The sequence below is a fragment of the Erythranthe guttata genome, chromosome 13, assembly GCF_056151865.1.
Source record: "Erythranthe guttata isolate IM_541 chromosome 13, IM_541, whole genome shotgun sequence".
Classification (NCBI taxonomy): domain Eukaryota; kingdom Viridiplantae; phylum Streptophyta; class Magnoliopsida; order Lamiales; family Phrymaceae; genus Erythranthe; species Erythranthe guttata.
In genome coordinates, this window is record NC_142545.1 from 893,404 (window position 1) to 1,035,116 (window position 141,713).

Sequence of the window (141,713 nt, forward strand, 5' to 3'; positions counted from 1 at the left end):
GCCTATTGTTAATTAGTAAAATATGTATTTTATTTTTTTGATTTAATGTATTTTTTCTTCATTTTTGGTATTTTGGAAATTCAAAAGGTCTGGAAATATATATTTTTTTATTATGAAAATCGCTTCCGATTCAAATTGCTAAAAGGAGAAGTTAAAATAATTAAATGTATATATATATATATATATATATATATATATATATATATATATATATATATATATATATATATATATATATATATAAAATAAACTTTCTCTATATTTGAAAACCAAAAACCCTAATAATTGAATTGTTCTTATAATGGAATTATACATAACAATTTATTAGGTTTAATATTCAGACTTTAACATACTATATTGGGAATTTAACATATACTAGGTCTATATATATATATATATATATATATATATATATATATATATATATATATATATATATATATATATATATATATATATATATATATATATATATATATATATATATATACCCTAAAGTCAAATTAAATATCAGATAAAATTAATACCCATGAACAATGAAGGTACGTATAATATACATACATAAAGAAGAGATCTAAATTGCACACCCGCCTTCACATGGACCTAGTACTTAACATCATAAAAATTGTTTTTTTTTTTATATTAATTTTTAAAAAATATAATATATATATATATATATATATATATATATATATATATATATATATATATATATATATATATATTGTTCATGCAAAGCTAGGGTTGTGATCCTTCAGGTGCACTGCAAGATAAGGGACACGTCACTTTTGCAGTTTCATTACCATCTTGTATGAATATTAATATACTACTTTTTATTTATTTTTCAAATGATTTTGTAAAAGAATACATAGAATTTAATCATGAATAAAAAAAGAAAATTAAAGCTAATTAAGGAGAAGAAAAAATTACTTACAACCATTTTTTTCGTCTGTCGGAAGCCATTAATGGATACAAATGCTTGAGCATCACACCTCGCCGTTAATCAAATAGCTTAGATCTTTTAAAAAAAACGAGAGAGTCGATCGGATCGAAAATGTGGTAAAATCACCTAGAGGTGGCGGCGGGCTGGTGTTTTACGACTAATTACGATTAGTTTTTTGGTAATGGTGAAAGAAAAAAGAGACAAGAGTACGATGAGAGAAGGAAAGAAAGAGGCAAAGAAGAGTATTTATAATATTGGTATATATTGATAAATAATATTGGGTTGGCGGCGGAGAGTGATGTCATTTAGGGTTTTTTTTTTCTTAGCGGAGATGTAGTCTAGGGTTAGGTAAATAAATAAAGTTGTAAAATTGCTACCGAGAAAATAATGTATTTTGTAATAATAGGCTATTGGCGGCGGATCGGAGATGTCGTCTAGGTTAGCGCAAATAATGAAGTTGTAAAATATAATAATTCTACCCAAAGAATATATTTTGTAGTAATTTGCTATAATTGTTTACGGGTAATAGTTATTGCTGGCGGATCGGAGATGTCGTCTAGGGTTAGCTAATAGAGTTATAAAATACTAACAAAAAAATATATTTCGTTATGACAAATAGGCTATAAAATTAGGCTACAAAAGAAGCAAAGGGAGCAAATGTGGGTGAATTACAATTGTTTAAGGGAAATATATATATATATATATATATATATATATATATATATATATATATATATATATATATATATATATATATATATATCACGGCCGTTGGATCGAGAAGGATCAAACGATCCTTAAACACGCGATTTGAACTGACGTGTTCAACCATCTGACAGGTCAAAGCGCGTCGTTCAAAACGACGCGTTTTAAGGGCCGTCAGATTTTCTGATCAATCCCTAAACATCCGATTAAGAGGACAAAATCGGAGAGCTGGCCGTTGATAGCTCAATCCGACGGTCCTTAAAGAGCGTCATTGCAATTGACGCTTTATTACATTTAAAAAACACCCCAATTTTAAAAAAAAATAACCCGAAAAATTGTAAAAAAAAAAAAAACCCCATTATATAGGTGACTCGAAGTTTGGAAATCTCGAATTCTGCCGATTCCGAACCAAAAATTCCAGATTTTAGAACAAGTTTTTTCATTCCAATTTAAAAAATTTGATTTATACGATTTTTTTGGATACAAAATTGGATTTTTTTTTATTTTTTTTTCGAAAGTCCTATTTCTAATTCGATCAGCCCGTCCGGTTTACTCGATCCTCTAGTTCCATACTTCCATTGGTCCGTTTGTCTGGATGTCCATTTCGCAATTGCCCAACCCCGGACCCAAGCCCAATTGAAATTGGGCCATAAATTTTCCCCTAGCTAAAGAAATTGGGGAGCCCAAACGGGTTAAACATTGCTCACGAATTAAGCAATTACAACCGTCTATTATTGCTGAAAATATAGTTTGTGCGATCTAGATCTCTATCCACCCCTTTTTTTAGTGCCAACGAGATTTTCTAGCCGTCAGATTTCGCAAAGTGGGTGCACTCGCATGCACATGATCCGCGCCAAGAGATCGCCGTGGGCCGTAGGATTAGATACATCTCCAGCCACGTGCACCGTTGGATTCGACGGATTATGGCTTCTCTTGCTGATGGCTGATGTCAGCGTCCAACTCAGCGAGGACTGCATAAATCCAACTGCATTTATTATAGGACAAAATGGACTTCACTCCCTTAAATTTCCATTTTGCACTTTCCCCTCCAATAATTTAGAAAGGTAATAACTCCTCGAAATATTGTTTTGGTTGCACTTTGCCCCATAAGGTAATTTTCAGTGGGCATCGTGCAACAAAAATAACATTTTAAAGGGGCAATGTATAGAAAAATAATATTTTTAAGGGGGAACGTGCAAGAAAATTTATATTTCAAGGGGCAACATGCAAAAAGAAACCCTCAATTCCGGTTAATAATCCATCATTATTTTGCTATCAAATGTAATATTTCGAAGGAAGACATTCACTTTTTAAAATTTTGAGGGGGTAAAGTGTGTAAATTAAAAAAATATAGGGGTTGACATGAAATTTGCCATTTATTATATACTACCGTAAAGTGTAAACATAATATGCACAATAGACATAAATTTGATTCCATATTATGTTTTTTTTAACGAAAAAAACAATTAAAATGTTTTGACTCACGAAAATCAGCATCCTCAAAATTTTATTATGATACTAATAATGTATTGTACTAGATAAGAACCTTATTTATTATGTAACAATAATTTGAAATTAAATTGAAAGCACATAGATTTACTTGCCATCTTAAAAAGATACCAGTACAGATATGTTGTAAATTAATAATCTGACGTCATTAATTAAAAAATCTGCATTACTCTATACAAAAACTACATTATAAATAGATACATACTGTGTATAGAACATACAATTCAACAAATACATTTTCTTTTAGAGTAAACTGCAAAAACTACCCCTGTATAATCTTGAAATAGCAAAAACCCCCCTGTGATAAATAAACTAGCAAAAACCTCCCCTGTGAAATTATTTAAATAGCAAAAACCCCCCTATGGAACTATTTGAGGGTTGACTTGATATGAAAAGACCCAAATACCCCTGAAGTCTTGCAATTAATAAATTCTTATATTTTATAAATATTTTAATTATTTTATTTAAAAAATAATCAATTTAGTTGTTTACTATTTTTTTAATTTCTAAACAAATAAATTAAAAAGAATAAATATACATATAATATGTATATATATAAATACATTTTGAGGGACAATTTTGTCATTTCAAGTCTAAAAAATCAGCTAGGGGGGATTCTGCCTTTGACTAAATTTCACAGGGGGGTTTTTGCTAGTTTATTTATCACAGGGGGGTTTTTGCTATTTCGAGATAACACAGGGGTAGTATTTGCAGTTTACTCTTTTCTTTTATTCTCTGCAAATTTATTAATTTATACATTTATAAAAAATGGCAGCTCAACAAAGTCAGAATCTTGAAATGGTTCCGGTTTTTGGTGACGATCAAGAATTTGTCGTGAGCATCGATAAGAAGCACATTTTCAGTGCTTTGTATATGAAGAAAATCGACCAAGTGAGCGATATATTTATGAAATTGTTTTTATGAATGACGGAGTTAATTAGTTCAAATGTTTTTTTTTTGATAAAATTCATCAAAATGTATTATTTCATCGATCCATCAACAATTAATCTTTCTATATTATTTATTTATTTTCAAACTATACTTAATTATAATTCTTAACTTCGGGTTTGTTTAATTTCCAACAGGAATATGTAATGTTGCATAAATTCGTTCAACGACCCAGCCCGACACTCGAGTCATTCGGTACGATGGATCCCAACACGAAAGGGAAAATGCTTGTAAGTAATACATATTTCATTACAATTAAATAATTTACAAGTATTATATATATAGAGCATTATATTTGGAATATATTTACACAAAAAAATAATCTTAGCATATATATATATATATATATATATATATATATATATATATATATATATATATATATATATATATATATATATATATATATATATATATATATATATATATATATAATTTCTTTTCTTTTTGTCCTAGATTCCAAGAATGTCAGATAGTGTGAAACAAGACCAACAAGATGGTATAGAGGGAACACCCATACATGCAGTGCCCTTATCTTGGAATATCACACCCAATGAGGTAAAAAAAATTATTTGTTTATTTATTTATATATATATATATATATATATATATATATATATATATATATATATATATATATATGAAATATAACTGATATAATTCAAACTATTTATATGGGGCGATTAGGTTATATGGCAAGAAGTACCGGGATCGGATAGGGTAAGAAGAACCAAACTTCCTTATATTGACAGAAAGGAAAATTGGATTATTCGTCGCTTGCCTCGCTCGAAACCCAATCGATGGGATAAGGTAATAACAAATTTAATATTTTAATTAATTTGACTATATGATCACCGATTTAATTAGATCGAAAAAAATCGTGACTATTTTCTCATTCTCTTGATTTTTTCACAACCCCCCCACCCCCCCCCCCCCCCCCAATTTTTTTTTAAAATAGTTAATAGGGTTTTATGCTAATAAAAACCACATAGGAAATATTTTTAATATATATTTTTTTATGATTTTAGTATTACGTCCATCTGAAGACGGACATACAATTCCGATCCTTAATAGACGCACATATCTTCATTATTCATGCAATTTTACCCAGGGCCATAAAGCCAAAACAAAGGGAGACGACGAACGCAACAACACTACGGTAACTACTTAATTAATTAATTCACCTAAATCTTTTATAGTTTATGTACTTTGTGATAAATAATATTAATAACCTATATATATTATTATTACCGCAGACTACGACTTCTCCGTCTCGCAAAGTAAGAGGAGACAAATTGTTGAAGCGCGTACTAGTCGGTTACTACAATCTTAGTACATTCCAGATATTTTGAAACGAAATCTCTTGTGTGGAAGGTGATACTAGTACTCCGATTGGCAACGGTAAGAAAAAAATTTAAATTTTACATAATCATTTAATTTTTAATTCATTTATCTTATAAATGCTTTAAATACGATTCTTTTCGACTAATTTGGAAAAAAAAAATTGGGTTGTTTCATAGGGAATAGAAAGAGAGAGGAGGAAGCACCAAGTCAAGTCAACCAAGTCAACCATCTAGTTTATAGTCTTTATGATTTTGAGCCCATTGTTTAGGGTGTTTTTGTATCGTTTTTTATATAGTTTAGGAAAATATGTATTTTGATTTTCTATTGTTATTATAAACTCTGAAATGTGAGGGTGTTTTTGTACTTCTTTAATTCTATATATATTTTTTGAGCGAGGCAAACGACGAATTAACCAAATTTTTTTCTCTCAATATAAGAAAGTTGGGTTGTTCTTGCCTTCTCCGATTCCGGTGCTTCTTGCCATACAATAATCTAATCGCCCCATATAAAAAGTTTGAGTTATATCAATTATATTTCATATTTATAATATATAGATATATAAATAGATACAATGTCACTTGATATATATATATATATATATATATATATATATATATATATATATATATATATATATATATATATATAATTCAACAAATACCCTCTCTTTATTATCCTTCCATTTATAACTATGTAAACTTTCTTTCTTTTCTGCAAATTCATACACTTAAAAAAAATGGCACGTGAACAAAATCGAAATCTTGAATAGGTTCCTGTTTTTGCCGATGAGCAAGAACAATTAGAACGAGCATCGACACAAAACACATATTCAGTGCCGATGTTCGTTATGAGTTATTGCTCATCAACAAAAACATGAACTATTTAAAGATATTGATTTTGCTCAACTGCCGTTTCTTTTAAGTGTATGAAATCGCAGAAAAGAAAAACGGGATGTATGGTTGAAAATGAAAAGACGAAGAGAGGGTACTCGTTGAATTGTATGTTTTCTAAACTCTTGTATATATCAAGCGCCCATGTGCCGTTGTATCTATTTATAATTTATCATTTCTCATTATCGTATAATTTTTTTCACCTTAAAAAATAAAAACATAAATGAAATAAAATTCAAATATATTGTGCATATTATCTTAAGGTAAAATATTTTCGGAAATCTTAGTTACTAAATTTTGTAAAAAATAAATAAAAATGTAAATGAGATTATTATTTAGTGTTTTCAATAGAAGATGTAATCATGAATAAAAAAATTCAAAGCTAAGGAAAAGAAAATTCAATTACAATGCTTGCGTCCGTCAGAGGCCACCGTTGGATAGAAATTACACTGCTTGAGCGTCACACCTCGCCATTAATTGAATAGCATAGATCTTGAAAAATAACGAAAAAATTATGCACACAAACAAAATGAAAACTAATTAAACGATGCAAGCAAGTTGATCGGAAATGGGATTAACATTGGAAGATTTATGTTGTAAAATTACCTAGCGGTGGTAGCGGACTGGTTGTGTTGCGGTGAGTTTTACGACAAACAATAATTTTTTTGTTAATGTGAAAAAAAAAAAGACGAGAGTATGAAGAGAGGAGGAAAGAGTTTAATTCATTAAAAAATAATATGCCAAAGAAGAGTATTTATAACTATTATTGGTATAGTTAAATAATATTGGTTGGCGGCGGAGAGAGATATCGTCTAGGGTTAGCAAATACATTTATATACCGAGTACTACCAAAAAAATTATTTTCCAATGTAGTTGGCTATAATTTTTACAAAGAAATAACGATTGGCGGGCGATATGTTGTCTAGGAAATGTCGTCTAGGGTTAGCAAATACGCGTGAAGACCCGACAATTAATTACATTTCGTAATAATTGACTATGGTCGTTTACAAAGAAATAGTGATTGGCGGCGGATCGGAGGTGTACGTTGTCTAGGATTAACAAATAAAGTTATAAAGTGCTACCACATTTAAATGAATTGATTGGGATAATTACACTTTTGGTCTCTCATGTTTGGCTCGATTCCACTTTCGGTCCCCCTTGTTTCAAAGTCAACAAAGTTCACCTCCATGTTTCCATTTTATACATTTTTCGTCCACTCCGTCACAAGGGCGTTAGAAACTAAAAGAAAACACTATTTCAGGGGTAAAAGTGAAATTTAATATTGTTTTGGGGCTACAAAACAATTATAAATTTAAAGTACTATTTGTAATTATTTTTTTATAATATTAAGTTTTAAAAAAATTGAATAATATTTAATTTTCACAAACAGAATGCATTATATATATATATATATATATATATATATATATATATATATATATATATATATATATATATATATTAAAAAATAAAATTGAAAAGTATTTTAATTTTAACAAACAAATGCAAAAATGTATATATATTAGATATTAATACATTAGAAAATTTCAATTTGAACGAATAAAATGCAATTATAAAAAAAAATCAAATATTCTACAGTTGTTTCGATATCAATGCTGGAAGCCGACAACAAGAAGAACCCACAAACATCTACGCCGCCTCAGCCTACAGCTACCTCACCGGCCGCCCCAATTTCCTCTTCACCATCTGCGGTCCGAGCTGCGTTCAAGGCTTTGCCGGTCTTTCCAACTTCGCTGCCAAAACATCAACAAGTCAAAGGCTGAAAATTAATAACCTAAACCCCCAATTCTCCAGACAAAAACCCATCAAAACTCCAGCCTTCTTAATTGTAATTTATCGATGAATAAATTCTACAAAATCAACATTTTTTTAAAGGATTAATCTTACCCCAAACCCCCTACAAGAATAGACGGTGCGGGTGGGCATGTTGGAACAAATGTTGTCGTCGGCGGCGGCGACGGCTGGGCATGTCGGAGGAAGAAGATGGTTTGACGGGAAGAAAAAAACCCAATTTAATCAATTTTGTCCACAAAAATCCAATTTTGACCACAAAAATTCAATTTTGACCCAAAACTTTTTTCTTTTAAAAAAAAAAAATTCAAAAAAAAAAGATTTACCGCCGAATTTCGGCGTTGACTTTTCAACTATTTTTTTTTCTTTTTTCTTGTTCTTTCTTTCGGATTTTTTCGCCGGTTTCCGGCGTTGACTTTTTTTAGTGTTTTTGTAAGTTTTTTTTTTTTTACATCCGCCGCTAAACGTTGACCGTAATTGTGCTGTCACTGACAGTAAATTAAGGTAATTATACTGTCAATGACAGTTAATTACCGTAATTGTACTGCCGTTGACAATGCTTTTATATAATTGTTCTGCCGTTGACAGTACATTAACGTAATATTATTATTTTTTATTTTTTGTTTTTTTTCTATTTTGTTTTATTTCTGGACAAGTCAACGTAATTATATTACTGTCGTTGACAGTAAAATAACTGTAAACACAATAATATTACTGTCAACAACATCAATATTATTATTTTTTTGGGTTTTTTTGTTTTGTTTGAGTTGTTATTCATCGAGTAACGTAATAATATTACTGTCTATTGTAATATTACTGTAAACACAATAATATTACTGTGGTTGACGGTAATATTACTGTTGTTATAGTAATATTGTTGTCAACCACATCAATATTATTATTTTGTTTGGAATTTTTTGTTTGTTTGATATTCACGGAGTATATTACTGTCTATTATTGTAATATTACTGTGGTTGACGGTAATATTACTGTTGTTATAGCAATATTACTGTCACTCACAGTAATATTAATTCATTTGGCTTTTTATTATAATTACATTTGTTGAACGGTCAACATAGTAATATTACTTTATTACCCAATAATAATGAGTTTTGTTGTGTTAATATTACTCTGCTAGAGATTAATATAGCAATATTATTGTGTTAAACTATAGTTTATTTAATTTTACTGTGTTTAACAGTAATATAGTCAATATTACTGTCAATCACAACAATATTGATGTTTAAACGGAAAAAAAAAAGTTACAGAAAGAAAGAAAACAAAACAAAAAAAAATAAAAAAAATAAAGTCAACGCCGGAATCCGGCGAAAAAATTCGGAAGAAAAAAAACAAAAAAATTGAAAAGTCAACGCCGGAATTCGGCGGAAAAAAATAGTTTGAAAAAAATAATTTGAAAAAAAAAAAGTTTTGGGTCAAAATTGAATAATTTGAGAAATTTGGGGTCAAATTGAAGTTAAATTAAGTTTATTAATTTATACATTTATAAAAAATGGCAGCTCAACAAAGTCAGAATCTTGAAATGGTTCCGGTTTTCGGTGATGATCAAGAATTTGTCGTGAGCGTCGATAAGAAACACATTTTCAGTGCTTCGTATATGAAGAAAATCGATCAGGTGTATATTTATGAAATTGTTTTTATGAATCACGGAGTTAATTAGTTCAAATGTTTTTTTTTTTTTTTTGATAAAATTCATCAAAATGTATTATTTCATCGATCCACCAACAATTAATCTTTTCATATTATTTATTTATTTTGAAACTATACTCAGAGAATAAAAGAAAATGTATTTGTTGAATTGTATGTTCTATACACAATATGTATCTATTTATAATGTAGTTTTTGTATAGAGTAATGCAGATTTTTCAATTAATGATGTCAGATTATTAATTTACAACATATCTGTAATGATTTTTTTTAAAATGGTAAGTAAATCTATGTGCTTTCAATTTAATTTCAAATTATTGTTACATAATAAATAAGGTTCTTATCTAGTACATGCAATACATTATTAGTATCATAATAAAATTTTGAGGATGTTGATTTTCGTGAGTCAAAACATTTTAATTATTTTTTTCCTTAAAAAAAACATAATATGAAATCAAATTTATGTCTATTGTGCATATTATGTTTACGGTAATATATAATAAATGGCAAATTTCATGTCAACCCCTATATTTTTTCAATTTTCACACTTTACCCCCTCAAATTTTTTAAAAGCGAATGTCTTCCTTCGAAATGTTACATTTGATAGCAAAATAACGATGGATTATTAACCGGAATTGAGAGTTTCTTTTTGCATATTGCGCCTTGAAATATTATTTGTGTTGCACGTTTCCCCTTAAAAATATTATTTTTCTATACATTGCCCCTTTAAATATTATTTTTGTTGCACGATGCCCACTGAAAATTAGTTTATGGGGCAAAGTGCAACCAAAACAATATTTCGAGGAGTCATTACTTTTCTAAATTTTTTGAGGGGAAAGTGCAAAATGGAAATTTAAGGGAGTGAAGTCCATTTTGTCCTATAAGGGCATCTCCAATGGAGTAAGCAAATCGGGTCTCCAAATTAGAATTTGGAGACTCGTATGGAGACCCGGTGGAATTTTAGAGTCTTTAAAAAATAAAATCTCATAGTGGAGGGCTCTATAATTTTGAGTTCCTAAACAAAGTGCCATGTAATACACATGAGTCTCCAAACAAAGTCCTATACTTAGGAAAAAGCTTGGAGATTATGCAAAAATCTGAAAATTTAGAGCCTCACTAAATTTTTTATTGGTGTTGAATTTTCTTCCACAATTTCTATATTTTGAAGCCAAAGAGAGTTTGCTTACTCCATTGGAGATGCCCTAATAAATGTAGTTGGATTTATGCAGTCCTCGCTGAGTTGGACGCCGACATCAGCCATCAGCAAGAGAAGCCATAATCCGCCGAATCCAACGGTCCACGTGGCTGGAGATGTATCTAATCCTACGGCCCACGACGATCTCTTAGCGCGGATCATGTGCATGCGAGTGCACCCACTTTGCGAAATCTGACGGCTAGAAAATCTCGTTGGCACTAAAAAAAGGGGTGGATAGAGATCTTGATCGCACAACTACATTTTCAGCAATAATCAGGGCCGGCTCAAGGCCATATAGGGCCCTAGGCAAAAAAATAAATTTGGGGCCCTTTACATTATTTTTTTTAATATAAAATTAAATATTTTTGATATTTTTATTTTAATTTAAATACACGCATTAAGATTAGTAATTAGTATATTATATTTATACAAAATTCATATTATTTAAATAAGAAAATATAAATTTTATTTTGTATTTGAGGGCCCTAATTATAGTAAACATAATTTTTGGTGCCCCAATTATAATACATATAAGTTGGGGGCCCTAGGCAAAGGCCTAAGTTGCCTATTGCCTAGGGCCGGGCCTGACAATAATAGACGGCTGTAATTGCTTAATTCATGAGCAAAAGTTAATATTTTGTTTAAACTGTTTGGGCTCCCCAATTTCTTCAGCTAGAGGAAAATTTATGGCCCAATTTCAATTGGGCTTGGGTCCGGGTTTGGGCAATTGCGAAATGGACATCCTTACAAACGGACTAATGGAAGTATGGAACTAGAGGAGTAAACCGGACGGACTGATCGAATTAGAATGACAATTAGTCAAATTTTGTATCCAAAAAAATCGTATAAATCAAATTTTTGAAATTGGAATGACAAAACTTGTTCCAAAATCTGGAATTTTTGGTTCGGAATCGGCAGAATTCGAGATTTCCAAACATCGAGTCACTATAATGAGGCTTTTTTTTTTAACAATTTTTGAGGTTTTTTTTTTTTTTGAAAATTGGGGTGTTTTACGGGTGGATTTCATAAATGCAATAAAGCGTCAATTGCAATGACGCTCTTTAAGGACCGTCGGATTGAGCTACGATCAACGACCAACTCTCCAATTTTGTCCTCTTAATCGGACGTTCAGGGATTGATCAGAAGATCTGACGGCCCTTAAAACGTGTCGTTTTTAACGACGCGCTTTGACCTGTCAGATGGTTCAACGCGTTAGTTCAAATCGCGCGTTTAAGGACCGTCTGATCCTTCTCGATCCAACGGCCATGATTTCGGCCGAATATATATATATATATATATATATATATATATATATATATATATATATATATATATATATATATATCCCTTAAACAATTGTAATTCACCCACATTTGCTCCCTTTGTAGCCTAATTCTATAGCCTATTTGTCATAACAAAATATATTTTTTCGTTAGTATTTTATAACTCTATATCCCTATATTTTTTTGTTAGCCTATTTTATAACCCTAGACGACATCTCCGATCCGCCAGCAATAACTATTTCCCGTAAACAATTATAGCAAATTACTACAAAATATATTCTTTTTGGATAGTATTATTATATTTTTCAACTTTACTATTTGCGCTAACCCTAGACGACATCTCCGATCCGCCGCCAATAGGCTATTATTACAAAATACATTATTTTCTCGGTAGCAATTTTATAACTTTATTTATTTACCAAACCCTAGACCACATCTCCGCGAAGAAAAAAAAAACCCTAGACGACATCACTCTCCGCCGCCAACCCAATATTATTTATCAATATATACCAATTTTATAAATACTCTTCTTTGCCTATTTCTTTCCTTCTCTCATCGTACTCTTGTCTCTTTTTTCTTTCACCATTACCAAAAAACTAATCGTAATTAGTCGTAAAAATCACCGCAAAACACCAGCCCGCCGCCACCTCTAGGTGAGTTTTCCACATTTCCGATCCGATCGACTCTCTCGTTTTGTTAAAAGATCTAAGCTATCTGATTAATGGCGAGGTGTGATGCTCAAGCATTTGTATCCATTAATGGCTTCCGACTGACCGCAAAACATAGCTGTAAGTAATTGTTTCTTCTCCTAATTAGCTTTAATTTCGTTTTTATTCATGATTACATTCTAGGTATTCTTAAAATCAATTGAAAAAAAATAAAAATAAAATAGTAAATTAATATTCATTTTCCTACAAATAATGTGTCTCTGGATTAGGCAATTGATATATATATATATATATATATATATATATATATATATATATATATATATATATATATATAAATGCAAGACCTAATTATTAGACTTAATTATATTTAAGTTTTCGAGAGTAATTTCCTAAATTGTTATGTATAATTCAATTATACGAACAATTCAGCTATATTAGGGTTTCTGGTTTTCATATATAGAGAAGGTTAATTACATGTGCGTGTGTGTGTGTATATATATATATATATATATATTTAATTATTTAAACTTCTCTTTTTAGCAATTTGAGTCGGACAAAAGAACGTTTTTCACAATTAAAAAAAATATAATTCCAAAGTTTTTGAATTTCCAAAATACCGAAAATGAAGAAAAATACATTAAATCAAAAAATAAAATACATATTTTACTAATCAACAATAGGCTCAAAATCGTAGAGAGTATAAAGAAGATCTTGTTGGTTGACTTGACTTGATGCTTCGTCTTCTCTCTTTCTCTTATTGCCTATAAAAATAAATAGGTCGAAATAAGAATTTATGTATTTACCTAAAAGAATCGAAGAATTAAATATATTTTAGTTTTTTTTCTTAATTACCAATATTGCTATGAGATATTTCATTACGAAAAATCTCGTGTCTCGTCAAATTGAAGTACCCGACTGGTACTCGATTCAGTAATTTGTCTCCTCGGACTTTATGAGGTTGAGGATTTTTAACCTGTGGTGAATATAACAATAAGAAGTAATTAATTAATAATGATAAAAAAAATATTTAATTCTTCGATTAATTACCATATCGTTGTTATCCGCATCGTCTTCCTTTATTAATTTGTCTTTTCGACGTTCAGGCATAATCCCATGAATTATGAAGGTATGTGCATCTATTAGAGATCGAAATTGTACGTCCGTCTTCAGATGGACGTAATACTGAAATCATAAAATTTGAACATTAATTAATTATATAATTATAAAAAAAATCATATGTTATTTTTATTAGCATAAACTCTTTTAACTATCAAAAAAATTGGGGGATGGTGTTAAAAAATTCAAGAAAATAGAGTTATGTAATCTAATAAATTGATATAATAGTCAAAATTAATAAAATTATAAATTTGTTACCTTATCCCATCGATTGGGTTTTGAGCGTGGCAAACAACGAATAATCCAATTTTCTTTTCTTTCGATATAAGAAAGTTGGGATGTTATTCTCGCCTTCTCGGCTTCCACCCCTCCTTGCCGTACCACAATCTGAACCCACAATAAAAAGTTATATATATATATATATATATATATATATATATATATATATATATATATATATATATATATATATATATATATATATATATATATATATCATTTACCTCTTTGTTCATAGGTTGTGATTGTTGAGGTGGGCTCCAAGATAAAGGGACTACTGGTATAGGTGTTCCCTTATTACCATCTTGTTGATCCGAGATTCTCGGAATCTAGGAAAGAAAAAAAAATCTTATTAGTATATATTTTTCTAAGATTTTTTTCTGCGTATATATATTCTTAATGTTACATTTAATTACTTATACATTATTTAATTTTGATGTACTAGTCATGCATACTAATTCTCATATTTTTTTAATTTCCTACTAATTACTTACAAGCATTTTTGTTGAATCTACTGTATCGAAAAACCTGAGCATTGGAGTAGGTTGTTGAATGAATTTATGCAATGGTGTATATCCCTGTTGAAAATTGAAAAAGACAAACCCGCGAAGTTAAGAATAATAATCAAGTAATTTATATTAAAGAATAGGATATCATTTAAAATAATAATAATAAATGTATTAATTGTTAATGGATTGATCTCTTGACAAGCTAAAAGCTTTAACATTTTTGACGAATTAAACAAAAATGACTTGTATTGTTTTTTAAATATAATCTCACCTGATCGATTTTCTTTAGAAGCGAAGCACTGAGAATTTGTTTTGTGTCGATTTTTATTATGTGTTCTTGCTCGTCGGCAAAAACATGAACCAATTCAAGATTCGCCATTTCTTTTTTGAATTTGAAGAAAATAAAATTAAGGGATATATAAGTGAAAATAAAAGGATAAAGAGAGGGTATATATTTGTTGAATTGTATGTTTATAACTCTTGTGTATATCAAGTGCCAACGTTTGTATCTATTTATAGTTAATTTTTTGTTAATTATGAAAAGAAAATTAATATTGTACCGAGTATGTAGATTTTTTAATTAATGGCATCGGATTATCTCTTTATAATATGTATGTAATGGTATTTTTTGAAGATGGTAAGTAAATCTATGTGTTTTCAATATATTTGAATTCAAAATGTTGTAATTATTACACAATAAATACGGATCCTATCTAATACAGTTCACTCAGTCAACTCGACAGCTTTACGGCCCTACAAGGGATGAAATAGCGGTTGTAGTAAGTGAGTTCGTGTTAATTGACCCAAAGTTCAATTTTTTTCGCCAACGGTTACAAAGTCGAGCTTGTCACACATGGTTAGCCTATTGTGGTTTGCAAGTTATTTTACGAAAGTGCACCTATATGGTTGACTCCGGGTTCCTTCATTACCAAAAAAAAAGAAGACAGCTTGACATATTTAATATAGAACTAAATTTGATTTTCCTGAATTCAAAATATTGTAAATATTTTTTTCCTCAAAAGAAAAACATAATATGGAATGAAATTTAGAATTATTGTGCATATTATGCTTACGGTAATATATAATAAACGGAGTTGGATTTTGTAGTATTGCAATTTATATAATTCAAATACTACAAAATCCAACTCCATTTATTATATATTACCGTAAGCATAATATGCACAATAATTTTAAATTTCATTCCATATTATGTTTTTCTTTTGAGGAAAAATTTACAATATCTTGAATTCAGGAAAATCAAATTTAATTCTATATTAAATCCGTGAGCTGTTTTTTTTTTAGTAACAATGGAACTAGTAGTCAACCGTATAAGTGCACTCTTGTAAAATAACTTGCAAACCTCACTGTGTTAATCATGTGTTACAAGCTCGACTTAGCAACCGTTGGCGAGAAAATTTGAACTTTGGGTCAATAAACGTAAACTCACTTGCTACAACTGCTATTTCATCTCTCGTGGGACCGTAAAGTTGTCGAGTTGACTGAGTGAACTAGATTAGATAGGATCCTTTATTGTGTAATAATTACAATATTTTGAATTCACATATATAGAAAATACATAGATTTACTTACCACCTTCAAAAAATACCATTACAGATATATTATAAAGAGATAATCCGATGCCATTAATTAAAAAATCTACATACTCGGTACAGTTTTAATTTTTTTTTCATAATTAACAAAAAAATTAACTATAAATAGATACAAAGGTTGGCACTTGATATACACAAGAATTGTAAACATACAATTCAACAAATATATACCCTCTCTTTATCCTTTCATTTTCACTTATATATCCCTTGAATTTTATTTTCTTCGAATTCAAAAAAGAAATGGCAAATCTTGAATTGGTTCCTTCTTTGGCCAACGAGCAAGAACACGTTATAAAAATCGACACAAAACAAATTCTCAGTGCTTCGCTTCTAAAGCAAATCGATCAGGTGAGATATATATTTGCAAAAAAAATACAAGTCATTTTTTTTAATTTGTCGAAAATGTTAATCTTTTAGCTTGTCAAGAGATCGATCCATTAACAATCAATCTGTTTATTATTATTATTTTAAATGATATCCTATTCTTTAATATAAACTACTTGATTATTATTCTTAACTTCACGGTTTTTTTTTTTTTTTCAACAGGGATATACACCTTTGCGTAAATTCATTCAACAACCTACTCCAACGCTCGAGTCTTTCGATACCGTGGATTCAACAAAAATGCTTGTAAGTAATTAGTAATAAAATAAAATAAAATTGTGAGAATTAGTATGCATGACTAGTACATCAAAATTAAATAATTTATAAGTAATTATATGTAACATTAAGAATATAAATACACACAGAAAATAATCTTAGAAAAATATATACTATTAAGATTCTTTTTTTTTCTTTCCTAGATTCCGAGAATCTCGGATCAACAAGACGGTAATAAGGGAACACCTATACCAGCAGTCCCTTTATCTTGGTGCCCACCTCAACAATCACAACCTATGAACAAGGAGGTATACCGTATGTGTAATATATATATATATATATATATATATATATATATATATATATATATATTAAAATAATTCATAACAACTGAAAATTGAAATATAATTCATATAATTACAACTTTTTATTGTGGGTTCAGATTGTGGTACGGCAAGGAGGGGTGGAAGCCGAGAAGGCGAGAATAACATCCCAACTTTCTTATATCGAAAGAAAAGAAAATTGGATTATTCGCCGTTTGCCACGCTCAAAACCCAATCGATGAGATAAGGTAACAAATCTATAATTTCATTAATTTTGACTATGATTATCGATTTATTAGATTACATACCTCCATTTTCTTGATTTTTTTAACACCGTACCACCCCCCCCCCCCCCCCCCCCCCCTCTTTTTTTATAGTTAAAAGAGGTTTATGCTAATAAAATAACATATGATTTTTTTATATAATTATATAATTAATTAATTAATGTTCATTTCAGTATTACGTCCATCTAAAGACGGACGTACAATTCCGATCTCTAATAGATGTACATATCTTCATAACGCATGGGATTTTGCCTGAACGTCGAAAAGGCAAATTAATAAAGGAAGACGATGCGGATAACAACGACATGGTAATTAATCGAAGAATTCAATATATTTCTTAAATATATTTTTTTTATCGTTATTAATTAATTACATCTTATTGTTATTATCACCACAGGTTAAAAATCCTCAACCTCGTAAAGTCAGAGGAGACAAGTTACTGAATCGAGCACCAGTCGGATACTTCAATTTGACGAGACACGAGATTTTTCGTAATGAAATATCTCATAGCAATATTGGTAATTAAGAATAAAAACTGAAATATATTTAATTCTTCGATTCTCTTAGGTAATTACGTAAATGCTTATTTCGACTTACTTATTTTTATAGGCAATAAGAGAAAGAGAGACGACGAAACATCAAGTCAAGTCAACCAACAAGATCTTCTTTATAATCTCTACGATTTTGAGCCTATTGTTAATTAGTAAAATATGTATTTTGTTTTTTTAATTTAATGTATCTTTTCTTCATTTTTGGTATTTTGGAAATTCAAAAGGTCTGGAAATATATATTTTTTTATTATGAAAATCGCGCTTTTGTCCCATTCAAATTGCTAAATGGAGAAGTTAAAATAATTATATATATATATATATATATATATATATATATATATATATATATATATATATATATATATATATATATATATATATATATATATATATATATATATATATATATATTAACTTTCTCTATATATGAAAACCAAAAACCCTAATAATTGAATTGTTCGTATAATGGAATTATACATAACAATTTAGGAAATTACCCTCGAAAACTTAAATATAGTTTGGTTTAATATTCAGACTTTAACTTACTATATTGGGAATTTAACATATACTAGGTCTAATATATATATATATATATATATATATATATATATATATATATATATATATATATATATATATATATATATATATATATATATATATATATTGTTCATGCAAAGCTAGCGTTGTGATTAGGGGTGAAAGTCGGATGGATCGGATCGGAATTAGCCTTTTCGGAAAATTTTCAAAAAGTTTCGGAAGTACAAAATCAATTCCAATTCCAATTCCAAAATTTTCGGAATCTAAAAATTCATTCCAATTCCAAAAAGCCCGGAAATTTCGGAATTTCGGAAAAAATCGGAAATCACATAAGGTTAAAAATTTCAAAACTTAGCGAAAATTTTCTAAAATATTCATAATTTTCCAAAAATAAGAACATCCACGTCGATAAAAGTAAAACTAATAACTACTAAATTTCAGTTCAAAAAATAAATAAAAATAAGCACAACATAATATCTAATAAAACTTCTAACAACAATTCATTATGTCAAAATCCTAAAAAAACAATTATAGGTATATTTTTCGGAAAAATAAATATTATATAATATTTATTATTTATAGGTGTATATTTAGAAAAAAAATCGGAAATTTTCGGAATTAATTTCGGAAATCAAATCGAATCGGAAATCGGAAATTCCAAATTTATTTTATATAATTCCAATTCCAATCCAAAAAAATCGGAAAAATTCGGAAATCGGAATTTCGGAAGTCGGAATGAAAAAAGTTGTTCCAAAATCGGAACTTTTCGGATCGGAACCGGCGGAAATTGGAATTTCCGTTCCAACTTGCACCCCTAGTTGTGATCCTTCAGGTGCACTATTGCAGTTTCATTGCCATCTTATATGCCTAATCCAAACACATTATTTGTAGGAAAGATGAATATTAATATACTATTTTTTATTTATTTTTCAAATGATTATGTAAAAGAATACATAGAATTTAATCATGAATAAAAAAAAGAAATTAAAGCTAAGGAGAAGAAAAAATTACTTACAACCATTTTTTTCAGTCTGTCGAAAGTCATTAATGGATACAAATGCTTGAGCATCACACCTCGCCGTTAATCAGATAGCTTAGATCTTTAAAAAAACGAGAGAGTCGATTGGATCGAAAATGTGGTAAAATCACCTAGAGGTGGCGGCGGGCTGGTGTTTTACGACTAATTACGATTAGTTTTTTGGTAATGGTGAAAGAAAAAAGAGACAAGAGTACGATGAGAGAAGGAAAGAATGAGGCAAAGAAGAGTATTTATAATATTGGTATATATTGATAAATAATATTGGGTTGGCGGCGGAGAGTGATGTCGTCTAGGCTTTTTTTTTCTCAGCGGAGATATGGTCTAGGGTTAGGTAAATAAATAAAGTTGTAAAATTGCTACCGAGAAAATAATGTATTTTGTAATAATAGGCTATTGGCGGCGGATCGGAGATGTCGTCTAGGGTTAGCGCAAATAATAAAGTTGTAAAATATAATAATACTACCCAAAAAATATATATTTTGTAGTAATTTGCTATAATTGTTTACGGGAAATAGTTATTGTTGGCGGATCGGAGATGTCGTCTAGGGTTAGCTAGTAGAGTTATAAAATACTAACAAAAAAATATATTTTGTTATGACAAAATAGGCTATAAAATTAGGAGCCGGAAAATTGGAGATAAAATTATTTTTTAAAATTACAAAAATGTCATTAGAATTTCTAAGATTGTCCCAATGTTTATTATTTTTAGGGTAAATTATAATCACCCGCGAGGTATGGTCTTTATGAAAAAAACCTCTTGTTTGGATAATTACATCTACCCCTCAACTATGATTTTTTCTTACACCTCCACCCTTATGGTGTCAAACTCAACATAATCAACTATATTTCGTTAAATGTGCTCTAGTTTGTACTCGTTTTGTGTAAAAATACAGTTCTAATGCACCGCAATCTGATATTAACAAACTTAAAAACACATATTATGATCATCTTGCTTCAAAATGTGGAGTTCGAATAGGATAGAACGGATACAAAAGTGATAATAATCCATATAATCTTGAAAATTCCACTAAATTTGAAACTGCAAGGGTGGACATGTCAAAATATTTATACTTGAGGGGATGGTTGTAAATATCCAAACAAGAGGTGTTTTTTTGTAATTTGACCATACCTCAGGGGTGATTTGTAATTTACCCTTATTTTTATACATAATAAGATAAGATATTAAAGTGCATACGTGGCGGGCAGCTCTAGTGTATATGTTGGTTAGGATAATCCCAAAATTTGAACCAGCATATTCCTTTGGAATGTACTTTTATGCTCTTTCCTATTTTATTTTAAATTATTGGTAGGGTTTTTTTTCATCTTTAATATGTTGAATTATTGGTCTATTTTTCTCTTATTTTTGACTTTTCAAAATTATGGCACTCTCGTTATTTATGAATACGTAAATCAAGAAGAAAAATTGTTTGTCCAAAACACGAATCGTAACTCGTAATGAATCGTTGATTACAAAATATTTTGAAAATTAATAAACTAAATAATATATTGATATTTAAAGAAATTACAAATATTTCTAAACAAAAAAAAAAAACAATAAGTATACCATAGTCTCTATTGAACATCTGAAATTCTATGTCCAAAAGTTTTTCTTTATCATTGTTATTAATAAAGAAAACAAAATTGGAGTTGAAAATGATGGACCAAGAAAGAAAAATATTTATTTATTTATTAGCTTTAGATATAAAAATTAAAAGGATAAATAACACTTAACCCCCTGTAGTTTGAGTTTTGTACACATGACCCCGTATACTTTCAATATAGCATATAACCCCCTTGTATTTTAATATAAGCAAATAACACCCTTGTACTTTCAAATATTTCTTCTTACTAATGAGCATAATTATTTACCAAGTGGAATATTGTAGGGGGGCTATGTGCTTATATTAAAAGTACAAGAGGACTATGTACACGAAGTTCAAACTACAGGGGTTCAGTTGCACAAAGCTCAAACCACAGGGAGCTAAGTGTTATTTCCCCAAATAAAAATGTTAGATTATAATTGTTTAAGAGCCTAAAATAAAAACAATATATAACAAAAACTAAATTCATAACATGATCATTAAAATAAAATAATAAATAACTTTTTTTTTTGTCTTTTGAGCAGCAATAATAAAAATAAATAAATAATTAATAATAAAATAATAATTAAAAAAGAAAGTGTGTCCGAATAAACCAATCAGCAAACGCATATACCATTTCTTGCAGGGTTCAATTTCCATGGCCGGGAGGGATCATCGTCTACAAATAGTCAAATATACTATTATAGATTCAGCCCCCTTTTTCAAAATAAATTCCTTCGACTTTTATTTTAATTTAATTAATTAATTTAATTAATTTGGAAATGATGATGATGCAGCAAGAAGAAAACGGCGGCGGCAGAAATGGTGGGCTGTGCAGAACTTCGGAGGCGGCGGCGCCGCCGCGGCAGCTGAAGCTTTCCTTTCGGGCCGAGAGCTGCACGGAGGCAGCAGTCGGCGGCGGCGGCGACCTCTTCACTCCGCCGCTCAACTTTTCAATGGTGGACAGCGGTATTTTCAGGTCGGGGTTTCCCGATTCCGACAACTTCTCCTTCCTCGAAACCCTCCATCTCCGCTCCGTCATGTAAGTCATATATATATATATATATATATATATATATATATATATATATATATATATATATATATATATATACTCTGTTTCACTGTGTGTGTGTGTGTGTGTGAGAGAGAGAGAGAGAGAGAGAGAGAGATTAGTATAGTGTGTGAGAAAAACAGAGCTGTATATATAAAAAAGACTGGATTTTTATGATTTTCTTGGGACTAATTGAAATCTTTACACACAGTGCACGTTCTACTGTGTGTATAATAATTTTCATTTATCAAGATTTATATACATATACATATACATATACATATAATTAATAATTATATATAAATGCAGATATTTGTGCCCGGAGCCATATCCAGAAACCAACGTTGAGTTTCTCAGATCAAATGGGATTCAGTTATTTCAGTTTGGAATTGAGGGACACAAAGTAAGATGTTTTTATTACCATTTTTTTTTTATTATATTTATTATTTTCTTTAATTGTTTAAAAATATACATTGTATTGAAATATAGATTTCTAGAAGCTTCTTTGTGTGTCGAATATCGTAGTATACTCTGCTTAATATTTTACCTTCATGACCTTTTATTGCTCGTCTTATGAACGAATAAGAAAAGTTATTACACAGATGTTCGTTTAGTAGCTGAAATCGAATAGAGCTTTAATTTCAATGGAAATAATACGAATTAAACGATTGTATTGACATAAAATTTTGATATGTACAGGAACCCTTTGTGAATATACCCGAGGATAAAATCCGCGAAGCCCTACGAGTAGCTACCGGTATGCTCGTCTTTAACCCGGCCTCGTATTTCACGTGAAATTATAACATTCTTGAATTTTAATTCGATTTTTTTTGAATTTTCTTTAGATGTCAAGAATCATCCTCTTCTGATTCATTGCAAACGAGGAAAGGTACATATACAAGTTGTAAAATTTTATTTCAAATCAATATCGTAACTTATAAATGTTTTTTAATTTTTATTTTTATTTTCAGCACCGAACGGGTTGCCTAGTGGGGTGCTTGAGAAAAACGCAGAGGTGGTGCCTCACCTCTGTATTCGACGAGTATCAGCGTTTTGCAGCAGCCAAAGCAAGAGTTTCCGATCAGAGGTTTATGGAGTTGTTCGACGTTTCTTCCCTCAAGAATTTGCCCATGTCTTTTTCGATTTCGAAGAGGTATAAACAGTAAAAACCACATATATATATATATATATATATATATATATATATATATATATATATATATATATATATATATAATATATATTAAAAATTCCCAATATTCAATGAAAATAAGTGTGCCTCATCTGCAGGCCTGAGATTCTTAGATTGTAATCTGTTTAGCAATTTAATAAACAATAAATATATTTTATATGGATTTTCTCCTTCAATAAATCAAGAAAATAAATTACAAACAATCACTCGATCCATTCGATTTAGCACAACCTTGTACCCGCTTTTAAGTTCATATAATTGCGTTACTTGTCGTTCCCGTAATGAAATATTTTCCCGTTTCTTGCCGATCAAGTAACCAAATATTACATAGTTTTCTCTAAATTACCTTTGCATGGATGTGACTTAATCTTCATGATCTTTATCTGTTGATGGAACTCTTTCCAAACTCTTGCCTGAGAAATTGCAATAAATATAATATAAAAAAAAAATTATATGAAGAAATGTAAGTGAATATTTTGATATTTTCACTTACAATTATTATTGTCTCCATTATGACTAATTTCTCTACGCCGCCGCGCATTCTTGGTAGCTTGTAATGATCTTCGTGTGAACTCCTCCGCATGATTATAGATACTAAATTTCCACACGCAATAAGATAAAGTTAGGCACGATAAAATTTCCCGCTTACATTTATTTGTAATTTACTCTTGCTAATATATGTGCATATATAAAACAGAAGAAAACTCGAAGAAATAAAAGACTCGAAACCGTACCTAAGACGGTGTCTATTGCAGGCAATGAAAAATGCCACAAAACCATTAAGAATACTTCGAAGGGCTCGAAAAACCTGATAATTTTTTTTTTAAATTAATAAATAATTTGTAAAATGAATGATGAAACCATATATGAAAAATCGGTCTTGGCAGGTATTTTAGAAAGGGATAAAAAAAAAACCCACGTGAGAGAAAAGATCATCCCAAAGAGAACGCCACATCGAAACCTCGTACGTGCTAACTGCCACTGTTGAGTCGACACTTTTTGCCAACTGAAAGATGCTTTTTGCCGATACCCATACATCTCCGCCAAGATCGTATATAAATGCACACAAGAAAGATGTAATGCTACAAAATCCATGGAGCAGCCGAAACGGAGTGTAAAGAACAACCCACAGTACAGGGTATACGAAAGATGTCGCTGCATCAAATACAATCACCAAATACAAAGTTCAGATGTCAGAAAATCGTAAAAACATTACTGCACAAGATCATAGCCATTTATTTCCATAATTGCGGTCCGACACCAAAAAGTTATTGGATTAAGCATAAAGGGGTTTATACTAATAAGAATAGCATATGGCTTTTTTTTTTTTTTTAAAGAACTTTGAAAAAACACGAGGGAGAGTCTCAAATGTGAACTCACCAACATTCCAAGCTACGACCACAACATACCAAACCGGGAGAATTAAAATCTCCAAAATGTCCCCAATCGCCGAAAACGAACTCTCCGCTATTCGCAGAAACGCGCTCCAAGCCGGAAAAAAGCAATCCAAGAACTCACTCAAAGGCCTCAAAATGGGCCCCACTGAAAACGAAACGATCGAGACAACCGTTCTTGTCACGCTAAGGAACCACCTCACCGCCTTCTGACAGTTGTGAAGAAACAACATCGTACCCAAATACTTGATCCTCGAAATCATTTCCCAAGCTTCGATCCATTCGAATAGAGGCCCAAATAGATTCGACAGTGTCACCTTAAGAAGAGGTACGTTTTTGTACAAGTCGTAGAATCCGATTAAGACAGTTATAACTGAAATTAGGACATACGAAGCTCTTGCAAGAGGGCACATCCATGGTTTATAAAGACGGGAAAATCCAGGGTAAGACTGTAGGAAAATAACCCAAGATGGTAAGCCAGCTTCGAGTAGAGTGAGTAGCCATAATTTGGACATGATTATTTCCTTTAATTTAAAGGGGAGATCGTGGTCGTTGAATCGGAATAAAATGAGTACGTCTCTGTAGAGAGTGGCTTCGAGCGTTTCTTCAGAGTTGCTCGCGTTGGAAGTCAGCAGAAATTGTTCAACGGCTTCGTTATTACATATGTTTTCTTCGGTGATTATGTCATCGGTGATGATGTCAGCCTCGTGAAGATTTTCTTGAGCGTCGTGGTAAATCTCCCCTGAAACAACCTTAAACTCAGCAATAACCTATAAAAGATTTTTGAAAAAAAATTCAAACAGGAATTAAGACAAGGGTCTTGCATTTTTCATGACAGAACAATTGCATTAAAATACGCCTTCTGTAAATAATCGAAAGTAGCTCTAATATTATTTTTTTTTAAATAATTTGCAACGGGTCGACTGGCTCCTTTGCCTTGAATTATCAACAAGTATATTTAGAGGCTATAAATTTTTCACGGTTCATGTTTTATTTTATACTAGTGATTATTAGCAAGAAAGTGCCCTAAATGGATGCTAGAGTTCGATAAATTAGACGCAATGTAACTCAATGTACACTTTAATCGTACAAAAGAAAATGAATATAGCGTATTCTATTTTATTTTATTTTAAATTAAATGTGATGAAATACCTAATGAGGTGTCCAAATGTTCTTTCAAGAGAATCTGTTCGTTGAATGTCCCTGGATACCACGAAGAGATGCTCCTGGCAGCTTGTGATATACAGTCAAATTCCCACCTTCGCATTATTTTCGCCTCGATAGCAAGTGATGTATCAGTCTAAAAAAATTAAATATAAATAAATAAAAAATCGAGACTTAGCATGTCATGTAATAGATTTCAATGTATGGGCAGTGATCACCTGCAGCTCGTTGAAATAGCTGATACCCCGTACATCACTCCATGCAACCTCAAACACGATAAAACCGTACAAAGTTCTGTGCAATTTGCTGTTTGCAATCAAAGAATTCCTAAGCCTTTTTACGGGCAGCAAAGCCCTGTTTCTTGACAGCATCACAGCGTCGATAAAGTAGAATAGCTTTCTGAACGTGCTCGATTTTCTTGCATCGGTTGAGCACGAAGCCTGTAAATCCGATAGTTCTTCCATTGTTGTTTTCTCCTTTCTGCCTCTAGTGTTTGCAAATGGGGACAACCTGGACTGCACAATTACGACAAAAAGTGTTATTAAAACATCGTTTCTTACGAAGCTTAAATTCGGACAACGATGATAATTGCAGTGCAACAGAAACCTTAGTGACCATCAACTGCCACCAATGCGTAGATCTTGATACGAGATCTTTTAACCATGGTCTGTTGTCGACTAATATGTAGAACTTCCCACTTTCCGATGCTAGAAATAGGCTAAGATGTGAAAGGTACGACTGCAAATCCCTATTAGCAAACAAAAAAAAGAGGAAATTACGCTCAGCACCATGTTCAGATAAACACGGAATATAAACAATTAATACAAACATCAACTTTTCAGTTTCCATCCTCTGTTGCCAAGAATCAGAAAACTCAATCTAAACCTATACTAAAGTTCGACTGATAAATGAATTTCAAAGCAATTGAGCGTCATCAGCCGTAACTTTTTTCGCCTATGTAGAAACTGGTGGATGTTATGCAGTCTTCACTAACAATTTAATTCAATCAATCAATTGAATCGGCTAGTTAATTTAAAGGGTAAATCACGGCCACCCCCCTAAGGTAAGGTTAAATTACAAAAAAAAAAAAAAAAACCCTTATGTTTGGGTAATTACAACCACCACCCTCAACTATGAATCTTCTTACATGTCCACCTTGATGGTGTCAAATTCAACATAATCTTCCAGATTCCGTGGAATGTTCTTTAGTTTGGGCTCGTTTTCTGCAAAAATGCAATTTCTGATGCACCACATTATGATATTTACAGGCCAAGAGAAACATTTTATGATCATCTTGTTTCAAAATGTGGAGCTCGAATGGGGTAAAACGGGTACAAATTGAAGAATATCCACATAATCTAAAAGATTCCACTAAATTTAACACCGCTAGGATGAACGTGTAAGAAGATTCATAGTTGAGGAGTGGTTGTAATTACTCAAACATGAGGGATTTTTTCGTAATTCAACATTACCTCAGAGGTGGCAGTAATTTACCCTAATTTAAATTGTAACTTTGCTAAAGTTAATAAAATATGCATATGAACAATTACAAAAAAAAAATGCAAATGGCAAAACTTGAATTTACCCAATCTGCAAACTTGTCAAAGGAAACACGCAGCGTCCACCGCCTTCGTCCTTCGCCATCACAGGCGAAAAGACCCTTTTGTCCTCGCTCCTCTCTCAAATTTTCAGCAACCACCACTGCTCCACAAAATTCAGAGAAAAAAGGGGAAAATATCAATAAAAATTGGGGGGAAAGTTTCAATCGTCGCAAAATCAGAAAAAAACAATACCTAGAAAAACGAACGGTGATGGAAATCGATCAAATAAATTCCATTGTTGCTCCTGAGACGAACAATCAGAAGATGAACATTCCGCACCGACGAACTTCATTGAGAAAAATTGGGGGTTCGGCACGTGTATGTATTCAGGGGAATTCTTTTTTTTAATGGAGAATGTTGAATCAGAGGACTCGGAATCGCAGATTCTTTTATGTCAGCAGAGATAATGAAGCTCCGCCATTGATGTGAATAGACAAAGAAAATATAGGGAGATAGATATAGGTAGTTCTTAAATTAGAGTTTATTGTAGAAAGTGTCCTGTATTATATTAAATTGCTAAGAAGTCCCCAAATTATGTATGTTTTCAATAAACATCCTCTTAAATACTTTGTGGAAAAATTACAGTTTTCATCCCTGAATTTTGCACTGATTTCACATTTTGTCCCCATGTTCCCAAAAAACACATTTGGTTCCCCATATTTCAATAATTTAACATTTTTTGTCATTTCCGTCAATCTACCATTAGTTCGTCAGTTAGGGCAGTGATGACCACATGTATCATTGCGTTAATACTAACGGAAAATTGACGGAAATTATTAAAAATGTTGAAATTGTGAAACATGAGGGACTAAATGTGTTTTTTTGTGAACACGGGGAACCGAATGTGAATTCGGTACAAGCTTCAGGGATGAAAATTGTATTTTTTTTTTCCAATACTTTGCTAATAATATTGCATTTGTTAGCTTGAGTTTGGCAGTATTTGTACACATGGGGGAGACTGGGGTATGAGCGGTTCATAATTGAATGTCATGGGCGCTTGTGTGTGCTGAATGCATTACAAAGTTAGGGTTTGTGCTTTTTCTAACATCAATTGATTTTAGGACAACTGGTAGTGTATAAAGTTCTACAAGTAGTATTAGAGCCAAGGTTACGGGTTTGATTGTTGATGTAGAGATTGTTAATCTGTGTTTGACAGCAATTGTCAGCATGAGAGAAATCCAAGTATGAACGGCCCATACTTGAATGTCGTAGGCGCTTGTGTGTTGAATGCACTGATTCGAATCCCGTGTATCTAACAATTTTATGAAAGTACAAATGTATGAATTTTGTTAATAGAAATTGTATTTATTACCAAGGACAAAAATCGAATCAAGCTACACTATAATCAAATTCAAATGTTAAAAAAACTCATTAAAGTTCGGTTTTCTAATATAACAAATTAATTTTAAACACATATTTTCATAATGCCATTAGAATTATCAAACTAATTTATAACTTCAAACATAATTTAGTGCCTTGTCCAAACATAATTTATTGTAATAAGAACAATTTTAGATTTTTAATTCCTAATAATCTTAATATTCGAGTTATATTTATAATTTTATCCAAGTCAAACATTAAGGAGGTTTGTGTAATTATTTAAATTTTATGGGGTCTATTTTGGATGGATTGCAGCTGTGTAAGGACTAAGGAGCAAATATTAACTTCACTAATATTTAAACAGATCATTTAATAAAAAAAAAAAAAAAAAAAAATGTTTCAAATAGAGCCTGATCAGAAATCGATTAGCCGGCGTTCACAAGAGCAGTTGCAGTTCACTAAACCAAGAATTCGAACCAGTAATCATCGAAATTTTACAGATGTTTAGCTATAATCTTGTTTTGATTTTGCAGCCACAACTGCTGTTGTTGCAGCAAATTCTGCTGATCCGCCGGAGTACTGAGCGTCTGGTCGCCGGAAAATTCAGCAAAGGGGTCGTTCTCGTTAGGGTTCTGCGCAGAAAACGTGGGAGTGGCTTGGAATGTGGGCACCGTTGATATAGGAGATTGCTGATTTGTTGGTACATGTAATTCGGTGAGGTCCTGTAGGAACGGGTTGTAGTGATTGTCCGGCGGCGGCATTTGTATGTCCGGCGGCGGAATTTGCTGCGGCTGCGCGGCCTCCAATAACACGAGCTCCCAGCCATTCGTCGACGTATCCTTGGCAGCGGAAGGGTTATCAGCTGCAGGTGGTGTCTGCTGCACGGCGAATGCATCGAAGGTGTTTGCGTTATTGTCTGAGAGAGTTTGTGATAAAGCTGATGGCGAAGACGACGACGATATGGTTTCCGCCAGCACAACCTCCCAATTCTTGGAAGACGATGCATCCAAAAACCCCGTCCGCTTCACTTCTTGTTGTTGATCTTGTTGTTGATCTTGTGTTTGATTTTCGACTTCTTTCTCATCTTCTTGCTCAACCCAATCATCCAACGACATGAGGTCAGCAATCGAACACGAAACGGGCAACGATCGGCTCGAACCGGTATCACTCATCATGAAAGCATCGTCCCTTTGAGAAGCCGAATAAGCCTCGAGATCGATCGAGATCGCGGGCCCCGTCCAAGATTCCGTTGCACTTATAAGCTCCTCCAACGAAGTGCACTGTGATCCGTACTCGGACATACTCCTATCCGAAAATCCATCACTTGTGGCAGAAAAATCCGATTGCCCACCTAAGCTCTCGTGTCGCTCGGACCTCTGCCGGACAATAGAGGGCGGCGGTGGCGGCACCGCCCCCGCCGCCATCACGGCCCGATTCGCCGGCTTAACATTCGAAGGAAACGAAGATTGATCCTTCAAAAACTCCTGCAAAGTTTCGATCAACTCCTCGGAAATCGCCTGCACACTCGGATACTCCGAGCTTCTCCCAACACCCATACCCTTGCACAACGTGTAGAAAGCACTCAACTCCTCGAACTGCTTCACCGCCTTCACACACGTCTGAAAAGCGGTCACACAATTCTGATACTGCAAATGGAAGAAACTATCAAGAACAAGTGCAAGCCCGTCGGATATATCTTTGTAAAGATCGAAACTTTCTTGCACTATCGCGTATAGCGATATCAACACAAGACGATTCCCCTTCGCCGCACCAGTCGGCCTCGTCGCAATGGCCCGATCGAGCAATCTTTGCCAGCACGACATTTTATCGAGCAGCATCGCGGGTTTCATATCTCTAACGGGGTCGTTGGATCTCAACAAAGCCCCTCTACTCTTGCTCCGTTGGTAATTCGAATTCGAACTAGAATTCGAATTCAAAGGAGAACCCTCGTGCGTGTACCTCCGTTGTAGCTTCCCCGTTAAAAAGCACTCCAATCTCTCGTCTAGATACAAAGCAAACGTTCGAACGAATGATGTAAAGTCCCATGGGCTCGAATTCGAATCGTCGCGAAAGCTTGATAAATTGAGAATCTTGGCCCCACGTTTCATTGCATGGAGGACTTCGCGTGGGAAATAAGGGTCACCGTCTTGGAAGATTCGGAGGACTAGCATTAGTGATTTTAGGGCGACTACCCAATTGCGGGTCCGCCCGATTCGTTTGCCGATTGCGCGGGCGCACGAGGCGGCGTGTAATTTGTTGGAGGAGACAAGATGGAGGATTTCGGTGACGTACTTGTCTTCGATGGGGACCGCTTCATGTGACGTGGCTTTTAGGACGGCGACTTCGAGGGTTGATGAGGTGGCGTTGGACGAGACCTTGGCGAGGCTGATGCTCGTTTGGTCTTTCACTGCCCCTATGGCTTTCTTGAGCTTGCTTGTCATTGTGTTGTTGTGTATATATATATATGTATATATGTGTGTGTGTGTGTGTATGTGTGTGGATGGAGAAGGAAGCTCAAGAAATCCTCACCTGCAGAAAGCTCAAAAATCCCATTACAGATTTTTGATTTGATTTGATTTCTTGAGCTTGCTTTGTCATTGTTATATATGTATATATGTATATATGTATATATGTATATATGTATATATATATATATGTATATGAAGCTCAAGAAATCCTCACCTGCAGAAAGGTCATTTTTTTATGAGTGCCTAAATGAATGTCATCCCATTACAGATTCTTGATTTGATTTGATTTGGAATTTTTGATTTTTTTTTTTTTTTTTTTTTTGGTTCTTGCAATGGGTGGGGTAGGGGAGGAGAGAGAAAGAGGGTAGAGAGAGAGAGAGAGAGAGAGAGAGAGAGATGAAGAAAGGTTGTTATTTGTTTGGAGTTGACAAACCATTAATGTTTGGCTTTGATCTCTCTCAGCCTCAAACAAGTACGAGGAATTTGGCTCTTTACACATCTGTGTTTATTTGTAGTCCTTTACACGATCTGATTGGTGGATATGGACCCCCCCCCCCCCCCCACCCCTCCCCCCCAACCTGAAGGGCCCCACCCCACTCCCTAGTGAAATGTAAATATATTTGCAATGGAAGTGTTGTATTTTCAAAGAAATTGAATATAATTAAAATATTTCAATCTTAATTCTTTTATCATGATTGTGTTATAAATGAGTAGTGGTCGTCATTTTACTCGACCCATACCCTAAAAAATATACCGGATCATGAGTATGTTTTTCATATAATATTCTAAGTTTCCATTTATTCAGTAATGTTCCGCTACCATCAGCTGAAAAGTATACAGTTAAACCTCTACAAATTAATACAATCGAAATTAGGGAAATTCTATGAATTTAGCGAGTTATTAAATTATCGAAATAATTTAATACGTTTTCACCAAATCGGGACCAAGAGAAACTATTATTTAATCGAGGTTATTAATTTATCGAGTATTAATTTATGGAGGTTCTACTGTATTTGTACTTTCCACATTAATATTTCTTGCAGTTACACACTTCGTCCCAAAGAGATCACATATTTTATTCTTAGGACTATTTTTCTTCATCAACTTTACACCAAGACTCTTGGCGGTTACCCTTGCCGAGTCTATCAACTAATCTCACGAGTTAAATATGTCGGTTATTACAAAATATTCACTATGATCAACTTCAAATGTAGACGAATTTTGTTGGTCTTCCTGAAAATATAATGAAACAACACAAAATTGAGATTTTATTAAACAAATAAAAATAAATAAAATAAAAATGACATGTCGGCGCCCGATTTGGGCATCCACAAGCAGTATCCACGCCCTTATGGGCATGTAACCGCGCGCCAATTTTAGTTGTGAGCCATCTTTTCAAAATTTATCAAACGAAAAGGAATATTTTTTACCTCATCGTGATGTGTATTCTGATCATCATTCGACGCACTCGTTTTTCGTTTGTACATCGCTTCAACTACACGGGTTTTGGAACGAATTAAAATATAATAGTTTGAGAAATGTTTCTTAATAAAAATGAAAGGAGAGTAGAGAGTAAACGGTATTTGTAAATTTCGAACCTGGAAAAAATCAAATTAGTTTGGGCCTTGACTTAGTTGAAAAAATATGATAGATCTTTTCACTCATATATTTTGAATTCGGTTTATTATAATTTTATTAGGACACTAATAATTAATTTTACCATATTAGATAATAATTATGAAAATATTCAAAAATAAATAAATAAATAAATACTAGTAGTTATGGTAGAAACTAGAAAGTCTTGAAGGAGATGAAAAGACTATTACTAGTTCAACACATTTGTGTTTCTTAATAGGGATTAAAATTAATATTCTTTAAAAGAAAATCATTAAATTTATTCTTAATCAGGATAAGCTATGACTGGACGTACTGTAATATAATATTCTTTGCAATAATTTAATTACTATTTTTGAAAAATAAAAATAAATATAAACAGTTGTCACCAGAATTTATTTCACCAAATTACCATTTAAAATAGTTTTCTTTCACTAAAGAAATGGCATAAATTCTCATATTTGATTTTTTTTTAATTATTTTAAACTTTTGGTATCTGCTGAGTTGTTTTATTTGAATAATCTAGTACCTAGTAAGCTAGCAAATTCACAGGAAATAAATATACATACATGTAATAAATGCAAAGCAAAGAAAAAAAAAAGCAAATAAAAATTTGAATTAAAGGTAATTGATTTTCTCAAATTAGAAATTGGATTACAATATTTTTTCACGAAAGGGTAAAATAGGAAGTTCATGTATTACACTATATTAATGCTAAATAATATAAAATCAATTTTTTTTATGACCTTGATAATTGTTTGCAATTATATAATTCCAGTGACATACTTTCACAAAATTTATTGAACATGTTAAATCAGTGGCGGAGCTAAAACTTTTATTTTAGTGAAGGCGATAGTACTAAATTCTTTTTTTTTTGAGACCGCGATAGTACTAAATTCAAAAGATAATAAATCTATATATTGTAAAGCTTTTCGCGAAATGATTTGTTTCGAGTACGTCGATATTGAATATCATTATTTTTTGGTTTATTATCTTCCATATATTTATTAAAAATCATTTTATTATATTAGAATCAAAGTTACTCCACGTATTATTTTGCGTGAAAATAGAAATAACGAATGTGTTTCTATTCGTTATTTAGTTTCTTTAATGGCACGATCGATGATTAATATTACACGCCAATAAAAACATTTTATTTACGTACATCAAAGTACGGTTAACTAATATGTCAATCAATCGATCAAAAAAAACTCGGGGTTTTTTAATCGTCGATATAGTGAAATAGCTTTGCATTAAACACAGATACGCATTGATGTGTGTGAGTATGTGCAGATTAACGGCTAAAAATCACCCGATTACATTTAAAAAGAAAAAAGGCAAAGTGGTATGAAAATTCAAATAAATTGATGAGGGTAAATGCATTAATGGATATATGCCTGTGCCAGATTTGATTTTTCTTTTCTTGTAAGAAAAATAAATTTAATTCCATCCCACAAATGGCATTTGATTTTGACACGAGATTACGAGTTCCCTCAATTCTCAAAGTATTACAAAATTCAAAATAAATAAAATTCAAATAAATAAATTAATTAATTAATTAAAATTAACAAATGTTCGCTACATACGAGGAACCTTAATAAAAGTGGGGTTTAGTGTGTGCTGTACGTGTTTATTATTTTTCCCCATTACAAAAAAAAAAAAACATTTATTCCTTAATTCACACACACACACACACACACACACATATATATAATTATATATATATTTTGCTTTTATATATTCTTGGAGTTGGACTTTTTTTTTTATGTGCTATTTGCTTGTTTGCTGCTTTACTTTGTGCCTTACCTCCTCTCTCTTTCTCCCTCTCTTCACTCACTCTCTCTCTCTACAATCTGTTCTCTTCTTCTCTTTCTCTCTCACGCACAAAACACACAGTAAAATGGGTGACATAACGCACCCTCCCATGGAACAGCTGCAAGACCTTGAGTACTGCATTGATTCTAACCCTCCATGGCGTATGTCTTCACCACCTTTTTTTTCCTTTCTCTCTCACACACTTCTCACACACTAACTTTACACACACTGACAAAATCTACACTCATGGGCATGGTTTTTGTGTCTATTATGTGTTTCTTCTTTGAGGGTTTTGCCTCTATTTTCTTTTTTATTTTATTTTATTTTATAATATCTTTTTATATATGTTTTTTAGTGTGTGTGTGTGTGTGTGTGTGTGAAATTCAAGAAATGGTGTGTGTGTGTGTGTGTGTGTGTGTGTACGGACAGGGGGTTGAGGGCATTGGTTCATTTACAGGTCTGGTAAAAGATGCTGTCTGTACTCATGGTTGATTCGTGCTTTATGGGTGTGTGTTGTGTGTGTTTCTTGAGATTGTGGCTTAATTTTTTATTTTATTTTTAATTTTTAATTTTATTTTTTGGCTGATTAAAATATTAGATTTAATTTTTGAAAAATTCTTATGCTGTCTAGTTCTGTAAATTCTTGAACTTGGGATGATTTAGATATCTGTCTGTTGAGTGCATTAATGTTCGACTTCTCGAACAAAAGAGAGAAGAAGAAATCGGGGTCTCGAATTCTCAACTAAGTTAATTCGACTAACTCCGTTTCCAAATTGTTGTAAATCTAACGAACCCTCGATAATTCTTGATCTTATAGTCCCACTGATATCTTTCCCTTTTCGTTTCTGCAGCCGAAATAATCGTTTTAGCATTTCAGAATTACATAGTCGTGCTTGGAACAAGTGTAATGATTCCAACAATGCTCGTTCCAGTTATGGGTGGATCCGACGTAAGTCGATTTCTCAAACCGTTTTTAACCTCAAAACTCGCGTCTTAAAGTTTGGTATTCGGCTATTCGCTGCACGTAAACCAAGAAAATGCATGTTATATATTCGTACATCGGTTCTTGTACTTTTTTTTACAAGTTTTTACTTACATTAATTTAGTTTCCTAATCTTATTTTTTCTGTTGATCGAAAAGGAGGACAAAGCACGTGTTGTCCAAACTCTGCTTTTCGTAGCTGGATTCAACACACTTCTTCAGTCTTTATTCGGAACAAGGTTACCTACCGTTGTCGGTGGGTCCCTCACTTACGTTATTCCCATTGCATATATAATTAACGACTCGTCGTTACAACGGATCGAGGATCCTCATTCGGTAAGTATACTTAACTGTCCTTTATGTGCAGTATTATTATTAACTAAATCGAATAAAGATAATATCTTTGTTAGTGTAATGAAGCATTGGTAAATAGTGTTCGATTTTTCGACCGTTTTTGCAGAGATTTATACATACGATGAGAGCTATACAAGGAGCTCTAATCGTTGCATCGAGCATACAAATAATTATAGGCTACAGCCAAGTATGGGGTCTCTTTTCACGGTACGGTTTTCGTAACCATTTATCCCCAAGTCTTTAAAAAAGAAATTAAAAATCGACATGCCTAGGTATTTAAAAATTTAATCTTTTCAGGTTTTTTAGTCCTCTTGGAATGGCACCGGTCGTTGGCTTGGTCGGTTTGGGTTTATTCCAACAAGGCTTTCCTGCAGTAAGTTTATTTTTGTTATTTTCGTTTTTTTTTTCGTTCCATATTTATATATTTCCGTAGGGTTCTTAGTTTTCTATGTTGATTATGCGATTCAGCTCGAAAGGGAAATATTTACGTACGTAAATATTGCATGCACTTGTATTAGGTAAAGATAATGTCGAAAACTAGGCAGCATCGAATGCGAGGAATCTAATTTCGACGAAATTAAAATAACCACGTGTCGTGTCTTCACCACGTCGATAAGTAGACACGTAAATATTGCATGTCACATATTTATATTTTTTTTGCAGCTGGGGAATTGTGTAGAGATTGGGTTGCCGATGCTTTTCTTAGTCATTGCATTGTCTCAGGTTAGTTTCTCTCTCTCGTTTTTTTCGAAAAAAGAAATTCAATTATTTTTTAAAAGAAAATTCACGCAAGTGTGTTTTTACTATTGCAGTATATGAAGCATGTGAAAATAGTGAGGGAATTCCCGATTTTCGAACGATTTTCCGTATTGGTTTGTGTGATTATAATTTGGATATACTCCCTCATACTAACGGCTAGTGGAGCTTACCGTGGAAAACCGATTACTACTCAGCTGAGCTGTCGTACAGACAAATCCAATCTTGTATCGTCTGCCCCATGGTTTGTGTCCGATTTTCAGTTTTTCTTTTTTCCTTTTTCGCCCCTACTTTTCGCCTCATCTCATAATTATCTAACTTTTTTTTTTGTTGTAATTTTTAAGGTTTATGTTCCCGTATCCTCTGCAGTGGGGCCCGCCTACCTTTACCGCAGGTCATTGCTTCGCCATGATGTCTGCTGTTTTCGTGTCAATGGTTGAGGCAAGTTTTCGATTTTTCATAATATGCTAGAAATTGACTTTTTTTTTTTTCGGTTTCGATGCTTAAATATAATTTTCTTTGGTGTGTATAATTTCCGTTGGTCCGACAATAATAGATTCCTAAATAATTATACGGGTTAATTAACCACATTTCATTTGAATATTAATATAAGATAAAATTTGAATTAATTGGATTTGCAGTCGACCGGAGCATACAAGGCGGCAGCTCGTCTGGCAATAGCAACTCCGCCTCCCGCCTATGTACTCAGCCGCGGCATTGGTTGGCAGGTGTGTGCATCACTTTTTAGAAATGCATTTATAAATTAATTATGTAATTAAATAATTTTGTGTCTCTCTCTCTCTCTCTCTCTCTCTCTCTCTCTCTCTATATATATATATATATATATATAATAGTTCTTTTTCGTTATATTTTATTTATTTTTTATTTTTTATTTTTTGCAGGGAATAGGCGTTTTGATCGATGGTCTTTTCGGAACATGCTCTGGTTCTACTGTGTCTGTGTAAGTAATTAAGGATGTAATAACTTTAAATAATTAATTCTCAAATTATACTCTTTCGATAAAATTAAGGTTCACAAACGAGCTTTTTTTTCGGTTTTTTCGGTTTTTTTTCAGGGAAAATGTCGGGCTTCTTGGACTAACTCGAGTTGGAAGTCGTAGAGTTGTTCAAATCTCAGCTGCTTTCATGATATTCTTTTCCATATTCGGTTAGTACCATTATTTCTAAATATGTATATTATTTCGATAAATTAATATTGCTAATTTATACGTATTTTTTTCTCTCTCTGCATGCAGGGAAATTTGGGGCTGTTTTTGCGTCAATACCTTTTCCGATTTTTGCTGGATTATACTGTGTGCTATTCGGCCTCGTTGGTACCGTTTTATCTTCGATAAGTTTTTTTACTTTCGATATATATATTTTTATTTATTTCAATTTCCTAAATTATCAATTGTTTTCTATTTTAGGTTCCGTGGGGTTATCGTTTCTTCAATTTACGAATATGAATTCTATGAGGAACCTATTCATAACTGGTATTTCGCTTTTCCTCGGAATTTCGATCCCTCAGTTTTTCAGTGAATATTGGAACGGTCGTCGTGGATTAGTGCACACTCATGCTGGATGGGTGAGTTCGTAAATTCACTACCCTATATTTCCAAACCGAATTTATTGCTCGATTTTTCTTCATTGCTTTATGAATTTGATACCTGCCTATTTCAATCCGAAATTTTCAACTTTTGAATAACCTCTTTATCTCGACATTTATGGATCGGAATTGAAATTATACATGTAAAATTCCGATTTATGATCGATCCGAGTTTAATATATTCCGATTCCCGATGTTTGTTTTTTGCAGTTCAACGCGTTCTTGAACACAATATTCATGTCACCTCCGACAATTGCATTGATCGTCGCTGTATTTCTCGACAACACGCTAGATGTGGAGAAGTCGAAGAAAGACCGCGGAATGCCTTGGTGGGTGAAATTTAGAACATTCAAAGGCGATAATCGGAACGAAGAATTCTATACGTTGCCGTTCAATCTCAATCGATTCTTTCCACCTACATAAATAGTGTTGTGATTTCTCTCTCTCAATGAAGCCTAGGTTCCTTTTTTTTTTCAATTGAACTAATTTTGGTTTTTAGATTATTGAATTCCATGGGGGGCTTAAAATCTCTCCATTGTGAATTAAAAGAAGCTTTTGATTTAATTATTTTTTAGGGCCTAGTATTAGTATTGTTGTAACTAGGCCCTCCAAGGAACCTAGAGCTTCTCTCTAATGGAATGTCTTGTTTTATAGGCTTTTGCAATTTTAATCATATATAAGGTGGTGTTTGCAAAAACTTTTAGAAATAGATTCTCAGCTTTTTTTGGCTTATAATTTATTTTTATGTTCGTAAAATTAACTTCTGCTCTTAAAGATATATTTGAGAAGCTCGGACCTGCTTTTTCTGTTTAAGTTGACTTTTCATCATATTTGCGAATGCCTCAAACTTTTAGACATAAGTACTTAATATCAACTTCATTTGTAGTCACTAGCTTTTACTTTTGAATAAGCTTTTGCAAACACCATGTAAGACATCACGAAGAATCACATGTTTTGGGGTTGAAGTCGGAACATAATTTTTTTATTTGCGATTCTAAATCCACCAATTTCAATCCGATTTTTTTCAATTTTGATCACTATATCCTTTTTAATTACAACCAACCACATCAACTATGAATTTTCTTACACGTCCAGTCAAAATTCGACATAATTTTCTAAAGTTTCGTTACATTTTCTCTAGTTTGTACCTGTTGTGTGCAAAAATACAGCTTATGATGCACCACAATCTGATATTTACAAGCCAATAGACACATTTTATGATCATCTTGTTTCAAAATGTGGAGCTCGAATGGGTTAAAAACGAGTACAAACTATTGAATATTCCATATAATCTATAAAATTCCACTAAATTTGATACAACAAGAAATGGCGTGTAAGAAGATTTATAATCGCGGGTTGATTGTAATTACCCAAATTTGAGGGTTTTTTCGTAATTTAACCTATACATTTTTCTATTAATTAAAATTTTAGTTGGTCTTGGGATGACCGTCGAAGTCAAGTCTACGCGTGAAAAGGGCTTTAGATTAAAAGATGTGGGCCAAAGGCCCAAAGTCGTATAGTTTTATTTCCCTTTTCTTATTATTTATTTTTTCTTTTCCAATTGAAGGCATTTTGCATTAAAGTCCCTAAACATTTGACTAATTGATTGTGACCACTTCATAAGGTCTAACACTTTCTTTTTTGTTATTTTTTTAAATCAATTTTAATGAAAATAAAAATAATGCAAAAATGCTTATTACTTTCTTTATAATTCGCTAAATTACCAACTTTTATTAAGATAATTGGTAATAAGCCTTGCAAACTTTTGATGGTTCACGGTATTAGAGTCGGACCAAATGCATCGTCATCACCAACAGCCCGTAACTTGCCCGTAATTATTAATATTTTAAATTATATCGTAACAGAAATAGTTGTTTAAGTTTGAAATTACCTTATGATGCGGGATCACCTGAAATGAGTAGTTCAAAGGTCGAAATCGGAGATTTGTTTAAGAATACAGGTCACGAATGCCACAAACATCATATGCAATGCTTGTTCGTCTTTCCTGTAAAACTACTTAACACACTATGTGACACGCCAGAAAGTTTTCCAGCAACAAATACACTCCAACGTTAAGTCAGATGATATCGCATGTTGATAATTAACTCATTACTTGAAAGCAATTAAAGTCAATAAAAAATCTTATACCTTAAAATGTTGATTATACTAAAAATTAAATAGATGAAAGCTCACGGAAACTTTTTTCCTATATAACCATAATGGTAATTCCTTTTACTTAAATTAAGGAATAAGTCACATCACCACCCTTAGTAGAAGTCATTTCCCATGTTTTAGTTTTGACTTTTGATTAACAAAATGGTCATAATATATATACATATATATAGTTCTGTGTATGGATCGGTTTTAACTATTTACTAATCTATTTTCGACCCATAATTTGTGATGGATAATCAACTATCAACCGATTCATTTATCTTGGGTCGATAATGTTAACCAACCCATGTATAGTTGGGTTGATAATGGTTTCTAATATGATAAAAAGTTGGTTGGTTGGGTAATATCGGCCAACCAACTTTATTTATTAATTTTAATTAAAATGTTTAATATTTTTAATTTTAAATTTCTATTTTATATCACATTTATTAAACTATCTAATATTGACCAAAATCTTAAAAACAATACATCTAACTTAATTATCTAATTTGAAATATTTTAATTTTAAGACATATAATCTAAATATTCGGACAATTATTATTTGTTGAACTATTTATGTTTAATTGCAACATATATGCCTGTAATGTTTTGAATCTTTTATTTGAATATTGTTGAACTAGTCACATTTAATTTAAATTATAAAAGATATAACGTTGTAACAACGAAAAAAATATTAAAAAAAATTAAAAAAAAAATATTTAGATGGATGACCCATCAACCCAAACCACCGCCCAACCCATGTAAATTGGGTCGATAACAGTTTTCAATATTTTTTTTTTTTTTTTTTTTTTTTTTTTTGAGTAAATTCAAGTCCATTACAAGGGGAAATAGGGGTGGGGGGGACTCGAACCCTAGACCGTTACCCTATTGGTAAAGGCTAGGTACCAACTCTCCTAATGAGGGTTGGTTAGTTTACTAGAGTTGATTGGATGTGTCGAGTTGGTTTCATGGCTGGTTTTCATGACCCTATAAACACATTTTCAGGGACAATTTCGTCATTTAACGTTTGAAATAAAAACCCCGTGTTCTTCTTTGACCACTCCCACCACCAATTTTCTCTTTTTTCACACACTACACACACGGACCTTTGCCAGTTGCCACACCCCACCCCCCCGCCCCCCACCCCCAGCCCCCCACCCCCCACCCCCACCCCCACCCCCACCCCTGTATGTATTATTTCTTTTCCACATGCAAATTCTGACTCCTGAACAATAATACTACACACACACACACTCGTAAACATCACAAAAGCAAAAAAGAAAAAAAAAAAGATATAAAATGCATCCCGCCACCGTCCCGCCACCGCAACCGCCGTCTACGCCGGAAACTCTCGAAATCATAACGCATCTCCTCAGCGACCTTCTCCCATCCACCCTCTCCATCACCTGCTTCGCCGCCAGGTGGCAAGTCCTCCGCTCAAAGCTTGCTTCCCTCAAATCCACCATCTCCGAAATCTCCGACTCCCCTCACTGGTCGGAGAATCCACTCCTCCCGCCGCTCCTCCACGCCCTTCTCTCAACCCTCCGCCGCACCGAAACCCTCCGCCGCCACTGCTCCGACGCTTCCCTCAGCCGCGGCAAGCTCCTGATGCAGTCCGACCTCGATATGGCCGCCGGCTGGCTCTCGAAACAGAGCAACGACCTCGAGCTCCTCCTCCGCTCCGGCGTCCTCCACCAGTCCACCGCCATTGTCCTCTCCCGCCCCAATCCGACCTCCTCGAAAGAGGAATTGGCCTTCTTCGTCAAAGACCTCTTCACCAGACTCCAGATCGGCGGCCTCGAGTTCAAGCGGAAGGCCCTGGATTCGCTAATCCACCTTCTGTCGACCGACGACAAGTCCGCCGCCGTCGTCGCCAGAGAAGGCAACGTCGGCTTCCTAATCTCCCTCCTCGATCTGAACGCCCACGACTCCGTCCGTGAACCGGCGGTTCACGCCGTCTCGCTCCTCGTCTCCGCCGGCGATTCGCCGCGAAAATCCGTCTTCGAGGAAGGCGCCCTAGGCCCCTTGCTGAGGATGATCGAGTCCAGCTCGGCGCCGGTGAAGGAAAAGGCCGCCATGGCCGTCGAATTCATCACCGCCGATCCCGACAACGCCTGGGCAATTTCAGCCTACGGCGGCGTCCCGATTCTGATCGAATTGTGCAAATCCGGCTCCCTCGCAGCCCAATCGCACGCAGTTGGGGCAATTAGGAATATTTCAACAGTCGAAGATATTCGAGTGGCGTTATCCGAAGAAGGCGCGATCCCTGTTCTAATGGAGCTGCTCGTCTCTGGAAACGCAGTAGCTCAAGGAAAAGCAGCCAATTGCATATCGATTCTCGCCTCGAACGGTGAGCATTTTCGTAATTTGTTGTTGCAAGAGAAGGGGTTGCAGAAATTATTAAATTTATTTCACGATTGCCCCAATTCCGACACATTAGAACACGTATTGCGTGCGATTTATTCATTGTCCGCCTCGAATAGCAGCTACCGTGTTTTAAGTGGATCGACGATGTTTATAGTACAATTATCGGACCTTTTAAAGCACGGGAATATAAGATTACAGCATCTTTCCGCTTCTCTGCTTGCTAAATTATCGATTAGTGACAGCACGAAGAATGTTCTTGCGAGTTGTATGGGTTCTTTGGTGAAATTAATGGAATCTGTTAAGCCCGACGGAATTCAAGAAGTTGGGGCGAAGGCGTTGGTCTCGTTGCTATCGGTGAAATCGAATAGGAAAGAGTTTGTGAAGGATGAGAAGAGTTTGATTAGGTTGGTGCAGATGTTGGACCCGAAAAACGAGGTGGTTTCGAAGAAGTTTCCGGTGGCAGTGGTGGCGGCTATAATGGCCGGAGGAAGCCAGGGCTGCCGGAAGAAGCTCATCGGAGCTGGGGTTTACGGGCATTTGCAGAGGTTGGCGGAGATGGATGTCGCCGGAGCTAAGAAGGCGGTGCAGCGAATCTCCGGGAATAGGCTGACTAGTATATTCTCGAGGACGTGGAGGGAATAATCGGAGTTGTTAATCACCTCCCAGCCAACAAAAAAAGGTAATATTTCTTACCATCGATTTTTACCGATGATTACAATTTAGGAATTGTATATTAGTTGCCCGAGTGGAGAAACTGTTTTATTAGGTGGATTGAGGAACTGGTTCGTAAAATACGAATTTTGGTTAAAAAAGATTCTTTAAATTAATCGTTTCGGAAATATCTCGCAACAATTGATCATGTAGAAAGAATCCAATAAAGATCAGAATATATTATGCTGTCATAACATTTTTTTAATGTGAGCTAAGCACATTTTTTTATGTTAGCTTCATCATCCAATTTTACGAGACTTGGTCGTTTTTCAGAATCGATTTTTTTCTTTTTAATTTTTTTCCTTCATCTTTGCTCACATCCCATTTCCACGGGGGCTCAAAATTCGCATGTCGAAGAATTAAAAAAATCGGGTGTGGTGCCTAGAAAGTCATCGTGTGGACCATAATAGTCGACGTATAGTTAGTATCAAAATGCAAATATTATTTCATTATTACTATAAAAGCAAGTAGTTGGCCTTAATTAACTTTAAAGATATCGTCGAGAAGTTCTTTTATTTATTTATTTGTATGGTGGATTCGATTTTTCGGTTGTATATGTATAGTATAATGTATATATGCCATGTGAAGAGGTTTTGATAAGAGTCCAAATTCCAACTGTTTGGATTGATTTTTGTTTTTATTGATGGATAATGATAATTATGGAGATGTTGTTTTGGTAGGTAACATGTGTTTTTATTTTGCCAGACAACAATGGACCTAAGTTATTTATATATCACATTTTTCGTATCTTCTTGTAATAGCGCGTTAATAGTGAGTTAATAGCGAGTTATGTTGGTTAGAACAATCTTGACGGTGTGGTTTTATTTTCGACTTTTTTTCTTTTCGTGCAGGAGAGAGTAAACGAGCTTTCTGCACAGTGAAAGAAAATACACACCGAACAGTTTGGTATACCTCGAACCTTAACTCATGGTAGTATACTCTATACTGTATTATATCGAAACGAAATACAAAAAAAAAAAAAACGAGGTTGTTTCTAATTTATTCGGCGAAGGCATGGATGCGTTTTGTAGAGAGTATCCTTGTTTTCGGGTTTTTTTTATTTTTTTTATTTTTAAATATGTAACAATTTATTTGATGTGTATTGAGTGAAACATATTGTGTGTTTATCCAATTGTTTTGTGTTTCTTCTTGTGTCTTTTTCATTATGAATTCTTCTGGAACTGGAGTGAAAACTTTTATGATTTTGATTATAGTAAATTACAGCCGCCCTCTGAGGAAATATTAAATTATGAAAAAACCCCTTTTGTTTGAGTAATTACAAGTTACAACCACCCTCATCAACTATGAATCTTTTTACGCGTTCATCCTTATGGTGTCAAATTCAACGTAATGTTCTAGATTGTGAGGAATGTTCTCTAGTGTGTACTCATTTTGTGCAAAAAAAATAGTTTATGATGTACGACAATCTGATATTTACAAGCCAATCAATACATTTTATGATCATCTTATTCAAAAATGTGGAGCACAAATGTGATAAAACGGGTACAAATTGGATAATATTTCACTAAATTTGACACAGTAAGAGTGGAGGTGTAAACAAAATTCATAGTTATTAAATACTCAGAATTACTTTGAATAAACAAATTACCATAACAAACTCAAACTTAAAATCCTTTTAATCTCTCTCTCTCTCTCTCTCTCTCTCTCTCTCTCTCTCTCTATATATATATATATATATATATATATATATATATATATATATATGTTCCTTTTTTTTTTTTTTTTTCTTGGTATCTACATTTTATCTAAAGTCATTAATTTAAAACAATAATAATGTAAAGTCTTTTTGTTTGTTACTTGCAAAGAATAAGAAATGAGATAAAAAGTAGATGCACTAAGGAGAGGAGGAATCACCGGCTTAGAAACAGGGGAGATAAAGTGGGTTTAAAGGAAGTGTTTGGGGGGCTACAACTTTTGTGTACTTTTTATCATATAGAAATTCCAAGCCTAAGTCAAGTGTGTAAAGGTGACTTAGTTGATGAAATCCGAGAATGTGGTGTCTAATGACCTGAGTTCGATATCTGTCGCACGCAAATCTGAATGAAGTCTAATCACTAGCGAGTGATTAAAATAATTCAAATTTTATCAAACATATGTGATTTGATGTAGTCTAGATGTAGTGCGCTTAGCACTCCGACGATCAATTTAGTTGAAGCAACAGAAGTAAGGAAATATGGAAATAAAGTGTATAGACAATACGTAAATAGTTATATGAAAAATCTTGACCTTCTTTTGCATCCCAAAGCTCTATTTATACGTAGCCTAGGGGTGCGATCATCGTGGGATCCACAACTCACCATCACGGGGAAGCGCATGGAGGTGATGTGGCCTTAAATGTTTGGGGTCGTTCCCTCTAGGCAAGCTACCTTGTTGATCTGCACCTGAATGGTCTAACCAATGCTTACGCGAGCCTAGGTCATCGCTTTTGCTCGCATATAAGTGGCCCTTTCAATCTCAATCGCGGTATAGACTTTTTGCGTACATTTCTGACTTTGGGCCAAAGGAATCACTTCCACCATCTATCCTTGCCCATTTAGGGATGACGATCATTTCGATTGCAGTTGGAGTGATCACCCACTTGGGGCAGTGAAGTACACTTAAACCTCTATAAATTAATACAGTTGGAACTAGAAAAATTCTATTAATTTAGTGAAATATTAAATTATCGAGTAAATAATTTAGCACGTTCTCACTAAGTTGGGACCGGAATGGTTTATTATTTTAGCTTTAGCGAGGTTATTAGTTTATAGAATATTAATTTATCGAGGTTCTGTTGTAAATAGCTTAGGCCATTTCGAATGCTTTGAGAGTCTAATTCAGTTGACCGGGCAAATGAGCCAATGTGATGAATGAAGTTTAAACACTAATAACTTATTAAAATAACTCAAAATTACAAAATCTATCAAAAAACAAATATAGTGAACATATGTGATCTAAAAACTCCATTGATAGATTACTGAAGCTGTGTTTAGGAATTAGGGTTCACTTTTTTCAATTGAGAATATGACTTTATTACTCTTTACATCTTTTTACATGAAATAAAACACAAAAATAATGCATTGACAAAAGAAAAAGGGGTGAAAATAAAATAAATAAAAAGCAACCTTTAAATCATAAAGAGAAACTAACTCTCAAGTCTCAACTGCCCTAAAGAATATTGTCAATTTATAAATCCTTTTTTCGTGGAATATTGCAAAATTTTCTTTGTACAACTTTTGGTGTGAATAGTTAAATAAAATAGGATAAATTACAAATACCCCCTTGAGGTATGGTTAAATTACAAAAATACCCCTCTTGTTTGGATAATTACAACGACCCCCTCAACTCCTCAAACTTAGTGGAATCTTCGAGATTATATGGAATATTATCACTTTTGTACCCGTTTTATCTCATTCGAACCCTACATTATGAAACAAGATGATCATAATATGTGTTTTTTAGCTTGTATATATCAGTTTGCGGTGCATCGAAAACTGTATTTTTACACAAAACGAGTACAAACTAGAGCACATTCCACGGAATCTAGATTATTATGTTGAATTTGGCACCATAAGGGTGGAGGTGTAAGAAAAAATCATAGTTGATGGGGGTAGATGTAATTATCCAAACAAGAGGGATTTTTTCGTAAATTGACCATATTTCAGGGGTGGTTGTAATTTACCCATAAAATATTTCACCACAATCACATTATAATAATTTTTTTTTTTAAGTCCGGAGGAGCAATTCTGTACAGATGGGCGCACGGAAGCAGCCGGATCGTGAGGCCAACAACGTTGCTGACTTGGTCAAACGCAGTTGGACGGCTGTGATCATGGATTGGTCAATAAGTTTGACCGACCAAGCTTCTGTTGTTAATGGGCCAACAAAGAAAAAAGAAAGTCAGGTGGGCTGAATTTAAATGCCAAGCTGGTTTATTTAAAAAGGCCGTGTTGGAAATTTTAACTCTAGCCGAAAATACCCTTCAGCCTTCAAAAGACGATTTTATCCTTGAGGAGATATTTTTTGTTTGAAAATACCCCTGAAGTCGCTCGAAGAATAAACGAATTTATCCGTGGCGAATTTAGAATTTTAGTTAAAGTGTTTGGAGTTTCACGTGTACCCCTTTTATATACAAAATATTAAATTGAGAAAATTCTTCTTGGATGAAATCTCATTTTTCGAAAACTAATTTTCATTTCATCCATATAAATATTGTATAATCTATCTATTTTGTATCGTACAACATCTAAAATGCATCATTTAATATAAGAATACCGATGAATCAATCGATCCTAGCATATAAATTAATTTTCAAATTAATTTTCAATCATATTTTTTTTATTTATGAGAATCAACTATCGATAGCGAACTAACACTATCGACTTTCGATACTTATATTTTCCCAATTTTTTTAGAATTAATAAATCATTGAAATTACTAGATTGTGGTGGATGGTAGTAATGAGGTGTTGTACAACAATGCATAAGAGATTTTTTTTTTTGTGAGGATTATTAGCACGAGGTCCCTCAAAAATATTTGGTATCACATAAAGGACATACAACATTTCTCATTTTCCTATAAGTCCTCTAATTGGACATACAACTTAGAAAAACTTTTTTGTAGATCTGAGTTACGTTATGAAGCAAGAGCTCAAATTGAGCGTCATCACTACATGAATAGATGCATACCATAGAACACAAAGAGTTTAGAATAACAATAAAAAGAGAGCTTAATTAAAATAAATTAACGAAAAAAACTTAAATCTCTGATGTCTACATCCCACTAACATAACCAAACACACCACAATCACCACCGTTACTATACAATACGTATGCGCATTTGCATGTGTGGTAGAAAATCGGCGATGGGAGTAGCGGGGAGCGAGGTCGTACATATCCGAACCTTTTTGCAACAGAAATAGATGAGCTGAAAGAGAAGAAGGTGTAATTAATTTTATCCGTAAAAAAAAAAAAGAGACTTTTAGAAAATTAATAAAATTGACTGTCCTGATTTAAAAGGATAATATTGTCTATGGTATTTAACAAATTGTCCCATTTTGGGACACATATAAATAGTAATTACAAATTCAAAATTCAATTAATATATAAATAGAAATTTTATGACAATTGCAATAATTCTGATAATACCTTATTTGTAATTTGTTGTCAAAAAAAAAAAAAAAAAAAGAAAAAAAGAAAAAAAAGATGTCGGAAAAGACAAACTGAAATACAGACAGTGTTTACTCACTCCCCCACCGAATTCTTCCATCCTCATTTCTGTCTCCCTTCTCCACCCCCAAAACCCCCCTATCTAGGGTTTCTGCTTCTCTCTCTCTCTCTCTAAAAATTCGGATACAACAGGAGTGAGATTCAGCTTCTAATTCACAGACAGCTAAGCTACCTGATCATCTTCTCTGCTCATTTTTTTTCCAATTTTAATTTCCCAGAACAAAAAAAAAAAGAAATTAAATTAAAAAAAAGGCATCTTTTTTGGGTGCTGCTGAGCTGACAAGCAGAAAATAGAAGAAGCGATGGCGAAGACGAAGCCTGGAAAAAAGGACCTCGATTCCTACACTATCAAGGGCACCAACAAAATTGTCAGACGTACGTCTATCTATCTATCTATATATATATATATATATATATATATATATATATATATATATATATATATATATATATATATATATATATATATATATATATATATATATATATATATATATATATATTCATCTTACTATATTTGCTGCTTCTAATTTCCTATGTTTTTGTTTTTGCTACTATGAATCGTCAAATTTGGATTCTGGGTTTTGATTCTTGCGATTGGTTTGTTGCGATAACTTTGGAATTTCAGAATGTGGGAGTAGGAATTGGGTTTTGGAGTGAGATTTAAAGTCGATTTTGCTCGTTTTCTTTCGAGCTGTTAATTGTTATGTGCTTTAAAAAGATGGTGCATTTGTGCTCTCTAGCTTCTTATTTTTGCTTATTTATGCAATTTGAGTCGATACCCACTCGGAGTTGAACGGGTGGATAGTTACATGTTGTGGTAGAAGTTTTTGGTAGCCTGGTTCATTCAGTTCTAACCATGGTTAATCACTGTGTACTATAGGCCATTAGGAAACAAGAAGCCATGGTTAACCGTTTCCACTCGAATTATCACTATTCTCTGCAAATTGATGGTTTTTTTTTTTTTTTTTTTTCTTGTGGGTAAATTACGGCCACACCCGATGTAAGGTCAAATTATGAAAACCCCACTCATGTTTGGGTTGTTACAATCATCCCTCAACTATGAATCTTCTTACACGTCCACCTTTATGGTGTCAAATTCAATAGAATCTTTTAGATTTCGTGGAATGTTCTGTAGTTTGTACTCGTTTTGTGCAAAAATGCAGTTTCGGATGCATCACAATATTATATTTACAAGCCTTGAGACACATTTTATGATTATTTTGTTTCAAGATGTGGAGCTCGAATGGGGTAAAACGGGATACAAACTGGAGAATATTCCACATAATTTAGAAGATTCTAGTAAATTTGACACCGCAAAGGTGGACGTGTAAGAAGAAACATAGTTGAGGAAAACATTCGTACTCATAACTCAAGTTGGATAACTCTGAAATAGTTTAAAGGAAAAATCTTTAGTCTATTTCATTTATTGATGATTCGTCTTTACCCCCATTTGTTTGTCTCGTTATAATTCTATTTGGATTCTTTAGTGTGATGCAGGTATCGATACTATATGAGACAATTCAAATGGTGTTTCCTTGTTCTTAGATCCTTTATGCTTATTTCAAATCACTAGATTTAGACATTACTTCGGTACCCAAACATGAGGGGTTTTTTCGTAATTTGATCTTCAATTACCTCAGGAGTCACCGCAATTTACCTCTTTCTTTTTTTTGGGTAATAATGTGTATTTCCACACCACAAATATGCATATTTATCTATAGGTGCCACATGCCGACTAGCGTATATACAGTTAATAATCTGAATTATTGTGCATTTGGATGAGAGGATTTGAGAGAGGGATTTCAAATCCATAATAACATTTGAATTGAGTCGTTCGACAAGAAAGTTCAAATCCATAGCTCTTATTTTCGATTGTATTTTTAAGCAATTGTGGTGAATTTTAAAATCCCTTAACATTTAAATTCTTCAAATCCTTCAGTCCAAACGCAACCTTAACTTTTGTGAATTCTATAAGCTCTACATGCACTTGCGCACGTCAATTCAGGCTGGCCTAAACCTCACAATACGTACATGTCACATAGTTTTAATCAAGATTGAATTTTTTTTTCCGAGCATCTTGGACTAATATATATAACATACGGGGTGCTGCTTTATGTAGCGGGTGATTGTGTTTTGATGAGACCATCCGACACAGACAAAGCTCCGTACGTAGCTAAAGTGGAGAAAATCGACGCCAACCACCGGAACAACGTGAAGGTGCAGGTGAGGTGGTACTACCGCCCGGAGGAATCCATCGGAGGGCGGCGGCAGTTTCACGGTGCTAAGGAGCTTTTCTTGTCGGACCACTACGACATGCAGAGTGCACACACCATTGAAGGCAAGTGCACCGTGCACTCCTTCAAGAACTACACTAAGCTCGAGAATGTCGGTGCGGAGGATTATTTTTGCAGGTTCGAGTACAAGGCTGCTACCGGAGGTTTCACCCCTGACCGTGTTGCTGTGTGAGTATCCCTTTTACGGGTTTTTTTTATTATATATATATATATATATATATATATATATATATATATATATATATATATATATATATATATATATATATATATATCTAATGTGGGTCGTTAATTTTGGTGTGGTTTTGAAGGTATTGCAAGTGTGAGATGCCGTATAACCCCGACGATCTCATGGTGCAGTGTGAAGGATGTAAGGACTGGTATGATACTTACGATTCTATATAAAAAAGTGATTTTTTTTTACTAAATATTTGCCGTACAATCGGGATGTGAAACACGTGTATCTATTTATTTTCTGTCGATTAGGATTAAGATGCTGTATTGGAAAATCTTCTACGAATATGTGATTCTTTATCTTGCTTAGGTTGCTGGTGTTTTTCTTACATGTTATTGCTGGTAGCTGGCATGCTAAGGCCTTGTTTGGTTGGAAAAATTACGTCTTTATCTTATCTTGGGAACCAAACGAGGCCTAACACCACCCCTCTTACTCATTTTCGTATTTGTAATCATCTGCACGATTCAGTGGTGTTGTGTAAATTGTCATGTTTCTTCCGACTTTATTGAATCATGGTTTGCATCGATATCTATTACCCTTTTTGATAATTTAGTTCCGATCTTGCAAGATAATTGGAATGTTTGGTTACATTTTAAGGGTGCTAGACTGCTAGTTTAAGTCAATCTCAAAAGAGAATCAATTTATTGTTGGGTAAATTATGAAACTCCCCCTGAACTTGGGTTAAATTACAAAAAAACCCCACCTATCCGTAATTACCAGAATCCCCCCGACGTTCGTTTCCATCTTACAACAACCCCTTACGGTGTGATTTTTCATGGAACCTTTTTTATTCCAAGTAATATTTCCCAGAAAATGCTGATTCTACCCCTACAGATGCAGCATTTCTTGATGCTACTTTTTAAAGGCAAAAATTACCCTCAGAGGGGCTTTACATGAAATCTTTACTTACCTTCACAACTTTTTAGTACACCATTACCTATTTGATGGTAATTTTTGTCTTTAAAAAGTAGCATAAAGAAATGTCACGTTTGCAAGGGTAGAATTAATATTTTTCGGAAATATTTACTTGAATAAAAAAGATTCTGCGAAAAATTACACCGTAAGAGGGTTGGTGTAAGACAAAAACAAACGTCGGGGGTATTTTGGTAATTAATGATAGGTTGGGTGTTTTTCATAATTTAGCCTAAGTTTAGGGGGGTTTCGTGATTTACCCTTTATTGTTTACATTCTTATATTATTACCGACTAAAGACTAAGTTACAATTTCACACAATTGTAGAAATAATGGTCATTAGCTATATTTTAAGCTTTGTTTTATAAGGTCTATTTTTTGGTAGCTTATTTAACGCATCTCTCGTTTTTAAGGTTTCATCCTAATTGTATGGGCATGACTATCGAAGAAGCAAAAAAATTGGATCTTTTTATGTGTTCCGATTGTTCGTCCGATGATGATACTAGAAGGTCATTGAACTCACTTCCCGCTTCACCTACCGCTGATGGAAAGGTAATGGATATTTATCCATTTCGATTATTTAATATTTTTAAGTAAAATATTTTTGAAGTAGAATAATCTCGAGTGTGCATTTAAAAAAAAATGAAACAAAGATAGTTACTTTATCAGACATTTAAAAAAAATAAGCACAGGTAAATGGCTGATTTAAATCTCGAATTTGGTAACTATTTGTAGGATGTCGGTCTTACAAACTGATGAAGTTTATTTTGCATGGAAGAATTGAAGTTGATGGCAAGTGAAAAGCTATTGCAAAACGAAAAAAGTCGGCCAGTTGGCATGTTCCTTAAATTCAAGAATCGAGAGCAATTTTCTTTTACATATATATGTTTGCAATTGTAATCGATTTCTTAAATAATATTGTTCATCCGTAACCAATTATTTAACCTTCATAACTTTTGCACTATGTTTTACTTTCATTTGGCGGCCGCAACTTTTCCGACAAACTTAATTTTTCTCGTGCGTAGTGTAGCATCGAGAGTTTCCCCTTTTTGCCCTCGTTATTAGGGGGTGATGATTTTTCGCTGCAAAAGAGGATTGTTTTCCGTAAAATCAAGACGGTCATTAATGATATTTCTTACGAGAAAACGAGGGGCAATTATGACATTTTTTATGGTGACCTTTTAGTGAATTGTTTTCCTTTTTCAAGTTTATTTTTTCCATATTAAAGATTTAGGTCGATCACAATCAAACCTATTTTTGTAATTTAATTTATTTGAAGGATTTCGATTCTAATTTCTTTTCGGAATGGTATATATATTTACGTATTTGATAGTGGTTTGTGTTTGATTTCATCGGCAGGTGGAAACGAAGCGGAGAAAGAGATGACAGATCAGCAATCTTGATGCGGCATCATAAGGTTGTCGTACCCCGTTTTTTTCCCATGCATATTAGCTCCGATATAATATTACTATTGTTGTATTTTTCAAAATTGTACAATGCAGAGAGAGACAATGAGACGGGAGGCGTTTTGTCTGAATTTACGCAGCGTCGTTTATCTACTAATCCCTTGTCTGGATTCGTCAAGACAAACAAGGGAGTCGTGTTAATTCGAACATAATTAACTGTGAGATTAATTTTCTTGTGTTGTTTGCATTTTCGATCCCGTTTTTTTCCCACGCGACGGCATTATTGCTTGTTATGTTGACAGAGTTGTGTAACCTTGTAATAGAAAATTCAGATTTTGTGTAATGAAAAGATAGATTAGATTAGATTAGCTGGCTGGCTGTCTCTCCAACTTAATTGGCTTAGATTTATTTCCATTGTTTTTGCCTTTGAATGCCATATTTGGTTCCATCATTTGTATTAAGAAAAGGTCTTTGGCTAAACTTATAAGCTATCAAAAGAGCTTATAAGTTCTTATAATCTCTTTCAAAATATTTGGTAATTTTCTAAAAGAAATCTTATAAACAAGCAAATAAGATTTTCTATAAAAGGTACCCTATCAAATCTTTTTATTCAAGATTCTATAATGAGTAAAAATAGGTTATAAATTTATCATCCAAACATTTAAAAAATAAACATTTTAAAAACTATTTTTAAAAGTAAGTTGTAACAACTTATCAACACTTGAAACAATTTATCACTTGTTAAAATAAGCTTATCCAAATTATATATACTAATCAATTAACATCTCTACAACTTTTTAATCATTTTTCACGACATCAAGTAATTACCATAATGCCACTACGTGTGATTTCACCTATCGGCTGTTTAAAAGAAGCTTAGCCACCCCAACGATATATACTTTTGATGAATCATGGATTAACTTTTGGAATCTTCATATTTTCTAGATTAACATTTTTTTTTCAAAAAAAAGAAACTAATGTGTATACACACACACACACACACACATATTTTATATGTATATGTATATATACATATATATAAAATAGGAACAAAATTTGAGGTAAACAAAAAAATAATATTATAATATAAATTGTTTTTTAAATCCAGAGCTTTTCATGCCATTAGGTCTCCTTTACACCCCCTTCGAGTTTCGCTCTCTGTTCCCTTCTTCCCAAAATTAGGGTTTTCAATTTCATGTGTTGAAAACCCAAAAAAATTTCCTCACTCCTCTCTCCAATTTAGGGTTTTCCATGCATTCCTCTCTCTGAATCTCGCGCTTCGAGGCATCTTTCGATAAAGCGATCGAACAGTAATTCCGCGGCTACATTCTTATATATCTCAGTTGCTCCGGCTCATTTTTTTTTTCCGATTTGGTGCGAAGCTGTTTGGCTAAATTACTGCTATCAATGCGGAGGTAATCAGCTTTATCTGATTTTGATCCATCGTTTTTTGTTCCATGTAATTACGTTTTGCGCACGCTTATCATGGCCTCAATGCTTGTAGAAATGCGGTAAAGCTTTTGATTCTGTGTTCGTGTCGAAATCGAAATATTTGTTCAGTGTAGTTTCGGGCCTTTGGGCTCTGATTTTGTGTTGAAATGATTAAGCAAATATTCGGAAAGATTCCGCGAAAGCAATCTTCGAAGTTATCCCAGTACGATTCGAACAACAATGGCGTCTCGTCTTTCCCCCCTGGCAATTCAAATTCATCTTTGGGCAATTTGGGTCCGTCTCGGCCCACTAGCAACGGGACGTACTCTTCGACGATATCGGGAACTCAAGCGGGGCCCACAATGGCAAATTATGTGGCTGTTTGCGAGGCTTTGCCGAGTTTGAGGGATGTTCCGAGCTCAGAAAGGCAGAATCTTTTTATCAAAAAGCTGACCATGTGTACTGTAGTGTTTGATTTCACCGACCCGGCAACGAATTTGAATGAAAAGGATGTCAAGAGAAAGATCCTGCTTGAGTTGGTCGACTATTTATCTTCGGTGAATTCGAAGTTCAGCGAGGTTGCCATGCAGGAAATGACGAAAATGGTCTCGGCTAATCTTTTTAGAGCGCTGCCTTCGTCTAATAAGCTCTCGGGTGATGTGTACGACCCCGAAGAAGATGAGCCGACTGTGGAACCTTCTTGGCCACATATTCAGATCGCGTACGAGTTCTTATTGAGATTTGTGTCTTCGTCAGAGACAGATGCTAAGCTTGCTAAAAGATACATCGACCACTCGTTCGTGCTGAGATTGCTGGATCTTTTTGATTCGGAGGATCACAGAGAGAGGGAGTACTTGAAGATGATTCTACATCGCGTGTATGGAAAATTTATGGTGCACAGGCCGTTTATTAGGAAAGCGATCAACAATATCTTCCATAATTTCATTTTCGAGACGGAGAAGCACAACGGGATTGCGGAATTGCTGGAGATTTTGGGAAGTATAATTAATGGGTTCGCTTTGCCTTTAAAAGAAGAGCATAAACTCTTTCTTGTCCACGCTCTGATTCCCCTTCACAAACCAAAGTGCGTGTCTGCATATCATCAGCAGTTATCTTATTGTATAACTCAGTTTGTGGAGAAAGATTTTAAGCTGGCTGACACTGTTATCCGTGGTCTTTTGAAGTACTGGCCTTTAACTAATAGTTCGAAGGAGGTTATGTTTATCAGTGAAATGGAGGAAGTCCTCGAAGCGACACAGGCTGCTGAATTTCAACGCTGCATGGTTCCTTTGTTCCGTCAAATTGGTCGCTGTATTAATAGCTCGCATTTTCAGGTATGGTATTCAAACTTCAATTTCATCGCCTTTATGGATTCGATATATTTTTACCAAATTGAAGGCATAACACGTGGCGGTTGGCGTTCCAATTGCTTCTGTTCTATTTGAATTTTTTTTTTCAATCTTCCATTTTCATCTTATTTCGGTTTATATTTGTTTCATGATTTGACTGCTTGTTGGTTGCATAAGATTTGTTTGTTTATATGAACGAGGGAGGAAGAAATTAAAGGAAAATATGAACGGTGAACCCCTTTTTAGAATTATCTTGCAAAGATGTAGATTCCACTATGTAACTAAGCAGGAAGCTTTGATGTATAACTTACTCACCAAATACTTATTCGGAATAAGAAAAACCATACACGCAAGTTATCGATATTTTTGCAGAAACACATAAAGCTTCCTCTTTAAAGCCTCCTTGCTGTGGATGAATATCGTCTCCTCTCTTATGTTTGATGCTCGTTTTAACGACGAATGGGAAATAAATATGAAAACCTTTACGTGGAACACTTTGGTTGGTTATGCTTGATGTGGTTGACTTTTAAGTAAATGTCTTATTTTGTGGTTTCTTCGATTTTTAATTTCATGAATTGGATTAGGCACTATATTTCTGCAGATGCAGCATCTATTGGTTTATTTTTTTAGATAGAATTGTTGTCGTCCACTTCATAAGTTTATGCCCTTCCATTGGGTATTTTTATAAATCTAGTGGAATAAAATGATTCCAAAGTAAAGTTTGGATTTACTTATCTTTGAAATTTTTGTTCGATTGGGAGCTTTGTCTTGCTGAAATTTTTGTTCGGTTGGATTATAATTTGGAATCTGAGAAGCTATGCACCTTGGCTTGGGAGTTTGTGTTGAAATCTAGTAACTTGAGCTATCTTGATTGATTCGACTCGCCAGTTTACATCTTTCCGGTATTCACCCTACTTTACGTGTCACATGAACAATTTGACATGTGGACAAATATGCAAGCATACGTGTTTTTCTATCAAAGTTTTTTTTAGGATTGAAATTGAAGGGTTTTTGTAGATTGTTGAGGAAAGGATCATACCTTTTGAATTAGTAATTAAGTATTCTTTTGTCCAAAAAAAAAGATTCCTTGTTTTGAGTATATTCAAAGAGACAACTCAATGAAAAAACCAAAAATTTTAATACTGATTTCGATCGTGTATATTTTCGTTTTCCGTAAGGATACGAAACAAAACAACTCCTTTTGCCCGTCTGGCATGGGTGAAATTTGTTCTTGAAACTAATTCTATCCAATCTTATGTATGCAATACTTTCCTCTTTCATTTGTCCTAAAACTAATTGGTGTTACGAAACGTGCATACCACTTTATAGTGCATTCAATACTTTAAAACGCCGACAAGAACACTTCTTGCAATTCCCTTTTGTACTTATCGTAAACATTAGAATCATATAAAACATGTTTTTTTTGCTCTCCATACATAATTAGTAAATGATCCATTAAGTGCTTCATGAAATAATGATTAATTTTTTTGTTTTTATCTTTCGTCGTATTTCCTTTTGACAGGTGGCTGAACGTGCACTCTTCCTGTGGAACAACGACCACATACGGAATCTAATTACTCAGAACCAAAAAGTGATACTCCCTATAATACTACCTTCTTTGGAGAAGAATGCACGTAATCACTGGAACCAGGCCGTTCAGAGTTTAACATTAAATGTGCGCAAGATATTCTCCGATGCTGACCAATCGCTTTTCGACGAGTGCTTAGCGAAATTTCAAGAAAACGAGATCAAGGAAAAGGAAATGATGGAAAGACGGGAATTCATCTGGAAGCGTCTAGAAGATTGCGCTGCTAATGCTGCTGCTTCTAATTCCTTGAGAAACGAGGCGTTGCTTGTATCTATATTTCCTTCGTCCGTTGCTATAGCTACCAGCACTAATTCAAGGGCCATTCAGTAAAATGCCAAAACTAATCCCATCATTATTATCTGATTGGATTACTCTGCATTTTGCTGCAGAAAAAAAAAAAAGAAAACTGAAGGGTTGAAAGTTCTGTGGATATGTTGATTTATTTCCTTTTTCTTTTCTTTTTTTCTTTAATTTTTTTTTTTAATTTTAATTTTTTTTTTGTTGTGTTTATTTTGTACAAGGGGGTTGGTTGAAGGTCTTGTCTTATGTTAATTTTTACATGATGTTTATGTTTACTTGGGACAAGTTTGATGCAAAAAATTGATTTTCTTTTGTAATCCAAAAATGTATTATCAGATTCTGCAATGTATGCTTTCATATGTAATATTCTCTTGGTAGGTGTCGCAGGGGTTTCTTTACTCAAGAATTTTTCGTCCGTGCGGCCTGATTTTCCCACCAAATCAGTCACCTTCCTCTCGATTCTATTCACGCACAAACACAAGTCTTTGAAGCCAATGTAAACGAGAATAGGAGTATGCAGCGGAAAACAACACACAAGCACGTTTACGGGCAATGCCCAACCTTTATATTAATTTCCCACAAAGAATACAAAGGAGACTAAGGTGCACACACAAAATCCTCACTCATAATGCCCACAATTGCAATATGAACTCTATAATGCTAGATGGCTCGGATTTGTGCACTCATAGCCAAATAAATAATTTCCCACAAAGAATACAAAGGAGACTAAGGTGCACACACAAAATCCTCACTCAGAATGCCCACAATTGCAATCTCAACTCTCTAATGCTAGATGGCTCGGATTTGTGCACTCATAGCCAAATAAATACAAGGAAGAAGGTAGTTTTCACATAAAACTACCTAAGGACACATGGCAGCACTAATACTTGACACTTGGCTAACTATTACAAGTAATAAGGGGCAGTTTTTCGTGCTTTCCATGCCTCAACCGCTCCGCAACTTCCCTCAAAATCGCCCACAAGGCTGGTTTTCGAGGCCCATCTTGATCGGGCGCGCGCGCGCGCCAAACGGCCCAAAACAGCCCGGCCGGTTGCTAGGCAGCCCATCTGCCTTGCCTTTTCCGCACGTTATGCTTGCCTTGCCCATCACTTGCTAGTTCTTTGCCCACACGGTCTTTAGCACGCCCGCACATCGGGCTGCCTTCCTTGACTTACCAATCGGTCGTGCCAACTTGTCCATACTTGTCAAGTCGTGGTCGATTTCCTTCGAACGTTCGTTTGCCCAAGTTATCGGCCACATGCCGATTACTGCCCACGCTTGTCCGCATTTGCTGCCGAGCAACACCCGTGCCAGCCATAAGTACTTTCGATCACCGTTCCCACTTGAATCAAGCCGATCCTTGCTTTCTCGGACAAACACCCCGAATGCTTGCCCAACACTCGACCACTCATGAGTGGCTGTCTTGTGCCAACTCTTGCTTGGCACCATTTCTCGGCCATGACTCGACCACACTCGAGTCATTACCGATCTCACCGACTAAGGGGGTAACAGTAGGGATGGTAATCGAGTCAAACTAACTCATAAGCTTGATGAGTTGGCTCGAAAAAAGCTCGAACTCGAACTCGAATTTTTCGAGCTTGAGTATTTTCTTAATTGTTTATTTTATTTTTCAATTTTTATATGATAGTTTTTATTTAAATAATATATAATTTACTATAATAATAGTATGAAAAGAACATGTATAAATACAAATATATAATTACAGTTCATTCACACCCCTACCTTTTGGAAATCTGAAATTACAATATAACCCCTCTTGTTACTGAAATTACATTAGTCTCCCTCAAATAAATTAACATGCCTAGTAAAATATCTTAATTGCCCTCGAGTAAAAAGAAAAGAGAAAAAAATAGAATTTTTTTTTTCAAATAACCCTCTAAAGCATGTCTAACTTATATAAACCCTGAAAGCATTCGAAACGGCCTAAGCTATTTACTTCACTTCCCCAAGTGAGTGCCTTCGACTGCAATCCGAGTTGTCGTCATCCCTAAACGAGCAAGGATAGATGGTAGAAGTGATTCCTTTGCCCCAAATTCATAAATGTTGAGCAAGAGAATGTGATTTTATTCACGCACGTTCGAATTTCGCAAACGATTACAAAATATTGTTTTTTGGTAGTATTTTATAACTTTATTTGCTAACCCTAGACGACATCTCCGCCGCAAATCACTACTTTGTAAATAATAATAGCATATTATTACAAAATATATTTTTATAGTAGTATTTTATAACTACATTTGCTAAACCTAGAGGACATCTCCCATCCGCCACCAATCACTATTTCTCGTAAACAATTATAGCAAATTACTACAAATTATATTCTTTTTGGATAGTATAATTTTTTATAACTTTATTTGCACCAACCCTAGACGATATCTCTGATCGGCCGCCAATATCCTATTATTACAAAATATATTATTTTCTCGGTAGTATTTAAAAAAAAAACTATTTAATTACCTAACCCTAGACAACATCTCCATTCAGAGAAAAAACCCTAGACGACATCTCTCTCCGCCGCCAACCCAATATTATTTATCAATATATACCAATTTTATAAATACTCTTCTTTGGCATACTATTTTTCAATGAATTAAGCTCTTTCCTCCTCTCTTCATACTCTTGTCTCTCTTTTTTTTTTCACATTTCCAAAAAACTAATTGTAACTAATTAGTCGTAAAACTCACCGGAAAAACATCAGTCTGCCGCCTCCTCCAGGTGATTTTACCGCATTTCCGATCCGATCAACTCTCTCGTTTCGTTTATTTTTTTGTTTTAAAAGATCTAAGCTATCTAATTAATGGAGAGGTGTGATGCGTAAGCATTTGTATCCATTAATGGCTTCTGACAGACCAAAAAATATAGATGTAAGTAATTTTTCTTCTGCTGAGCTTTAATTTCTTTTTTATTCATGATTAAATCCTCATTTTAAAAACACCAAATAATAAGTTCGTTCAAATTATTATGTTTTTTTTTACAATGTTTATTATACGGAAGAATTCCAAAATAAATAAATATATTTAATATTTTGCTTTTCTCTTAGGCAATTATTACATAAATTCTTCTTTCGACTTATTTAGATTTTTCTTTTCCTTCTGATTCCTGGAAACGAAGCATCGATGAAATCAATTCAACCACGAGGACTTATTTATACTCTTTATGATTTGAGCCCATAGTTTATCATCGAAATACATATTTTCATAAACTATTGGCTCAAAATCATAGAGAGTATAAATAAGATCTTCGCGGTTGACTTGATTTCATCGATGATTCATCCTCTTCGCTCTTATGAACACGATGAAATTAAATGAAAATTTAAGTAAGTCGAAGAATTAGTATATATATATATAAAGCATCTATATGCATATTGTTAAAGAGAATTGAAAAATTAAATGATCCCTATATACTACATATATATTGTTATTACTTATTACCACAAACAATATTTCCGAATCCAGCATTAGTCGTTTACTACAATCTTCACGACACAAGAGATTTTTCGCAATGAAATAGCAACATATATATATATATATATATATATATATATATATATATATATATATATATATATATATATATATATATATATATATATATATATATATATATATATATATATATATATATATATATATATATATATATATTTCATTTCGAAATATCTGTTGTGTCGTGAGATTGTAGTAACCGACTAATACTCGATTCAATAATTTGTCTCCTTTGACACTGCGAGTATGAGGAGTATTAATATGTGGTAATAATAATATATGTAATTAATTATCACAAATATATATATATATATATATATATATATATATATATATATATATATATATATATATATATATATATATATATATATATATATATATATATATATATATATATAAAAGAAATGTTTAATTAAAAAAAATGTTTTTTTATTAAAATGCTAAGGTTTTCTCTTTTTACTATAATCATTGTTATAAAGCATACCTATATAATTGGATGTAATATCTTAAATGATGTATAACAAGGAAAATATGCATTACTTACAAGATCAATTGTTCATGTCGTGTTAGAATCCAGGTATCGAAAGACCCGAGTGTCGGAGTCGGTTGCTGAACAAATTTGTGCAACGTTACATATTCATGTTACGTTGTAAATTAAACGACAAACGTGGGATTTCAAACAGGAATATGTACCGTTTCGTATATTTGTTCGACAACCAACTCTTACACTCAGCTCTTCCGATATTTTGGAGTCTAACACAGGAGGAAAAATGCTTGAATTAAATCATTAATACATATTTTTCTTTCTTGTGCATCATTTAAGATTAGTACATCCAATTAAATAATTCCTATTTATTTTCACCTAAATATCATGCATAGTCTTTCAAATATATTGGTGTATTTTTTTGGGAAATAAATAGGAATTTTTGGAATTAATTTCAAAAATTAATTTGGTTCGGAAATAAAAAAATTCCGAATATCTTTTATATAACTTCAATTACAATCCTAAACAAAATTCCGAAATATCGAAAAATCGTCATTTCAGAATGAAAAAAATTGTTCCAAAATCGGAGTCTAACCCAACAGGAAAAATGCTTGAAGTAATACATATTTTTCTTTGTTTGCATCATTTAAGATAGTACATCCAATTAAATAATGTACAAGTATTATTTATAAGAATGATGAATTGTAACAAGAGAAAATCTTAGCATTTTAATTAATTAATTCACCTAAATATCATCCATAGTCTTAAAATATATATATATATATATATTTGGAAACTAATTCCGAATTTTTGGAATTAATTTCGCACACTAATTTGGATCAGAAATCGAAATTGCTAAATAATTTTTTTATATAACTTCTATTCCAATCCAAAAAAAAGAGAAATCGAAAATACCAAAATGAAAATTCGTTCCAAAATCGGAACGTTTCAGATCAACACAGACATATATTAGAAAATTAACCAAACTAATTAAAAATCAATAACATTAAGATACTGTTCCATCTTGGACACGTGTCCGGATCTTGACTCGGTCAACGCCAGAATCTTCTTCTCCAAGAGTTGAATCAACTGAGGCAACACAGAGCATATAATAATATTCTGATCTTCAATATTATTAACATTATTAATATCCACGTGTATCTCTCCGCACAGTTTTCTAACGTCGATCAAAGAAACCCCATCGCCGAACCGCCGCGCATCCGCCGCCGTCAAGCTGCCGCCGCCGTCGCAGAGGCGGCGCCGGAGTTCCAAAGCCCGATTGAGCGTCCGCGTCAGCTTCCCGATCTGAGCGTCGACGTGGGTCAGTTCGTCCTCCACTTTGAAATACTCCCACCTCGTGATCTTCCGACAAGACTCCGGCAAGAAAGACATGAACTCCGCCGCCAGAGATGGGTGGCCGTTCCTCTCGAATATTCCGACAGCCTTGTCGCGGACATCGGGAACGGAGATCTCTCCCTTGGAGTAAGCGTCCATTAAACGCAGGAACTTTATGTACCCGTCGCGGTTCTTGTCTAACTCGAACCGGGCCTCGACCCGGTTCATGAAATCGACGGAATCGGCCTCGTCGGCGGCGGCGGGCAAGAAAGCTTGGAAGTCGAGAAGGAGGTCTGGGTGGTGGGTTCGGAAGAGGTTGTTGACGGTTTCGACGACGGCGGAAGAAGGGATGTTTCTCCGGGAGAATTGTGTTAGGGTTTGAATGAATTTTCTGTAGGTATCGGGATCTTGATCGATGAGTTTCGCCTTCACTTTACGAATGTATTCGATACTCAGAGCTTCTGCGTTTGGGAAAGGATCCATGGTTAGAGAGAGAGATTGTGCAGAAGCGGAGTCTAATTGAATTTATTATTTGATTTGTTTATATAAGAGAGAGAAAGTAGAGAGAGAAAGTATATAGAGAGAGAGAGAGGGGGGAGGAGACGAGGAGTTGCCCTAGGACTAGGAAAGGTAAATTACAAAAACCCCCTGATGTATGGTCAATTTATAAACAAACCCCTCTTGTTTGAATAATTACATCTACCCTCCTCAACTGTGATTTTTTCTTACACCTCCACCCTTATGGTGTCAAATTCAACATAATCATCTAGATTTCGTGGAATGTGCTCTAGTTTGTACTCGTTTTGTGTAAAAATACAGTTTCTGATGCACCACAATCTGATATATCCAAGCCAAAAAATACATATTATGATCATCTTTTTTCAAAATGTAGAGTTCGAATAGGATAAAACGGGTACAAAAGTGATAATATTTCATATAATCTCGAAGATTCCACTAAATTTGAGGAGTTGATGGGGTGGTTGTAATTATCCAAACAAAAGGGGGATTTTGGTAATTTGACCATACCTCAGGGGTTGGTTGTAATTTACCTTTTTAAATTGGAAATTGACCTCTACTAATAAAGAACTATTTTCAATTTTCTAAAAATACAAATAAATATATAAATAAAAACTATTTTTGATTATATCAATGACTCAATTCGGGTAGTGTGATTATAAATTTTAATTAAAAAATAAATTAAAATTGAGTTCTTTAATTGAAGTGGTTAACGTACGGCTGCATGCACGTACAAGATGCATGCAGGGTTGTTGTTTATTAAGTTTCCTTTTTTATTTTATTAATTATCTGAAAAAATATATTCAAAGATATCATGTAATTATGATATTTAATGGTACTATTAGACAACTTAATAATATACATAATAATATTAAGGGGCTCTCTGAGGAAACCCCCTCATTATTTTTTTTAATGGATATAGGTCAAAAATATTTCAGTCCATTTGAGAAAAGCACACACCCATTTTGAGTCATTGTGTTTTCCAGCTTTGCCCCCGACCGCCACATCAGCACTGGGTGCGTCAGCGGATTTTTTTTTTTTCTATTTTTTTTTTCTGTATCAGTTTCCTTAATCGACTATGAAGCATAGTCGATTAGCCTTAATCGACTATGCTTCATAGTCGATTAAGGAAAATCTTTAATTTTTTAATTTGTTTTTTTTTTGTTTTTTAATTTTTTTTCTATATCAAGTATATTAATTGACTATGATGAAACATAGTCAATTAATAATCTGCTACTAAACATAACAAATAACAATTGCGAAAAAATGCAAAATCAATTATATTACAAAAAAATAAAAAAATACAAACATTATAATTGATTTATACAATTGTCAACAAACAAAAAATCATAAAAAAATCAAAAAATCAACCATAATCGATTATCAGAGCATAGTCAATTAGCTTAATCCACTATTGAACATGTAGTCGATTAAGGTTCCAGCCTTCGCGAATTCTCTACCCGCACCGTCATCTGCCCGATCCACCAAAAAAACGTAGATCTGCCTCCCCATCGTCACCACACCACCGTCACACCATACCATCTACGCTTAACCAGTGTCGGCAGCGCCCTATGTAATCGCCTATCTCCGCCGGCAATACGAAATATTCCAAGCAAAGGCAGAAACAAACAAGTTTCTTACAAAAAGAAAGCAGTTCATTGAATCAATATTAATCCGACCGACGACAACATTTTGCTGTGTACGCAAAAGCGGCGGCCAAGAACCAAAATCCGATGATTTGCCGCCTGCTGATGCAAACCCGACCCTCCGCCACCGCCATTGCCACCGCCACCGCCACCGTATACACCAATAATATTCTTGTGAACATACGAACACACACACCTGTTAGTGTGTGGTAGTTGAAGCCTCTTATCCAACCTCTTCTTGGCTTCTCTACCTGCACTAAGCCTGCTCTCGTCATATACAACCTCTGTTGCCTTATTAATGGACTTCTCTGTTCATTTTCCCAATTCCATAAGAAAAACAGAAAAAAAAAACAAAACACACACACACACACACACACACACACACACACACATATATATATATATATATATATATATATATATATATATATATATATATATACACACACGCTATGTATTGTATAATTAATATACCGTGAAAGAATTAGAATGAAAGTACGTCAGGTTGAATATATGGAAGATAGGTCAGAGCCGCCGCCATAGCTGATATTATTGTTGTGAAATTTTCTTCTTTTTGCACATTCAACTCTAAGGATAGTTTGTGAATTATTTAAATAGCATTTGGGTAGGATATTAGTTAAGGGGTTTTGTCTAATTATTTTTGGGAGGGGGTGTTTCCTTAACACATTTTTCTAGATGAGGGGGTTATTGCTAATTTTTCCTAATATTAAAGGAAAAAAAAAAAACAATCTTTACATATAAAAGAAAAAGAAAATCACTGAAATTGTCAGGACAACCTAAAAAATTAGTATATTTGTAATATTTTTTAACTTATATATGACTTTTATGTTTTTATCTCCTATTTTGCAGCCGTTTTTTTTTTAATTACTTATACTTGTAAATAAATAATATTTGTACATGCCTACTAAATATTTTCTAACTAATTTTGTTTATTAAGTATTTCTAGTACTAAATCTTTATTGTTTGAAGTTTGAACAAAAGCAAAATTATTTAATTTATGTTTTATAATTATTTATATTTATTTGATCTTATTTCAAAGGGCAAATTACGGCCACTTCTTAGGTATGGCCAAATTACGAAAAAACCCTCTTGTTTGGGTAATTACAGTCAACTCCCTCCTTTTAAATATTTTACATAAAATTTATGTAATTCGGTTATTTACCAAAGCAAATCGTATATTCAGTTCGATAAACGGTATGAAATGTTGGAGTACCGAAATTTCGGTTCGGTTTTACCGACGTAACAACGCTAAATTTACTACTAAAGGGATTTTTTCGTAAGATAATACATAGTTGAGAGGGTAGCTGAAATTACTCAAACAAGAGGAGGTTTTCGTAATTTTATCGTAGCTTACGGGGTTGGCTGTAATTTGTCCTATTTGAGCTAGCTAGCTCAAATAAGATAAAATTTTATCTTATTAATACATAAAATAAAACGCATTTTGAATCGTAGTTACATTATTTGATTATTTTCAAGCAATGCAGACACTTATACTACCTAGTTAGTTTAACCAAATACATTATTTGATTTTTTTATATCAATATTTGTAAGTTAGTTGAACAACTTCTCATTAAAACATTCGGTACCTCAGCGGCTCAGCCCACCAAAGTCCAGAGCAACTTCAATGCTAAACATAAAAATTAAATTATCAAATATCCATTTGATATTTGAAATAATATTTTAATACTATACTATATTTTTTATAACTCAATTTCATACAAATATATTAACATTCGGTATCTTATTTAATAACTCCATTGAAGATAAAAATTTATATTTTATAGTGTGCAAATAGTGGTTAAATGTTTGAATACTTGATATCAAATTTGAATTTTATATCTCTATTTATTTTTATTTTAATAACATGATTTAAATTTGAATGATTAAATAATGCACATTTATTATATTTTATTATTTTAAAATCATATTTTTGAATTAGTCGCGAATATTTATGATAAAATATTAATTTATTTTCCTAAAAATACGTAGAGAGTAAAACCAAACAATACACGTGTATAACGGGGTTTTGTTAGTACGGCCAATTATACACATTTTCCACTGTTTGCGGAAAGATCGCGTTGACCACATCAATGTCGGCGCCTATTCAGAAACGAAATTGACGTCTGGCTATGGCGGAAGAGCTCAAGAAATTTGATTGATTGGCCACTGGAAAAAGAAAGTAGTCAAACATCTAAGCAGCGGCGAATTTGCAGCGTAGCCGGTGAGTGGCGGCGGCGGCGGAGAATCTGTACGAAATTGCTTGGTGGGTTTTTTCTCTGCTTCGTCTCCTCCAAGATTCAAAGAGAACTGAGTTTTGTTCGATTGATTTCGAAGGGTTGTTTTTTATCGGCGTGAGTTTGCCAATCGGAGTTCTAGGTATGGATATTATTTTTGAACACTGGTGAATGCCTGGAAGTTGTTTGATGAAATGCTTGACTGATGTAATTTGGGTTGCGAAACGAATATACTTAAAATTTGGCGTTTTTTTATTTTTATAATTATTATCTGGTAACAACATTGATCGGCTTTTGTTCGATTTGCGAAGTGAAGGATGATGTTTTCTCTTAAGGGTTGTAAGAATATGTATTTGTTTGTTGGGCAAAATTTCTTATTCTTGTTTTATTTCGCTTTCAGAATTAATTGGTCTAGATGAAGAATTCCGGAAACACACGGGCACAAGAAAGCGTGATTGCGAAACTAATGGGTTTTGATGAGGTTTTGCTCCCTCCTCAACAGCCTGTCCGTGAAAAACACAGATTGTTGTCTGAAAATTATATCCGAAAGGCTGCTTCCATAGGCTTACCACCTAGGAGTTTGCATGGAGCAAATGATGTATATCGAGTACGGATATCTAAGAGCAAGAAAGATAACGTTGTTGACAAAGTCAAGAAGGTTAAAAGAAGCCCAAAATCATTATCGAGAGGTATTGATGAAGAAAGAAGATCGTGTGGCAAAAAAAGGGAGGATTATGTTCGAAGAAATGTCTTGAGATATCTGCAAAAACTTGAGCATTATAGGCCTGAAGGGGACTTTGGTGAGCTTCGTATTGATTACATGATCGATAAGCCTTGCATTTTCTCGACTAGCGTGAGTATATCCAAACAAAATTTGATGAAAGTATTAGATAAACCGGAAGATTTGAAGTTGGATCGGCATTCCGCATATAAGCAACTAGTGAACAATGGTATTGTATCTACCAGACATAGTTGTATTGCCTGCACACGAACTATGAACAGAATCTGTCGAGAAGAACAGGGTAGAAGCAAATTTTGGGAGGTGTCGTCGAAACCAGGAAACGTTAATGAATCTGAAAAGCAAAGTTCTGATTTGTTGACCAAAAAGTCTAAAAAAGTTGGCGTTTGTCGAAGGCACCAAACTATTGATGAGATGCTTATTTTGGATGATGAGAAATCGAGTGAAGGAGATAGCAAGTTGACCGAGCCAACAGTTTTATATGCTGAATGTGTAGGTGATGCTGCATATGCTAGTGCCGAATCATTTAACAAAGGTGTTTCTTCTAGAATCATTGGCGGCCCCCACTCGAAATCAGATCATGTTCAAGAAGTTCTCAGCGAAGAGGTCTCTCTCTCACTCTCTTCCGAAAGCATTAATTTTGTTCTAATGGTTGCATTATTTAATTCTGTTCTATTTTTCATCTTTTTTTTACAACATCATATTCTTCTTTGTGTTGCAGGCATCGCTAGATGAATTCTCCGATGAAAACTCGGTTTATTCAAACCTGAAGAAAACCAGTCAGCATAGTCCGGACTCTGTTCTTGAGTCATGCGATGCACAAAATTCCTCGAATTTTGAATACTTCGACCGCATAGGTATTTGTTTCGTTAAAATTACGATCGTAATGAACTTTTATACACTTCTACCATTGTTATGCAACTTTATTCTTGCAATTGTTAAACTATATAGGGCTGCAAATGCAACTTCAAGCTTTAAACATAGAGTCCGAAGAAACTTACTCCGAAGGATCGATTATGGCTGTATCAGATGAAGACGATTTTTTCGATGAATTTCGCGATCTCTCTCACGATGGCAGAAAGATTAAAAGGTGGCTCGGAGATGATCATCAAAGTCGGAATTATTCTTACATGATTGATGTGTTAGACGAGTCCGGATTTTACGGTACGAAGTTATTAACGGATGTGAAATACCCGATATGCCCCTCGGTGTTCGATGCGTTAGAGAAAACATATGGCAAACAGACATCTTGGCAAAAGTGCGAAAGACAGCTGCTATTCGACCGTATAAACTCAGCCTTGAATTTTCGTCTCTCTGCAAGAAGACGATTTTGTCCCTGTTTGAAACGTGGTGAGGTTGAAGACGAGATATGGGGGGTGCTGACTAGGCAGGAAAAAGAAACGGGGAAAGATTTTTGCGATAAGGATTTAGAGAAATGGTTGGGGTTCGAAGAAGGTGTTGATATTGTCTGTACAGAGATGGAGAATTCTTTATTCGAGGATTTGGTGATGGAGTTGGTTAGTTCGTCGGATTGATGAAACGAGTTTTTTTTTTTTTTTTTTTCATTTTTTATAAATTCCAGTCTCGTTTCCTTTCTACACCTAGTGGTGGGATGTATGTAATGTTTGTTGTCTAAGGATCAGGGGAATGAATTAGCCTATACGTGTGTATATCAGTATATGTACGATTTTTGGTGTTCTGCGAGAATGAAAAAGAATACGAAGATGAGTGAGAGTCGGTTTTTTGTATGATGAGTCGTGAATTCATGTTTTGTTCGTCATCTTAAAATTGATATGCCTAATTGGGCCAACCCAATGGGCCTACAATTTCTTTACCTACTGGGCTACGAGCCCAATATCAAAGACTAATATCACCGAGGCCCAAACACCTTCAAGTAAGGCTTGGGCCCAACAAAGCAAACCCAACCCAATAAACGACATATAAATAGAGGTTTTACTCATTTTATTAAGGTATGTCCTATTAACTGAGCAATACTACAATACGTATTCTCTGGACTATTTCTATGATCAGCACGTCTGACTTGAGCGTCGGAGGGGTTTCCGCCGGATCAACCCCCGGCGTAGTTCACGTGTGTTCATTTTGCAGGTACCTCAGGATCATCAAGTTGTCAAACTATTGATCTGCTTTGCTCTCCCAGCTCATTTTCTACACCACACTAGGTGAGCTACATATTAGCATCATCATTTTGGCGCCGTCTGTGGGAACGATGCAAACTAGATCACGTAGCCAACAAGATCCTCCTGAGACGTCTGCTCGGAGAGAAAATGACACAGCTAACAACCTCCCACCTCGTGGAGGCTCTGGCTTGCCACCTCCTCCACGTCCCATGGATCCGCCTCGCGAGGTTCAGGTGATCCCCCTCGGGACCCACCACTCGCCGATCCATCACTCCCTGCTCCTCGAATGGTTCAAATAACCGAGGATGCGCTTAAACGCATGATAGCAGAAGCTTCAACTCGCGCTGCCACAGAGGCCGTGATCTAATATATCGCCACGATGGGAGCAAATGCTCCCAACGCGATACCAGCACCTGCTCCACATGTGGAGCCACCTATGGCACCACCGCCATCGACTCCCTGGGGGTTTACATCGCCCCCAAAATATTTTGCTCGCCAAGGGTTATCGACTCCCTCGGGGTTTACATCGCCCCCAAAATATTTCGTTCGCCAAGGGTTATCGACTCCCTGGGGGCCTACAACTGCCCCCAAAATATTTCGTTCGCCAAGGGTTATCGACTCCCTGGGGGTTCACAATGCCCCCAAAACATTTCATTCGCCATGGGTCATTGACTCTCTGGGGGTCTACTTCCGCCCCTCGAACGGTTTAGATAACCGAAGAGGACCTTCAGCATAGGATCGCCGAACCTTCAACAAGATCAACTTCTACTAGCTCCTTTAACGGTTCAGATAACCGATAAGGACCTTTAGCGTATAATCGCGGAAGCTTCAACTTTTGCTACCACTGAAGTAGTGGCACCATACATCGTCATAGCAGGAGCCAACGTTCCTCCTCGTGAGGCCCCACTGGGTCCTCAACATGATCAATTTCTATTTACTTCTCGAACGGTTCAGATAACCGAAGAAGACCTTCAGCGTATGATCACGGAAGATTCAACTCGTGCTGCCACTGAATCAGTGGCACCATAAATCGCCAAGGTTGGGCATCTCACCCCAGTGGTTCGTGATCGCCTCATCCTAAATGGGGGGCCATCCCATCCTAAAGTTGGGCATCTCATCTCAAGGGTGGTACATCCACTTACCTTTCAACCCCAAGGGGTCTCACATCCCATCAAATGTTTCACGTCCCTACTTCAAAAACAGAAAAAAGGGTCTGATGCGCACGCGCGAACCAATGGCACAACCGTGCGCATCCACCTCAGACCATAGGTCTCGAATGCCTCATCCTACAGTGGGAAATTATCCCCATCCTAAGGTTGGGCATGACCCTTACCTCTCAACCCTAAGTGGGTTCACATCACATCTCAAGAGACGAGTAGAATCTCCCTACTCAAAAAATAAAACATCCCCAAGGGGGTGCACATCTCATCTCAAGGAACGAGGATAATCTCCCTACTCAAAAAATAAAACATCCCCAAGGGGGTGCACATCTCATCTCAAGGAACGAGGATAATCTCCCTACTCAAAAAATAGAACATCCCCAAGGGGGTGCACATCCCATCTCAAGGAACAAGGATAATCTCCCTACTCAAAAAGTAGAACATCCCCAAGGGGGTGAATATCAACCAAAAAAAAAAAAAAAGGGGGGGTATCGCGTACGCGAGACCCCAGAAGAAGATGAAAAAACAGAAGAAAAAAGAAAAAGAAAAAAGAAGAAGATGAAAAAATAGAAGAAAAAAGAAGAAGATGAAAAAAGAGAAGAAGAAAGAAGAAGAAAAAAATACAAGAACAAGAAGAAGAAGAAGAAAAAAGAGAGTAAAAGAAGAAGAATTAGAAGAAGAAAGAAAGAAGAAAGAAGAAGAAGAAGAAAAAAGAGAATAAAAAATACAATTGGAGAAAGCAGCCGAGCCGCGCGCGCGAGCCGAGCCAAGCCGCGCGCGCGCGGCTCCATCACCAAAAAAAAAAAAAAAAAAAAAAAAAAAAAAAAAAAAAAGAGGAGGAGGCGCTCGTGCACCGCACGCGCGCTTGGCCCACACGCGCGGACGCGCGCGGGCGTCAGCAGGAGAGGAAAAAAAAAAAAAAAAAAAAAGAGGAGGAAGCGCGCGTGCACAGCACGCGCGCGCGCGTCAGCTGACAGAAAAAAAAAAAAAAAATATATATATATATATATATATATATATATATATATATATATATATATATATATATATATATATATATATATATATATATATATATATATATATTAATGGGGGTGCGCGCAAGCACGCGCGCGCTTTCCAAGGCGCCCTTGGACTGCGCGCTCCCATTAAATCGCACGGAACTTTCATCGCCCTCCACCAAATTGCGCGTAGATTTTGACTCGCTTCACCAAATCGCACGAGAATTTCAACGCGCTCCACCAAATTGCGCGAGCTCTTTAACGCACCTACCAAATTGCGTTCGCTATCTAATGGAAAATAAAAATAAAAAAATTTATTTCTCCACGCCATGCCAACGATTAACGCAAGACTACAGCACCGATCTACTCTCAATACGATCCGGTAGCCCTTTCGAGTTTGCTCCCACATCGTCTCGAGAGTGGGGGGCTTGCGAGACAACTCCCACGAGGAGCCAACTCCCTCGGTTCTACGAAACCATAGCGAGATAACTCCCACGAGGAGATCACTCGCTCCGTCCTATAACCCGTTGCGAGGTAACTCCCACGAGGAGCCAACTCCCTCGGGTCTCATAACCACAGCGAGATAACTCCCACGAGGAGACCACTCGCTCCGTCCCGCAAATTGCAGCGAGACAACTCCCACGAGGAGCAAACTCGCCCTGTCCTACAACCCGCAGCGAGACAACTCCCATGAGGAGCCAACTCGCTCGGTACTATAACCCGTTGAGAGGCAACTCCCACGAGGAGCCAACTCCCTCGGATCTACGAAACCACAACGAGATAACTCCCACGAGGAGCAAACTCGCTCTGTCCCACATCCCGCAACGAGACAACTCCCACAAGGAGCCAACTCGCTCGGTACTACGAACCCGCAGCGAGACAATTCCCACGAGGAGCCAACTCGCTCGGTATTACGAACCCTCAGCGAAATAACTCCCACGAGGAGCCAACTCGCTCGACACTACAAATCCGTTGCAAGGCAACTCCCACGTGCAACCACCTCACTCGATAATAAGACTCGATGCGAGACAACTCCCACGAGGAGAGAAATCGCTCAGAGCGACATCAATCCGCACACTCGTCAGTCGTGCGTCATCCAATGATTCTACAACTTCGCTGCTAGACAACTCCCATGAGGAGACAACTCGCCCGAAACTCACTATGTAATCGCAAGCTCAAGTTAGCACGATTACAACCCTAGAAACACTTAGAAATATTATGAGAATCTATATAGCCTGGCCAGCTTGATTACTCAAATTTATCTACTTGTTTTCGACGGGTCCCTCATTAAAACGTGGCCACGGTCCAAACATACTTAAGACCCACGAGGTCTAACAAGGGGCACGACCCCCATAAAAAAATCTTGAGAGTCTGATCCCCTCCTCAAGTACATCACGCACAAGGCTATATGTAAACACATATAAGCAACGCGTCAAAACATCGACAATGTCGAAAAATAACAACTCCCACGTGGAGAATACTAGCTCCGTGCTACTACATTATCGTGAGACAACTTCCACGAGGACATAACTCGATCAACTCTATTACCCCATAGACAACTCCCACGAGGAGATTACTTGATCCGTGCTACTACATTATCGCGAGACAACTCCCACGAGGAGATAACTCGATCAACACTATTACCCCGCGACGAGACAACTCCCACGAGGAGATAATTCGCTACTACATCGTCGCGGGACAAAACCGACGACTCAATTAACTTACATCGCGACGACCTTGTCGCGCTATGCGCCAACGCGCATTCACGCCCCTCCGACACACGCTCCAACGCGTTTTCGCATACCATTAGGCCATACGCCAACGATCGACTTCTACAATTTTTACTCTCGACACGATTTGAGACCCATTACAACATGGCCCCCACATCGACTCGAGAGTGGGGGGCTTAATGATATGCCTAATTGGGCCAACCCAATGGGCCTACAATTTCTTTACCTACTGGGCTACGAGCCCAATATCGAAGACTAATATCACCGAGGCCCAAACACCTTCAAGTAAGGCTTGGGCCCAACAAAGCAAACCCAACCCAATAAACGACATATAAATAGAGGTTTTACTCATTTTATTAAGGTATGTCCTATTAACTGAGCAATACTACAATACGTATTCTCTGGACTATTTCTATGATCAGCACGTCTGACTTGAGCGTCGGAGGGGTTTCCGCCGGATCAACCCCCGGCGTAGTTCACGTGTGTTCATTTCGCAGGTACCTCAGGATCATCAAGTTGTCAAACTATTGATCTGCTTTGCTCTCCCAGCTCATTTTCTACACCACCCTAGGTGAGCTACATATTAGCATCATCAGTACTCCATGAAGTACATCGGGTAATATATGACCTCACACTTGAATGCGTGTTTTTTTACACATTCACGTGTGTGTGATTATGTGTAAATCTATGAACGAGATGTTACTCAACGTATTTCACACCAGTGCATGCATCGCCTACTAGAGCCACTTAAAAGAGTGTAAATTCAACAAAAAAATTAAATATCAACTCAATAATATAAAAATATTAAAAAAAAAAAAGCCTCATCAAATAGTATTTATTGAACCAAAATTATAAAAGATTATATATTAAAAAAAAAAAAAGGTGGTGTCTACACTTTTGCAAATTAAAGGCAAATAATGGTGGAATTCATCATTATTTTATTATTATTTATTTATTTCATTTTCTTCCTTGTGAGAAGTGGCTACCGTATATTCATTCTCTTTTTATTGAGTTGATAGAATTACAAGATGGATTAATTCAACTATGCAATAATTTGGTATCCAACAATGCAATATTTAGTTGCCCACAAATTAAAGGCAAAGTGCAGTGGAGACAATAAGTCTATGCACTTAAAACACTATTTCATGTATCTCTCTCTTCTTTATCCTCTTCATAAAAGTATTGATTCAAAAAAAACTTATCTTTTAATAAAAATTAATATTAATTTTTTTTTTCTTTTAATAAAATAAGTCAAAATGTCGAATCTATAGTACTCCAATTTATACCCGTTTTGATTCCCCACAGCTTCGTGCAGTCGTGCTCGTGGGGTTAATATTACATAAATATGATTTATCAACTTGTGCCTCGTTTGGTTGTCATTTGTAAGTCATGTTGACTAAATAATAGGAGTTAGTAGCATGTTATGTTAACATTACTCTATCACGCAATAAAAATTGAAGTCCAACCGTCCCTAAAATACTAGAAATTGCGAAAATCACATTTAATATCGGATTTTAAATGTTTTAATACTAGATCTAATACAAGAAATCGAGCATCTTACTAATTGACTATAATTAATTAGTCAATCAAGGATTATTTCAATCCAATATAATCCAAATTAATACGATTCATGTAACAAGAACGAGACTTCAAAAACTATTGTTGAATTTCGTATGGTTGGTTGTAGGTTTTGTAGATGCTATACACGGTGAAATACATCAGGATACCGTGCATCATTAATTAATGATGCAAAATCAACCGATAATTTTTACTAGGTGTAACATCTCATGAACCGATGCTTATATTAGCAATTTACTTAATGACATTATCACGTGTGAAATTTTAGTGTGTGCACAATATATAAAAGGTTTATTAAATATTAATTATATTGTGAAATGCAATATTCCAAAGAACAATCATCAATTATGGAAGTGCTGGTGGTTGTATGAAATTATGCCTATTTAATTGATCGTCCACATTTCAAAAATTTGGGCCCCTTTGTAGAGTGACTCAAGTTCTGTCAATTACTACATTTAACACTTTGTCTCGAAATAAAATTGATTTCAAGACAATGATTATAATTAAGTAAAACCCATTAAATTAATTACTTAATTAATTAAATAGTTAAAAGAAAATTATGAACTCACTAGAGAAACAAAATCATAAATCACTATGATTATCCTAATAATTAGATAATTAATTAATTATTATACTATTATTACAAGTATATTAATGCATAGCTAAGAAACACTATCCTAATAATTAGATGAGACTAAGATATATATATATATATATATATATATATATATATATATATATATATATATATATATATATATATATATATAAGTACTCACTAGTGTAGATATATACCTTAGTCGTCGTCGGAAAAAAAAAAGGTTGTAATAACACCGTTTTCGAATAATTAATAACTCTATCGTCTGTTGTGAAGAGGGTTGGATCCCGTTGGAACTCTTCGTTTCTCCGAGTCGAAATCTTTATCCGTCGTTTGAGCATGATTTCTACCTCTGTCGGGGTGGAAAACATGCTCGTTGTGGTGGTGGTGGTGGTGGTTTTTGGTGGAGTGGCGGTGGCCGGAAAATAGGGCGATGGAGAGGGTTTTTGGGGTGGTTGAGAGGAGGAGGGTGGTGGTGAAGATGATGAAAACTAGGTGTAAGCGAGTTGATGACATGATTATGAAATATATTTTCTTTTGAGAGTTTTTGATGAGAGAGAATTTATAGAGAGAGAGAGAGAGAGGGAGAGAGAGAGAGAGAGAGAGAGAGAGAGAGAGAGAGAGAGAGAGAGAGAGAGAGAGAGAGAGAGAGGTTCAATGTGGTAGCATTGTTATATAGTGTACATAATAATGACTATTATGTATTTGGCTCTTGGTTTTTTTGGTGATGATGAAACTTTAATTTTCATCTGAAAAAGTTTTGTGTGTGACTTTAATTTGTCAATAAAATCTCATCATGTAGAATGAAATCAAGACCATTATATTTGCGCGCTCTCTCTCTCTCTCTCTCTCTCTCTCTCTCTCTCTCTATATATATATATATATATATATATATATATATATATATATATATATATATTACATAAAAAAGTCGAAATGTAGTTGACTCTTGAGTCGAGAAATGTGATGCGGACGCAATACGATATACGATAGATATACAAAATACAAGGGGTGACCTAGTTTGTGAAGTGAGACAGTGCAGTGTTAGTTGATACGAATTTGAACCGCTTTGCACGTATTTAATTTCTAGGTCGAGTCGTCACACATAGTTAGCCTATTATACTTTTTGTATATTTTATTTTTCTCTTCGTACGATTTGCGAGCTATTGCACGATGATAAAATTTACTCAATGCAATTCGAGAAAAAAGGTAACATGGAATTAGGAGTTGACTTTGTTAATGCTGTTATTAAAGTCAAACAGCAACGTTTCAAGAGCTGTGGTTGATACAAACATTAAACCTTGGAGTGGCGTCTAATCAAATAGTCAATATTTGGTATAATGGGATGAGCATTATTTTATAATAGGGACTATTAGCCATAACCCCCTCTAGTGTTTTTTTAATAAGGGGGGATCCAGCCATATTTTCAATATTAGTGGAAAACCCACTATTTTAATGATTCCCGAAAATAGCCTTCTGGAAGACACACACAAAATTCAAAAATTTGATATCCCTACAATCGCAAACTCTAATATTTTTAATATATAATTTAAATAAATTTAAATTTTCGGTTTTTTTTATTATTTTAATAAAAAATTAATAATAATAGCTTTAAAAAATATTTTTCTTTTAATTTTTTAATTAATTTTTTTTTTAATTTTCGTTTGTTTGTTCGGAATCAACTATAAAGATTCTGAAACCGACTATAATATTTCTGAAATCGACTATAATTTCAATTTTTTTATTTTATTTTTCTTAATTTTAATTTTCAGTTATTTTTGGCATTTTTTCAAGAAAAACAACTATTTTTTGCCATTTTTTAATAAAAAAAACAACTATAAATTGTAAAACAACTATTACAAAACAACTATTTTTTTGCCATTTTTTAATAAAAAACAACTATAAATTGTAAAACAACTATAAATTGTAAAACAACTATTACAAAATAACTATTTTTTCAACTGTTCGTTTTTTTCGCCATAATCAACTATTAGAAAACTATAAAACAACTATATAAAACACGGTGATTTACAAATAACAAATTTACAGAAAATAAAAACAACTACAAATGAACGAAATCAGCTATAAAAGAAATGGTAAACAAATATAAATTGTGTAAATCAACACAAAAAATCGAAAACAACTATAAATTGTGTAAAGCTACTGTACATTTCTCGACAATAATTACAAAAAACTAAAAATAGCAGAACACGAAATCAACTATAAAGTAACGGAAACAAGTATAAACAAAATTGAAAAACATCATAGCAAAATTGATATAAAGAAAATCACAATAAACAAAAATAAAATATAAACTTTTTCCTTGATTTAAACGGCACCAGATCTGAACTTGGTCGAGAAGCGTTTTGCATCGTTGGGTTTGTCGGAATTAAACGACACCAGATCTGCAAGCGTTTTGCATCGTCGGGTTTAAATGGCACCAGATCTGAACTTGGCCGGAGATTTGAGAACAACGGTTGCAGGGTCTTTCCTCGTCATTGTCGAGATGTGTCGTGGCCTTCGTCGCCGCCTTCATCGTCGCCTCCATCGCCATGAATTTCCAGTCCCAGAAAGAAGAGAAAGAATATGAAAGATTAAAAGAACCGCCGTTGAATATAAATTTTGAGGCTAGGGTTTGTGATTATATCATCTGACAATTACGGGGTAATATAGGTATAACATTTGATAATTATATTAATATTAATTTAAATAAATCATAAGGGGGGTTTCACTAATATTGAAAAAGGGTGTAGATCCATCCTAATATATCCTAATGTTGTGGGGGGTTCTCACTAATTATCCCTTTATAATAAATTACATCAACACACAAACTAATTATGTTATTTTGGTTCAAACACTTACTAATATGATTTTAAGAGTGGAATCTGATCAATCTAGAAGTTATGCACTCGAGTGTAGAGGATTAAAGTTTCCCGTAACTGACGCCCGATGCTGAGGTGGAGCATGATGAATGGAGCAAGTGGAATCTTGCACGTGTGAGTCACAGTTTTGCCAGCAACTGTGGACACATACCCCCAACGGGAGTATATTTAACGGAACAAAGTTTCGTCTCTTGAGAAGAATTCGGTTAGATGACGAGATGCACACTAGAAGAGAGAGTTTAACATTTAGAACTTGATTCTCTCCCCATGGTTCTAAATGTTTTTTTTAGGCCAGGTTCTTCTTGCGGAGTCGGTGGACTTGGGTTTGATTGAAAGAGATAATGAGTTGTAATTGAAAAAATAAAAATAAATAAATAAACACCATATTTTCCATGTAATAAAAAATAAATAAATAAATTAGAAAAAAAAATATTTTTTTCGATATATCACTCGACGTTTGACCCGATATATCGGTTTGACCCGCCATAGACCGCCTCGGACCGCCTCACCGTCAAAAAACCGATTTTCAAAATCGCCACAAAAATATCGTAAAGGTTTATCGGCCGCCACAACCGATATTTAGAACATTGGTAAAAATACAGTTTATGATGCACCACAATCTGATATATGCATGCCAAAAACACATATTATGATCATCTTGCATCAAAATGTGGAGTTCGAATGAGATAAAACATGTACAAAAGTGATAATATTCCATATAATATCGAAGATTCCACTAAATTTGAAACTGGATTTATAGTTGAGGCGATGTTTGTAATTACTTAAACATGAGGGGAGTTTTCATAATTCAACCATACCTCAGCGATGGTTGTAATTTACCCTAAGAATAATAATTGAATTAGAGACGTACTAATAAGTAATAACTCGGGTAAGTATGGGCGGCAGCATGCATGACAACCACACAACCAAAAACGTACACACATATTAATAAAAGTCGCGTTTTCTTCACCGGCCTTACTTTGAAAAGTATTACTCCTATGATTAATTATTCTCCTTATTTAGGCAACGAAATGGTGTCATCAAACAACTTTTTCAACCCATCCTACTTCTACATTTTGTACTTCCATGCAGTAGCTGAGTCAGAATTTTAACTTTCGGGCCGAATGAAGTAAAAAAAATTATGCGGGGAGAGACCGTCAATGTTATTATATATGATTTTTTTTTATATTTTTATATAAAATAAAAGGGATTTGAAAATATTGGTGGGGGCATGGCCCCCAGCCTTATGATCGCTCCGCCAGTGCTTCCAATCCTATTAATTCCAATATTTTTAAACTCTTTGATTATAAAAAGAAAGGAAAATGCACAAGATCATATATCTTTATTTTTCTAAAAGAAACCAGCAGATCACACGAAAGATGAACTGCACTAGGTGAAATCTAATGTGACGAGTTCGACCCAGAAATTAAAATTGGCAAGAAAAATCGAATTTGGTGGCCATCTTAAAAAAAATTGAAAATGCACAAGATTTTGTATCTTTATTTTTTAAAAGGAACTAGTAAATGAAAAGAAAGATGTAAACTGCACTAGACAAAATTTCAAAATCCAGTTTGACCTTGAAAATTGGCAAAAAAATCGAATTTGGTATACCACACGAAAAATGCAAACTCCACTAGGCAAAGTCTAGTGTGACGAGTTCGACCTAGAAAATTGGCATGAAAAATCGAATTTTGTGGCCATCTTATAAAAAAAAAAAGTTGGATTAAGAATTGTTGTGACATGATATATAAGGTTGAATGTAGAGATAAGGACCACGTGACTGAATTGTCATTTTTTAACTTAGTTGTGTGCATCACCACCACATAAGAATAGATCCAAATTGTACCATGAACATAACACAGTTTCCTTGCTTTCTTATAACTTGTGGAGAGAAATAATTTATCAAGACATCCCACATTTTCTTATTTATTACTTCTCTCAGCTGTTTTTCTGCTCAAGAAACCATCTCTCTCTCTCTCTCTCTCTCTCTCTCTCTCTCTCTCTCTCCCTCTCTCTCTCTGGAAATGGTAATACTTCACTTACTTGAAGCTAATTTGTACATGCTTTGCTGATTTTGTATACACAAGTGTTCATTAATTATTGTCCAAACTGATCACAGGTCTTAGTTGATAACAACGGTGAAAAAGATGACGGCGCTATGGTCGATTTTCACGGAAATCCGGTCGACAAATCAAGAACCGGCGGATGGCTAGCAGCAGGGCTTATCTTAGGTAATTAACTAATCATATAATATATATACCATGCAACATATTAATTAGGCTTTGAATTTAATTTTACTACATAGTATATATATAAATATTAATATATGTTTCGAGTAGTATAGGAACCGAACTTTCGGAGCGGATATGCGTGATGGGAATATCGATGAATATGGTGACGTATTTGGTGGGAGAGTTGCATCTCTCTTCTGCTGAATCTGCAACCATTGTCACTAATTTCATGGGAACCCTCAATCTTTTAGGCCTCCTCGGTGGTTTCGTCGCCGATGCTAAACTCGGCCGTTATTCGACCGTCGCTATTTCCGCATCTATTACAGCTTTGGTAATTATTACTAAATTTGTATATATATGATCAAATAAACTCATATTAGTTGTGTGATTAACTAGTAGTTGATCTTTGTTAATTAGCTAGAAAACTACTTTACGTACTATTCAATTGTCGTCGTCGTTGATTGATCGATTTTTAGGAGTCGTTTATATTCAAATCGATTAATGAAGTCGATATGCAAATTAACAGAAAAATTGAACCACTCTGCCTAATTTCAAAGAGTCATAATAGTGTATCTACCATCTATCATCACACAAAAAACGCACACATCCATATGGGTGTGTGTGAATATAACGTAATGGTAAATCTTTAATTGTCTACAATGGTGGAGCCGGGATTTTGCTATAGCGGGGCCCACAATACTCAATAGTCGAAAAATGACACATTTCTATATTATTAATATTGTTGTTGAGAATCGATGGGGGCCATGGCCCCTTATGGTTCTAATGCTGACTCTGCCACTGACTGGTCCACAGTTGATATATTTTGACATGTGATAAATGTGGATATATCAAAATCAGGGAGTAACATTATTGACAATAGCCACCACAATCCCAAGCATGAGGCCACCAACATGCAACTCAAGAGTAGGATCACCGCCGCAAGACTGCATCGCCGCCACCGGCCGCCAGCTAGCCCTACTATACGCCGCACTCTACACCATCGCCCTCGGCGGCGGCGGCATCAAATCCAATGTCTCCGGCTTCGGCTCCGATCAATTCGACACGTCGGATCCGAAAGAGGAGAAGGCCATGGTGTACTTCTTCAATAGATTCTACTTCTGCATAAGCCTCGGCTCGCTTTTCGCGGTTACGGTTTTGGTGTACATACAAGATAACGTGGGGAGAGGGTGGGGCTACGGAATATCGGCCGGCACTATGGTTTTTGCCGTTGGGGTTTTGATATTCGGGAGGGCGTTTTATCGGTTTCGAATTCCTAAGGGAAGCCCGTTGACCGTGATTTGGAGAGTGTTGTATTTGGCTTGGAAGAAGAGGAGGGTTGACTATCCTTCACAAGTCAATATGTTGAATGAGTACTACAATGCAAAGATTCCTCATACTGAGAAAGTTAGGTAATGGTTATAAAATGCTCTGTCTCTATGAAAGTTTGCTCTGAATCTTACTTAGCCATTGCTGGCTTTTATGTAGGTGTCTAGACAAAGCAGCAATCTCGGACGACACCGAAACAACAACAAACGACGAAAAGGTCAACTCCTCCCGGTCAGTCTCGACAGTCACCCAAGTCGAAGAAGTGAAAATGGTACTAATGCTCCTTCCGATATGGTCGACCTCAATCCTCTTCTGGACGGTCTACTCCCAAATGAACACCTTCACAATCGAACAAGCCACATTCATGGATCGAAACCTCGGCAGTTTCGAAATACCGGCCGGTTCTTTCTCGTTCTTCCTCTTCATCACAATCCTCCTCTTCACTTCCCTCAATGAACGCCTCTTCGTCCCGATCGCCCGTAAAATCACGCGGACCCCACACGGAATCACGTGCCTCCAGCGCGTCGGAACGGGGCTCGTTTTCTCCGTAATCGGAATGGCCGCATCCGCTCTAGTCGAGAAAAAACGGAGGAATGATTTCGTTCAAGACGGCAAAAATGTTAGGATAACGGCGTTTTGGCTCGTGCCGCAGTTTTTTATTGTGGGGGCCGGTGAGGCGTTTGCGTACGTGGGCCAGCTCGAGTTTTTCATTAGGGAGGCGCCGGAGAGGATGAAGTCGATGAGTACCGGGTTGTTTTTGAGTACGCTTTCGATGGGGTTCTTCGTTAGTAGCTTGCTTGTTTCTTTGGTTGATAGGGTGACGAATGGGGAGTGGTTGAGGAGTGATTTGAATATGGGGAAATTGGACTTGTTTTATTGGTTGTTGGCTGTCCTTGGTGTGGTTAATTTCTTGTTTTTCGTCGTCTTTGCCATGAGGCATCAGTATAAGGTGCAAAATTACGGCGGCGGTGGCGGTGATGGTGGTGTTGGTGGTGGTGAGGAAGAGATGAAGAAGCATAATGAGGAGATTGTGAGGATTGATGAAGATATGAAGGTTGTTGCTATTGCAACAGAGGAGCCTTGAGGTTTATTGGGGAGATATGTTATATTCTTTTCTCTTACAAGTTTGTGTAGTACTTGTTGAAATTGTTTGTCCAAATTGGAGTTCAAGTTGGTGCAATCTGTGCTTGCATAAGATAAAGTGATTGTTTCTAAATAGTAAATGTTCTTTTTTTTTTAAGATTAATTGATTAATGGTGTTGATTTAAACCAGAAATCATGACATCTGTAAACAAATCTAGTCATAAAGAACTCTCCTCTAACCGTTAGCAAATTGCTTCTCTTAATCACAAGCAAAAGCAATTAAAAAGAAAACCAACATTTTTATTTCAAATCTCCAGCAAACTCTACTTCGTGGTCCGCAGAAGGGGTAGATCTCTCGGACGAAAGATTAAGAGTAATGGGCTTGATGTTCATAATCATCCTCTTCTTCGGATTTTTCTTCACTTCAATTCGAAGTACTAGCCAAAGTGTCACCCACCAGATCCATCCAGCCTATTCTTCATAAATATTTCCAAGTTTTGTCCAGCTCGTCCTTTTCCCCAAAGGAAATTTCTCAATTGTTAATAAAAATAAATAGATTTTAAATTTTTTATTTAGGGTCTTAAATAATTTTGATATTAAAAATAAATCATAATTTTTAAATTTTAATTACATATGGTTTTGATGCGTTCCATAAGACCTAAACTCCTCATTTCGCTTGGCAATTCATAAAGCATAACCATTATTATTAATTCTATGTTCTTACAAATTTGTTTGTCTGAAATCCTATTATTATATACCACTCCACATCATTAATGGATGTGGCGATTGATTTAGTCATATGGTAGTTAGTAGCTCTCTAGAGCATTTCGTTAAATTCTAATTACATTCTACATGTTAACTAGAATGGAGCATCTCTTGCCCGAATATCGTAAAAGTTGGTAACAACTTCCTAGGAGTCTCTACAACTTTGTCACAACTTCCGAAAATTTATATCCACAAGTGGTCTACTCGGGTTACTTGAATCATACCGTTGCAAATCACACGATAAATGTAATCCAAAATGGCAATATAATTCGAATTCGGGTCACTTGAATCATACCGTTGTATTTCAATCATGTAGCATGCACATGACTATTAATTCTTAAATATGAGAATTTTTCTCCAGAATTCATATTTTTGTAATTGTTTATTTGAGTGTAATATCTTAGACGAATATGGTGTTGTAGGACCTACACCTGGTGAAATACACAATGTGGTTTTACACAATTGATCTACACATAATAACACACACAGTCATGTGCATGTGTACTTATTAGATAGTTATTTATTTAAATTTAAGTTTTATAATCACATTGTGTATTACACCAGGTGTAGGATCTCATAAACCGACAAATATATAGGTAAAAGTAAAATTATTAAAAAAAAATCTTTAAATGTGGAGACATGTAATTAAAATCTCATTATAACAAAACATAAAAGGGTAAACTATAACCACCTCCGTGTACTAAAGTGTAGTTACGAAAAAATCTCTTCATTTTGATAAATTACGTACAACCCCTTGCGGTTTGTAAATTTCTTACATCCACGGTCCACCCTCCTACAAAAGGGTGTTTATGTAAGAAATCTACAAACCGTTAGGGAGTGGATGTAATTATGAAAAACGGAGGGGTTTATTGCAAATAAGCTTTCCCTCAGGGGGTGATTGTAATTTTCCCAACATAAATTTGAGGAGAATGGTCCTGTAATTGAGAGTGAGCAAAACTTTATGGTGCAAAAAATAAATTAAAATAGTTTCCTAACCCCAAGATTCAAATTTTGGAGGAGGGAAACACCATAATTTCAAAATCCCACTCCACTCCGAATCTTTCTCTCTCCTCTCTCTCTCTCTCTCTCTCTAAACTGTATATCCCCAAACTTCAATAACGATAGAAATGGCTGAAACCCTAAGCCCAAACCCGAAACAGAGGGCTCCATTCTCACCGACGAAGAGCCCATTCTTCATCGGCTCCAATGACGACAAACTCGAACGCGCTCAGGCACGCGCGGCACGCGCCGCCGCCATCCGACGCAAGCCCGCTTTCGCGACCACCTCCGTCTCCTCTGCACCCGACCCATGCCTCGGAAAGGATCAGATTCTCGAGTTATTTCAAAACTGCATCAAACTCGCCAGCGAAAATGTCCGATTTCGATTCTCACTCTGTGTACTTCTAATTGTTCCTTATTTACTTTTTTTTGGATATAATTTTTTAATTTGTATGTTTTGGTATTTCAGAAAATTACTCAGAAAAATACGTGGGAGCTGAATTTGATAGATCATCTCTGCGAGATTATCAAGGTCGAAGAAGAAAATGATGCAGAGACCAATTTTCAAAAGGTAAATGATTACCAGAAGATACGTTCTCCGTTTGCTTCTTAATTTCATTACCGTATTATTGCTACTGATCTATAAGCATTATTAGACGCCGGATTTTGTATAACCAGAAGCGCGTGAATGAATTTATAATTTAAGGTTCTGAATTTTGGAAATTAGAATTAATGAATTAAAAAATATCGTAAATCTAGATGGTTGCATAAATTTATTCTGGATTTCTGATTTAGCTTGGATTGTACTTCTATTTACAAATCTTATTGGCTGTGAGAAGATTCTGTGTATCTAATTTGAAAACGAGGATAAGCTTACGAATCATGATAGTAGGGTTAGGGATGGAGAAATGTTATCTGGTTGTTCGTAATGAGAAACATATACTATTAGAGTCTCTTCGATTTGTAATGAACATACGACTAACCACAAAGAACAAACTTATCTATGAATTATAATTATCTTATTGTAGGCGAGTTGTACTCTGGAAGCTGGGGTTAAGATTTATTCTATGAGAGTGGATTCTGTACATTCAGAGGCATATAAAGTCCTTGGAGGAATTAATCGGGTTGGGCAAGAAGATGAACAAGGTTAGTTTCAACTGCTTCATTTCTGTTTTTGTCGTTGTTTTGCTAGTTCCTTCTTATATGTACAATTTTTTTTTTTAAATGTAATTATTAAGAACTTGGTATGAGGAAAATTTTGGGCTGGTGACTATAGTTATGAATGATTGGAGTAAACTTAACTGGAAGTTAGTATTATGCTCGTTTAAATTAAGATGTTACTACTTTATTCATTTTCTCCATTGTCGTGTCAACAATGCTTGCTTTAGCTTCTTTGTTTCTCAAGTCAATTATGTTGGTTAAAATGTGATGTTTGATATTTGGCATGACATTTTATTTTGTCATGCTTGGGACTTTTTCTAAACTGTATTTGTACCAGATAATGGCGTTGAGGGTGCCAATGTCGGTAACGAACAAGGTGAAAACAATGGGAAGAAGGAGCAAGGGAGAAAGGTTACTACTCTCTTTCCTACACCTTAGTTAAGTACTCGATACAAAAATGTTGCAAATTGAATTATATTTGGATTTTGAAAGAGTGGTGGTGTACATGTGCAGTTATCACCTTTGTCGACACTAGAGTCATCTTTTGCTGCTATAAATGTAAAGAAGTTCGATGGTAAGTTGCCCCTTTCTGTAAGCGTATGCGTATCTCCCGCTTAATTTTTTTGTTCAGTTGACTTTTAGTGTTGACTTTTGTTTTTTCCTTCAGTTGCCTTCGTGGTGGATCCTCTCTACCACCAGACATCTGCACAGTTCGATGAAGGTGGAGCGAAGGGTCTTTTGTTGAACAATCTTGGTGTTTATGGTAATTGTCGGGTCCTTTTTGACTCTTTGGAAGTACCTGGAAAGTGCCTTTCTCCGGCTTCTAAATGTGATAGTGTAGAGACGATTGACTTGTCTTTTGCTAGTGGTATGTATCTCTACAGTCTGACAGATTTTCCTTTGAGTTTTTCTTTTTTTTTTTTGTTTTTGCTTAAGAAAAAATCGTTTGTTTGGATGTAATGCTTAATTATTATTATTTTTTTTTTTTGCTCAGAGTGCATTGAACAGATGGTGACGAACATGCTTAACAAGTCTGAAATATCTCCCAGCCTTAGTGATATAGTGAATCAATTTGATAACGATGACCAAAGACCGTCTGAGTCATATTCATCCGATCAAAGTTACTCCGGACAAGTAAACGAGAGTACCAACATGAATGTTGACTTAGATGGTGATTCATTTGGCAATACTGGAACTTGGGACTTTGACAATGATGATCAATCAAGTGTTGTAGATGACGGCACATATGATCAAGATACAAGTTTCGCAAATCAAGAAGTTTCTGATTCGGTAAATTTTTCACTGCTTAAATTTTCTAAAGAACTCCTAAACGTTTTCGGGGTACTCTACAATTTTTTGTCAATTTTGCAGGCTGATAAAGAATTAAACGGTCATGAACCTGACGAGGATGGTAGATTTGAGGAAGTTGATAGCTATCTATTCTTAAGTTTAGGATTTTCAACGAAGCAAAATGCGTGGGCGGGTCCCAATCATTGGAAATACCGAAAAGTCAAAGGTAATCTCGAACCAAAGCTTTGACGTATTATGCATCTCCACTCATTTTCTCTTTTCTATTTTTTTTAATTGGAACTGAAAGCGGGCTTTTTGTAGATACTGAGGTTCCGGCTGAAGAAACAGGATCACCAAAGGCCAAGAAAACGAGAAACAAGAAAGCAGATACGGATATTGAATTTTCAAATGCAATGGACACCGATCTTTCACAAATCTTTGCTCCTCCGAAGAATCCCAAATCCCTATTACTGCCAGCAAATAGAGCACCTTGCAACACAAAGCTTCCAGAAGATTGTCATTACCAACCGGAGGATCTTGTGAAACTTTTTTTGTTACCTCATGTTTTGGTAAACCCGAATAACTAAACCCCTTCTCCCACACCCTGTTATACATTGTTATGTATTACTATCTACTTGGCTCCATAAAATTGACCGTGTCTTATTCATTATTGTTTTTTTTCTTATTATTATAGTGCCTTGGAAAGAGTGGAAAGAAGAGAACTGGTAAGGCATACTTTAATGCTTCGTATCAATGACATCGTATACTGTCTGAATGTTGTATATACATTCTCGTACAATTTCAGCTCCACGCGGAATGTATATTAAGAAGAGTTTCTGATTGAGATATATCATGCATGAAAAACTATATATAGTAATACATCAATTTGTGTTATGAGATTGTGTAGGTTCCTGCTATTCGCCCTATGTAGTATACGTGTGTATCTCAACATGATTTATTGTGAAAAGTTAGTTTTTTGCCACTTTCTGATTACATGTAGAGGTAATAAGATACTAAAATGCTGTGTCTAGATGAAGAAAGTCAACAAAGAGATGGATTTGGAGCTACAGCATCTTGGGATGATGAAGATGGTTTTGATGGTGGTTTTAATGACGAACATGCTTACAGTGATAACGAGGAGCCAAGTGCACTTGTTTCTCAACCTCGACAGGTTGGTTGGTTTATACGCTTCTTACTAATCTCATTTTTCAAAGTCTATTATAACTCTTTAAATGAACCAATTTCTTTTCGATTTTTAAAGAATAAACTATCTTTATTCAGTTACGAAACACCCGAATTGGAATTTATTGTACTTCTAATCTGGTCTCTTGGTACATGTATTTCTGTACGCAGGTAAATAAAATCGAGGTCAAGTACGATAAGACATCCAAACAAGTCGATGTGCAAGCACTAAAAGAAACGCTGTGGGACCATATACAACAATTGAATCAAGACTCGGTTGAGGTGAAGCTTGTCCTCGCACTTACGATTTCTACCATACTTCTTGTAATATGAACTTCAAATGCAATGACAAAAATACCCTTTTCAGGTTGAGGCACCAGAAGAAGAAGAAACGGTATCTTTCAAGCAAGCCTTGTCCAGTTTCCCAGATGACTGTAGAGCAGCAGCATCTCTTAACGAGATATCGCCTCATTTGTGCTTCATATGCCTTTTGCATCTAGCTAATGAGCATGGATTGCGAATTCTCGGCAGCCCTAATTTGGATGATCTTAAAATACAGATTAAACATCAGAACGACGCGGTTTAAGGTGACTCACGATCGAAGCTCCACTTACCTAACGCTGTTTTTTTATTGCTTATATGTGCATCCTGTGTAGATTACATCTTAGGATTTTTTTTCCTTTTTTTTGTATTATCTCTAAACGAAATAGAGTCTTACGTGTTGTAGTAAACTTCTATTCGAAATTGTAAAGACAAAAAGAAACGACGATCTGAATTGAGTGATCGGGTTGCCTTTGATGTTGATTTGTTTGAGATGCTGTTGTATTATCTTTTGGTGGCACATTGTAATTGGTAAAAGTTAACAATTTGAGTATTATTGGTGCTTCTTTTGTGCTAGGAAGCAAAGTTGGATGCCAATAATTTATGAACGAGCAAATTACAGCCAACCCTACGAAATTCCCCTCATGTTTGGGTAATTACTGCCACCCCCATCAACTATGTATTATATATTTATCTTACGGAAAAAGGCCCCTTCAGAGGTAAATTTAGAGATGTTAATTCGGTAAAACATAACCGAAATTTCGGTACGCCAATAATTCATACTGTTTACCGATCTAAATATACGATTTGGTGCGGTAAATAACCGAATTACATAAATTTTATGTAAAAATATTTAAAAAGAGGGATGGCTATAATTACCCAAACAAGAGGGATTTTTTCGTAATTTGCCCTTTATTAAAAGACTATTTGAATTATATGTGCAATTACATTTATTGTTCTTTAGATTTACACGGTACGCAACTAGATTTGTCAAGAAGAAATCCATGTGCCAACCTGCACGTTTTATTAGAATTTTTTGGCCTAATTAACTTCTCATTTGAGTCTACCGCATTTAATGTAGGTTAAATAAATCTCAGCTCGCCTAAAACCCCCACCTAAGGTCATACACCATAGCGCCTTATGACCTTTTCTCGTATGAACGAGGCTCTGATAGTCCCGCCAATAACCGCAACTATTGTAGACGCTTCACGGGCTCCATTTGTATTTTAGCTTCACCCAATCAGAATTCAAGATAAACCATTAGAAAGATTGTACGTTATACTTTTCTTTAAACGAGGTCTTTTTTTTCGAATCGAGTTCTTAGTACTCAAAGAGGTTTAAGTAACGATTGTTTGGTACTAGAAGTTCTCAAAGGGTAGTATTGTAAATGCTCAAAAGAAATGGGTTTTTTTTTCTTTATATCATAAATTGCACGTTGAGTTATGTATGTATTTCAGAAAGAAAAAAAATCTTGTTTGGACCATCCATCCACATTCTTAAAAAAATGGACCAACAACTTTTAAATATGTCGACTTCAGTACTTAAATTTAACGTAAACACTTTTGTCTAGAAACTCTATATTTATGTTTTCAATTTCGAGCCTTCATATAATACACGTGTATGAGTGTGACAACTCCATATGTTGATCTTACGTTTCTCCCAATATATGTATAGAAATTTTGCAAAGAATTTAAAGAAAAATCGGGGAAATTAGACGTTGCACCTGATTATTTATACACGGTGAATTTAAACTCGTAGATTTGATTAAATAGCCAGTTATAGCATCTAATTCCCCTAACAAGTCTACTCAACTAATTTTCTAAACAATTTAATCATGTCAAATACAACATTTAAAGTTTACAAAAATAAAATCAAACAAACTTTTACATTCTGTACGCAGGCTCGACTCGATTCGTTTACACTGTTTCGTGTTCGTATATTATTTTATAAAGGTCAGACTTTTTATTTTATTTTATTTTATAAATCATGAATTTGTCTCTTCTAACAATGTATGGCCATAATATGTTGCAAAAACAAAGAGATAAATGTAATATTATTTAAATTCCTTTCACATTATTATCATGAAAAATAATAAATAAATAAAAAAAAAAAAATATTCCTATTTCAGGAGTAGACCACTTATAAAAGAGGTGCATACAATACAACACTGAACTCCATATAAACTCTACCAAAAAAAATTTGATTCCGCCGATTAGATATGATGATGAAATCACTGGCTTCGGTGGCGCCGCTAACACCACCGCCACCGCCGTCTCAGGCGGCGGCGGCGGCGTCCCGGAGGGTGGAAATTCCGGGGAGCTACGGGTGGCCGGTGATCGGGCCGTTGTCCGACAGGCTGGATTATTTCTGGTTCGAGGGGCCGAATAGATTCTTCGAGAAGAGAATAGAGAAGTACAAGAGTACGGTGTTCCGTACGAACGTGCCGCCGGCGTTCCCGTTCTTCACCGGAGTTAACCCGAACGTGGTGGCGGTGCTGGACGTGGAATCGTTCTCCCACCTATTTGATATGGAGATCGTCGAGAAGGCGAATGTGTTGGTCGGAGATTTCATGCCGGATGTCAGCTTCACCGGCGGTTTGAGGGTTTGCGCTTATCTTGATACCTCCGAGCCTAAACATGCTCAGGTACGTGTATATATATCTATATATATTAATATTTCTTTTCCTCTATTTTTTTTATTCTTAATTAAACATTTTTTTTATTTTATTTTGGTGAGTATAACCAGTTTTTAATATATAAATATTTCTTTTCCTCTATTTTTTTATTCTTAATTAAACATTTTTTTATTTATTTTGGTGAGTATAACCAGTTTTTAAAGATCAATATATATAACAATAATGTCAGAACCGAACCGGCTATGGAACCGAACGACTATTTGTGTCATGGTCTTATAGCGTTCAACCGAGTTTTTGATTTTTTTTTTAATATGTCATTATTTTATTAATATTAATATTTTAAAAATATTATTTTCTTTCTATTTTTAATCTTCCACCTATTATTTTCAATTTTATCAATCTCACACCACTTTTTACTATATTTCTTTTGTTTATACTCTATATTTTTCCATTCTTTATTCTTCTAATGCGGCAATTGACCACCGCTATTCGATCTCCCATGACCGAATCTGGCAATTCTTCGACCACTCATGACTAGATCCGGCACCCAACACTAAGTCCGTGGAGGTTCGCTCAAATCTAGTCATAAATAACCAACTTGGCGGTGGTTTGAGATGTTTTGGCCGAAAATCGGGTTTTTTGACTGACTCGCCGCTTCTTAGGTTTACCTGGTCGAACCGGATTTTGGTCATTTGACCGCAGTTTTCATTTTTTCCGGTTTTAGAGGTCAGACCAGATCGCTTCGAGGTCGGGTCACGGTCGAACCGGTCCGACCGATCGGTTCGGTCCGGTTCTAACAATATTGTTTAACAATATAATATTCCACTATGAACTAATTTTGTATTCCAATATATTATATAAAAATAATAATAAAAAATAATTGAGACTAGTAAAAAGAATGAACTTAATCTGGGTCGGGTTGGGCGGGTAGGGGCGGATTCAGAGAGTTTTGTTGAGGGGCAGGATTTACGGGGATCAGAGGTAGCGCCTCGGAATTTTATTTTTCTGAATTACTTTAGAAAGTAAAAATAATTTTAAAATTTAATTAATATAATACAAGCATAAATCATCATTAAAATTTCTTAAATTTAAAAATTATGAATTATAAGTGGGTGTATTTATTTTTTTAGAGGGCTAAAAAACTAATAAGAAAACCAAAAGACCAAAAATCTGGAGGGGCGACTGCCCCCATGGGGTGCCTTAGTTACGCCCCTTCGGATGAGAACACATTTTTTTTAATAATAACAAGGAAAAAATGGGGGTTTTCCACCGTCGATCTGTTGGTTTTTCTTATTCTAAATTTACAATTTTCCAGCTCAAATCGATGGTTCAAACCCCCGATTATACTAACGGACTAAAAAATCGGGGTCGCCAAATAATTGGTCCTTGATCAATAAGTCGGCTTCAAGCTTGTACACGTGTCAAAACAGCCTGTCCAGTTATTGAAGTTATACTAGATCGAGTGAATCACAACTGACAAATATTTACCACACAAACACACACACAACCATATTGGTGTGTGAAGATTAACAGTAAAAAATTACACGATATAACCTTCACCGACAGTAACATAGAAATAAGCAAGATAATATATACTTAGATGCGAGAATCATGCAGAAATATACGTTAAGATATGGGTGATTGTCTCAAAATTGGTGAAACATGTATGGATAAATGATAATAGTACTATGTACAAAAGGCCATCTATAGTTAAACTAATGCACATGGTACTACTATATGTTACATTTAATTCCTTCTATTATTTTAAAACAAAATATGGGGTGTTTTTGGATTAGTCAACTTTCAATTTTTTTATTTTTTATTTTAATTGTTATGAGAAATTCAAATCCGGTTACAAATTTAATTTACTAACGCATATATAAATTACGGTTTTCATCCCTCAATGATTTCGTATTTTGATCCCCTATGGTCACAAAAAATCACATTTGATTCCTCATGTTTCAATAATTTAACAGTTTTGGTCATTTTCGCCAGTTTACCTAGTAGTCCGTCAATTAAGGCAACGATGGACACACACATGATTCCGTTAGTTTTAACCGAAAATAGACGAAATTGACTAAAACCGTTGAATTTTTAAAACATTGAGGACCAAATGTGTTTTTTGTTAACATAAGAAACCAAATACGAAATCAGTGAGAGATGGAAACCGTAATTTTCGTACCGATAATCATCTGATCAACCAACCGATCCACTATATAATAGTTGGGTCGGGCTGGTTTGAGTGACATTGAAAGTCAGTTAGTCGATAATTACCCGATCGACCAACTATATTTTAACTTTATATATGTAATATTATTTAATTACAAATTAAACCATACAATTATAGTAAAATAAGTAATGGAACTATAATGTATACATTAATATTATGTAGAATTGAAAAAATTACAAAAAAAAAAGGTACATTAAAGAATTTTGTTTGGGATTAAGTTTTTCAAAAAAAAAAAAAAAAATAGCCCCACAATATTATTTATAGAATTATGTACCCAAACAAGCCAAGAAAATTAATTTGTTCCATCCAATTTATATTTTGGAAAGTGGTCCTTATACTTTGTCGACATATCATTAAAGACACAAACATTATAGGAGATGTTCTTTTCTTTCTTTCTTTCTTTTTTTCATATGAGCTGTTCCGTTCATCCTATGAAGTATGAAATAAAGTACCTTTTTTGCAATAAAATATTGGACATTAATTACAAAACTCTATTGAAACATGAGAAAATTTAATTCTTTTTTTTTTTTTTTTTATATTGATTGGAAAAATACTTTCAAATTTGGTTTTTTTCAAATAGAGTAGTTTGTAACTAAATTAGTTCAAATCGTTACACTAAAGATGTAAATCACTATAATAGATACACAATAATAATAAATATTAGACAAAAAAAAATATTGTTTTAGTTATTTGAATTGGAAATAAGGTATACACTATTTAATCAAAATAAATTATGAATTCTTAATTAAATAAACATAAATAAGCATATACAATTTGTAAAAAACCCCACTTAGATATAATTAATAAAAACATGTCCGTAAATATAAAAAAAAATCAAAATACTTGAAAAGTAATTATCAAATTCATTTGTTAAAGATACTTGTTGTATCGAAACAATAAATTCAAACTTGATTCAAAGAGTATACAGTTTATTCTATGCTATACCCGATCAATTTCACCATGTTATATTATATATGTCATATCATACATGTGTATATATTCGTATATATTTTACACGTTTAAAAATAGAAAAAAATATTCAGTGTATTTCACGAAATGTAGCATCTACATATGACTATATACAATATACATTAATTAATTAATATTAATTAATTAATTTACATGAAAATTAATATGCATGCATGGCAGGTAAAAGACTTCTCACTTGACATCTTAAAACGAAGCTCCAAAACTTGGATACCATCAATGGTGACTTCCCTCGATGCCATGTGGGATTCCGTCGAAGCCAAAATCTCCACCACCGGCGGCGGCGGCAGTGGCGGCTCCTCCGCCGCCAGCTACTTCATCCCGCTCCAACAATTCCTCTTCTCCTTCCTCAGCCGCACCCTCCTCGGAGCAGACACCTCGGCCGCCTCGCCGGAGATCCAAAACTCCGGCCACGTAATGATCGACAAGTGGCTCGCATTTCAACTCCTCCCGACAATCAGCATCAACCTCATCCAACCCCTCGAAGAGATCTTCCTCCACTCCTTCGCCTTCCCATTCTGGCCGATCAAATCCGACTACCAAAAGCTCGTAAATTTCATCGAAAACGAAGCGAAGGAAACCCTAGAAATTGCACAACGAGATTTCGGTCTCACGAAAGAAGAAGCCGTACACAATCTCCTCTTCATACTCGGATTCAACGCATTCGGCGGCTTCTCTATCTTACTCCCGAATCTCCTCACAAACCTCGGAAACAATAAAGAAGTTCAAGAACAACTCAGAAAAGAAGTGAGAGAGAAACTCACTGCAGCCGACGGTTTGAGCTTCGACTCGGTGAAACAAATGGACCTGGTCAACTCATTCGTGTACGAAACCCTAAGAATGAAGCCACCTGTCCCGTGCCAGTTCGGTAGGGCCCGCAAGGACTTTGACCTAAGCTCGCACGACGCGGTTTACAAGGTCAAGAAAGGGGAGCTACTATGCGGTTATCAGCCGATAGTGATGAGGGATTCCAGAATCTTCGAGAAGGCCGATGAGTTTGTGTTCGATAGGTTTAGTAAGGAGAGAGGCGGCGGCGATGAGTTGCTGAAGTATCTGTTCTGGTCGAATGGGCCGCAGAGAGGGGGCGATGGCCCCTCGGCGGGGAACAAGCAGTGCTCCGGTAGAGATATGGTGCCCCTTACTGCTGCCGTGTTTTTGGCGTACTTGTTTCGGAGGTACGACGAAATCGAGGTTTCGTCGGGCTCCATTACCGCTCTTAAGAAGGCCGAGTGACGCATGCATGCATGGGACTGGATTGAGTATGGTTGATAATTAGGGTTTGGAATAAAGGAAGACATATTTGCTGTGATAAATTAATTAATTCAAAAAAAAGACTTTCAAACTACGAAATTGCATGAACGCGTAAGGTAATTACGCCTCCGTAAACACGAATTCTCGGAGTTTATAGTAAGCACCTATGTCTTAATTATATTGAATTATGAAGAAACTCCTCGTGTTTTAAATATTAACGACAGACAAATGTTTTATGATGCATTTATTTATTTATTTTAGCATACAACTTCAAGATCATATAGTGTGTTTTTAGGAATAGTTTGTTAATAATTTCGGATTTCGGGGGATTTTGGAAATTACAAGGATGCTAAATGTAATAAACCCTGAATTCTCAAGACTAGTAGTGTAAACGAGCAGAGCTTGAGCTCAAGAACAACTAAGGCCGAAAAGCTCGAATTCAACTCGTCAAAACTCGAGCTCGAGTTTTTGTCGAGCTAGCTAAACTCATTTTCAAGACCAACATGATGAATCATAGAGAATAAATGTAATAAATCAATTATAAATATAACGGTCATCTCGAGTTGGATCAGAGGGCTTATGATGTACGTGGTCAACGGTCAAATGATCATCTGGAGCCTCACGTGGACAATTGATGCAAAATTTACGCTAATTAATAAAAAAAAAAACGGCCCGACCCGGATTCAAGTCCAAAGACGAAGCCCAGCATATATATAGCCTATGGGGGCATGGGCCCCCAAAATATTTCTCAAATTCCTAATTACTACTACAGGGATTTATTATTTTCATATATGGTAGCATTATCGATCAACCCCTTCCATACTTTTTTCACTGCAAGTACGGATATAAAATTCTGGCTTCACCGCTGCTGCTTTTCTGTTCAACCCTAAACATGTCTAAACATATAGAATATTGGCAGATTAAAAAATTGCTGGACACCATCATGGCTTTGCTGTCAGCTTCTTATTTTTTTTTTATTTTTTTTCTTGTTTTTTTTTTTTTTTTTCTTTTTTAATTGAATAGCTTTGCTGCCAGCTAGATTGATATGAAATTGGCTTCTATTCATGTATTATATATTACACTTGATGGGCCTTGGCCCAAAACAATATTATAAATTCAAGTAATATATAAGCATTCACATGGATCCAATATTTAATTAACCATTTAATACTTAAATCAGAAGAAAAAAATTTATATATATTTTATATATATATATACATATATATATATATATATATATATATATATATATATATATATATATATATATATATATATATATATATATATATATGAGAACGTGGGAAACAAGATTGGTTTATTGTTAATTATGATGTTAACTATTTACCAAGTGGTGTTTACAGTTGACAAATTAAACATATATGCAATATCAATCATTATTACTTCACTTCAATATTTATGTATATATATTCACTTAAAATATTTATTTATATATATTGACAATTCTTTTAGAATTAGAAATTTCAAAGGCGATAGAAATTGAGAAGAGAAAGACAAAATTAATTTCTCTTATTAATAATAAACGTGACACGTCACACTAGGCGGCTAATTATTCAAATAAATACGATTTTGGGTTGAATTTGTTGTAATAGAACTTTCCATATATATATTTTTTCAATCGACATACACGATTTTTTTAATTCCAAATCTTTATTGACTCAATTATTTTGGATCACGAATCCACCACGACCCATAATAAATAAATAGGATTAACAATATAAAAAATAGGACAAATTACGAGAATCTTGAGCTAAGGCCTAATTACGAAAAACTCCCTCATTGTTTGCGTAATAATTAACACTACCCTGATGTATTCAGTCTAATGAATTTATCTTCACATAGTTAAATAGATTCCATGAAATATCTATTGTAATGACCAGTATACCACCCTTAGGGGTCTAATTGTAAGGTTCGTAAACTAATTCTATTTTTTTCTTATAATATTTCTTTTAAACTCTTTTATCTTAATTTTTTTTTTGTTTACTGTTAACTAGCCGTTTTGATGCCATAAGGGGTTTTGTGTAAGGCTTTATATTGCACGAGGGGCCAAATGTAGGAAAATCGAAAAATTGAATATAAAACCTTTTTTTCTTCTCTTTCATTTAACTATTTTAACACATGGATATTTTAATCAATTACTACATTTTGTTAGGCTTTTTTTGCAGCTTGTTAGTTTCAGGGGTACTCGTAATTATGCAAATGAAGAGGATTTTTTCGTAATTAAGCCTTATCTCAAGGCTCTTTGTAATTGTCCTAAAATATATATTATATATATTTATATATATAATTAAACAAAAAAAAGAAAGATAAAACCTACTCCCTTATATAATATTAATTAATGAACTTTAGCACATGTATTATTTAATTTGAACAAGTTAATAAGTCGCGTACATACGTGTCAATTTACAGATGAAAGCGCGTTCACACATCTATTGCCACGTGTACACTGCAATATATATATATATATATATCAACATAATGAAATGAGATAAATTACCTGTCCCACTACACATTTTTCTCTCTCTAGACATTTTCTCTCTCTAGACATTTCGCCGCTCACCCCCTTTTTTCAACGGTACACACTACTCCGACCAACCCAGACACAACGATGACGTCACTACCGTCTTCATCGGCGCCGGCGCTCCAGCGATCGGCGATTCCCGGAAGCTACGGGTGGCCGGTGCTCGGCCCGTTGTCCGACAGGCTGCAGTACTTCTGGTTCCAGGGCCCGTCGAGCTTCTTCGAGAAGAGGATAGAGAAGTACAACAGCACGGTGTTCCGCACGAACGTGCCGCCGGCGTTCCCCTTCTTCGGCGGCGTCAACCCCAACGTGGTGGCGCTGCTGGACGTGAAATCGTTCTCACACCTCTTTGATATGGATCTCGTCGATAAGACGGAGACGCTGGTCGGAGATTTCAGGCCCGATCTCAAATTCACCGGCGGTATTAGGGTTTTGCCGTTTCTCGATACAACCGACCCCAAACATACTCAGGTATCTATATATACGTCTTTATTTTCCTATATTCTCGTTTTTTTAATTTATTATTATATTTCCTAAATTGATTGCTAATTTGGTGATTATAACTAATTTTGTCATGCTAACTAGTAAATCTACCCAACTAACTAATTAATTACTTGTTAGATCTCATTACATATTTGTATTTTTTTTGCACTTTCGTGTATTTACGTGGGAAAAATTACATTTTGGTCCTCAAACTTTATCCTTTTTTCGATATTGTCCCTAAATTTTTTGAGTTATGATAGTAGTCCCTAAGATGTTATTTTTTAAGAAAAGATCGTCACCAATTATTTTTTATAAAGTTTGAAAAATCTAGGGTATACTACGAAAACCCCCTAAACTTAGGTTAAATTACGAAAATATCATCACTTATCAGCAATTACCAAAGCAATTACCAAACCCCCAACATTTGTTTCCATCCTACACCGATCTCCTTAGGTGTTAGTTTCACGGAAATTTTTGGATTCCATGGAATATTTTCTAAAAAATGTCGATCTATCCTTACGGAACGTGACATTTATTTTTGCTACTTTTTACATGCAAAAATTACTCTCATGGCCACTTTACACGGAATCTTTATTCTTCTTAAGTAACATCTTCACAATTTTTTAGTAGTATCATTACCCCTCTAGACTATTTTTTGTCCATAAAAAGTAGCATAAAGAAATTCGACGTTCCAGGGGTAGAATTGGTATTTTCCGAGAAATATTACCTAGAATTAGAAAGATGCCTTGAAAAATCGAAGGGGTTCGATGTAAGACAGAAACAAAAGTTGGGGGATATTGTTAATTACGGATAGGTGGGAGCGTTTTTTAAACTTTAGCCTTAAGTTCGGGGGTTTCGTAATTGTACCCAAAAATCAATGGTGTAATATAATTAAGATATGAACTGCAATATGCATTATATGGTTCCTTCGATGCTACACCCGGTGAAAAACACCGGGTGGGTCTTCTGCTGCCACGTGTTCTTTTTTTTATTTTTCTAAAACCCCTAAAGGTAAACCCTAGCGGGGAATCTATTATAAAATATAAAAAAGAGACACGTGGCAGCAGAAGACCCACCCGGTGTTTTTCACCGGGTGTAGCATCGAACAAATCTGCATTATATTATTATTATTTATTACAACAATGTAGTGTTAACCACGAGGCGGCTTTTGGGGTCAAAAATCAAAATAATGCACATGGTGGACAACACACGCAATTGATTGATTGATTCCTTTCATTTTAAAAATAATATATTAGTCGGTGTTTGGTTGGATTAGTTGACCAAAATATCTACTTTGTAGTTTGTACTATCCAATAAATCCTATTCTTATTATTTTATTGGAAGATAATAAACATTTGTCTGATATTTATTTTGTTATTATTAAAAACAAAATTCACTTTCATGCAATATTAAGCTTTCAAAATATTACTCTTTACCTAAAAATAATAAAAATATATATTTTTGTGCTTACATACATATCATATAGGCTATATACTTTAGTTTTGTATATTGATCCACTTAAATTTCGAACTCTTTTAAGTAATTTAAATATTTTTTTGTTATTTAAAGGATATGATTTGACCAAAATACCCTTAAACCAAATATTTACTATTAAACTAAAAACAAAATAATACTTCATTATTTTTGCAACTAATATTAAATATATAATCATTCTTCACCTCATAGTCAATTCCTTTTATTTCTTATTTTTTTAATTACATAGTAACCCCTCATCAGAAATCTTATTATTATCCAAGACATAAATAATTATAATCGATTATAATCTTGTTGATAAATCTGATCGATGATTTGAATTAATTATTACTTCAACTAATTTATATATCCATTAGTTTTTTCTCAATATTCGATTTTTTTTTTCTTCGAATGTTATTTACTTAACTAAATTATTTTTGGTCGAATTTAAGTTAATTAAAAAAAACAATTAAATGATACTAACCAATTCTATAACTGTTTTACTGTAAGTTTTGCACTTTTTAACGAAAATTAAATAATTTCAAAACTCAATTCCCGCCATTTTTTTTTTTGATTTTTTTGCAGATAAAGAACTTCTGTCTAGACATGCTAATGCGCAGCTCGAAAACATGGGCACCGACAATGGTGGCCGCGCTGGACGCCACGTGGGATTCCATCGAGTCCAAGAAGGGCAGCACCGGCAGCTACCTCCTCCCCATCCAGCAAAGCATATTCTCCTTCCTCAGCCGCAGTCTCATCGGAGCAGACACCACCGCCGTACCGGAGATCCACAAATCGGGCCACGTAATGGCCGACAAGTGGATCGCCTTCCAGTACCTCCCGACGATCAGCATCAACCGCGTCCAACCCCTCGAAGAGCTCTTCATCCACTCTTTCTCCCTCCCGTTCTGGCCGATCAAATCTGACTACAAAAAGCTCGAGAAATTCGTCGAGATCCAGGGCAAGGAAACCCTCGACCGAGGCCAGAAGGACTTCGGTCTCACCAAAGAAGAAGCCCTTCACAACGCCATCTCGATACTCGCCTTCAGCGCATACGGCGGCTACGTCATCCTCTTCACCCAGCTCCTCGGCAACCTCGCCACCCACAAGGACGTACACGCGGCGCTCCGGAAGGAAGCCAGAGAGAAAATCGAGGAGAACAACGGCGACCTGAATTTCGACGCGGTGAGGAAAATGGATCTGATCAAATCGTTCGTGTACGAGACGCTCCGATTCGGCCCTCCGATCCCGTCGCAGTTCGGCAGAGCGAGAAAGGATTTCGATCTGAGCTCGCACGACAAGGTTTTCGAGGTCAAGAAGGGGGAGCTCCTCTGCGGGTTCCAGCCGGTGGTGATGCGGGATCCGAAGGTGTTCGAGAACCCTAACGAGTTCGTGTACGACAGATTCAGCTGCGCGAAAGGCGGCGAGGAGCTTCTGAAGTACCTCTTCTGGTCGAACGGGCCGCAGAGCGGCACCGGGCCCACAGCGGCGGACAAGCAGTGTCCGGCGAAGGATGTGGTGCCGTTGAGCGGTGCTTTGTTACTGGCGCAGTTGTTTCAGAGATACGATGAGATTGAGATTAAAGGTTCGTCCATCACTCTTAAGAAGGTTTCTTCTGAATCCACCGATGTTAAAAAGGCAGAGTGATATATATATATATATATATATATATATATATATATATATATATATATATATATATATATATATATATATATATATATATATATATATGAGGATTATACAATAGTTTTGTGTGTGCGGTGTGGTTTGTGTAATAACAGTTTATTTGGAGTTATTGTTTTCATTTATTTATTTGTGATGCCGCATTTTGTATGTGTTGAACTGGACAAAGTTAAATAATCGTATCATCGTTGTTCATGTATATGAAATTGCATTATTTCTCAGTATTTTTATCTTTTTTTGGATATTTATTAGTGGTGTTATCTACTTTGTCGAACAAATGAGTCGGATTTTGTATGAGCTATTATCAGACGACTTCGGTAGTTGCTTTAGTCATTTTGTGGATATTGTTTCGTACGATTAATACACTTGAAGAGCTTATAGATTTTGATCATGTCGAATTCTGTATCTGACATATTTAAAAGATTGGGAGGTGTTTGAGCATCAAATCAAGAAGTCGATGAAATCCTTAGTTCGATCGAGCAAGAAAGGGTTCGTGTTTGTGTTGTCATTTTCCTTATTTTTCGAATCGAACAACAACTGATCATTCAGTACGAGAACTAAGAAGACTGTCGAACGATGGATATATGCAGTAAATTCTCTCTTGTTTTCTTATGTCTATAACTTGTGTAAAAAACCCTAACAAATCTTTATATTACATGGGATTTAAAAGTGAGCCAAAACAAGAAAACGTATGAACCACTAAAATTTGCGTAAAGAATCCGAACCTAACGAAGACGGCATTAAACAACTAAGTGCAAAAAAATGCATTCAGGTCTTGCCATTTGATTGAACAAAGAACTAATACCATTATAAATATGAGTACACAAGATTATCCCGAAACGGAAACCTCGACTTCTCTTACCAAATGAAATTCCAACAAACAATAATAATAATAATAAATGTGGAAAATGTTACCTCTACAATAACAAGACTGGATCATCATCATCTTCTTCAGATATCGGATGTTCCGCTTTCAGCTAATATAACACCCGATACTCGGAATTTAGTGATGCCCTTCAAACGAGAGCATCGAGAGCCGAACGCATCAATTGGAAAGAACTATATAGATATGTATATATATGATTTGTTTCGACTAGGATTGTGACCTGGCATTTCCTTCCCTCCAACCTCTTTGACGAGCCCTCTGCTCCCACACAGCTGTCATCTGTCTCTGTGCAGATAAAGCTGCTTCGGATTTTTCTCTTGCCTCCTCGCATGTCTCCATACCGGAATTGCACTTGTCTGCCTCTTTCTGGTATTGTGATGTCACCTTCTTGGCCTCGAGGAGTGCCATGTCAGCGCGCTGCTGGTGTTCTAAAGCTTCAGCTTCTCGCAGTTTTAATTCCTCGGAGAGTAGCTCTGCAAAGTTCTTCTGTGTGTCCTCGCTCACGTCTGGATCGTGCTTTGCACAATCTGTGGGGCGTGATTAGAAAATAACAAATTCAAATTCCGAAATGCTCGAGAATTCAATTAGGACTGTTTCAGTTTCTCCATAATATTGCTTAGATAAAGAAACATTTTGTATAGAAACAATAATATATAGAAAATATTGGCAAGGAAAAAGGTAAATCACTAATGTAACAGCTTGTAACTTGTAAGAAGTAAGCAATTAAAAGTTCATATAACCGACTAAACGGTCTAGGTCCCTTTGTACATTGAAATCTTTATCATACGTGAGGGAATATGGTAGTTTCTTCGACTTTTCAAAGCTCTACTGGAGAAATAGAAGTTATAACTAGATTCAATTTCCATTTCGATGAAGGATTTAGAAGATGAAAAAGAAAAAAAGAAAAAGAAACTATAGCCATCATATTTTCCCTTTATAAAACATGTAAGTAGATTTATAAAGCTTATTGCATACTGAGTACAAGTGAAGAACAGCGGAACATATGTATAGAAAGAAAAAAAAACTTGTCTCGTTAATTTGTGCATGCACTTTAAGATGAGAGTAAAGCTGTAATTCTTCTTGTATTTGCACGCATGTTTCTATACGAACATAAATACATAAAAAGGTAAATAAAATTTCTGTATAATTTTCTGCCAGATATATGTGATTTAGTTTTATTTAATAAAATATGCAACGCAAAAAATCAACACACGAAGCATGATACTAGATAACAAACAAAACTACAAGCATGTGAAACGAGAATATATTTTAAGCCAAAGTACGAAGTGCTTACCAGCAAAGGAAGCATTATTCAGCCCTGCAAAAAAGACAAGTACTAATTATTAGCAAAATTTTACATCTGAAGCAGAAACATCAAGTTATACAAAGAGATTCAAGTTAACATCCACGATGCACAAACTTGCAATTATATATCTATAAAAGCTGCTGTGATACATATTTAGTAGCAGAGAAAATGATACAAATGGAGGCATGGTCGCACAACATTTGCACATACTATTAAGGAGAAGCTCACGGGAATAAGATTAGGGTAAAAACACGTTGAGCATAGGTGTAATTCTCAATCTAATCTGCATTGCAATGACTTAAGACTACAGAATCTGCGTCACACTTCTCAACACCATTGCACACCGTAATTAACCTTTATTCATTTCTTATTTTTAATTACGAAGATCAATCAGCAACAATGATCAATTGAGAAGGGGCTATATGTTTCTCGAGAAAAGAGGCGTAAAAAACAGGACATATCTTATTTTAATTTTTATCCAGGGGCTAATTCTATCCTATACTGCATTTCAACTTCCAAAAACTGCCTAATACAGCCGTCGAACTTATACAAACCTATTTACGCTCAGCAGCAAATCTTCTTGTCACACTTTCGTGGACAACTCGTACATCTTTTTCGTCACCTATTCATGCTATAATTGCTAAGTCTCTTCACGAGATTCTACCATTCAAATACAAATAGCAGCCAAATTCACATCTTTACGAAGTCATAGTAACGTTAATTCATCAAATTTATACAAACAGATTCAGCTGTAACTGCCACAAAAAGCCCCAATCTTGAATCACTTTCTAGTCAGAGAAGGAAATTCGTGTGAGTACAATGCAAAAATCATGAAAATGTTTCCATACCAAATGAAAATCAATATTCAATAATGGAAACAAACAAACAAACAAACAAACACCAAAAACGCATTTTCTTAAGCCCAAAAACCCAATTATCATGCCCCGCGTCAAATCCAATCCAATCAAATCGCAATTAAAATAAAAAGGCACATATGACACAGAGAAACCTAAGCCCAGGCGCAAATTAACACGGGAAACAGAAGGATCAAAGCAGATCTAACATAAAAAAAAAAAAAAAAAAAAAAAAGGTGTGCGATAAATACCTTGGGGAATTGAGAGAAGGGGAACAGAATCGCAATCACAATTGCACAAAGGGCACGAGGCTGAGGCGGAAGCGGAGGCCAAACCTTCCATCAAGTGCCAATACAGAGGGGGTCCCACTATGTACGCTGCCAGGCAAACTGCCATCAGCCCCAGAGCTGCTTTCAAAACCCTAGGCTTCACTGCCATTTTCCTCTCTCTCTCTCTCTCTCTCTCTCTAAAGTAGCTGCTGCACAGTCCAAATTGTGTGTGCGCTCTAATGGAGGACGAGATCGCAATGTGAAAAGACGAAGAAAGCGAGTGTGAATCAAACTCCCAGGTAATTATTAACATTTGATTTTAACCCCCATTTTATACTTTCGGTGAATTTCATTTTTACCAATAATAAAAAAGTTAAAAAGAAATTAAAAAAAATATTAAGTAATAATAATAATAGATAGGGTAAATTACACTTCGCCCCCCTAACAAATGCCAGTTCTGCACTTTCCCCCTAAAAATAGGAAAATGATACTGTCTCCCTTATAAATACATCACTCAGTGCACTTTGCCCCAAATGTGTATTTTCGGGCTAATTATCGCCCGATTTCATTAATTGTAAAGGGTAATTTCGCCTTTCAAGAGTGGTGGAAAATGGACAAATGACATTTACACCTTTAATATGACTGTCAACCACAAGTATATTACTGTTTAAATGGGACAAAATGCCATTTGACCACCAGTATCTCCGAGGGGGTCGCACTGAGGGAAGCGTAATTTTCAAAGCGTGATCAGGCACTTCTCTCGACACCCATGTCTCGTCGAGCTGCAACTTCCACTTTTCTTCTTTCTCCCTGGCTCTTTCTTTCTTCCTTTCCATCATCGGGAGCGACTCAGAGGCCCGAATCTGGCGAGCTTCTTCCGCATTTATATATTTTACTGCCATGTTTAACAGCTAGTTGAAAGAGGCAGGAGTCTTCTTAGGCAGGGAATCGAATAAATCTCCCATGCGCAACCCTGTGCCAGCGCGTTAATGAGTACTTCCTCACTGGTGGTGGGTATCTTCAGCATTACCTAAGTATTCTTCGAGTTGACATGGTGGCCCTCTTTTGGTAGCGGATTCTTTTTGTACCCGCCCCTTACCTATTGCGGGTATAAATTGTAAAACCCTTATTCCGCTCCAATCCTTAATGGTGTGGGTATTATCCGTTGAAAACGGGATGGGGGGAGGGCGGCTACCCACCGGGTCGGGTAATATTGCCATCCCTATTCACGCCATTAACTCATTTTCATTTTCAAACTACCTAATCGCGACATTAGTATTGATTGATACACATTAACAATTTTGTAAAAGTTACCAAAATTCTGCTGTACTTGTATTAGAGTTATAAATGTTGTGTTATACTAATTAATAATTAGTCAAAAAATTAATTATAAAAAATATTGCAACAAGAATAAGATAGGATTGAGAAAACATAATTTTCATGCATTAGCCCAACGAATTCGATAAAAATAAAGTGCAAATTACGGCCACCCTTGAGTTATGGTCAAATTACGAAATTCCTTTCATGTTTTGGATAATTACAGCCACTCCTTACGAAAATATCCCTCCAAAAGTAAATTTAGGGATGTTAAATCGGTAAAACTGAATCAAAATTTCGATACGCCAACATTTTATACCGTTTACTGAACTGAACATACGATTTGGCTTGATAAAAAACTGAATTACGGATGTAAAAATATTTAAAAGGAGAGGGAGACGATAATTACCCTAACAAGATGATTGTTTCGTAATTTGGTTATACTTATGGGTGGCCATTTGCCCAAAATAAATTTGTACAATATAAATTTACAAATAACAATTACAACACGCTACAAAAAAATCGATAAACCCAAGTTTATTACTTGTAAACAAATTCAATTAGGTTGCATTTCTTTTGATTCCCATAAAAAATCTTAAAAAATCAAAAAGCCGAATCATAAATAATTCGAAACCAAACATCCCCTTAACACTTTCTTCTTCTTTCCCCCCTCTTGAAAAAGAGCCACAGCAAAATTCTCTCTCCTCTCACTTCCGCGTATCAACCAAGCAAATCGTCAATGGCGGAATCCAAAACTAAATACGATCGTCAGCTCAGGTAATACGCAATCTATTTTCACTATTCACATTTTCCTCCCCTCAATTTCCACGTTTTTAAGTTTTCACTCCCTGCTAATCTCACTCACAATCGCTGTTCGCAATTCAATTTTGCGTGCGTGCGTGCGTGTGTGTGTGTGTGTGCGTGTGTGCGTGTGTGTGTGTGTGTGCAGAATATGGGGAGAGCAAGGGCAAGCAGCTCTCGAGAAAGCGAGCATATGTTTGCTGAACTGCGGTCCGACCGGTTCGGAAACCTTGAAAAATCTGGTTCTCGGTGGGGTCGGAAGTATTACTGTTGTTGATGGCTCTAAAGTTGAATTTGGGGACCTTGGAAATAATTTCATGGGTATAAATTCTCCTTCTTCCTCAGTCTTTTCATTGAGTGTGATTCTCCCTTTTTTTTAATTAATGATGGAGATTATGTTTTTTTCTGCTACTTCAAACTGATGCTAATCCAGTGGATGAATCGAGTGTTGGGCAATCGAAGGCGAAAACCGTTTGTGCCTTTCTACAGGAGTTGAACGATGCGGTCAAGGCGAAATTCATCGAAGAGTATCCGGAAAAGTTAATCCAATCCAGCCCTTCGTTCTTTTCGCAATTTACTTTGGTTGTGGCCACACAGGTGCGACTTAGAGTACTCTTCCTTCACAATATATTTGTTACATCGTTAGAATTATAAATGTGGTCGACAGATAGGTAGATGTGAAGTTCATGTTTTATTATTTGATAAAACAATGGTCTCTTGTATTAGTGTAGCTTGGCCGTCATTTCGAGTGGATTTAATGTAAATTATTGATTTCCGTACCTCAAATTTAGTATGGGATTAACATATGCTATATGTTTTTCACTTGCCATTCGTTAAAGCAGTAAGACTAAATGTTGTTCAAGTTGTCGTCTACTTGAACAAGGTAGTTGCTGTCTGAAAAGTTGTTGTGTCCGCGGAGGTAGTTCTTGTTATCAGCATATGCAAACTGTTTCAATTTTCTCCACCTGAAATAAAACCTTGGACTTGGCTTCTAAGAAGTGAGAACAAAGTCAGCTTTCGTGTTTGGTCTAATTTAAGTTAATCTTGAGAAAGTTAACTATAAAAAAACATACATGACAAGTGCAGGGTTATCATCAGGGTTATAACTACCTCTCCTCGACACTAGCCAAATTATTATATCCTTCATCCTAGGATTACCAACACACTACCTCCAAGTTTTGCCGCTTATTCAACTCTCCCCTCGATTAAGATTTGAACAAGAAGTAGCTGTATCATCAAAGAAGTTATTTAGACTTCCTAGTTGTTACATCCTCATCCAAATATTTATTATTTTCTGACCTTTTCATGGACAACCATCTATTATTATTTTCGTATTACCCTTCAATTTGATGGACTTTAAAACATAGTTGTTACTGTTGCAAAGCATCACCGTGGCTGTCAATTTCTTTTATTTATTTTTAACTGTAGATGTCTTATCTAAATACTCATTGTTTGGTTCCTTGAATCTGCTATATTATGAATAGTATTCTAAATTATCTGACAAATCGTGTCTTGGTGTCTTATTCAGCTTGTTGAATCTTCAATGGTCAAACTGGATAAAATCTGTCGTGATGCTAATGTCATTTTGATATTTGCACGTTCTTATGGCCTTACTGGTTGTGTTCGGATCAGCGTGAAGGTATTTCTGAATGCATTAATTTTACTCCCTTAAGTTAAAAAGAAAAAGAAAATCCTCCTTATTTCCTGGACCATTCGGAAACATTTTTTTTTTAAATGAAAATAGTTCGTGAAGAGATCTTTTTTCTTTCCTTTTTTGGATTTGTAAAGTATCATTTAATGTCATTTGACATGAATGAATAACTTGTTCAATTAATTTCTGGACCTTTCTTCAGTGAAAATATATTATTTGAGAAAAAATGACTTGTTGAAGGCATGGATAGTAATCTCACTTCTCGTGCAGGAACATGCAGTGATTGAATCAAAGCCTGATCACTTTCTCGATGATCTTCGGCTAAATGACCCTTGGCCAGAGCTCAAGAGGTTTTGTCCTCTCTTATGTTGTTTAACTTATGTATACTTCTCTTATGCCCCACAACTTACATTTCTATTTAAAAGATGACAAATGAGTATTTATCAAAGACAGATTTGCAGAGACAATCGATCTGGATACAGCTGATCCTGTTGTTCATAAACACACTCCCTATGTTATTATTCTCATCAAGATGGCAGAGGAGTGGGCCAAAACTCATGATGGAAATCTTCCATCAACAAGGGAAGAGAAAAAAATATTTAAGGTGCATAAATAAGTTTCCACCTCAGCAATTTATTTCTTGTTTCGTGTCTGTCTTTTGAGGTGGTCCTGTTGGTTTCTGAATGTGGACATTATAGGATTTAATCAAAGCCAAGACGATTGCATCTGATGAAGACAATTACAAAGAAGCCATCGAAGCCTCATTCAAAGTCTTTTCGCCTAAAGGAATTAGTAAGTTGATCTTTCGTCATCCTGAGTTTTACGTTTTGAGATAAATAGTAGTGTATAACGTTGGCTTCTAGGAGCTCCTAAAAGAGATTAAGCTACAGGCTAAACTTTCATATGATTTTATTTTCTACTAAACCTGGGGCTTTTTGTTTCTCAGCTACCATTTTTAAGAAAATTATTGCCTCGCTCACTTGGCCATCCAAACCTAACAATAAATTATAATATGTTCTGTATATTCTTGGTATCATGCACACATTTGAATATTTACAACATTTAACTGAGACCAAGCTACATGGTGGAGTTGAGGCAATCTACGAAAAAGAAATTGTGCATTTTTCAATAGATTATTTCTAGTTCCTCTCTTTTCTGACATGAAGTTATGGACTAAAAGTTTCGTTCTGCTCTTTATATTCAAGAGGTTTTATAGTATCATAAAGAATATTATCCAGAAATAGAAGTTGTCAGTGTAGTAGCTGATGATATCTAACTGAAACATGTTTTGATTTCTTCTTTTAAAACAAACTTCCTGAGATCTCTATTTTTTCATCTCAGGTCCGGCCCTCCAGCAGATAATTAATGATAGCTGTTCTGATGTTAATTCCAGTTCATCAGATTTTTGGGTGTTGGTGGCAGCTCTAAAGGTAACTCACAACATCTTCACATATTAACTGTACCATAGAGGACTTGGTTTTTGATTTTGCATCATTCTCGGTTCTTGCTTCACATTTCAGGAATTTATAGCTAATGAAGGTGGTGGAGAGGCACCCCTGGAGGGAGCAATCCCGGATATGACATCTTCTACCGAGTTAGTGATTAGTGTTTTTCTGAGCAAAATCTTACCTTTTATGTGTACCGGTGAGCCCTATGCTGATTTGGGGTTGCTTCTTGAGTCTGGTTTAGGTTATATGTCAACCTACAACAAATCTACCAGGCTAAGGCTGAGGCTGATTTTCTTGTTATGGAGAAGCATGTGAGGAAAATACTAAAGAAGATCGGTAGAGATCCAGATAGCATCTCAAAGGCAGCAATAAAAAGTTTCTGCAAAAATGCACGAAAAGTTAAGGTTTGTGCTTAAATTTTTCAGTCAGCTATTATTTTATTTTCAGTGTCACTGGTTACCTCTATCATGCTCTAGTTTTTGTTCCCCCAAACATTCCCAGCAAATGAATTTGTATTTTTTCAAACTCTCTTCTTATCTTTATCTTCCATTCGTTACATATGTTAAAGATACATCCACTTATTTGTGTTCAGATCATTACAAGAATAAATGATATATATTTACATCTTCCGATCTTTGCTAGGATATTTAACTTTCAACATTAATAACTACATAATGAAGAACAAATTTTGACGAGATATATGGCCGACAAACAAACGACACTCTACAGTAAAAACAAATGTCAAACCAGAAATGGTTCCTCCAAATGCATTTCCATAGAAGTTCATGTTACCCTTAGCTCCAACAACTTGTGCAAACAAATGTTTGCTCCCGTACAATCCCCAATCTCACTCTAAAATATATTCATAGAATATTCCCCCTAACTGAAAATGTTACGAGTTTCAAGTAGGAAATGTTACAATTGTTTTGTAGCTTCGATTCCTTTTAAAAATTAGAATATTACGTTTAACGTATTTGCAAAGTTAAAAAAGAAAATGGATTCAAACTTGTCATGGGGATGTAAAGACTCTATGCTTCTGCTATTTCCTCCATCACAGACATCGGTTTCCTGATAATTTTCATTTATTAGATATGCAGATATCGCCTGATTGAGGATGAGTATAGTTCACCTGTTCATCTTGAGTTACAAAAGTATCTTACAGATGAAGACTACTGGTACGTTTCCCATAATGGATGATTTTGTGTTGTGATGATATAGTTTGAATATTCACTATGAACGTAGAGATTCCAAAAGTTGACAAAGCGAAACATAAGACCATAAAACAGTATGCAAATTTTCTTGGAATCAAATTATGAAATTGCTTTTGAATGTAATTTCCTGTTGTATTGGATGTTATTTCGGGAGTATTTTAATTTATACTCCACAACGCCCTTTCAGTTAACCTAGGTTTAGGCAGTTTTGTTTGCTTAGTTGGTTGTCTTGCCTTTTCCTATCTTTTGTGGTTTTGTTTCTTGCATCCACTAACTCTTGTCACTTTTCTGAATCTACACTGTAGTGTTGCTGTTGGATTTTACATTCTTCTACGAGCTGTTGATCGTTTTGCAGCAAACTGCAATCGTTTTCCAGGGCAATTAGACGGGTAAAAGATTTTATCCCATTTTTGGTCATTTTTAGGTTTTCCATTAAAAAAAGTTCACGTGCTGACGTGATTTTCCAACTGTTTTTGATATTTTACAGTGAGATGGATGAGGAAATTTCCAGATTGAAAACAACAGCTATTACTCTACTTAATGACTTGGGTTGCAATGGATCGACCTTGACAGAAGACCTTATTAACGAGATGTGCCGTTATGGTGCTGCAGAGCTTCACGCTGTGGCTGCCTTCATTGGAGGAATCGCATCACAGGAAGTGATCAAGGTTTGTCTTTTTCAAACTCATCTTCATTCAGTGGGTGTGCGTTTCGTCATTTACACGAATTGTTCAGCTAGTAATCAATTTATTTTGGAAAATGCGATGTAGTTAGGCCTTGTTTGGTTGGGATAAGCCATGATTGATTAAATAATTCGATCTTATTTAATGTCTTGTTACTGCACTAACTTTTCGGGTCGGCTTACAATTACGGAAAATAGTTACAACTTTTGAAAATGTTGTAGATGCGCGTAACTACAAATTCCACCATTTCAATAACATCATTGTGTTTCTTATATTCGCATAACATGAAACTTGTCTACCATGGTTTGAAATGTACGTCACTAGATTCGTCTCTTCTGCAATTTGAGCATTTCTTCTACTCCGCAGCTCATAACAAGACAATTCATTCCGATGAGTGGGACTTTTATCTTCAACGGCATTGATCACAAGTCACAGTTATTACTACTTTAAGCTCAAACACCAACGGGTAAGAACTTTCTATCACTGAGGATTTTTAGTCCACCATTTAACCATTTAAGGCACTGACAAATTTATTTATTTATTTATTTTTTGCAGGTAAGTCGAGCTTTTCCATGAAAACATGTTTTTGGTATCGTCTCGCATGTTATCTGGCAAGAACATAGCCATTATTAACCTCCGTAAAGAAGAGATCTTACCTTTTGAGTGTTTTTGTTTATCTACCATGGCAAAGATAACGGATAATTTTATAAATGTAAGGCTCGAGGGATGCCATCCGTTAGTTTCTTCTTCATTTGATTTTGGATGGCTTCCACTTTTACGAGTTCTTGTTTGATAAGCTCCGTTGTTTACAGCCATTTGCCACAAGAATTCTCAGTTAGTTTACTCAGTAATATCATGCTCATTGTACCTAGTAATATTTCATGCTGTATATACAGAAATTGCTTTTTTCGGGAAAACTAATTTAAACAAATTAAAAAATATATTCAAATATTGAAAATTGGAAATAAGTATTAGAGGAAATATTTTTATTTATGGAGTTCAATAATCGAAAATTAATGAGCTTGATTGAAAATAATCAATATGCTCGTTCCGAAAGTCACTTCATAATACCCATTACATTACAGCACCGTACCAAATATTTTGATACACCAAAATTCGCAAGTACACCAATAAAAACATTTCGAAAGGAAATTAAATTTGATAAGAAATGAAATATTGAAAATCTGAATCTAACAAAGTTGTTAAATATTACAGCTCAAATATCCGCAAAAGGTTCCGTCCGCTCAAGGTAAAATTGATCTACGACAGTCGACAATGGCTCCGAAGGTAACCAACGCTGAAATGCTATACGTATACATTTCTTTCAAAAAATACAACAAAAAATGGAAAATATGTAAAAAAGAAAAGGAAACGGGAAAGGGAAAAGGAACAAAACTTTGTGCTATACTATCCGGCAGCATCAATATCAGAAGCTTTCTTTGTGGGTTTGTAGATGCTGAATTCGCCAAAATCTCTTTTACCACTGGCAAAAAATTGTCCAATATCAATCCCTTTGAACACAGCAACATGAATCAGTAGTGAAACAAATGTTGCCACAAATTTCTCAGATAAAGTTCTCATATTAATACGAAAGCTAGTCAAGAAAAATAAAGAAATTAACTTACTACTATAGCAAAATGAGCAGTTATCCGGGAGCAAAAACGAGCACCATATTTATATCAGAATCTAGAGAATACCTGTGCATAACATCCCATCCACCAGGCAAGAAACGAGGATGAAGGGCTTCAACAAAAACTTGTCTCCATCTCTGACAGAAATCACTAATCCCATTTTCCCCATATTCCTTCATAAGATACGCGACTACCTGCTTTCCGTGGGGTCCATGTCCTAATAACGACAATTTTTCATGCTTCAGTGAAACATCTCCACCATTCTCTATCTTTAGATCTGACTTCGTCGCATCATCAATATCAGCTGTGCATGATACAATATCGTCTCCAATATTTGCAGATAAAGGTTGAGTGCTTACTCCTGCTTCGTCTACACTCAAAATATCAACATAATCTTGTTTCTGATCAGCCTCTGTCGTATTATTTTGCTTCACATCGCTCGAATTGATACTTCTTGTCAGATGTTTAAATGCATAGCCTCTCTTTTTCTCAAATTTTCTTCTCTCGTGAGGACTCATGCCGACTAGCAAAGCTCTTTCAAGATCTGCATCTGATATTTCTCTCCCTCCGTAGTATGCCCTAACAATCTGCTCGTGGTAAGGACTTGTAAGCAAATGGTAAAGAAGTGAAGGATATGAGATTTCAAATCTCTATACACAATATCAAGATTGGCATATGACTTGTCTATTCCAACTATTAATTAAAAAAAAAAACACTTAATTAAGTTTAAATTTTCAACAAACTATTAGGTTCAGTACCTGCATTAATTCATCACGACGCTGGGGCGGCATTTGTGGTCCATGGCGTAGAAGAGCCATAGTAGCAGCACGCAGCTGTAAAGGAGAAACACCAATCTCCTCAGACGACACAGTAGGCGAACCGGATGCATTTATATTTTGTTTCTCCACTACTTTACCAACAAATAACGGGATTCCAAATTCAGCAGCTATTTGTCTTTTGTACTTTTCGGCAGCAGCATGAGCAGTTTCATGACAATCCACGCAGACGAGGACAATATCATGGGACCGATGACTTTTCAGATGCTCAGGAAAGTGCATCCTATAGCATGAGGGTATTATTCTGTACCTTAAATAATGTTTTCCTTCACCACAACCAACGCAAATATTTTTCTTACTCTGAATGTAAAATTCGTTATCTTCATCCTCTGGACGCCCTTTGGGTTCGAAGAGAAGCACGATGGAAAGAGGATCGTCTTCTACAAGTTTTGCAAGATTCCGATTGACATACCTGAACAACATGTTTGTAAAAAGATTACAAAATTAATAAATAATTGGGCATTTAATTAAGAGAGGGTCGTCTAACCATTCAAGCTTTCTTCGATCACAGTAACATAATAACCGCCCATCATTTGCGTAGATCTTGCAGTTGTGATAAACTGGAGATTTGCATGAAAACTTCTGAACAAACAGGTCTCGAGAAAACTTCTTTGCAACTTGTTTTGAAGCTCTAAAGCCATTCCGACTGGAGGTGGATTTATTGGATACTCCAAGGTTAGTTTTGGACAACAACGTATAATTATATGCAGAAAGAGGACAACTGCCAGCTGGACCTAAGTGCTGCTGGATGAATAGTTGGAAGAAACTGTCAAGATTAGTGGTGTTTGCTTTGAGCAAGCAAAGAAGGTCTTCCAAATGACTAGAAACAACCGGAGATGGAGATTGGATGGGAACACGAGATGTAGATTCAGCATTTAGATCAGCTTCAGATATAATGCTGCAGATATCGGTTTCGGTTATCGGAACTTTAGCTGCTAGCGCAATGACTGCACTCTCTGATAAAACAAACCTCAAACTTTCATCATGAAGACGAGCCTGGAAGAATTTGACATCCACCAAATTAGATTTTTTTCCTTTTCGAAGTACAGAAAGATAATCAGAACAGAACAACTTTACGTGAATGATATTTGTAAAACCCGATTGATTAAGACACCAGTTAAATTATAAATGACATAAAACATGAAAGTAGATGAAAAACATGGTTATACTAACCATTACATCCCTCCATAAGCACAGGCGTCTCACAAGTTCCTGAAACTGCAAGGGATAATTCATCATCATAACTGCCTTTTCTATGCCATCAACTGACAATTAAAAAAAAAATTGCAGTCACATGATACCTTTGTGTCACAAAGACTCGATGAAATATTTTCCTGATCATTTAAGCATCGAGAAATTACTGACAATGCAGCTAATTCTCCTGGAAAAGCTTCAACATCTTTTCCAAAAAGCTGCAAACAAGTTGCATTTGAACGTCGACAAGCCTCGTGAAGCAAATTGAATTTCTCACCAGGAGACGAATTTTCTGATGCATTTTTTTTATTTAGAATGTTGACAGTGCGAAGAATTGAAAAAACAGATATGTTAATCATGTGGTAATGTGATGGAGAAGAAGAGAAAGGTATGTTGTGGTTAACAATACGATCATGTCAAAAAATAACTTGCAACAAATTGCTCCACGGTGTAACCGATTCTCAGTAGGGACAACAGATCAAATATTATCAAGATAAGAAACAGGATATCTATATGGTAATGCAGAAACATAAACAGTTGCGTGACAGAAAGGAGAGTATTTGGCGTGAACTATTTTAAATACACATAACATTACACGACATACCATCTTTCTGCTGCTTGAGCTCCAAAGAGAGACAGTATGCAATATACAACAAATAGTGTGCATCGGCTTGAGCATATTGAATCATTTCCTCCGACAAGGGACGTTGTCTCCAGTCTTCTCTCTACAATTAAGAATCGTTAGAGTCAGGTTTGTCAACTGAAGTCCTTTGTGCTCTGTATCTGTATTCACTTCTTGATTAATGTGTCCTTTTCTTCACAGAAACTGTATGCCTTCCTTTTTTTACGAAGTATCTGATAAACACAGTGCACAAAGTTTCTATGAAGACAAGGACACATTGATCATGAAGTGAATAAGGATACAGAGAACAAAGGACTTCAGTTAATATTCTTCAAGAATTGCTTCATTACTTGTTTCAAATAAACTGTACATGCGAGTTGAAGATACATGAGATTGAACTTAAACTCAGACCTGTAACAGTTTATTTGCGGAAACACTGCAGTAAGTTTCGAGCAAATATGCCAAGGATCTCTGTGGTTTTGATAAAATATCACACACCTGCAACATAGAAAATATCAGTCATGATTGGTATAGGTAGAAACGCTGCTCAACAACTGAACGACTATGACCAGTGGGACAAATATCTAAAAAGGAAAATCTTCCTGCTATCTTTTTATCTCCCTAATAATCCAACTTCTCAAATGAATGGAAATCCCGACCTAAGTAAAATACCTCCTAAACCCGTAAACATAAAATGATATTAAAAAAATTATATCTTATAGTTCACCTTCCCTGTGTCAAATAAGTTGACAACATAGATGTGGAAGTCCCTTTGTAGCCAAAGAACATCATTGTCAGCTCCATGAAACACCTGTCACATAATAAAAAGTTTTTTTTTAATTAAAATAAATAAAATATGAAAAAACATAACAAGGTTCAGTTTTAATACAGTCAATTATGTAGAGTTTATTAGATTCTAAGGACACCATGAACACACACATACGATATAACATCATCTTGCTATCAAATAAGGAAACAAATCCATTCGACAGAAAAAGGGAAACTTATCATTCCCAGAACGCTTTTTGCAAAGTGAAAATATAAAACAAACGACATTTCAGTTTATGTCAAAAGTATATGAACAATACTTCATCTACTAGCCGAACACCATTCTGATGCACAAAATATTGCTTGCATATTAACCAAGATCAATAAATCAAGCAAATTAACTGTACAGTCAGAACAAAAATAATCGTATGATCACCTTGCATATTCCTGGATTAGCAAATACTGGCCTAAGAAGTCCCATTGCATCATGCAGGATGATTGTGTCGACCAAATAATCTGCGCTTAAAGTGGATATCTGTTTACAGTATACAAGATAGAATGAGTACATTCAGTTAACCACGCACACAGAATATACTAATTAGAGTTTCTTATCAGATGCAAAAGTGAAATGTAACTCTAATAAATTCAATGGAGGCAACCCCCCTTACATATCAGCCACTTCCCATCTCATTAACAAATGAAAACAGAGCACAAAAAGCCCGTATGAACATTTGATATATCAACAATTACATACTCAGATGAATTATACATCGACATCCATAAATTATTCACATCACTTATCCCAAGCTACCATACACACGGAACATCCAAACCATAAATGCTTGCATTTTGTGCATGTATAAATAAGTACTAGTAGAAAACGAAAAAAAAAAAAGATAACTGCAAAACATGAACATTTTCTAAATGCATGTTCTTGAACAATCAGTCGTGCGAGTAATCCAGTTCATGAAGCACATACATAAAGGAACAACTGTGCATGACAAGTGACACAAACATAAACAGCACACAAGGTGTTTGCGGAAATGCTAATGTGAACCTGAACAAGAGCTGTAAACCCTAAGAAAGATCTGTAGCTGTGCTGCTCGGTATCGACTGCAAACACTTTCTCATTACTCAACACCTCCACGAGCTCTCTCAACTGTGCTTCCGTCTCGACCCACATATAAGAACTCCCCATTTCCAAACTCCCCTTTTCACACCCATCAAGACACTCCAAAAAGCCTACATTTGGATTCTTCATTAACTTGGAAATTTCTCCCTTGTACGGATGCAAATTCGAGTATTCCTCTAACCAAAAAAAAAAAAAAAAAAAAAAATCGAATTAACTCAGACATAAATAACAAAAAAAACAATTAAATTCAGTAATTAGAATTAGAGAGAGAAAGTTCCAATGTACCATCGGTGAGTGAGTCTGCTGAGTGAAGTTTGAGGTGTTTGAATGGCGAATATGAGTTGTCTGCCAAAACTCGCTTGAATGCGTGCTGGGGTTTGAGCTCTGCATGCAAATAGCACGAGTTTCTCCGCTTTGAATTCGTGAAGTATTCCTTGAGGAAGCGAATGGAGATTACGAGCGCGAATAGAAAGGTGGCGGCGATTGCGAATGCCGTTACGCCGAGATTTTCTCTCTCCGCCGCCATTGCTGCAGCTCCCGAGGTCCGTACACAACCAACAACTAATTCGTTTTTTCACCTCAAAATTGACAAATTCGCCCTAAAATCGGTGCGCGTACGAACTAATTTAAATTTTCAGCGCAAGTCTGAAGCTGCTGCTTTTCATACCAGACAGAAAGACCGCCATTGAAGCAGCTATTTTGTTGCAGAAAAGAAATCCTGGATTGTCTGGAGCAGGCCCAATATAAACGGGTCGGGTTTCAATTTTGACCCGAGAGAAATAGTAAGCCTTAGGCCCAATGGGCTTACTGTTCTTATAAATCATTTCTCAGATTTTCTTTGGGCCACAATTAATATTACTAACAATCGTGCCTACATAATTCGGAAAAATTGGAAATCGAAATTTCGGAATTTGGATGAGAAATTTAGTTCCGTAAAATATTCAAATCGGAATCGACGGGATACAAAATTTTGTTCCAATTTTCACTCGAATACATTCTGACTTCGAATCAATTTTCACTCGAATACATTTGATTCTGACTTCGAATCAATTTAATTTCCAAAATTATTTTTGAAATTTCCGACTTTTTTATGAATCGAAAATTGCACTTATAATGTAAATAATATTATATATTTTATGTAATACTATGTGACTAAAAAATTGAAAATTCTGAATTCCACCGATTTCGATAGTGAAAATTTTCAATTTTGAAACAAGTTTATTCATTCCATTTTTCAAAATTACGATTTTCAATCACCAAAACTCTAAGTTTGATTAACCAAAATCACTCAGTTTATTGTCAACTCTCTCACTCAAAACTCCAATCTAAACTCTCTTGTGTTTCTCTCACTCAGAAGTGGATCTCACTCGCTCACCAAACAAACAGAGATCTGAAGAAACTTAGAAGAGATTTAAAATAAGTTTGTTCCACCCTCTCTTTTCACAAAATGGTATGATATATAAATGGGAAAGAAGGATTGTCTCAAAAGTATAGAACATAAATAGTACAACAATCGTCACAGTCAAACGGGCATGTCGTTGGGAAATGCCAAGAAGCATTCAATTTGGAGGTACGACCAGAAGAGTGAAAGATGAGAATAGATCACAAAGTAGAGTTTCGGAAAGAGGCGGAGTCTAAATACCTTAACTGGGTGGGGAGGATCAAAGTAAAGAGAACCAACGATCAAAATTCAGGATGTAGAGTTCTCATGATTTGACCGATCACTTGGAATTTTTTATATCACTGGACTTTGAGTGTTGGGCCGCCTCAGAGGAGAAATGGTTTAATATAAGCTGGATTTCACTAATCCATTTGGGCTAAAAAGATCCAATTCAAAACTCCATATGGGACCAAGTGAAATATCGAGAATTTAAGACATGAATTATCATCGCAATTTTCAAATAAGTGTGATGATCAAAGCAGACATAACCAACAGTCACGATTTAGCATCTAGAGGATTCTTATTGGTTTGATCGATCATTTGGCCTTTTCGTGCTGCTGGGCTTGAAGTGTTGGATCGCCTCAGAGAAGAAAGAGTTCAATGGACTGAATTTTACTAATCCCTTTGCGCCCAAAAAATCTACAAAATACATTATGATTTCATTTAAATAAATTATATGTTCTATATATATATAGTGCTATTTATCCCTTCAAGAATAGGCAAGCTCGGCCATGGAAAACTTGTTAATAGAGACACGATAGATCGCTGATGTAGAATCACCGAGTATAAATCAGTTAGTGTAGCAACTACAAAATCCATAAACCCTAGAGAATGGAAATGTAAGTTGTTTATTAATCTTTTTAACCTTGCCCGTGTTGGTCGGTTTGCTTGCTTTGTGCATCACATGATTCTTAGGTGCATTGGTCCACAAAAATTGGTGACACTTTTATCACATGATTCTTGATTATTTAATCCAGGTCAGCCTTCATTAAATTAGTATGACATACTTTACTATAAGCTTAACCAAGATCCATTCAATTTGTTCTTCCTACTATTTGGATCTAGAGAATTAGTCAAAACACGGTAAATCGATCGTGCAGTTATAGATTTTTTTGTTTTTTGCCTCTTTTTCTCTTTACGAAAACTACAAATGTACGTTTGCGGTTTTTACGCGACACAATTTACCCTAATTATCAAGAAAGATTACTCTTTTCCGAAATATATTCTTTTATATATTCTACAATTAATTTTGAGATAATTTAATATTTGTAATGCTATGCTAGATTTTTTTCCTTTTTTTTTGGTAATAAAGGAATCCGCAATCAACTATATATATGTGCACTGGGTAAATCTACACTAGACTAATTATGTGTATTATGGTCGATCTAACCACTATTAACAAAGAAATTCGAACTTGATCAACGATGCTCTTTTATGTCATGTTATAAGGGATAGAGTAATATCTATATAGCTTCTTTTTTTTTTTTTTAAGAGAAATATCTATTAGCTTAACTATAATACTTCACTAGTATTTGCATGGTTACAACACGTGTTTCTCTTGCAGAAACATCTCCCCTAGTATAAAAAATGATCACGTGCATATATATATATATATATTTCTTAAGATTCAAATAATTGTCTTTTTATATAGATATCATTATAAATTTTTTGATATATGAATCCTTTTAATTATTTATTAAACAAAATAAGAGAATATATATATTGATATTTGATAATAGGAGTGAATCAACCAGGTATTGAAAGTACTACACAGATTAATCTGACACAATCCAAACCGACCAATTTAGTTAAATCAATTTAATTTGTCTGAAAAAAAATATATTTTGTTTTAGGTAATAATAAGACAAGGCATAGGAAAGAGTGTACGTTTGTCATCACAAATTACTGTAGGGGATCACTATTTCAAATCCCAACTTTTGCTTACTTGAATACCAAAAAAATAAAAAATAAATAATTAATTGTAAATTACTTTAATAACCTTAATGAAATTAAAACTAAAAAAATATTACAAATACTATTTTTCTTTCTTAAATACCAAATAATCAAAAACTCAAAAAACCATTTCCCTCCTTCTCCACCTCCTTCTTCTCCCTCCCCAAAAACCCTTCTAAAAAATCTTCCTCACAACAAACCCTTCTAAAAAATCTCACAACAAACCCTTCTAAAAAATATCAAAACTAAAGAAATTAAAACCTCACAAAACGTATAAAATTGAGTTATAAGACAATAATATGGTAGTATATATGAAAGGAGAACACATTAAGGTAAGTATCGATGTCTTTTTTGAGCTTCGAAGTCGATTTTGAAGTTTTTTTTTTTTGAAACCCGTCGGCAATTTTCGACACATACAGGTCGATTTTTTGGTCAATTTTCGACACCAACGTGTCGAAAAAGAAAAAAAAAAAAAAAAAAAAACCAAATTTCGACACCTACCTGTCGAAAATTGTCCAAATTTCGACAGGTATGTGTCGAAAAAATACTGTTGGTAAAAAAAAAAAAAAAAAAAAAAAAATTTTTTTTTTTTTTTTTTTTTTTTTTTTACCAATAGTGTTTTTCGACACCTACCTGTCGAAAATTGTCCAAATTTCGACAGGTAGGTGTCGAAATTTGGTTTTTTTTTTTTTTTTTTTTTTTTTTTTTTTTTTTTTTTTTTTTTCGACACGTTGGTGTCGAAAATTGACCAAAAATCGACCTGTATGTGTCGAAAATTGCCGACGGGTTTCAAAAAAAAAAAACTTCAAAATCGACTTCGAAGCTCAAAAAAGACATCGATACTTACCTTAATGGCTTCTCTTTCCACATATACTACCATATTATTGTCTTATAACTCCATTTTATAAGTTTTGTGAGGTTTTGATTTTTTGAATTTGGAGATGTTTTGGAGGATTTAAGAAGATGAAAAAGATAGGGTTTAATTGGGTTGTCGCGGCAGTTACGAGCACGTACGGTGGCGTTCGGCGGCGGCGGCGGCGGCGGCGGCGGCGGCGTCGGCGGCGGCGGCGGCGGTCAGGGTTGGAGAGGAGAAGAAATGGTGGAGGTTTTTTTTTTTTAACAACAAAGGGTTTTTTTTTCTTTTTTTTTTATTTGGTTTTTGAATAGGTAATTTCTAATAAAATTTGATATAATTGATATTTTGTATGAAAGGGTGTTTTTGTAATTTTCTTTTTATTTTGGTTTTAAAGTAAGAAAAAACTTATAAATATGTACTCAATTGTGGTTTTCAACTAGGTAGTATTCAACTAAGCAAAAATTAGTATTCAAAATAGTTGCCCCCATTACTGTAATTAGGTGTTTTTATTTTGTTTGTTTATCCGATGTTTTACACCTTCTCGAAATTTCTGAATTTTTTTCTTCCGGAACTAATTTGGGCTTAATTTCACCTTTCACCCCTGAAATATAGGGGTCTGACATTTTGCACCCTAAAAAAAATATTAATGGCACTTTGCACCCTGAAAACACAATAAATCATGCATAATGCACCCGAATGAATTTTTAAAGCAAATGAAGGTAATTCAATATTTTTAGCAATCTATATTTCAATTTGGTGGTCATATTTATTAATTATAGTTGCTATATTTTTAGTTGTGATCGCCGATCGGTGATATATCACATGAGAATTTGAAGTCGCTTGCCCCTATCACATGATTAATTGCAATGTACGACCTTATTAGAAGTGTAAATGAACGGAGTTGGAATTTATTGCAACGAATTCAAGTTTGAGTATACTTTTTTGATATTCAAGATCAAGAAGCTTAGTTTTTAGAATTTGCTTGAGTAAAATGTAATGAGCTTGAGCTCGACTCGGGAATTGAGATTAAATAGTTAAAAATTAGGCACGTATTCTTTGTTTTGTCATGAGTGTTGGCCGAAAACCTACACGCAAGTGCACGTATCGTACAAGTAATATAGTGGACTAAAAGTCCGGATATCGAACCCACAGGGAATATTTAATTATCTAATCCTAGACGCTAAATTCTACCAATTATTATCAAGCCCACCCTACACAGTCGACTTTAGAGAGAATTAACTAAAATAAATTAAAAAAAAACAAATTAAAACGACAAAGCAAGAAAGCAAATTAAACACGAAGATTTATCAGAGTAAACGAGCCTAGGATTTTATTCTTCCCCCTATGTGATTATTATTCCCCCAATTCCTTCAATTATGCAAGCAATTAACCCGGATTATTAACCTGAGATGCTAAAATAATCATAACCCGCTTCCGCGTGTATTACGATTCTAATACTCTAGATTCAATTACTATATTCCTATGCAATTAATTCTAGAACACAGCATTAAACACAAATCTCAATAATGGCTACCTAAGAGATTAACTATATTCCTATGTTAATACCACAAAGGCTCTTCTACCACAGTTCTAATTATTAACCCGATCTTCCGATTCATGCGATTAACAATAACATAAAAGCACATAAGTTGATCAAGTTCATGCACTTAATAAAACAAGTAGAAGAAATAATCCGGAATTAAAACTTGCATAAAATCATAGAAAAGGGTTCATAAATCCCACATAGGGTTCCAAATTAATAAAATCCTAGAAACAAGTAATTTAGCTACTCATGATTAAAGCAAAAACGCAAATAAAATAAATCATAGACGATAAATCTTTGCTTGGAGTCTTCGAATTCTTCGTCTTCGTTATTGCTTTGTTGCTCTTGAAATTGCATAAAAAGATCCCTAATTGTGTGCTTGGCTTGGTCTTATATAGGGTGAAGAACTTGGGGAAGAAGGCAGTTTCCTTGTGCAATTAAAATCCCTTTACTGCGCAACTTCGGGATCTCGGACGGCCGTCCCATAATTTGAACTAAAACTCGGACGGCCGTCCGAGCTTTAAATCTCCAGATTTTGGTTTTTTCACTTTTGGCCCATATTTCTCCAAATTTGCAGTTTTGACCCCATATTTTTCCAATTCTTCAATTTGTACCTAAAATACAATAAATCAACTTTTTAATCACCAATTATCACTAAAACACACCAAAAGCTCAAATAAAAAGATACGATAAAGTGTAAAAATATACACTTAACACACCCCCAAACTTGAACTTTTGCTTGTCCTCAAGCAAAATCTACCAATAAGCAAATAACTCAACTATAACATCTCATCACATAGATCAATGATCAACTTCACGTTTTCAGAACTTGTAATTATAATGACAATTCTTAGGCATTCGCAAGCTCAAAATTCAACAACACTTAGTCACTCACCATTACCAAAAACCACGATTCATACAATTACTTCAAGCATCCAATATTTGCAAATTAAAGATAGAAAGAATTTATACTTACATGCATATGCTTGACTCCAAATACTCACCAAATTATTCTACTCTACTAATATTGAATATTAAGCTATTGGGATCATTGGGGCTTTGTGGCTTTCAATTGTTAGGCTCTTTGGTTCGAGGTAGGAAATATGGGTATATGTGGCTATTCTTCTTGAATTTAGGTGATTACGCCAAAATTTGAAAGATAGGCGTTTGAAACAATGAATTCACCTCTACGGACTTTAGTAAACTCGATTCTCAAAAGTTCAAAAGTCTCCACTTTTGCTTTTGAGGCAATGGATTGAGTTTTCAAAAATAATTCAACAACTAGTCCTTATTTCTCCTTTCTAGTCTCTTCTTCTTCTCTTTTTTTTTTTTTTTTTTTTTTTTTTTAATATATATATATATATATATATATATATATATATATATATAAGCATATATATATTCATCTCTTTTTTTTTTTTTTCTTTTTCGGTTTTTTTTTTTTTTTTTTTTTTTTTTTTTCGAAGAAGAAGAAGGACCTTATAAATATTTTCGACCGAACTCCAAGGGATAATTTTTTCAAGAATCTCCACCTATTCTACCTTACACATTGGCTAAAAGAAAGAACACCTTTTCTCCGAGGCTCAAAACAAGGTTCTAAGGAATTTCGATAAAAAGGTCGGCTTGAAAGGCTCAAACGGTTCAAATAAGGCCCAAATCATATCCCAAATCACTCATTACTCAATACGTCGTATCATAAATTTCCTAAGGTGAGTTCTAAAACCGAACATAGCATGATCTAGCACAAATTAATTCCAAATTTAAAATACAAAACGTTCAACCAAAGCAATGCACAAAGTGTGATTCCTAGCAATAATTCGCTTCTAAGTCCCGTTGAATCGAAAGCTCAACAAACATCAAATCCTTATCACACAAAACAAGCAATCTCATCATCAAACATTGATCATCTCTCATCATCATAAATCATTGATGCATTCGACTCAAGCAATTTTTTTTTTTTTTTTTTTTATATTCCGGAAAAACGAGAAAAACAATAAAAACGAATAAAACCTAATGCATGCAAACTAAAACAAATAAGCACAAAAATAACATGTTTATCACCCCCAAACTTAAAATTTTCGTTGCCCTCAACGAATTTAGCACAAAGTTTAAGGATAGAAAACACCTGATTTAGTCGATGTGATCGGGGTAAATTGTGGAAGGGTTAAGAAGTGAATTGAGGCGCAACAATTCCCCCAAACTTGACTTGGGCAATTCGTCGAACACCTTGTCGGCGTTCTTGGTGGAATGCATTTTTGGAGACAATTGCCCGTTCTTGAATCCTCCCTGCACAAATCAACAACAAACCACCGAGATTATACGTTATGTGTGTGTGTTTGGTGAATTTGAGGCGAAAATTTTCAAAGAAAAGAAGAATTTTCGAAGGGAGAGGGTAAGGGTTCGAATTAGGAGAGAGAGAGGAGTTAGAATTGTGAAAATTGGGGTTTGGAAAAACCCCTATTTAATATTCCTGTTTTTCTTCCTCGGACGGCCGTGGGAGATATAGGCTTAATATCCGCACGGCCGCACCATTTGTCGAAATTGGGCAGAAGCTGCTCCAAGTCTCGGACGGCCGTGCGGGATTTAAGCCTTAAATCCGCACGGCCGTGCCAAAAGCCGGTTTTGGGCAGTAGCTTCACCGAAATCTCACACGGCCGTGTGAGATTCCTCCCTTTTTCTCGCACGGCCGTGTGAATAATTGCATTTAGGTCCCTGCAAAATAAAAACTTCATAGTAGTGCCCCTGAAACTTTTTTTTTTTTTTTTTTTTTTTTTTTTTTTTTTTTTTTTTACAGACGGCCGACTCGACCCTCGATCACGTTTTCAACCCTGAAAAGTAAAATTCAAGTAATAAATTAGAATGCATGCTTATGATATAAAAAACGAAACGAAAAATTAAATAAAAATACGAAAAACAATAAAGCTCGGGTTGCCTCCCGAGAAGCGCTAAGTTTAAAGTCTTCAGCCGGACGTTGCTTCTTTAATTTCAAGCAAAAGTGACCGAAGTCACTTGGCAATCTTCACTCGCTTCCCAATACGGTTTGAGCCGGCTCCGTTTTACGTTGAACGTACGATTTGAATCGCGCTCCTTTATTTTTACCACCTCGTGAGGAAGAATTTCTTGGACAATAAACGGCCGCGACCACTTTGATTTGCGCTTCCTTGGAAATAACCAAAGACGGGATTTGCACAATAACACCAATTGTCCTTTGTGCAATTCCTTTTTGATTTTCTCCTTACGACCACTATAGCTTGACTCATCCTTCTCTCGTGACTTGCTCGAGCCTTTGGGTGGCAACATCTTCCTTGCATTCTCATCGTCGTTAAGACCTCGACTCGCATGACTTTCTCTCGGAGGATTTAAAAGTGAGTCCATGAAATAAACTTGCTCCTTCCGATTCCCGTTTCCGCCATCATCTCCTGCACTCAAAGATGCTTTCCCATTGTCCAAGATCGAAACATCAAACTTTTCATTATTTGTAAAATCCATAAGCTTAATAGCAAAACAATCATTATTATCACATGGATTTTTATTAGCACTAAAAACATTGAATTTGATTGTTTGATCATGCACAGTCATTGTAAGATCACCACTAGCACAATCAATGAGAGTTTTCGACGTGGCTAAAAACGGTCTCCCTACGATAAGAGGTATCTCCCTATCCTCATCTATATCTAGTATAACGAAATCGACAGGGAAGATAAATTTATTGACTTTCACTAGCACATTCTCTAAAATACCTTTTGGGTAAACTAAAGATCTATCGGCTAATTGAAGAGTTATAGCCGTCGGTTCAATTTCTCCTAACCCAAGATTTTTAAAAGTAGAGTACGGCATAAGATTAATGCTAGCACCTAAATCAATGAGCGATCTAAAATTTTTACCTCCTATAGTACAAGGAATAGTAAACTTACCTGGATCGCCGAGTTTTTGTGGGAGAGGCCGAGTAAGAATTGCACTAATTTGCTCCGTGAGTTGGATCATCTCGTTCCCTTGCAATTTCTTACTTTTCTTCACGAGGTCCTTGAGGAACTTCACCCACTTTGGCATCTTTTGAAGTGCTTCAATGAAAGGAATATTTATGCGAATTTCCTTCAACTTGTCCAAAAATCTTTGATATTCGGCATCGAGCTTCTTTATAAACTTTTGAGGATAAGGAATTGGAGGGACTTGTGAAGGCACTGTTGATGGTGGCTCTTCATGAGTTGATTCTTTTTCCTCATTCACTTTCGGCTTCTCGATTACCGTGTTTCTCTTCTCTTTTCGTGGGGCTTCCTCCAATTGCTTACCGTTCTTCAAGGTGACCGCTTGGCACGTCTCGACCTCGATCTTTTTCGTTAGCAATCTTTGTGGATATGGGATTGGCTCGACCCATTCGGCTACAATGACTTGCGGCTTTATTTGAATTTCTTCCCTTTTTTCGATCTTGACATCAATAGCTTGGCACGTCTCGAACTTTTGATTTCGAGGATCTTCCGTATTCGATGGCAATGCTCTCGGCGGACGTTTCTCTTGATTCACAACGAATTGAGCGAATTGATTCTCCAAATTCCGCAGCGAGGCTTGGGTAGCGGTCATGAATTGGGCCAAAATCTCCTCCGTGCTTGATTTTTGGGCCGGTGGATTGTTGCCTTGATAGTTCTGTTGAGGAGGGGCTTGATTTTGGAATTGACCTTGAGGTCTTTGATACCCTTGGCCTTGTTGATTTCCTCCATATTGCCCTTGTGATCTCCATCCTTGATTTTGGAATTGGCGAGGCGCATTGTTGACGTAGTTGAGAGACTCCACATCTTGTTGGCATTGGAGCGTGTAGTGATTTCCACCGCAAATTTCACAACATGGAGACTCAACGGCTTGGACTTGTTGTGGTGGATTTGCTTTGATGTGTTGTAGTAGGAGTTGATTTTGTTGAGCAATTTGGGTCACTTGCGCTTGAAGAGCCGTAATTGCATCTAACTCCAACACTCCGGGAACTTTCTTGGCCCCACTAACCGTCCTCTCGCTTGACTTGGCAAACCGATTTTGAGCAATTTGATCTAACATGATAAATGCGTCCGGTATCGATTGACTCATAAAATTCCCCCCGGTTGATGCATCTAAGACCGTTCGTGCATTCTCGTTAATCCCTTGGTAGAAGATGTGGATTTGCCGCCATTGTTCGACACCATGTGTTGGACACTGTCGCAAAAGAGTTTTAAATCTCTCCCATGCCTCGTATAATTGCTCGCCTTGCTCTTGGACAAAATTATGGATTTCTCGTCGGATTCTCTCGTCCTTCTCGGGTGAGCTATAAACTTTCATGAAAAGGTTGAGGAGTTGAGGCCACGACGAGATAGAGTGGGGGGCTTGGGACATCAACCACTGGCGAGCTCTTCCTTGTAGGGAGTGCTTGAAGAGAATTAATTGAAGCGCCTCGGGAAACGCCGTTTTGACGATGGGAGTTACAGGTATCGAGAAAATTGACAATGTGAAGATGGGGATCTTCACCTGCCAATCCACTAAATAACCCGTTATTTTGGAGCATCGTCAAGAGGCCTTGCTTGATCTCAAAATTGTGCGCCTCAATGGGTGGATATTGGATGCTCGGGCGGAATCCGTCTAGAGTTGGGATTATGTAATCTTGAAGTGCTCGTGGACGAACTGCTGGCTGTGCTGGAAGTTGAGGGGGAGGGTCTTGCACTTGGTTTCCGTTGGCCTCGAGTAAATTGCCTGCGGCCCTGCGTTCTTCGTTCTCCATTATATTATTTTCCGCGTTGAAGTCTCCTAGCCGCTCGAAAAGTACGTTCGATTTCGGGATCAAACGGCTCTCTAGCAAGATTGAGTCTTCTACGCATACACAGTACCTAAAAAGAAAAATAAAATAAAATAAAATAAAAATTAAATGGGTGAATCGTGAAAATTGTTCAAATCTAGAGCTAGAATAAAATAAATAATTAAAATAGTCCCCGGCAACGGCGCCAAAAACTTGTTGGCCGAAAACCTACACGCAAGTGCACGTATCGTACAAGTAATATAGTGGACTAAAAGTCCGGATATCGAACCCACAGGGAATATTTAATTATCTAATCCTAGACGCTAAATTCTACCAATTATTATCAAGCCCACCCTACACAGTCGACTTTAGAGAGAATTAACTAAAATAAATAAATAAAAAACAAATTAAAACGACAAAGCAAGAAAGCAAATTAAACACGAAGATTTATCAGAGTAAACGAGCCTAGGATTTTATTCTTCCCCCTATGTGATTATTATTCCCCCAATTCCTTCAATTATGCAAGCAATTGACCCGGATTATTAACCTGAGATGCTAAAATAATCATAACCCGCTTCCGCGTGTATTACGATTCTAATACTCTAGATTCAATTACTATATTCCTATGCAATTAATTCTAGAACACAGCATTAAACACAAATCTCAATAATGGCTACCTAAGAGATTAACTATATTCCTATGTTAATACCACAAAGGCTCTTCTACCACAGTTCTAATTATTAACCCGATCTTCCGATTCATGCGATTAACAATAACATAAAAGCACATAAGTTGATCAAGTTCATGCACTTAATAAAACAAGTAGAAGAAATAATCCGGAATTAAAACTTGCATAAAATCATAGAAAATGGTTCATAAATCCCACATAGGGTTCCAAATAAAATCCTAGAAACAAGTAATTTAGCTACTCATGATTAAAGCAAAAACGCAAATAAAATAAATCATAGACGATAAATCTTTGCTTGGAGTCTTCGAATTCTTCGTCTTCGTTATTGCTTTGTTGCTCTTGAAATTGCATAAAAAGATCCCTAATTGTGTGCTTGGCTTGGTCTTATATAGGGTGAAGAACTTGGGGAAGAAGGCAGTTTCCTTGTGCAATTAAAATCCCTTTACTGCGCAACTTCGGGATCTCGGACGGCCGTCCCATAATTTGAACTAAAACTCGGACGGCCGTCCGAGCTTTAAATCTCCAGATTTTGGTTTTTTCACTTTTGGCCCATATTTCTCCAAATTTGCAGTTTTGACCCCATATTTTTCCAATTCTTCAATTTGTACCTAAATACAATAAATCAACTTTTTAAGCACCAATTATCATTAAAACACACCAAAAGCTCAAATAAAAAGATACGATAAAGTGTAAAAATATACACTTAACAGTGAGAGGATGTCCCATGGGATATTTTACATTTGGTTAATTATATTATATACATTTCAACCGTAGTTCTACACATAATCATACAGACACTATACATAATCATACAAACACATGCATGTGTATCAGTGTATGTGTGTTTAGTGGTGGTTATTTAATCAGATAATTGTTGAAATTCATCCGATTTAAATAATTAGGTGTAATATCTAACTTCACAATATCCCAGAACCATTTTTTTTATCTTGAAAATTTAACGTAAATAGTTCAATACTTTCAATAAGAAGTCTCTTAAGAACCTAAACAATTAATGCACATTGCATTTAGTTTTTGGAACGACAACTACCACAATTAATACTAAATTCCTAAGAGAAAACAAAGAAAAAAGGGAAAATAGTAATATAAATTAATTACATTCACATATTTCGAATTTTCTTTTCCTTTCATTCTTTTCCTTTCATTGGTAGGTAATTGCATTTATAATGTATGGTTGAAGAGGTCAAAAGTTCCATAGGATGAATTAAAAATTTAAGAATATTAATAGAAATAATTTTAAAGGAGGACTCTAAATTCTTTTAGGGATATTTAAAAAAATTGAACCAATAAATATATAACGGCTTTTAGTAAACGTGTGTCATTATGTAATTTTGATTTTTAATCTCATTTCTAGATTTCTTATATTTAAATTATTTAGTGTTGTTGAATTTCTAAATTTAAATTAGATTTTTTAACTTATAGAATTAAATTGGGAAAAATCATATAAACTCAAAATTTGTTCATAGATTTGGGTTGAAATTAAAAAAAAAATAGAGATTTCTACTTAGAGAATAGTTTTTGGGTGGTTTTTGTGTTTAAAAAAAATGATGGAACAATTCGAAATAAGAAAGCTTTACATATTCAGAAAAACGAGCATCTCCGACATACACTAGTCCAAGTTATGCTCAAAATTTGATAAACTCGTGTTTTGATGATTATATTGCGATATTCTAACAAAATAAAGGTTTGAAAGAAAAAGATAGGATTGGTCATGGTTTAATTTATTAGGGTAAATTATACCTGCACCCCTGAGGTATGAGGTTCATGTGGTATAAGTAATTACAGTCACACCCCTAAAACAATTACCGGAGCCAAGATTCCATGTACTGTATTTGTTTTCAGCGGGACCTTTAATGCTACCATAGATAAAAATTAATAAATTTTATATAAAATAATAACGATTCGAGAAATGTTGGGAGAGTTATATCACCCCCTGCCTCTATGTCATATCCATCACTGCCTGAAATTAATAGTCCTTTAGAACCCTAACGGAATAACATATCAAATGCAATATTTCGTTAGGGTTTCTAACAATGTTTCAGAGAGCGATTGTAATTACTGATACTATAGGGAATAAAATTATACCTCAGGGGTGTAAGTGTAATTTACCCAAATTATTAAATAAAATATCGCGAGTAGATTTCAATTGCGATTTTTACTCTCTTTTATTTTCAAATTAAGATTTTATTTCAAATACAGCTACAAAAGAATAATGGCACGTGTCAGGGGGTTGCTGGAGAGATGGGGACCTTGTTTGTGTGATGAAGATTGCAGACATTTTACAGTTTCCACGTGCTTTGGAAATTGAGGCCTGATCATTAAACTAGGTAAATGTCCTATAAAAACAAGCAGCCATTTATATGCTGCCACGTCTCCATTTAATTTAGATTCTATCACGTGCTTCTCCCCCACCTCGGGGGCCAGCTTCGTTGGCCCAGTCACGTGCGAGTTTCTCTTATGCTATTGGCTACTAGTTATTAGTTAAGGTTAGAGAATTCCCTTATTAAATAGGCTTTTATTATTATTTTTGGAGATATATTTTGAGAATACAAGTATTTGTTTGTGTATATTTTTAAATTAAAGAAAAAAATATTGATGAGTTGAATCATACTTAAGATTTTGAGGAGAAAAAAGAAAAGAAATTGAAAAATTTAAGTGTTGGTTGTTTGTATTTTTAGTGACCATACAATTAAATAGTTATCGATGATACATGTACAAAGAAAGATCCCGATAAAGTTCAATTTATTGGAGAATTTTCACTTATATATATTTTTAATAATGATATGATCTTGGATAGGGATGGAAATTCGATGGATCAGATCGAAATTAACAGTTTCGGAAAAAAAATCTATTTCTTTAAAATAAAAAAAAAATAATTCTATTTGTGTTCCAAAAATATTCAGAAAACGCGAAAATTAGAATTTCCGAAATTGAAAAAAAAAAACTTCGATAATGAAAATTTGCAGATAAGAAATCAACGGAACTTGAAATCTATTTTTAGTAATAATAATAATAATAATAATAATAATAATAATAATAATAATAATAATAATAATAATAATAATAATAATAATAATAATAATAATAACAATAATAATAATAACAATAATAATAATAATAATAATAATAATAATAATAATATTATTATTATTATTATTATTATTATTATTATTATTATTGTTATTATTATTATTGTTATTATTATTATTATTATTATTATTATTATTATTATTATTATTATTATTATTATTATTATTATTATTATTATTATTATTATTATTATTATTATTATTATTATTATTATTATTATTATTATTATAATAATAAGTATAATTTTCAATTTTATTTTGGATATTTTAGAAGTAAAATCGGATTGGAATTTGTAATATAATATAAATTCCAATTCCGCTAAAAAATATTGCAAATTGGACTTATCAAAACTAGAAATAACAACTATTGTTCCATATAAAAAATATCCATACCGAAATTGACGGAATTCAGAATTCCTGCAGATGATCGATTCATCTAACAAGTCGGCACATTAAAAGGGTATAAATGTCCTTTTATCACTTAGACCCCACCACACCCAACCCCCAACCCACCACAAAAAGTTAAAAATAAAATAGAAAATAAAGAAAATAAATTCACGTCGACTGACAAAGACATTGCTGAAAAGGACTGTTTGGTAATTTCACACAAGGACTGGGGACAGTTGGTCAATCTTCACTCTTCCCTCACTTCTAGTTCAAGTCCCTTCCCTGCAAAGTGTGCTGCTGATCTCTCCACAGAGAGAGAGAGAGAGAGAGAGAGAGAGAGAGGAGAGAGAGGCAACGAATAAAGCAAAAGGGTACAAAAAACTTGAGAAGAAGAATATGAAGACAACCAAACCCCTTTTTCGGTTCAACTGTTTTTTCAGTGTGATCTTCCATAATATCTCTTGAATACATCAATTCATCAAAATCTCGGCATCTGGGATTCAAATTCTCGCCATTCTCGCATTGCCCACGTGATTTTCTTGAAAAATTAACGTTGACTTTCAATTACTGTTGTATCGAAGAAAAAATGTCGATGAAGAACAGAGGCGGAGAGCAGATTTCGAGAAGCGTCGTTGTTGTATCTCACAAATGGACTCTTTTTCTCTGTGTTGCTAGTTTCTGTGCAGGATTGTTCTTCACCAATAGGTGAAAAGAGATTGATAATATATATATATATATATATATATATATATATTTTTTTTTTTTATAATTTTACTTGGTTGAATCGTCGGTATGCTTACTATGTGTTTGATGAATTGTTTATTGTGTATATATGTTCTTGAATCGGGATATGGCGGTTGTCGAATTCGTTAGTGGATTTAGTGTGTTGCTTTTGGAGTGTGGTGATTGGTTATTTTCGTATTGTATTTCGATATCGAGACAGATTTTTTATTACTTAAAATATGCCGAGTTACTTGTGAAGAATCTGTAGATCGTAGTCGATTTTCGCGTTTTTATACGACGTATCTGCTTGAGGGTTACTTTTGCAACTCGAAAAATATGATCTGATCTTAAAATGTTTTCGTCGATATGGCAGTTATCGAATTCATTAGTAGATTTATTGTATTGCTTTTGGAGTGTGGTGATTGGTTATTTTCGTTCGTATTGTATTTCGATATCGAGACTGAAATATGCCTAGTTACATGTGAAGAATCTGTAGATCTTAGTCGATTTTCACGTTTTTATGCGATGTATCTGTTTGATGTTTACTTTTGCAAATCGAAAAATATGATCTGATCTTAAAACATTTTCATCGATTTAACGGTTTTATACTAACGATGGTAAGCGTTTCGCGACAGACTATGGATCATGCCCGAAGCAAAAGGCGTAACGAGAACAACTTCAGTCGAAGCTGAGAGATTGAAACTTGTATCGGAAGGCTGCGATCCAAAATTTGTCAGTATTAATTTCACTCTAGTCTCAAATATTCCGATTAATTTGATATTAATTGCCGTTTTTAATTTATTTTTGACTAACTCCATCCTTTTGCAACAGGAGAGAGTAAACAGGGTACCGACGGAAATATTCGAGGACGTATCCAAGACTCAACATGCTATGCAGTGAGTTCATTTTTTTTTTTTTTAATATTTCGTCGAGAAGAACCGCAACTTTTAAAGATTCAAATTTTTTTTTTTTACTTTAGTTATAATCGGTCGTATTTTATTGCAGGACACTGGATACGACTATTACGAATTTGGAGATGGAGTTAGCTGCAGCCAAGGCAGAGCAAGAATCGATTATAAACGGTTCTCCAACATCCGAAACCACCGCAAAAAGAAAATATTTCATGGTTATTGGAGTAAATACTGCGTTCAGTAGCCGTAAAAGAAGAGATTCCGTTCGTGCCACGTGGATGCCACAAGGTTCTTTGAATTTTAATACCATTCTTGAAATTGTTTAAACTGCTTCTATTATAGAATCTAATAAATAATACAATTCTTGAAATTGTGCAATAGGCGAAAAACGAAGGAAGTTGGAGTTAGAAAAAGGCATCGTTGCTCGTTTCGTCATCGGTCATAGGTGGGAATTAAATTTAACACCTTTTATTTAGTTAGAGAAAAGCATCGATTCAAATCAAATATTTTTTTAAATTAATTTTAATTTTGTTAATCTGTTATGTAGTGCAACTTTAGGAGGTATACTAGATAGAGCGATCGAAGCTGAAGATAGAAAGCATGGGGATCTCTTGAGGCTGGTAAAATAAGAATATATGTTATTATTTTTTTCTTTATTTTTAACAATTTATATTATTTTTCACCGCATTTAATTTACACTCGGTTAAATTAGGACCATGTTGAGGGTTATTTAGAGCTGTCTGCTAAGACGAAGAAGTATTTTGCTACTGCTGTCTCTTTGTGGGATGCAGAGTACTATGTTAAAGTCGACGACGATGTCCATGTAAATATAGGTAATAAAAATCTCAATCCTCGGATTTTTCACGAGCTCCTGTATATATTTATATTATATATATATATGTATATATATATATATATATAATTTTTTTAATTTTTTAAATATTGCAGCAACACTTGGAGAAACATTAGCAAGACACAGAAAAAAGCCTAGGGTGTACATAGGATGTATGAAATCTGGTCCTGTCCTTTCTCAGAGGTATCCCGATCACCGAAAATCTTTTTTTTTTTTTTTTTTTTTTTTAATAATTATTTTGGTGTGGGCTAAAATATTGAAAATGGGACTTAATTACATTGAAAACAGGGGAGTAAGATACCACGAACCCGAATTCTGGAAATTCGGGGAGACGGGGAACAAGTACTTCCGCCATGCTACTGGACAATTATACGCCATTTCGAAAGATTTGGCGTCTTATATTTCTGTAAACCAGTTAAGTTTATTTAATGCATTTAGAGGCATCACTAACAACTATATTTTCGATATTGGTACCGTGATTAATGATTTTTCTTTTTCTTTTTTTTTTTTAAATTTCAGACATGTACTGCACAAATTTGCCAACGAGGATGTGTCTCTCGGATCTTGGTTTATTGGACTTGACGTGAAACACATCGATGATCGGAGATTGTGTTGTGGGACCCCTCCAGGTAAAATCTCTACAGCCAATTTTTCAAGAATTGTTGTCTCCCTATGTGTTTTTGTGTATTTCTTCACGTGTTAAAACGAGACCTACGTATGTACTAGTCTTAGTGCATGCAGTGGCTGAGTGGGCAACAGGGGGGCCATGGCCCCCCATATTTTGTGACAAAATGTAGTATGTACTAATTATGGGTTGTATCTTGTATGTATATGCAGATTGTGAATGGAAGGCACAAGCCGGAAATATATGCGTTGCTTCGTTCGATTGGAGCTGTAGTGGGATTTGCAGATCAGTTGATAGGATAAAGGAGGTTCATCGAAGATGTGGTGAAGGCGAAGATGCTGTTTGGAAAGCCACTTTTTGAGAGTCGCGCGACTACATCGATACATACACCTATATATATATATATATATATATATATATATATATGTGAGAGAGAAAGAGAGAGATCTAGAGAGAGAAAGGAGAGAGGGGCTTTGCTCAACTTCTCCGTATTAGGAGAGAAGTACGTCTGCAAATGCAGTCAAGGAAGCAAAACAGCACTCCTCGAGTACAATAAACCGAAATTGCGATTGTAAGATGTTGCGATTACAACCCTTTTTTTTCTGTATTTAGAGTCGATTTGTAAAGGAACAATTTCTACAATCAATGGTGATATAAAATTGCCGATTGAGATCATTATAAGCACAAAGGAACTTGGTTTACGAGTATTAGCAAATCTGAGTCGAGTTGAATACTTGACTGTTCAAATTTGTTTGAACTTTTATCGAGCTCTAACAATATATGTTTGAGCTTTGATTTGATTAGCGATCGAGTCGAGTTGAATGCATGATTGCTTGAACTTTTATCGAGCTCCAATTAACAGTTATGTTTGAGCTTGATTTGATCAGCAATCGAGTCGAGTTTGAACGAGCTTTAATCGAGGTAAATAAGTCTAGAGCAAGACTCAAGAATTGACAAACTTGATTGTCTTTGAGCTAAAATACAAAAGAATTTGGAAGGCCCATTAATGAAATCCCATTAATGAAATTGACCGGTGAGTGGTCGCGCAATTAACCTTTCATTGAAGTCATTGAGTCATTGACTCATAGTCTACCCTATACCGAGAATGCCCCTACAACTTTTAAACAAATTTCGAGAAGGTCCACAAATATTAATTCAAAATAATTACATCATGTATAATTCATTTACATTACATTATTGATATACCACATGGAATCTACCATATTATCGGTCACTTAATAATTTCAAGGACAAATTACGGCCACCCATGAGTTATGGTTAAATTACGAAAAACTCCTTCATGTTTGGGTAATTACAGCAATCCTCCTCAACTATATATTATCTTACGAAAAAAGCCCTCCAGAGGTAAATTTAAGGTTGTTAAATTGGTAAAACCGAACCGAAATTTCGATACTCCAACATTTCATACCGTTTACCGAATTGAATATACGAATTGGTTCGGTAAAGAAACCGAATTACATAAATTTTGTGTCAAAATATTATAAAAAAGGGGTTGACTATATAATTACCCAAACAAAATGAGTTTTTTCGTAATATAGCCATACCTTAGGGGTGACCGTAATTTGCCCTAATTTCAATAATACATTAATTATGTGTCTCCTAAGTATATATATGTCTTATTACACACATATTATTTCAAACGTTAATTTCCTCAAACAAAAGAAGTAAATAATAGAGATCGAATTAAACTTTAAAGGAGTCCCGAAACATAAGAAGTAATTAATAGAGATCTAATTCATCAGATGGGCCGGATAGGACGTAGAGGCAAGCCGTGGAGATTTAATGCTCATTGGGTCAGAAAGGAGGAATGTGAGAAGGTTGTTCGCATGGGATGGGAGTCAGCTATGGCACCAGACTGCTTCGATAGGTTGTTTCATGGCATTGAAGCTTGCCAGATGGGTCTTCGCCAATGGTCGAAGAATATTCATAATAACCCGAGGAAGCGTATTGCACATCTTCAGGAACAACTCCATCAACTCTCTATTCAACCTCAGTCGGAACAGATTCGTGCTCAGGGAGCAGAGCTACGGGCTGAATTGGAGAAAGTCTACATGGATGAGGATATTTTTTGGCGCCAACGTAGTAAGATTATGTGGGCTAAAGAAGGAGATCGCAATACATCATATTTCCACACGGCGGCCACCGTCAGGAATACCACTAATACGATTCATGGGTTGGTTGATCATACCGGAAGGTGGTGCGAGGCTGCCCGTGATATAGAGGGAATCATTACGGGATACTTTGGCGAGCTATTTCAAACATCAAATCCGGACGTGGCTGTGATTGAGGAGGTACTGGAGAACGTGGGTGCGCGGGTGACATCAGAAATGAACTCC

General features: G+C 34.9%; 18 protein-coding genes across 28 annotated transcripts in view; 13 read left to right on the forward strand and 5 right to left on the reverse strand.

Moving 5' to 3' along the window:
• Positions 1-22,015: 22,015 nt before the first annotated feature.
• LOC105961728 (inositol diphosphatase DSP4) lies at positions 22,016-23,647 on the forward strand. Its single transcript, XM_088827542.1, has 5 exons — positions 22,016-22,438; positions 22,760-22,853; positions 23,150-23,207; positions 23,296-23,339; positions 23,422-23,647. Exons 1-5 carry the CDS (start codon positions 22,179-22,181, stop codon positions 23,614-23,616), a joined length of 651 nt encoding a protein of 216 aa, XP_088683668.1. The 5' UTR covers positions 22,016-22,178; the 3' UTR covers positions 23,617-23,647.
• A 127-nt stretch (positions 23,648-23,774) lies between these two features.
• Positions 23,775-28,330, reverse strand: LOC105961764 (uncharacterized). 2 transcript variants are annotated; one of them, XM_012986026.2, is made up of 10 exons: positions 27,994-28,330; positions 27,786-27,901; positions 26,807-26,948; positions 26,419-26,715; positions 26,189-26,336; positions 25,023-25,778; positions 24,562-24,797; positions 24,377-24,450; positions 24,136-24,236; positions 23,775-24,055 (listed from the first exon to the last, which is right to left on the reverse strand). In XM_012986026.2, exons 2-10 carry the CDS (start codon positions 27,842-27,844, stop codon positions 24,006-24,008), a joined length of 1,863 nt encoding a protein of 620 aa, XP_012841480.1. In that variant the 5' UTR covers positions 27,845-27,901; positions 27,994-28,330; the 3' UTR covers positions 23,775-24,005. The 2 variants fall into 2 exon arrangements, with proteins under 2 accessions (XP_012841480.1, XP_012841482.1); XM_012986028.2 differs by having other exon boundaries at positions 26,419-26,710; positions 27,994-28,236.
• Positions 28,331-29,441: 1,111 nt separating this feature from the next.
• Positions 29,442-32,124, reverse strand: LOC105970785 (clathrin coat assembly protein AP180). Its single transcript, XM_012995613.2, has one exon. It carries the CDS (start codon positions 31,560-31,562, stop codon positions 29,616-29,618), a length of 1,947 nt encoding a protein of 648 aa, XP_012851067.2. The 5' UTR covers positions 31,563-32,124; the 3' UTR covers positions 29,442-29,615.
• A 2,833-nt stretch (positions 32,125-34,957) lies between these two features.
• On the forward strand, positions 34,958-39,411 carry LOC105961763 (nucleobase-ascorbate transporter 1). The gene is made up of 14 exons (XM_012986025.2): positions 34,958-35,179; positions 35,870-35,967; positions 36,159-36,335; positions 36,460-36,560; positions 36,651-36,726; positions 37,017-37,076; positions 37,166-37,353; positions 37,454-37,550; positions 37,751-37,837; positions 38,012-38,070; positions 38,185-38,276; positions 38,365-38,442; positions 38,536-38,693; positions 38,925-39,411. Exons 1-14 carry the CDS (start codon positions 34,969-34,971, stop codon positions 39,135-39,137), a joined length of 1,695 nt encoding a protein of 564 aa, XP_012841479.2. The 5' UTR covers positions 34,958-34,968; the 3' UTR covers positions 39,138-39,411.
• Positions 39,412-42,070: 2,659 nt separating this feature from the next.
• On the forward strand, positions 42,071-45,091 carry LOC105961762 (ARM repeat superfamily protein). Its single transcript, XM_012986024.2, has 2 exons — positions 42,071-43,914; positions 44,798-45,091. The coding sequence occupies exon 1, from the start codon at positions 42,168-42,170 to the stop codon at positions 43,875-43,877; it is 1,710 nt and encodes a 569-aa protein (XP_012841478.2). The 5' UTR covers positions 42,071-42,167; the 3' UTR covers positions 43,878-43,914; positions 44,798-45,091.
• Positions 45,092-49,132: 4,041 nt separating this feature from the next.
• LOC105961761 (chromatin remodeling protein EBS) lies at positions 49,133-54,392 on the forward strand. Of its 5 annotated transcripts, XR_016029031.1 has the most exons (7): positions 49,200-49,549; positions 51,297-51,639; positions 51,783-51,851; positions 53,032-53,170; positions 53,354-53,410; positions 53,978-54,035; positions 54,121-54,392. XR_016029031.1 is itself a non-coding variant. In XM_012986022.2 (6 exons), exons 1-5 carry the CDS (start codon positions 49,477-49,479, stop codon positions 53,372-53,374), a joined length of 645 nt encoding a protein of 214 aa, XP_012841476.1. In that variant the 5' UTR covers positions 49,200-49,476; the 3' UTR covers positions 53,375-53,410; positions 53,978-54,392. The 5 variants fall into 5 exon arrangements, 4 of the variants coding, with proteins under 4 accessions (XP_088667725.1, XP_012841474.1, XP_012841476.1 ...); XM_012986022.2 differs by having other exon boundaries at positions 53,978-54,392; XM_012986021.2 differs by lacking the exon at positions 53,354-53,410.
• A 672-nt stretch (positions 54,393-55,064) lies between these two features.
• Positions 55,065-59,056, forward strand: LOC105961760 (serine/threonine protein phosphatase 2A 59 kDa regulatory subunit B' gamma isoform). 2 transcript variants are annotated; one of them, XM_012986019.2, is made up of 3 exons: positions 55,118-55,439; positions 55,529-56,789; positions 58,327-59,056. In XM_012986019.2, the coding sequence occupies exons 2-3, from the start codon at positions 55,623-55,625 to the stop codon at positions 58,720-58,722; spliced, it is 1,563 nt and encodes a 520-aa protein (XP_012841473.1). In that variant the 5' UTR covers positions 55,118-55,439; positions 55,529-55,622; the 3' UTR covers positions 58,723-59,056. The 2 variants fall into 2 exon arrangements, with proteins under 2 accessions (XP_012841472.1, XP_012841473.1); XM_012986018.2 differs by having other exon boundaries at positions 55,065-56,789.
• A 4,606-nt stretch (positions 59,057-63,662) lies between these two features.
• On the reverse strand, positions 63,663-64,602 carry LOC148765565 (uncharacterized). The gene has a single exon (XM_088811386.1). The coding sequence runs from the start codon at positions 64,501-64,503 to the stop codon at positions 63,676-63,678; it is 828 nt and encodes a 275-aa protein (XP_088667512.1). The 5' UTR covers positions 64,504-64,602; the 3' UTR covers positions 63,663-63,675.
• A 3,605-nt stretch (positions 64,603-68,207) lies between these two features.
• On the forward strand, positions 68,208-70,921 carry TRM18 (Phosphatidylinositol N-acetyglucosaminlytransferase subunit P-like protein). Its single transcript, XM_012986017.2, has 4 exons — positions 68,208-68,579; positions 68,838-69,782; positions 69,898-70,033; positions 70,128-70,921. Exons 2-4 carry the CDS (start codon positions 68,853-68,855, stop codon positions 70,709-70,711), a joined length of 1,650 nt encoding a protein of 549 aa, XP_012841471.2. The 5' UTR covers positions 68,208-68,579; positions 68,838-68,852; the 3' UTR covers positions 70,712-70,921.
• An 11,118-nt stretch (positions 70,922-82,039) lies between these two features.
• On the forward strand, positions 82,040-85,096 carry LOC105961756 (Major facilitator superfamily protein). 2 transcript variants are annotated; one of them, XM_012986014.2, is made up of 5 exons: positions 82,040-82,290; positions 82,383-82,494; positions 82,603-82,825; positions 83,353-83,903; positions 83,980-85,096. In XM_012986014.2, exons 2-5 carry the CDS (start codon positions 82,469-82,471, stop codon positions 84,902-84,904), a joined length of 1,725 nt encoding a protein of 574 aa, XP_012841468.1. In that variant the 5' UTR covers positions 82,040-82,290; positions 82,383-82,468; the 3' UTR covers positions 84,905-85,096. The 2 variants fall into 2 exon arrangements, with proteins under 2 accessions (XP_012841468.1, XP_012841467.1); XM_012986013.2 differs by having other exon boundaries at positions 82,608-82,825.
• Positions 85,097-86,684: 1,588 nt separating this feature from the next.
• Positions 86,685-91,161, forward strand: EMB2795 (condensin complex subunit). Its single transcript, XM_088811745.1, has 13 exons — positions 86,685-87,041; positions 87,137-87,238; positions 87,696-87,813; positions 88,166-88,239; positions 88,342-88,402; positions 88,496-88,696; positions 88,823-89,118; positions 89,200-89,344; positions 89,440-89,687; positions 89,813-89,843; positions 90,150-90,289; positions 90,472-90,582; positions 90,668-91,161. Exons 1-13 carry the CDS (start codon positions 86,796-86,798, stop codon positions 90,884-90,886), a joined length of 1,992 nt encoding a protein of 663 aa, XP_088667871.1. The 5' UTR covers positions 86,685-86,795; the 3' UTR covers positions 90,887-91,161.
• A 1,530-nt stretch (positions 91,162-92,691) lies between these two features.
• LOC105961757 (fatty acid hydroperoxide lyase, chloroplastic-like) lies at positions 92,692-97,963 on the forward strand. 2 transcript variants are annotated; one of them, XM_088811394.1, is made up of 3 exons: positions 92,692-92,863; positions 92,900-93,265; positions 96,636-97,963. In XM_088811394.1, the coding sequence occupies exons 1-3, from the start codon at positions 92,840-92,842 to the stop codon at positions 97,704-97,706; spliced, it is 1,461 nt and encodes a 486-aa protein (XP_088667520.1). In that variant the 5' UTR covers positions 92,692-92,839; the 3' UTR covers positions 97,707-97,963. The 2 variants fall into 2 exon arrangements, with proteins under 2 accessions (XP_088667520.1, XP_012841470.2); XM_012986016.2 differs by having other exon boundaries at positions 92,707-93,265.
• Positions 97,964-100,219: 2,256 nt separating this feature from the next.
• On the forward strand, positions 100,220-103,928 carry LOC105961753 (fatty acid hydroperoxide lyase, chloroplastic). Its single transcript, XM_012986010.2, has 2 exons — positions 100,220-100,737; positions 102,808-103,928. Exons 1-2 carry the CDS (start codon positions 100,354-100,356, stop codon positions 103,867-103,869), a joined length of 1,446 nt encoding a protein of 481 aa, XP_012841464.2. The 5' UTR covers positions 100,220-100,353; the 3' UTR covers positions 103,870-103,928.
• A 720-nt stretch (positions 103,929-104,648) lies between these two features.
• On the reverse strand, positions 104,649-107,558 carry LOC105961754 (hypothetical protein). The gene is made up of 3 exons (XM_012986011.2): positions 107,206-107,558; positions 106,089-106,112; positions 104,649-105,321 (listed from the first exon to the last, which is right to left on the reverse strand). The coding sequence occupies exons 1-3, from the start codon at positions 107,534-107,536 to the stop codon at positions 105,002-105,004; spliced, it is 675 nt and encodes a 224-aa protein (XP_012841465.2). The 5' UTR covers positions 107,537-107,558; the 3' UTR covers positions 104,649-105,001.
• Positions 107,559-109,102: 1,544 nt separating this feature from the next.
• On the forward strand, positions 109,103-115,159 carry LOC105961752 (NEDD8-activating enzyme E1 regulatory subunit AXR1). The gene is made up of 15 exons (XM_012986008.2): positions 109,103-109,317; positions 109,490-109,662; positions 109,775-109,938; positions 110,870-110,980; positions 111,263-111,342; positions 111,446-111,596; positions 111,691-111,784; positions 112,334-112,422; positions 112,513-112,586; positions 112,682-112,844; positions 113,530-113,615; positions 113,957-114,040; positions 114,139-114,319; positions 114,701-114,800; positions 114,890-115,159. The coding sequence occupies exons 1-14, from the start codon at positions 109,280-109,282 to the stop codon at positions 114,782-114,784; spliced, it is 1,572 nt and encodes a 523-aa protein (XP_012841462.2). The 5' UTR covers positions 109,103-109,279; the 3' UTR covers positions 114,785-114,800; positions 114,890-115,159.
• Positions 115,160-115,473: 314 nt separating this feature from the next.
• On the reverse strand, positions 115,474-121,266 carry LOC105961751 (Polynucleotidyl transferase, ribonuclease H fold protein with HRDC domain-containing protein). 2 transcript variants are annotated; one of them, XM_012986005.2, is made up of 12 exons: positions 120,803-121,266; positions 120,443-120,693; positions 119,822-119,920; positions 119,345-119,428; positions 119,029-119,115; positions 118,600-118,720; positions 118,103-118,287; positions 117,975-118,019; positions 117,289-117,797; positions 116,724-117,213; positions 116,032-116,552; positions 115,474-115,817 (listed from the first exon to the last, which is right to left on the reverse strand). In XM_012986005.2, exons 1-12 carry the CDS (start codon positions 121,041-121,043, stop codon positions 115,742-115,744), a joined length of 2,709 nt encoding a protein of 902 aa, XP_012841459.2. In that variant the 5' UTR covers positions 121,044-121,266; the 3' UTR covers positions 115,474-115,741. The 2 variants fall into 2 exon arrangements, with proteins under 2 accessions (XP_012841459.2, XP_012841461.2); XM_012986007.2 differs by having other exon boundaries at positions 115,474-115,845; positions 120,803-121,251.
• A 15,084-nt stretch (positions 121,267-136,350) lies between these two features.
• LOC105961750 (putative beta-1,3-galactosyltransferase 2) lies at positions 136,351-140,031 on the forward strand. 2 transcript variants are annotated; one of them, XM_012986004.2, is made up of 11 exons: positions 136,351-136,949; positions 137,603-137,699; positions 137,799-137,863; positions 137,973-138,166; positions 138,260-138,323; positions 138,426-138,498; positions 138,591-138,711; positions 138,827-138,914; positions 139,020-139,145; positions 139,251-139,360; positions 139,569-140,031. In XM_012986004.2, the coding sequence occupies exons 1-11, from the start codon at positions 136,831-136,833 to the stop codon at positions 139,715-139,717; spliced, it is 1,206 nt and encodes a 401-aa protein (XP_012841458.1). In that variant the 5' UTR covers positions 136,351-136,830; the 3' UTR covers positions 139,718-140,031. The 2 variants fall into 2 exon arrangements, with proteins under 2 accessions (XP_012841458.1, XP_088667456.1); XM_088811330.1 differs by having other exon boundaries at positions 136,494-136,949; positions 137,603-137,863.
• A 1,088-nt stretch (positions 140,032-141,119) lies between these two features.
• LOC148765566 (uncharacterized) overlaps positions 141,120-141,713 on the forward strand; it is a 3,390-nt gene continuing 2,796 nt past the window's right edge. Inside the window, exon 1 of the mRNA XM_088811786.1 lies at positions 141,120-141,713. This exon is cut by the window's right edge and continues 1,978 nt beyond it. Coding sequence (XP_088667912.1) covers positions 141,120-141,713 — 594 coding nt within the window.

Coding starts and splice junctions, on each gene's coding strand:
- TRM18 (XM_012986017.2), top strand. CDS start 68,853: ATGAAGAATTCCGGAAACACACGGGCACAAGAAAGCGTGATTGCGAAA. Junction 69,783..69,897: donor AAGAAGTTCTCAGCGAAGAG/GTCTCTCTCTCA, acceptor TTTGTGTTGCAG/GCATCGCTAGATGAATTCTC. Junction 70,034..70,127: donor TGAATACTTCGACCGCATAG/GTATTTGTTTCG, acceptor TAAACTATATAG/GGCTGCAAATGCAACTTCAA.
- LOC148765565 (XM_088811386.1), bottom strand. CDS start 64,503: ATGGATCCTTTCCCAAACGCAGAAGCTCTGAGTATCGAATACATTCGT.
- LOC105961764 (XM_012986026.2), bottom strand. CDS start 27,844: ATGGCGAAGGACGAAGGCGGTGGACGCTGCGTGTTTCCTTTGACAAGT. Junction 26,949..27,785: donor TTGACAAGTTTGCAGATTGG/GTAAATTCAAGT, acceptor GTTTGCTAATAG/GGATTTGCAGTCGTACCTTT. Junction 26,716..26,806: donor GGCAGTTGATGGTCACTAAG/GTTTCTGTTGCA, acceptor GTAATTGTGCAG/TCCAGGTTGTCCCCATTTGC.
- LOC105961761 (XM_012986020.2), top strand. CDS start 49,477: ATGGCGAAGACGAAGCCTGGAAAAAAGGACCTCGATTCCTACACTATC. Junction 51,640..51,782: donor ACCCCTGACCGTGTTGCTGT/GTGAGTATCCCT, acceptor GTGGTTTTGAAG/GTATTGCAAGTGTGAGATGC. Junction 53,171..53,977: donor CACCTACCGCTGATGGAAAG/GTAATGGATATT, acceptor TTTCATCGGCAG/GTGGAAACGAAGCGGAGAAA.
- LOC105961762 (XM_012986024.2), top strand. CDS start 42,168: ATGCATCCCGCCACCGTCCCGCCACCGCAACCGCCGTCTACGCCGGAA.
- LOC105961751 (XM_012986005.2), bottom strand. CDS start 121,043: ATGGCGGCGGAGAGAGAAAATCTCGGCGTAACGGCATTCGCAATCGCC. Junction 118,288..118,599: donor GCTCAAGCAGCAGAAAGATG/GTATGTCGTGTA, acceptor AAAATGCATCAG/AAAATTCGTCTCCTGGTGAG. Junction 117,798..117,974: donor GCTTATGGAGGGATGTAATG/GTTAGTATAACC, acceptor AAATTCTTCCAG/GCTCGTCTTCATGATGAAAG.
- LOC105961750 (XM_088811330.1), top strand. CDS start 136,831: ATGTCGATGAAGAACAGAGGCGGAGAGCAGATTTCGAGAAGCGTCGTT. Junction 137,864..137,972: donor AAGACTCAACATGCTATGCA/GTGAGTTCATTT, acceptor ATTTTATTGCAG/GACACTGGATACGACTATTA. Junction 139,146..139,250: donor TCTTATATTTCTGTAAACCA/GTTAAGTTTATT, acceptor TTTAAATTTCAG/ACATGTACTGCACAAATTTG.
- LOC105961760 (XM_012986018.2), top strand. CDS start 55,623: ATGATTAAGCAAATATTCGGAAAGATTCCGCGAAAGCAATCTTCGAAG. Junction 56,790..58,326: donor TTAATAGCTCGCATTTTCAG/GTATGGTATTCA, acceptor TCCTTTTGACAG/GTGGCTGAACGTGCACTCTT.
- LOC105961728 (XM_088827542.1), top strand. CDS start 22,179: ATGATGATGATGCAGCAAGAAGAAAACGGCGGCGGCAGAAATGGTGGG. Junction 22,439..22,759: donor CTCCATCTCCGCTCCGTCAT/GTAAGTCATATA, acceptor ATATAAATGCAG/ATATTTGTGCCCGGAGCCAT. Junction 23,340..23,421: donor TTCATTGCAAACGAGGAAAG/GTACATATACAA, acceptor TTTTATTTTCAG/CACCGAACGGGTTGCCTAGT.
- LOC105961757 (XM_012986016.2), top strand. CDS start 92,840: ATGATGATGAAATCACTGGCTTCGGTGGCGCCGCTAACACCACCGCCA. Junction 93,266..96,635: donor CCGAGCCTAAACATGCTCAG/GTACGTGTATAT, acceptor CATGCATGGCAG/GTAAAAGACTTCTCACTTGA.
- LOC105970785 (XM_012995613.2), bottom strand. CDS start 31,562: ATGACAAGCAAGCTCAAGAAAGCCATAGGGGCAGTGAAAGACCAAACG.
- LOC105961754 (XM_012986011.2), bottom strand. CDS start 107,536: ATGTTAATAATTACCTGGGAGTTTGATTCACACTCGCTTTCTTCGTCT. Junction 106,113..107,205: donor CCTTCTCTCAATTCCCCAAG/GTATTTATCGCA, acceptor TCTTTTTTGCAG/GGCTGAATAATGCTTCCTTT. Junction 105,322..106,088: donor GAATAATGCTTCCTTTGCTG/GTAAGCACTTCG, acceptor CACGCCCCACAG/ATTGTGCAAAGCACGATCCA.
- LOC105961752 (XM_012986008.2), top strand. CDS start 109,280: ATGGCGGAATCCAAAACTAAATACGATCGTCAGCTCAG. Junction 109,663..109,774: donor CCTTGGAAATAATTTCATGG/GTATAAATTCTC, acceptor ATGCTAATCCAG/TGGATGAATCGAGTGTTGGG. Junction 112,423..112,512: donor TGTTGGTGGCAGCTCTAAAG/GTAACTCACAAC, acceptor TTCACATTTCAG/GAATTTATAGCTAATGAAGG.
- LOC105961756 (XM_012986013.2), top strand. Junction 82,495..82,607: donor AGCAGCAGGGCTTATCTTAG/GTAATTAACTAA, acceptor CGAGTAGTATAG/GAACCGAACTTTCGGAGCGG. Junction 83,904..83,979: donor CCTCATACTGAGAAAGTTAG/GTAATGGTTATA, acceptor GCTTTTATGTAG/GTGTCTAGACAAAGCAGCAA.
- LOC105961763 (XM_012986025.2), top strand. CDS start 34,969: ATGTGCTATTTGCTTGTTTGCTGCTTTACTTTGTGCCTTACCTCCTCT. Junction 35,968..36,158: donor CAGTTATGGGTGGATCCGAC/GTAAGTCGATTT, acceptor TTGATCGAAAAG/GAGGACAAAGCACGTGTTGT. Junction 38,443..38,535: donor TGTGCTATTCGGCCTCGTTG/GTACCGTTTTAT, acceptor TTTCTATTTTAG/GTTCCGTGGGGTTATCGTTT.
- EMB2795 (XM_088811745.1), top strand. CDS start 86,796: ATGGCTGAAACCCTAAGCCCAAACCCGAAACAGAGGGCTCCATTCTCA. Junction 87,814..88,165: donor TGGGCAAGAAGATGAACAAG/GTTAGTTTCAAC, acceptor TATTTGTACCAG/ATAATGGCGTTGAGGGTGCC. Junction 89,119..89,199: donor ATCAAGAAGTTTCTGATTCG/GTAAATTTTTCA, acceptor TCAATTTTGCAG/GCTGATAAAGAATTAAACGG.
- LOC105961753 (XM_012986010.2), top strand. CDS start 100,354: ATGACGTCACTACCGTCTTCATCGGCGCCGGCGCTCCAGCGATCGGCG. Junction 100,738..102,807: donor CCGACCCCAAACATACTCAG/GTATCTATATAT, acceptor ATTTTTTTGCAG/ATAAAGAACTTCTGTCTAGA.